This window comes from Cupressus sempervirens, chromosome 4 (assembly GCF_028749045.1).
Source record: "Cupressus sempervirens isolate cs-2001-9-10 chromosome 4, ASM2874904v1, whole genome shotgun sequence".
In the NCBI taxonomy this organism is placed as follows: Eukaryota; Viridiplantae; Streptophyta; class Pinopsida; order Cupressales; family Cupressaceae; genus Cupressus; species Cupressus sempervirens.
In genome coordinates this window covers 649,968,635-650,112,813 of record NC_143121.1, presented here as the reverse complement: position 1 = coordinate 650,112,813, position 144,179 = coordinate 649,968,635, and the positions used below count along the sequence as shown (strand labels likewise).

Below are 144,179 nucleotides of genomic sequence, written 5' to 3'. Positions count from 1 at the left end.
CCATCATTATCCTATTTGAGCTCCAATATTGATGTCACCCTGGCTAGTTTTCTAAGATCTCTTGCACTTGTTCTATTTATCCTAAAAAGCTCAAAGGTGAAGGATTTCATATCCTGAATTAATGTCTTTAAAAGGAAATCTAGTTGATTCCATGGGGCTTGGCTCTCTACATCTTAAATAGTATCCTTTCATGTTGTTATCCTAACGTTCCATTGGAAATATCTAGCTTATTTCTCTCTAACCAAATATTTATGTTGGTTTGGTAGTTGCTCTTTTTTTTTTTGTGGTAGGTGATCTATGGCTTTTGGGTTGGCAGCTTCCTTTTGTTCTTCCTGTTATTCCCTTCTTTGCCAATTTCTACATTTTGTTCCATAATTAAACTCTGATGAGGGCATGCCCTCTTCAATTCATTGTATTTTCTGATTAATGTAAAAGAGGGAATGCCCTCTTGAAGACCTGATATGGGCACTTATATGTATTCAGGAATTCAGTCCCGAGCATTACTGGGGGTTTTCCTGTACCTCGTTCTTTTCTCCCGGTGCCTACACTTGAACAAGGTTCTTTGTAAATACTTTGATATTAATAAAATGGGTAATTTCTCATATATATTTAATATTTAAAGTAGTATTTTAATATATCTTTTTTATGATATTTTATTGATGAAAATGTTGGTTTTAAATTGAGTCTTATAATAACATTAAATGGGTTGCCGTACCTTAGTAATGCATGTAATTAATCGAATAATATAAGTTGTTGAATAGGTCTATCATAACTTTAGTGGAGCTAGATAGAAAATGAAGATCTTCTTTAATTAAATAATTGAATTTATTGGAGACCTTAGCCCTTGTGATAGCTTTGAAATTGTAATTGCAATATAGATAATAGTTAGGTGGCTTGATTAAATTCTCAATAAAGTTGTTATGAGAAGCATCATTTTCCAAAATGAGTTGTAATAGTTGTTCCACTCATTTGAATTGGTTGTTCAAACCATATAGCTAACTTTTATTAATTGACCTTATAACAAGTGAAAGCATGATAGTTAAACCTAGTAGTGAAAATGCAACTCTGCAACCATGTATGGGTATGAGAAAAATAATCATACCATCTAGATAATAACGTTGACTAAACCTAATACCTAATCATATTTAATTTAGACATTCAATATCTAAAAATGTAAGCATTCATTTAGTTATTAACCTAGTTGCAAATTCAACCATGTATAAGTGTGTAGTTAAAAACAATTTTAAACCTTTAAAAAATATCTTGGTGTGCTTTTGCCTTGAAGTTTTGGGCATTACACAAAAGTAGTAATAAAACATAGAAATCCCATAGGTGGAGTTGTATCCATTACAAAGTAGAGCCACATTTTTTAGGGAAAAAGAGATGTTATTTTCTTATATTTTAAGGGTTTAAAATAACCACCGACAAAGTGAAGCCACAAACTTACATTTAGGAAAGGTAAAGGGAAGATTTTTAAAACTTTAACATAAAACCCATATCTCAAAATAATCACAAATTAGCATTTTATTAGGAAACCCTTTTACATGATGTAACTAATAGAGAAGAGAATTTAAGATCTGTAGCACTTAGGGTATGATAAGAACCATAGTATTTCACATTTTATTTAGAAAATCATCATTCTCATAAATTATGCTAGTAAATTCGAGTCCAAATTCAAATAATAGCCATAATTTAAATGCAAGAAATAAGATAGTCCATACCCATGTGCAATTACAGATCAAAACAAGAAGAATCATAGCTTCTAATAATGCAACCTTATAGAATAGAGGAAAGGCCTCAATCTATATTGTAGAATCATAGACATGATGACCCAAGAAGCATAGATAACACACAAAGAAAGAGGAAAAACCACAACACCTGGGTTTTTTTCAGAGAGAGATAGGTACATGTGAGAGAAATACATGAATTTTCTAGAAAGGATCTCTTGCCTTTTACCATGTCATCTGCCCAACATAAGTGCAAAAAGATTGAATGGGAGAAAATGGGAAGTTAGAGGTTTTATGAAATATAGATAAAAATTCCTTGGCAAAGTTTTTACAGGGTCACTTTTCCTCTATAATTTATTACACTGTTATAAAGTTTTAATTAAGTTATATATATTAAATAATTATTATCATATCATTTAATATATATGAGTTAATAACAACCTTATATTGTTTATTCATCAACATACTATACTTTTAAGATATATTTAGTATTTATTAGATAATAATATCTATTATTTAATATTTATTAAAAATATTCATATTGATGAATAAAATAGCAATAAGATTATATCTATCTACATGTAATTATTGTAAAATTAATATCTTAAGTGTCGAAAGTACAAAACACTATAGAGTATTAATTATTTTAAATGCAAATGAGACAAACAAATTGACAAGGGCTCCATTTTACATAGAGTGCTTTATTTTGCATCTTTGATTTTGTTTGGGGTTTGGAGGTAGTATATGTTTGACTAGGAGTTTTGTGGATGGGACTTTATGTTTCTCATGCATATACATGTATGTTGATGGCGGATTTTTAGTTTTCATGCATGCATGGAGTTTTTTCTTACATTCACAAAGTTCACTTTTACAGACTTTGGAAGCCTGGTTTGATTTTCTCATGCAGTTATGACCTAAAGGGATTTTGTTTTCTTTTAGATTTAGTGGATTTTTTAAAGGGGTCTTGTTTAGTTTCTGAGCAGTTGTGAGGTCTTATATTTCATTCTTTAGTAACATAGCAGTTGATAGACTTCTTGGCACAGTTAGGCTTAATTTAATTACACTTATTTATCTAATTTTGACGAGTTTCTTCTTGCATACAAGTTCATGGTTTTACATTATTCTAACTTGGATTAGAGGAAATTATGAGTAGTTTCACATTAGTTCGAGTGTGCTACAACTTGCATCTACAGGATTTTTGAGGTAGTCAATTGCATATTACTGGTGATTTGAGCCCTCTTCTCTAAGTTTTCATTGTGTGTCCAATAGTTGGATTTTGTATGCCTATTTATTCTAATTTTACCTACACCTCACAAATCATGATATATTGTTTGGGCATGCATATTGTAGCAAATTTCCTAATCATTCATATGCAAAGATTGATTCCTTCTCTATTGTTCTTTTATGTTTAAAATTCATTTGTGAGTTATTTGATTAGATATTGCATTCTCCAACCATTATTTAGTCAATTTCCTTATGAATGTTGCATGCAGATTCAATATCCCATAGTGTGGATTTATGACTGTGTTTCATTTTTTTAATCTGAATTCTAGAAAACACAAGCATTTTCCTCTTCAAATATTAGGATACCAAAGCCTTTGAAAAAATCATTTTTCCTGGGTTGTTCGATTGAGTTGTGAACTTTTTATATTTCTTTTATGAATAGATCCATGAAGTTGCGGTTACAAGTCTATGGATTTATTGGTGTATCATCCTTTTGTGCTTCATATTTATTTTTCTTTTGGTCATTCCAAACCCTAAGATCATGTATTTTAGATTAAGGTCCCTTCCTAGAGGTATCAAAGATTGGGATACCAAGGTTTTTGAGTGGACAGTCATTCTAGTCATGGTTTGGATTTTTTTGCTTTACATTGGATTGTCTTGTGCAGGCGTACAACTATGCAAACCTTGCATTTTTACCCTTTTAACCAAGACACCTTGTACATCTGTACACCTGCACACCTACATAGGTGTGCAACTCTACTAGCATCATCATCACTTGATGCCTATAAATAAAAATAGAGGGACTCCTTGTTTCTTATTTTCTTTCTTTTAGCCCCTAAATGTGCAAGTTAGTAGGTCATCAACTCTCTAGGTGCACACTTCTCCTATCTCTATAAGTCACAAGTCCTTATGCACTTGAACAATCACACATGTTATCAAGGGCACAAGAACACATTTTTCTACTTCATGCAAGTTTGCATTAGCCTTTTGTCTTAGTGTCACTTGTGTGTGATGTACATATGTGCACTTGTGTAACTATGCAGGTCTACAAGTGTGCAACCTTAGCAGTTCCCCCCTTGTCCATATTTTTCTAAGGGTCTCAAATTTGTTCATGATGTACACTTGAGCACCAATGCAAGTGTGCATACACATATGTGTGAACATGCGCAACCGACACATATCCTTTTTTTGTCTTATATTTCTTGCTAGTTTCTTTTTAAGGTCTCACTAATGGGTCTTTCAGGGTCTATTAGAGTCTTTTTCACATGAACTTTTTATGGAAATATTGATGACATCTTTTGATGTAGATTAAAATGACTTCCTCATCCTCAGTAGGAAAAAAATAAAATAAAAAAGATCTCCCCTAAACTGATAATCTTTCAATTCAAGAGTGTTCCAAAGAAATCAAGGTTTAAGGACTTCAAATTCAAAATAAGAGATACAAAATGTGATCATGAATATTAGAGTGAGTCCTAGTCATCTACAACAAGCTACTTGAGAGATGAAAGACTGTCTCTGCATTATAATAGGATGGGCTTGTGAATGTTGCTTCACACCCTACATCAGTACAGTCATCTAAGTTGATAATGACTTTTTCCCACCATTATGTTTTGGACAAAAGGGTAGTAAAATGCATTAATAGAGAAATCATCCTGGATGGTAGGCCAAACAATATAGAGAAAGTGTTCCACCTACCCATTTTAGATAAATACTACAAAAATCTGATACAAGAGCACTGATAGATGGTATATAGAGAAAAAAAACAAGTAGATAAGATAAGATAATTTTATTATTGTCCAAAAGACCACAACTTGGGTCTATGGGACTGGAAGCTTACACCAAGAAGATAGCTGACAAATGGAGCACCAAATGGTGTCCACAAAAGAACAAGTACAATAAATGAAGAAGAAAGAAGGAGACATCATGAAAAAGATTAGGTATTTGTCCTTAAAGGGAAAAAGTCCAACAACGATTGATATGGGTGGTGGCTACTAGAGGCCCTAAGGTGAGGCTGAGTGCTACAAGAGGAGTGTTGTTGGCGAAGAGGTCCCCTACGAGGTGTCACAGACTAGAATGGTTCGTGTTAAGGAAACTTCAAGATCGCTTCACACCTCAAGCCAAAGCTAAGGGCGAGAAGAAGGTCATAATAAGCTATGCCTGGGTCTAACTCCTGGGAAATGATAGCAATAAAGTATGGTCACAAAGTTGTAAGGACTCACAAAGATAGAGCGTAATGCAATGCTGATCTATGTACCTAAAAAAAATTGAGAGGGATCTACAATCTCTAAACAGACAATAAAATCTCCCTCTAATCTTGTAGTATATGGGGTATCTAAAAAAGAAATGGATCTCATATTCTGCCTTTGCTAAGGTACAAAGTCTATAGCTTGATCCTCTCTATCAATATGGTGATCGACCTAGAGCCAACATTGAAGCGAGCCCACCCTAAAGGAACCAAGGAATATATGCAAGGTGTGTGTATAGTATCTGTGTAAGTACTCAGGGTGTACAATAATCCCATCCTGAATATCTAAGAAGTGCTCGACATAGAAAGCCATCCTCAGATATAGTCCTCCTAGATGATCAACCCAAGTTTGTATAATTAACTGCATGTAGATGTCAAGTCTGACATGTCCATTTGACTCCTGCTAAGAGGCGAGGAGATGAGCAAGAGTGTCCAATGAAAACTGGTAGGGAGGGAGATGGTTGATGTTGATCCCAACTAAACTTAGCAAGATAGTAGACTGAGCATACCAATAATGAGCTCTAGTGGCTCAATCGAAGTCTACAATAGAAATTGAATAGTAGTAAACTAAATAAGGGTATCTGTGTTAGCCTTTAGCCAAGTCTACAAAGCCACAAAGACGGTGGAGAAACTAGATCAAGTCAAAAATGGCTGCAAACTTGAATAGGTGAGCTCCAAACTCAGCCAAAATAACACTATGGGGGGTAGATCTATGACATCTGATAATTTGATAGAGGAGCAGAATCTGGGTGTGCTCAATCATGGCCCAATTTGAGTCTAAAAGGGAAGAACCCCATACCATTGAACCATAGAGCATTCTGGGTCTTACTAAAGAAAGGAATCCAGGATGGATAGCTTAGACGATGTGTCCTAAAAGTGGTGTCTGAACCACTGTCTCTTGAGCATGGCAATAGAACCCAACCCTTTACTAATTTGAGGTTGAATGGCTAATCTCAAGCTAAAATGGGATTTGGAAAACTGATGCAGGAGCATCCAGTGGTGTAAGGGCAATCTTGTATCACCTAAAAATATGCTTAGTGTTAGTTTCTATTTAAAATTTTTTCATTTCTAGATACCCATTTGGATCAAATAAAGATTCCAACACTCATAGTTCCACTATTGGTTTTCTGGGTTAGAGTTTTTGAGCACCTTTGGATACGTGTCAATGTAGAAAATGGGTTATTTTGTAATTGAGCCATAATTATGATGAGTTATAGGATGTACGTTGGAGGAATAATTATATTTCTAATTCAAAACACTCCAGAAAAAGAATCAAGTCAAAAGGCTTTACGATTTGAAAGTTATTGCAATTTTAAGTTGCCTAGAGACCTCCTAAGAGTGCTTCCAAGTTAGATTTAAGGCATTAAACAACCTCGTACAGTCCAAAAAAATGGGGGATGGGCTATAGAGAACTTTGAGGGCTTTCAAAAAATGTAAATGATTCATCAATCAAAGTCCTAGATCAAACGTTATGCCTCCCAGAAGTTGGACTACCATTTCTGGATTCTTCTAATTTTACACCAGCTTCTAACATGATTTCTAGAACCTTTTGTTTTGGTGGTGGATTCCAAATGGCATATTATAGAATATATTCCTAACCCTAAACCTAATTGGGGTTCATTTAAGAACATTTCTGGCATTGTAAAGGAAGTTCTTGGTGGAGTTTGACATAAGGTATTGTGTGGAGGATTTTTCTCCAGGATCTGACCATTGTAAGCCCATAGGGCATGTATTTGGGTCTATTTACATGTAGTGAATGTAGTAGCATATTTTACTAATGATAATATTCCCCTTCTCCCATATTTCATTTATTTTGGTTTTGTTTTGTGTCTTCATCAAAAACTTAACCCCAAGGTATGTGTAAGATGATGCAATCTCAACTTCCTGACCTTGGAAGTGAAAATGAAGATGTGAGGTCTTGAGATCATTGAAGACCATAACACAAGTCTTCTCAAGGTTCACAACCAGCTATCTCATGTCAAAAAAAGATGCAAGTCTATCCAAAAGCCTCTGAAGACCCTCAAGAGAAGAAGCAAGAAGAACATCATCAGCAAAGAGAAGGATGGAGATCAATACCTAGTGTAGATGACAACCATCACCTAGAAGTGAGGAGTCACTCAAAAAAGCCTTGAGCTCATCAATGTAGATCCTTAACAAAGTGGGCAAGAGAGGGAAGCCATGCCTCACCCCAATGGTACTCTGGATAGGGTCAGAGAGGCCCTCTATGGTCTTGAGTCTACCAACCACTGTCTCATATAACCTCATGATAGCCATCAGTAAGATTTCAAAAATACCAATATCTCTAAGTCTTTGAAAAAGGGCCGCTCTGTAGATGGAATCAAAAGCCTTACAAAAATCCATAAAATAATAGTAGACTTTCTTCGAGTTGTGTTGAGCCCCCTCGATAATAGCCTATAGTGTTAAGAAATGATCCATGGTCTAGTAGTCTGCCTTAAAACTTGCTTAACCCTTAGCCCCACAATTCATCCTTTCAGGCTCACTAGATAAAATAGCATTCAATGTTGTAGCATAAAGTTTGGAAAATGTATGTCCAATCATGATGGTCCTATAGTTTATGGGATTAGAGGCTAGCATAGACTTATGGATCAAGTGAATAACATGTATCGACCATGAGTTCAAAAAACCAAAACAAATAACTCTATTAAAGAGTGTAGAGAGATAAGGGCCCAGGATTGTGGTACTAAGCTTGAAGACCTCGGCCTAAAAATCCTCCTCATCATCCACCTATTGCATCTCATAAGTATGATGGCCTTGTAAATGTTGGAGGTGGAGAACAAGTGGCAATGGGGGGGTGGGTTGGGAAGGGGAGCGAGCTGACCTAGGATGTCATACAACATGGAGACATGGGAGGTAAGGAGGAAAAGGTTGAAGGTGGACTGGGGTTGGCTATATCGGGGGAACATGATGTGCCAAAACATCTTGGGACATTGAATAAGTGTGTCGTGGAGGGATCTTCCCTATGAAGCAATAAATAACCACTTCTTATAACAAAGAAAGTGTTTACAAGAGAGTGATAAATTGGTGAAAGCGAGGGAATGAGTATCAAAAGCCAAGAACAATGAGTGGTGGAAAGTTTTATAGGTATCATCAAACCACTGGTTCATGGGGAAAGTATTCCATTGAATAGATCTAGGGGTGTTGGGAATGGAGTGATGGGAGATATCTAGAGCATAGCTAACTCCCAAATTGTGATGGCTAGTAAGTGAAACATGGTGGACACCTGACTATAATCTATGAAGCTAGCAAGACAAGGGAATCTTCTCAAATGAAAAATGAAGAGGTCTTGATCACTATCCTCAAAGAAGAAATGGGTATGGGGGCAGATTTGAGCAAGGTGACTAGAGATGGGTGGTAGAGGGTGGGAAGAAACACGAATCAAAAGGCTAAGGAGGGCATGATCAACCAAGGGAAGATAGAAGATAGTGAAGTTGTGGATAGAGGGGAGGAAAGAAGCAACAATGAGGATATAATCAACCATGCTGGCACCCCCACTATGAGGCCAACATGAAAAAAGGTCAGAACCTAGGAAGCAAGAGAGGCCATTTAGAATCACCAAGTCAGAGGACTCACAGAGCTGGAGAAGGTGGTGACCATAGCAAGAGAGAGGCTTGTTGTGATCCTCAAAAAATCATTGAAGTGCCATACTAGTAGGATCCCTCACTGTAGTACAAATCAAGTCAAACCCACAATCATACTGGGGAATTTGGAGATCTCTAGTCCATGCATTAAAATCTTCTAAGATAATGATGTCACCCATAGCCCCAAACTTGGAGATGCTCTCGTATAGGTATGTAAAAAGGTTCTCGTCCTCAACACTATGCATGGCATAAGGTGAGGAAGTTGGTAGAGAGTAACATACAACAATGAAGCTATCTCTCTGATGGTAGTTGGTGCCTCCAACCCGGATCCATATAAATCTGGCATAAGTGTCAGAAAGAACCAATGTGGTAGTACTAAATAGATCATCTCTAATAAAACAAGTGACCCCACTAGAACCATGTACACCACCTAAAGCACAGACCTCCTCTCTACAAACTAAAAGCCATTGATACCTTGTGTAACCTAGAAGGGGCCAAGTAGAACTCTCATGAGTCTTGTTAACAACCAACAAATCAGTAGATGCAACTACATCGTGAAGTAAGCCTGACAAAGACCCTAGGGAGCCATTTCCATTCCAATAGTTGACAAGTAGAGATCCAATGGAGAGCTTAGACCTGCCCAATTGTTGGTGCTTAGACCATAATTTAGCTTGGGTATGTCTTGCATCCCAACCATTGGGAGGTGAGTCATGAATAACTTCTTTTAGATTCCTTATTACTAACCATTTCCTGTTACTCCTTGCCTCTATCATGAGACTCCTAGAGTGCTTTGGTTCAACTACCTATGATTTTGTGAGGTCCTCGTCAAGAAATATCTTTGTGGGAAGAAGGAAGAGCTTCTTCTTTACCTTGAGAGCTTGTAATCGATCATTCAGTGAGAGAAACCTAAGAAAAAGGGTGTCATCATGTCCAAATCATGTTCTATCTAATCTAATATCTAAAATACCCAGTTACTCACTAATAAATGAGTAGCCTACTGGGAGAGAGTCAGTGGAGGATGGAGAAAGACCTCTAACTTGAAGTTTGAGTTCCTAGAAGCACCTAATTTGGTCTTTTGCCAACTTCTCTTGGATAATTTTTCGACCTCAAGTAGAGGTGTAGTGCTGGAGTTTTTACAAGTGGAGGCCCAAGATTTAATTTTCTTCTATGTTTCAGTCAAGAGAGATGTTTGTTTATTAACGAGCTTGGTTTTCTTGTCCTTGAGGTTTCCAATATCTCTGAAGTCTTCAATAATGGAGCTGATATCTTTTGTAATGCTTGTTGTTTGTGTGGGAAAAGTTTCAAAGATGTCTTGGATGTGGGAAGAATTAGCCACAACCTATTCGTTCAAGTCATTTAATGATTCAGATAGGGAGTGAATAGTGTCTTGGAGAGTTTGGTTCACTGATTTGAACTTCTTTAACTGTACTAAGAGACCTTCAAAAATTGCAGAGAGAGAAAGAGTTGTGACTTTCAAAGTTCCATTATCCTTCTCTAGTAATGTCAAGTGGTCAACTATCTAATGAAATGCTACTGGATTAGCTGGGGGGTCCATGATTCAAAACTATCTCTACAAAAGAACAATACTATGCAATTTTTGAATAAACAAAAGCAAAAGCAAATACGATACTAGACATTCTATCAAACAATTCACATGCAATCTAGTCCTACTATTTGGGTATCGTGGAGGCTTTGATTAAAGAGGTACTTTGTTAAACACTTGGTCATCAACTGGTACACATAGAGAAAGTGTCAACAACTGGCAAGTACTAGCACCTCCACAATTCAATGGCTCTGCTACAGCCCATGGCACTTGGTTTGGATATAATCGTGGCTTCTGCAACTATAAAGGCAAGGGGACACAGGCTGGTATATGCACCCAACATGGGCATGGTATGGGCTCACGGTAGGGGCTCATAGTAGAGGCTCATGCCAAAGGGCTTATGGCTCTACTATAGCTACAGTTCTTTCTTTCGTGTTCCAATTTCCTATAACAGCTACATTCTCTAGACTCCACCCTCCAACCTCCTCATCATAAAGTTGATGTACAGTATCTACTCATAGCAAGGGCTCATGGCAAAGGGCTCATGACAAAGGTTTACAAATAGTAGGTGATATGTTTGAGAAGATATACTTGATTACTTGGACTTCTCATAGCAAGATTGGTAGGGTGGACATGAAAAGATGATATACGAGAGCTAATATTGGATACTACATCACACTTATGAGAAGAGTAATGGGTCTCATTGCAGCCAGCCATCTTGAAACATGGATGATAGATTTTATAGAGAAGATCTAAACAAGGGAAAATAAAATAGATTGGGGAACTATCCTTAGTGACTCTTTTGATGAATGGTTAACTTTGGTGAATACAGATTTGAGGTTCTATATGACCTCCTTATGTTTTTTATTTACTCGCTACCAAGGCAGAGTATCTAGCGATGACAAGAAAGGGGAACCCCTAGGATAGAAATGCATGGTCATACATAGTGTACCCATAGTTGGTACTAAAGAAGTTGAGAGAAGGCAACCCAAAGTACAGGATTATAAATGACACATTCATCTTTGTGGTCACAAGATTTATGGAAAGTGATTATGCCAAGAGGATATCAGTGGAAGTAGTGGCTCAAATAACTCAACTTGGGGCTTACTTCATATAGTTCAATAGTTTCACTTATATTTGTGTAATCGGTTAGACCTCAAACTCAAAGAAGTTACCCAGATATCCCTCAGATAGATTAGTATTTTTCGAAATTGGCTAGAGACTAAGCATTGCATATAACATATGCAAGAAGAAATGTTGAAAGACAACTCTTTCAAGGTTGAATGGGAAAAGTAGCCATTGAAGGATTGTCCTATCACCCACCCATATGTTGACCCAATAGGGATGTTCAGGCATGTTATGGAAAAGTATTCATTCCAGATACCTCAATACAAGATCATTGGGTAAATTATTTAGATGACTATGAGGTTCATATCAAGGACTATTTCAAGATGGATCACATTCTAGTAGAGAAGGTGTTGGTGTTGCATATATCAAACAAAGTGTGAAATAAGGATACTCCTAACATCCTAGATCCCTCTTATAATAAAGATAAGATATTTGATTGGGATGAGAATGATGACATCCAGCATCATGCCCAACATGTTATTACACTGACAAAGAAATGGGTTTCAAATTCATTCCCCCTAGAGCCTCTACCAAGTGTACCATCTTTGAAGGCACTGTACAACAAAAGAAGGGCAAAAGATTTAAAGTTATTATTGTTTGCAATTTGGCTAGGACATATAAGGTTGATATAGAGTTGTCATTTATGGCAACATATACCTACTATGAAGAAGGAAAAGCATGATATTAATTTTTTGATACTTGCACTTAGAAAATTGTCTAAGTGATATTTAGGAAAATAGTGAATAGTTGAGGTATATTCCTTAGTTTGTTTATTGGAAGCGCTTGAGGATTCTAACAAACAACTGTGTTATGAGTTGCATTATGTTACTGTTATGTTTACTTTTTAGTCTGATCATATATGCAACTTTTAAAGATTGCTAATGATATTCATAGTTAAGAAAATATTTGTGGAATGTTGATTCACCCCCTACTCTCAATATTCCCTATTTCTAACAATTGGTATCAAGTCTCGGTTACTCAGAGGAGGCCTAGCAACTTGAGTAAGATCTCTATGGATATGGATCAGTTACAAAAGAATATGGATGAAGCTCTTGAGGAATTTGATGTAGTTACATAAGAATGAAACAAAATGAAGATCATCCTTAGAGATGCACAAGATTTCATTAAAAAGTTGAAAGAGCATATTGAGTCGACTAAATCCAAGAAGAAAGTGTCACCTAATGACATCAAGGATAGTGATGCAATGTTAAAGATTAAGAAGGAGAATGAAATTCTAAAGCATGAACTTGAGATCACCAATCTTAAGATGAGTATGATGGAAGATGAAATGAAACCTACCAACTTAAATTTGAGATTGGAGAATGCAGATCTGAAATCTCAAATTACCAAGGTGACATCTGAGCTTGAGACTACAAAGTTATAGTATACAAAACTTGAGAAGTAAAACACTATTATTAAAGGGTGACTTACACAAACAAATAAAAATCTTAAGAAGTTATATTCTAGTACTGAGAATCTTGATGAGAAGAGTGTGGCACAAAGACATGTTTATGACAAGACATCGATTGGATATGTTGAAGGAGAATCGTCTAAAGGATCTGAAGTCACTGAGGAACCAAATCTAGTGAACCAACAACTTGAACAACAAGAAGACCTGAACAAAGAAGAATTTAATCAACCTAAGCAACCTAAAGAAGTAAAGAAACAATTTAATGGAAGATGCTTTGATTATCTTGGACACATGAAGAAGGACTACATAGGTAAGTATACTAAACCCTCTTATAGTTATTATTATAGTTTCTTTGCTTATGGACATAAATCTAATGAATGTAGGAAACCTAAATATGATAAAATAATGGAATTTATGAAAGTACTAACCCTACAGAAAGTATACCATTGGGAGCAAAAAATATCATAAGAAATGGAGTTATGTGTTATAAGTGCAAAAATTTTGGACATATTGTTAGGGATTGCAGATTACAAACTAATCAATTTGGACCTAGATATGGAGACAATGTGATAGCATGTAAGATTTGCAAAATTTTGAGACATGTAGAAAGGTTTTGTAGAATGAAAAATATGATAACATCAAATATGAGATCACTGAAAATGAACTTTAGAAGGAATGTAAACAAATATGTAAGAAAGGATGAAAACAAAGATGTAAGAAGGGATGAAAACAATGATGAAAGGAAGAAAGAAAAAGTGCAAGAATAAGCAGAGAACTTCAATGAAACATTTGACACCTACACAAGCACACAAATATGGGTATATAAGACAAATGATACATCTAATAAAAGGTTGAAATCGGTTCTAGCAGCTGACAAACCCTTATCAACTTAGGCAATCAATTCATTAAAAGAAAACATGTTATAACATAGCATAAATTTATTAGACCCTAAAATGGTAACATAACATTGTGCTCACTTAGGAGAAGCATGGAAATGATGTTTAAAAGCTACAATTAAGAGCACAAATAGTATTGAGATCATATGTGAGCATGAAAAAGGAATTTAGCTTACTGGTTATAGAATCAACTTTTTGAGTTTAGCGTACTTGTTCAATTAATGAAAATCAAATTTGTGGTAGAAAAAAGGATTAAAATCAAATTAATTAATCACCAACAATATCTAAAAGGATGAAAGAGATGGTTATTGGTCCAGGGGCCAAGAAGAAACCAAAAGTGTTAATGAAATATGTTGGAAAAAGATCACCAGTAGAAGAAAAAAGAAGACACCACCAAAGGAAATAAGAGGATAGATCAGTCCACCATCATTTGAAACCCAAGACAAACCACAAACTCAGCCAAATATACATCCACAACCACAACAAGCAAAAATTATTGAAAGGAAAAGGAAGAGTTGGAAACCAAAAATTGGTAGAATAATTCAAATGATAATGAAATATGGAAATCTAACTCAATTGAACAATTATTATGATTTGCATGATCCCTTGTAGAAGAGACAATTAGAGAATGTAGTTATCATATATGTGATAGACTTCAAGCAACTATTTTTACATATTCATTGAAACATACCAGAGGAACTATACAACAGATTGGTCGAGAAGAAAGTTGCAATCAAAGAAGAGGGTAAAAAAATTAGAGAGCAAGCAATCAGAAAGCTTTGTGATATTCAAAGTGTGAAAATGAAGTAGAAGCAAACTTGAAGGAGATTGAACCACTTCTAAGGAATAAGAAGAGATCAATGTTGATAATGGGAGGAGAGTATGAGCTTGTGATCAAAGAGACTAAATTGGCAGTTGTACAAGTGATGACAAAACCTACTTCTACACCACCTCTAGGAACAAAAGAAGAAGAGCCATAAGATAATACGATAATAGATACAAAGTATACACCCAATGTACAAAATAATAGCATGATAATAGGGGGAGACATAATTACCATTAACACTAATGAAGATCCCTTTGCTACTTGTTGTGGTATCACAACACACGCCCCATTCCTCACTAGGAATGGGAACCCCCTACTTTTTTTTTCAAACTCCCAAACCTACAGTTCCAGAGTTGAGAGAAAATATTAGAAGTCAGAGTGTTAGAGTCAAAAAATTTCAAAAAAAAAAAACAACACAAAAAAAAAATTTGCGTCACGCACGCGCAGGAGGGTGAAGAGTGCGTTGTGCACCATGCACTTCACCCGACACGGGGGTTTATAAAACCCCAAAACCATTTGCCTTTACTCTTTTTTTTTACCCCCTATTCTTGCATTGTCGTAGTGACTACAACATAAGGTATGTTTTGATTGTGCCACGCACTTAGTTTAGTATGGCATCGTGGGTACCATTGTTTGCAATGCCATGGGCACCCTTTCATTCCATGCCACAGGTGCCATTATTTGCAGCAGCGCAGGTGCCCTTTCATTCTGTGTCACTAGTGTCGTTATTTGCAATGTTGCAGGTGCCCTTTCATTTCATGCCACGGGTGCCATTGTTCAACATGCCATGACGCCCTTTGACTTTGCACCGTAGGTGCCATTGTATGCAGTGCTACGCGCGTTCAACTCTAACTCTGTGCGGCCACACCTAAACTCAGCATGCGGGGGCTCTTGGCTTAGCCCCATGCTGCCACACCTAAACTCAGTGCACGGGTGCTCTTGGCTCATCCCTACACCACCGTGCCTAAACTCAGTGCATGGGCACTCTTGGCTTAGCCCCTTGGCACCGTGCACATATCTCACATGGGCACCGCACACTCGACCTTGGTGTTGCGCGCATGAAACCCTAACCATCGCGATGCACCTCTCACACCCGCAGACACTCACACTCACTTTTTTTTTTAATAAAAAAATAAAAAATAAAAATAAAAATAAAAAATGATAAAAAAATATTAAAAGGATAAATTAAAAAAATAATAAATTTAAAAAAAAGCCCAAATTGGGCATTTTTTCCTTTATGTTTATTGAGAGCTTTTACGTTTTACTTATAGTCTTTATTACTTTGAACTAATAAACGTATTTTCTCGTGATGTGCAAGTGATCAAATAGTGTCCACATCTGGAGCAGCACCCACACCTGTTGTATTCAAGTTTCAAGGCATACCCTCAAAGTTGAGATTCCATGATGACCACACAAAAATTTGAGATACTAATTTGGGGCACATGGATCTAGGAGATTTCCTCAAATTTTGTAACAAACCAACAAAGATATTTGCACTAGTATCCTCATTGATCTGTTCCAGGTTGGTGAACACAGCATCGCATCTCGTGTCAGTACAATCAGTGGAACTAACCATGGCCCTGGCACAACATTTTGTTCCTAAAGAAAGGGTCATCAAAAGCATCACAAGAGAAGTTGTGTTGGACCTTTGAACTGATAACATTGAGAAGGTCTTCCATCTCGTAAGATTAGATTAGTTCATTAGGCTCTTATATGAAGTAGCTAAGAGACAGTACAGGGAGCACCAGCAGGAGGCATTAGACATAATACAATCTTCTTATCTTATTGAGAAGCCTCCAAGGGGAAAGATAATAGGCAAAGTGGATATGACCTGAGAATACATGGAGGATATCAAATACTTTATCATTCTCTTGAGCAGAGTCATGGGCTTACCTACAGTAGGCCACCTCAGTACTTTCATGGTCAACTTCATTGAGACCATTAGATAGGAAAAGATACCACTGGACTAGGCCACCACACTAAGTGAAAACTTGTGTGAGCAATTAAGGATGGTGAAGGACAAGAAGAAATTTTATATGACTTCTTACATCGTATACCTACTTGATAGTAAGGGCAAAAAACTATCTTGGTTTGTACAGGAGAGGCAGTATGCAGGATCCCAATGCCTGGCCATATATAGTCTACCCTCAGCTGGTGAAGAAGAAACTCTCAGCACAGAGCAAGGAGTATAGAATCGTGAATGATGTGTTCATCTTTGCAATCATTCAATTCATTAAGGGAGACTATGGGAAGAGATTATCTGATGAAGCCAAAGCACAAGTTACAACTCTCGAAGCCTACTTCATCCAGTTCAAGACGTTCACATATCTATAGGTAGTTGGTGCCTCTATCAATCCTAAGAAGCTCTCGAGATATCCTAGTGACAAACTGGTGCTATTGGAAATTTCTCAAAAAATTGAGTCAGCCTATGAGAAGATAAAGAGGCAACGGAGACCTTGTTGGGCATGGCCATTGGTCATTGGACCATATCAAGTGAAGAGCAAGCAGGATATTCCATCCTTCGAGTGGGAGTGGAAGAACTATTCCCTTGACGAATATAACTCTCCCCAACAATATTTTGACAATGTTGGGAGAGTGGAGAGTCTAGCAGGAAAGGACTTTCACCATGAGGATGTTGTTGAAGATCATTGGATGAATGCCACAAATGACTACGATGTCCGCATTAGGGACTATTGTAGGATGACTTTGTATCTAACAGAGAAAGCTCTTCAATTGAACATCCCAAAGGAAATAAAGCAACAGGATTCTAAAGAGTCATTGGACCCCCTATTCAATGCTGACAAAATTGGTGAAAGACCCATTATGAATGTTGAGGTTGATAGGGAGGAGATTGATGATATTAATCATCGAGCGAGGCATGTCATCAAAATGATAAAGGATTGGATGAAGAAACCTTTTCCACTTGATCCAATTCCTGATACAATGATCTTCCATGCACATGCCCATCCAAAAAGAGGTAGAGGGAAAAAAGTAACAATTCCTACCTTCGCAGCGTAGTCTCTTATCATGCCAAAGATAGTGTACCAGCTTGATCGCCCAATTGGATATTATCACCCTCCTAAAAGGAAGGGAAAGAATAAAAGAAAGAGGACCTGCCCTTAGAGGATTCAAACAAAATAGGCCAAAGAAAAAGTGCCTCCCCGAAAGAAAGAATAAAGTGCACAAGGGTTTGATGATACTAGAGCTATTCAATTCCAGGATGAATCTCAGTTGCCTCCCCTTGTTTCTAGCCAACTGGAAGAGAGTGAGATTCCACAAGCCTCCATTCCTCCTGTGCAAGAAGAGCCAGCTTCTCCTTCTATCCCAAAGAAACATAAGAAAAGGATTAAGATTCGGATGAAGAAAAGGAAAAGGATCAATAGAAGATTAGTGCCTAATCCATCTATTCCTAAAAGCATTCTGGAAGGAGACGAAGAGGAGGAAGAAGAAGAATCAGAAGAGGAAGAGGAACAAGTGCCCCTATAGGGAATAATTTGGCTAGCTAGAGCCGCAAAATTACAACGGAAGAAGAGTGCAATGGGTACCCCTCCATCCACTCAAGTAGAACCCTTAGAGCTCTCTTCTTTGAAAGATGAAGTACAGCAATGGGTGGATAAGAAAAGTGAAGAGGGTGATGATGTTTTCTCAATGTTAGATTTTGATTTCATGCCCTTAGGTAAAAAATTGATTGGGGACAAGATCAGGGACACTCCTATAGGAGAACCTCAATAAGAAGACTAGATGCAAATATTGCCAGATACACAAGGTCCTAATCTTACTCCTCCATCTCCACCACGAGTTACAGTGGTAGAACAGGGCTCAGTGACTCCTCCACCTCAGAGTTTGGAAGAAGAACAGGTTCAGAAGGATCCATCATCAAAAGAGAAACTAGAATAAAGGGTGACTGATGAAGTATCGAAGGAGGGATAAATGGTGGAATATTCTCAACCACCTTCCCAAGACACTGAGGTGCAAGCTACAAGATCCATAGAGGTGGATACTATAGAAGGGGAGTCCTCACAATAGGTGACGACTCCAAGTAGGAGTAACAAAGGGAAGGAAGTTGCAGAAGATACTCCTTCATCATCAAGAACTAGGTACTCAGCAGGACAAATCCCTAGATGGATCTAGAAAGAAATAATGAGGAGTACCAAGCCTCAATTTTGTGCTTCAGAGGAAGACATTTGTGACATTGTAGAGATTTTAAATAAATTTGAGTCTCCATCACATGAGGCAATGCCATTAGCATTTATCACCAGGACAAGGAACCAAGAACTATTTGCTCAAGTGGCTCTCTCTCCTGAAGGCATGGATGTGGAGAGTCTCAATCTTGAGGATTATGAATTGAAGGATGTTATGTTAGGGAGGCCTAAACAGGATTCAGCCCGATTGATGATGACTTTGGGAATCAGAGAGGTCCTTAAGCATATGGAACAGGATGAGGCTAAACTCTAAGCACTTCAAAGGAAAGTTGAGATCCTAAAGGGATATCTAGCCGATGTAGTTGACCCTCTAGATCCTGAACACCCCGATCAAACCTTGAACATTGTACTTAGAGAAGGTGGAGGTGTACAACTTGATCCATTTTTGAAGGCTTGTCAGGAGTAGCGAGAAAGTTTTGAGGAGAAAGGTGTTACAATCATCACAAGGAATTTGAAGTTACTACATGCTATACAAGAGAACGTGAATAAGATCGTACAAATTTTGAAGCAGGTCTTCAATATCAGGGATGAGGTACAGGCCTGGAGTAAGGATTTGCAGACTCTACAAGCCATAAAGGGCCAAAGATACCAAATTTTGATTGATGTATATACCAGAGAAGAATTAGACATGATTGATGATTGGATAGAAAAGATAGTGAATAGTAATAAGGTAATGGGAATATTACACGAGGAAATTCATTGACTCAAGGACCAAGCCCAAGAGAAAATTCTGGAAGTAGAAAGACACTACAGTGATGCATTCTTGGATATTTTTGAAGATGAGGAACGAGAAAAGTTGTTACCTATAGAGATAGTAGTGGAGAATTTTAGGAAGATTTTTGTGGAGGTTGCTAATGATGGGGACATTTGACAAGCGTTCAGGACAAAAGAAGCCTTGTTAGAATTGGATACCAAACTTGTGGATTTTGCTTATACTCGAATTGAGGTAGACAATTACAGACAGAAGGTAAAAGATAAATATCAGGCTTTAGATCTTCTGGATGCGGCTAATATTATTGAGATGATAGAGAAATTCAAGGGAAAACATCCAAACATAGCTTTGGGATGAAGATAAACAAAACCTAGATGCCAAAATTTCAATTTTGACACTCAATAAAATTTTGAGATTTTGACCCTGTCGAGGTCCACAAGTTTGCAAGTCCGCAGGTATGCAGGTCCGTAGCTCCGCAATTCAAAGGTGCACCGACAATTAACTACTTGTTCCAAAAATAGCACTTTCTATGCATCAGGAATGCATTATGATGGGAGTTTAACTTCAACACACACCTAGTGAAGGATCAGCTTCTATTTTTGGCACCTCCAGATGCTCTTACTTTGACTAAAGGCTTCTTCCTATTTCTTCTCTCATATTTTCTTTGTTTTTAACAGATAAAAGGCTCATGCATTTAATTAATGAGTAAAATATGGATGGAGTCCCTCAAAGCACCAGATTAACTGTTAGATTGTATATATTTAGTTTGTTTTGATATTTTAAAAGCATTTTATTGCATAAAGATATCTCTCACTCTCAACACAAATTGAGGAGTTGATTTCTTATAAATACCTCATTGTAATATGTAACAAAGGTCATTGTTATTATGTAATAAAATTATGCTTTTGGTGCTCGCATTTGGAGTGTAGTGATTCTTGCCTAAATGTGTCATTGTTTTGTGAATTTTGTTCATAAGATTGTGATTGAGGCAAAGGTTTATTGAATTGTTTCTGGTTGTGCAATCTTTTAGTTCTAGTGTTTGCTACAGATTTATGAATTTCGTTGACATATCGCTCGAGAATAAATCACCAAATTGTGCCTACATAATTCTTTGTCTCGCATGAGTGCACTTTCTATGGCCTTGCGATTTGATGAAGAGTGAAACATCATTCGGTTATTGAAATTTCCCATCGACAATTGCATCAGTGGAATCTAGGAAGCACTGCTCCTGTCTTCATTAGTTACCTACCAATTTCTTTGAAAGTTTAACTTGCAGTGTGTTGTTTTTTATAGCTTATGTCTATTAGGTTTTCAATTTCATGTTATTTGCTTTCAGTTTCGTTATTTTCTATGCTAACCCCTAGTTAGAATAGGAACTCATTTTAATTGCATTGTTAGATTGCATTCATTGAAAAATAGAAAATACAAAAAATATTGTTCCCTTGTGTGTTATTTTTGAGAAAGTGAACAAATTTTACTTCATTCTGAGATCATAATAGAACTAGCAAAGGTCTCCTCGTGAACAATCACATTTATCTTCAACTAAGCGGATTTTGGTACATCGCAAGACAAATATTGAACCTTGGAGTTGATCCCAAAAGATTAGCTTTTCAAGAGAGGAATTGCACAATGGATTCCTATCGTTGACCTCGTGCATAACAACTACCCAACACTAATACTATTGAAGACCCCTCTGCAAGGCAACGAGATTATGAGGCTGGCAATTTGGTAATAGATAATATTGTTGATTATTCTAGCTAAGAGGAAGAAGAGGATAAAATGAAGGGACAAGACTCTATAGTTGTGTGTAGGCATGATTCACCAAGAGAGATGTCATTAATACCTACTTCTATGAGCATAGAATTTGAGTATTCGCCACATTGGCCAAACATAGTGGAAGAGGCTACAAAAGGAAATATTTCTTTGGAGAAGGTAGAAAGAGAAGAAGAGTAGAAAGAAGAAGAAAGGACAGACAAAGAGAAAGAAAAGAATGATCTGATGGACACCCACCCCTTACAACCACTAGAACAAGAAAGGCCAATATTTGAGGAGAGGCAGATAGAAGTAGTGCAGATTCCAACCAAAGCAACAAAAACACCATCAACAAGTACTTCAAGAGCACCTCTTAAAGCACTCATCACTAGATTGCGACAAGATGTTACAAAAAAAATTGATGAAACATGGATATTCAAAAGTATCTCCAATTGACGGCATTTTCAATTGGAAAGATAGCTAAAAAATCTAGCAAAATGAGTAATAATGCATTGAGGACACTTGATAAAATAACTAAGAAAATGCAAAATACCATTTATATTCAAATCAATGAGTTGGACATGAAAAAGAGGGCAAAAAAAACTATGGAAGAATTTGATAAGAAGTTCTCCATATTAGTTTAGATTACAATAGTAAAAGCCCAAACTATACATGATACAAATATATTCATCGCAGACTGCAACAATATCACCAGTGACCTATCATTTCTTCATACTTGTATCAAAGAGCTAAGGAGATGCCCAAAAGAAGGAAAGGATATATATGAAAAATGTACACTATCATTTGCATACACTCAAGGCATTCAGAAGGAGATAAAGGACAAGGAGACACAATTGAGAAGCATTGTGTATGATATAAAAGATCCAAATGCACAGATCATAGACTTGGAATCAAGGGTCAACAATGTTCATGATGAGCTAAGGCTATTGGAGTTGTCAAAGGAGAGAACAATAAAGATTTTTCATGTACAGAGGCAGCTCAAAGCATGAATGGATGCAAAAGAGTCTTATGGAAGACTAATATAATTTGATCTCTATCAGATCTCAAACATTTAATCTTCAAACCAAATTCATTTTCAACTCTACTCTTAAATATCTTGAATTTCTCAAAGGCTTCATATTTCTATCTAAAACATGCTACCCACATCATTCTAGTGAAATCATCAACAAGAATCATAAAATAACTTTCACCATAAAATGCTTTTGTCTTAGTAGGACCACTCAAATATGTGTGCACAAACTCCAACTTCACAAATGTAATGAATTTCTTGCTTGGAAATGAACTTTTCTTCTATTTTGTCATCACGTATTCCTAACAAACCATGCTGACGAGTTTCAAAAAATTTGGCAAATCTCTAACTACAAATGTAGTACCGACCTCCACAATGCTATCAAAGTTGATATGACAAAATATCTTATGCCTCAACCAATTGTCATATATCCTAGTAACTAAACATCTCATCTCTATAGGATTCAACTAAAATACATTGTCTCTTGTCCTTGTACCAATACCAATCAATGTGTCATTTTTTTCTTTCATAATGCAAGTCTTTTTTGTAAACTATAACTAATATCTCTTGTCCACTAGTTGTCTAGCACTCAAAAGATTATGTTTTAAACCATCAACAAAGTAACCATCATCAATATTAGTCTTTCCATCAAGTGTAATAGATTATTTTCCTTTCACATGACAGGTTGCGTTATTTCCAACTCTAACTATTCCTCCATCATAGTTATTGAATCTAACTAATGCTTTTTCTACTCACTTTTCTTTTTCAGGGCTTTCATCCTTAATAGAAACAAACCCTATTTCATCATCACTTTCACTCAAGATTTATTCCATTTTAGCATTTGATTCATCTTCATCAGCAATTAGACATTTCCTAGGTTTTCTTGACTTACAGATATTTCTAGTCTTTCTTACTCTCTTAGAACATTTAGAAGAATAATGATCATATTCATTACAAGTGCAACATTTAAAGATTTTTTTACCTTTAGGTTCTCTCTTCATAAGCAAGAAAATTCCTTCCTCAATCTTCTTTTCTTCTTCAACTATTGTTCTATTGATCTAGCATAATATCCTCTTGTATTTGCATGCCTTGTCAACATAGGCTAAACAATCAATGCATTGAAAGCAGTTCCAACATTAGGCGATTCTCCACTTTGTCTCATCCACATTTCTACTGACTGTAATTTCCCTAGAAGAGTTTCTCTTGTAAAAATTTTTGATTAGAGATGTTCTATCATTAGTGTTGTTTTTCTATATGCAGGTGTCAAAGTCTTCAATATCTTCCATATAACTTCATCTTCAGACTTTTCTCCTTTACGAGTCTTAATTCCTACAACAATTTTTGTTATTCTACCAAAATAACTTCTTACAAATTTATTTTCTATCATTTTAGCATCTTGATATAGGCATGTCCAATTTTGTAATATAGCCTTATGATCATGATTATCAGCTTCAAGTGTACTTTACATAGCTTTCCAAATTTCAGAAGTTAATCTTAAAGATTTTACCCGAGCAAATTCAGTTTTAGGAAGGGTTGGTAATAGTGCTCCTGTAGCAAGCATATTGAACATGAATACATCTTTTTGATTCTCATCACAACCTTCAAGATTGTCTTCTTCAATCACATCCTTCTTACTCTTAGTAATTAACCAATAACCCTGACCCATGCATAGCAAATGTGTCTTTATCTTTTCTTTCCAACTATCATAGTTAACTCCAAACTTCAAACTTTCTTTCCTAAATTGTACCATAGATCTTCTCAAGTTGTTAACCTTTTCCTTCAAGGACCTAATGCTTTGATACCAATTGTTAGAAAGTAGAGTCCACCAAGATAACTGAGAGAAGGGGTGAATCAATTATGCAATTAAAACAACTCTCAATATCATTATTAATTTTGAAACATGTAAACAGTAGATGCAAAAACCACATAAAGATAACCATACACAATACTATTAGGTCTATTCATTGGGGAAACCCTTGATCAGAGGGAAAACCCTGGTGGGGATGGTACCCACAAGATGATGTACTAATATAAAAATTACTTGTGAAAAGATGGACTATGTTAGGAGTCAATGAAATACATTCAATACATATCAGTTCTTATCGGGAGACTTTGAATCCCTATTGTGTGCCTAAAATGTGAGAACACTTCTATGAGTCATTATATCCAAGATTGCTGAAGAATGAGGTCTCAAATGGTGACTCGTGGCTCTCTATTCGTGGAGTGCAAGGGTTTGTAATGGAGGCCTTCAGTTTGACCTAGTTTGTACCCATGCAAGTACACCATAAAACAAGAGATTCAAATATCAAATATGCATGCAAATGAAGATGTGAGCTAATCTAAATTAAAACAATGCAAAGGAATGCAAGAAAAGAAATCTAATCTATGAAAGGAAACAAGAATGCAAGATTAATCTATGAAAGAAAATATGGATCTAAGCTAATATGAAACTGCAAGGATGGATCATGATGATGAAGCCATTGATGCATGAGAGAAGAAGACAAGAAAATAAAAGTTCTCCACAAAAAGCTTTAACGCTCAAACTCCTTCTCCAAAAATCTCTCTCCAAACTTGCAGCATAACAATAGCATAATCATGGATGTCAAAAATGAGGAGAGGGCTCTCCCTTATAAAGAAGAATGGATGATTAAGATTAAGAGGCAATAAGATTTAATCAAGGGTGGAGAAAGAATGATCTGTGTGAGATAGAATTCCAACAATGAGAAAAGACGAGGAAAATTAAATGGAATCCCACTTAGAAATATATGCATTTAAGTATAGAGGAAAAAAAAGATTATTTATTTTATTTCCTTTTTCAAATGGGATTTTATTTATTTAAAAGAGAGCAATTCCTTTTAATTAAATATGAAATATTAAATTAAATTAAAAGAAGGGTTTTTCTCTTAATTAACTAAATGTGAATTGATTATTTAATTAAAAGAGAGGTTTTCTTTTAATCAAATAAGACTTAGGATAAAATGATCAAACCTTAGGAAATGTTGAAATAATTGAATTAATTACAATTTGATCAAAGAAATTGATTTGAATTGATTTAATAAAATATTGCAAACCATTGATATAGGAAATTTGATAAATTACATAATGGGGGCCCATAGTATAGGTGACCATTTTAGGGTGCATACATTTGCCCCTCTTTGACTAATGTGTGATTGATTTGGGAACACATGTAGTCAAAGAAAGAAATTGAAGTGTGAGATCGATTTGGAATCACAAAACAACCTAGACGTGTGGTTGATTCGAGAACACATCAAGACAAAGAATACAAATAAATTTTGACTTTAAAAAGTCAAGGATAAAATTGATAAAACTGAATCAAGATTGAATTTGATAGGTATTGCCACCTCGTGATCAAAATCAAAATGAGATAGAGGAGAAATAGCAAATTAATAAATTTGATCAGTTGAACTAAAGATAAGGTTCTTGATGTAAGATGAAAAATATAAGGATCACAAAACCAAGGTAGATCAAAAGGAATGAAATATTATGCCCCAAAGGTGAATTAGAAGAAAAGAGGTGGGGTGAAAGCGAATAGAAGGTAGAAATTTGGAAGATATGGAAAGAAGAAAATAGAATGCCCCAAAATCAATTAACTGTTTAAGAAATAAAATTTCAATTGAGATCATGAAAGAAGATAAGGAAATGAAAATCAAAATTGACCACAGTTGATTAAAATTTCATAAGAAAGATGAAGGGAAAACCATCTCAAACTCATAATGCAGCCTAAAAATGCAAACTAACATGAAGTCCAATAATGCAAGCTAAATGAAAATGCAAAGGTATTGTACTTGCAATAGAGAAACTATAACATAGGATTTTGTATTCATCATTCATTAGAGAATGTAAAAGAACTTATTTTCATCATTGGGCCATTATTAATAGACATCAGAAAATCACACAATCATCACTAGTTACAAGCACAACTATGAAGATATGAATGTGATTTATATCATATTGGAATAAGAAAAGATTCTAACATAATCATCAAATACATTAAGGTCAAGATGACTTCGATGTTAGCTTACCCAATTTAATGTAGCAAAGCCACGCTTGCATGTAGATGCCAGGATGACCATAAGAATAGTTGTGCAAAAGTAGTCAAGGATGATGCCTCGAATCCCCTAAGTGTTTCAAGGGGACAACAAGAGACACTCTAGAGTTTCAAGACCACACCCACAAGTAGAAAACAAATAAAAACATGCCCCATGCCCCAAGTCCTCTAGCTATGCATCCTAAAGAGACTTATCAGACAAGGACACTCAATGAACAGCAATAATAGTCAACACACAAAGAAAAGATCATGACATAGGTCAAGCATTAAGTGTTTGTGTTTAAAATTTTAAGTGTGTTAGTTGATACTGAGTTCCAAGGATAAGGATTGAATGCTTGCAAGTAGGTAAGATCACATGACGAAACTAGGTAAGACCAAACCAATAAGTGTTGAAAAACACTCGATGTCAGGGGTTGTATTGAAAAATACAGTTGGGGTAGTATTGAAAAACACTATTTGCGAGGTGTCCTAAAGATTAACACAGCCAAGAGACCAAAGCGAATACAGTTATGCCCCTTAGACAAAGACCAATTCCAAACCATAGCAACAAGGACAAGGTATGATGGAGAAAGGCCTAGTGTCGAGGACGCACTAAGAAACAGGGGTGCAAAGGCCTCAAGTAGCACTCATTTTTAGGTTTTCACCACTTGGATTTTTTATTTTTATTATGGAATATATAATTTTTTTGGAGATACATCAAATTGCTTATTACTAAGATTATCATTTTTCAGGACATTTTCCAATTTTTAGAATTTTGATAATATATCATTTTTTTAGATTTTTGAAATATATCATTTTTTGTATTTTTTCAAGATCAATAAATATGAACAAAGATGCCCCTAGATAGAATGGCCATCAAACTCCCAAGGAAGATCACATCATGTAGTCCCAGTGTCTAGCAAGGTGGAGGACAAGAGGGATTAGCAAGCTGGCAGAAGAGATGGAAGACAAGAGAATGAAGGAGAATGCAAGAAAGAAATCCTCCAAGGAAAAACTCCTCAAGAGTACCCAAGCTAGGGAAAAAATTTCATGTAAAGCACATTTGGACAAGCAATGAAAGGCCAATGTAGGATAAGTCATGAAAGTGTAATGCAAATGTAGGAAAGGATGTAGTCCAAAGGAGTAGAAATGTCAAGGGACTTCATAGCATCATGTTTTACTATTTTGTATTAGATGAAGACCAAATGAGAAAAGGATAGCGAAAGGCTACAATGAATGGAGAAAAATAGAAATGAAGGCTAAACATGAAAGGAATAAAATAGCTCACAAGATAGCCAAATGTTCATGTATAGGTCAACATTATCAAGACCAAAGCAAGATAGAAAAATGGATGAAAGATGTAGAAGAACTATGCATGATGTTTGATTGCCAAGTTTTCATCATGGTACTTATCCCAAGCACCACAAGGGAGTGGTTTTCACAATAGGAAGAATTTATTTTTCTTTCATTTTGCTACCAAAGTGCTTATTTCCAACTTTTCACCAAAGCACACTTTCAATTTTTTCCTTTTTTTTTCTTTATTTTAATTTTTTTTTTTGGGAAGAAGGCAAGCTTTTTAGATAATGGTCCTTGAAAGGATAAACCATGATATGCCAAGGATTCAAAATGATATTCTCAAAGATGTTGATAGGGAAAGGAATATGGAAGAGAAAAATGGAGCATAAGGTTTTATGCAAAGAGAGTGAGGTTGGAAGATAGGAGGAATACGAAAATGAGGAAAAGAATAGAAGGTAGAAAGATAGTGAATGGAAGGATTGTGAAAAGGTAGATGGAAAGGAAGGCATGATTAATGTCAACACACACCTTGGATGGTGGCGAGAGGATGGAGGAAACGTAAATGAAGGAATATGGCGAATGGATAGAAGAAGTTGCGGTTTAGGCGCATGAAATGGAATAGTGCTTCTGGAAGAAGATGAAGTGAAAGTCTTTGGAAGCTTGAATGTCAACTTCACTTGTTTCTCAACATTGGACTCTTTCAAGAGAGAATTCAGAATCCATATAGCCATAGGCTTTTCATTTCTTTTTGATGATTTAGAGTGAATATCTTCAATAATGGATTTTGGAACCCATACTTGTTTTGTAGTTCTCTTCTTAGATATCTCTTTTGACTTTATGCCCCTATGTCAATTAGAGGAGACATGGTGATCTTTTTTAGATGGACTATTGTATTTCCTCTTTTTCTTGTAGTGAACATTCAAGTTACTTCCAAAAGAATTGGGACTTGTGGAAGGAGTATGTGACTAGTTTAGATGGATGGGTGGATCAAAAGGATTCAAGGATATGCATCTATGTTTATCTTGAGGGAAGATAGGAGATGGGGGGACATAAGGACCCAAGATGGATGACGAATTAGGAGAGTTAGGAGGGGAAAATGAAGAAACATAAGGACCCAAGATGAAAGGAAGACATAAGGCCCTTGGTATTGGTGAAGGAAGTCCAAGGATGGACATGGAAGATGAGAAAGGATAATCAATAAGTCCATCAACATCTATATGACAACCAAGGACATCAGCATCTTTAGAGTGAGCATTAGGATTTTCAATAGGATAATGATCATCTTGAATAGGAGAGACTTCTTTGATAGGATTTCTTGGAGCTTGAAAATACTTAGGAAGAGTAGAAAGTGGAGGCGAACATGAAGTGGTAGAACAAGAAGATGGAATACTTTGATCTTGACAAGTTTCTTTGGATAGAATAGGCATAGAACTTTGTTCACAATTTTCAGTAAGCTCGAAGGAAATAGTGGAAGTAGTGCCTTCATCATACTTAGGAAGTGGATAAGACATAGGATATGTAAGAGTGACATCTTGAAGGAGATGAAGGGGTGCTTGATCTTGATCTTTCTTGAAATTCATAGCTTTAGCTTTTTAAGAGTCCTCTTGACATGGAGTCATTTCTAAGGACAAGGGATAATATGAGGCTTGCATGATAGTATCTTGAAGGGGTAATAAAGGAATAGCTAAAGTGAGCATAGTAAGCATAGCATCACATGAAGGTTTAGCATCTTTAGTCTTAGCAGCATGAAAAAGGTTTGCAGCCAAGTGTGTATTAGCTTGAGTTTCTTTTAGAGGTAGCCCTTGAGGATACACATAATCAATTTGGTAAGCATTAGGCTATTTGTTTGATGGAGGAATGTTGGATAGCTTTGAACTTTTGGGAGTTGCATAAGCACTGGAAGAAGTGGAGGTGTTAATGAGACCATCACTAAACATAGGTTCTTCAACATGATCTTGCTCAAGAGAAGCATCTTCATTACATAGGTCTTTAAGAATTTCAACATCAATGATTATGTCATCAATAAGATCTTGTATTATACATTTAAATGCAATACAATCTTCAATTTTATGACCTTTGCATGTATGGTAGCTACAATAGTGATCTTCTCTCCACCAATAAGGTTTTACCTCAGGTTCATAAGGTGTAGAATATTTGTATGGTAAAGTGATGATCTTTTTTGCAACCAAGGTCTCAAGCACCATGTCATATGAAAATCCCAAAGGAGTAAAAGTTTTCTCAAAAGTATGCCTAGGACCATTTGTTTCATTCTCATCTCGGTCAAAGATAAGCCCATCATAAAATATTGGCATATTCTCAAAGGAGTTCTTTCTCTCTCAAGAGATCTTCGGATCTAAAAGATGAATACAATTGATGTCTTGGAGTAGAAGATGTAGACCTTAAAGAAGATGATTCATGTAATGATATAATCTTCTCCTCTAATAAATTTTCAAATTTGGATTGCATTCCCATTATGTGCTTAGTGAGATAAAGGTAAGTACGATCATTTGTCTCTCGAACTCTAGGAGTCTAAATTGCTCTTCCTTTGCAATTTGTTCATCTAGGAAGGCTTTCATTTCACACTCAATTTTCTTAAGTCTTTGGCAAGTTTGAACTAAAGGTAATTGTTTAAAGATGACTTAAGGTCGCTTTCCTTGATCTACTTGATATCTTGTTGTAACCGGTATGAAAGAAAAGGTACTAAGTGATAGGATAACCCTAAAACACGTTGGTACCAAACTAAGATAGTAAAAGCACTCACTTGTCCAAAAAAGATGTGATAAGATAGAATTTTGCAATAGGCATAAACCAACACTGTCACAAAAGTGCCACAACTTCAGGTAAATACCCTAGCACATATGGACTAGGAGGGTGATTTACCCAAATTATAAATAATTAAAATTGAATTTTTATAAAAGTGAATGGACAAGAGATTACTAAAACTCTCTAAGCATAATATCAAAGAATCCAAAGGTATATCTTTCTCAACAAGGATGGTCTCTAACTCACCGACTTCAAACAAGGTCACTTGTGAAATCAAAGATCTCTAATTCAAGAGGTTAAAGCACAATAACCCAAGGTGCAAACAAGCTTCTAACAATGGGGTAAGTAGCCTAATCTGAACCAAATCAGCCTAGGGAGATTGGAAATAATAGGATAGCAAAGTAGTTTGACCATTAAGTCTCAACTCAAGAACTCAAATTTTATTTGTTTTAAATATCCAACTGTGTGATAAATTTTGAATCATGAACTAGGCATGCAAGACAGCAATCAGGAATTTCAAGAAAACATCTTCAAACAATGAGCAAGGGACAAAGGAACCTTGCACATGAACAAGAATAATGTCATAGTATCAATCTAATCCCTAGAACCACCACTTTGTATGTTCTCAAAATATTTTCCAATCAAGCACATAGTCCTAGAAAAGAAAATTTGGCAGCACTATGGTTCTTAGTAATATTCAACTCTACAGCTTTTGCAATCTAGAGTGGGTGAAATCCAATCCCGGTGCACCAAAGTTTTGACATATTATGAGAATTTAATCAATCGAAGATATTGAGATGATCCGACAACCCAACAAAAAATTACATCCGTGAGGATTTCCCCCACGAGGACATTTATTTAGCAGTTGCTACTACTACGTAAAAAATGGTTATTACCACTTTAGGTTCTATCCACATGGTTGACCTAATAAATGGAATGCCCACTACAGTTAGCCCTCTCTAATCAAGGAAGACTTACAAAGTTGTACCACATGGGGACTTAGTTTGGATTCAAGAGTTTCAAGTTTCTGAAGTGTTCAAAAGGGAACAAAGCATACTCTTCTAGCCTCTTCACCTTACTCAAACATAGCAAACAAGATTCTTTAACATGCTAATTCAAAATCACCTCACCAATTTTTTGTAAAAGCCAACAACAAACACCATCAATCTCAAAAGAGAAAGTACTAATGGATGTTGAAGAAAAACTCTAGCGAAATAGTGAGATAATAACAAATATCCTTCCCTACCTACAAGGGGATCTCTCGTCGAGAAGAGTTTCGCATGTAAGGCAAGTGAATGAAACACATTCCCTTAAGAACTTCACAACTAGTGTTCATAAGGTCTAATTACTATGTGAAACACATATGTATGAAAGTAAATCTAAATCCAATTTTAGAGCGCCAAATGAAGTGTGAATCTATGAAAGAATGTAAAAGCACTCATGCCAAACACATGAGAGGGTTCATTTTATTTCTAAATCCAAATGTTATAGAGATCCAACAAAATACCTAGTAATCTTTGCAACACGTCTTTTCTTTGTTGTACTTTTTGTTTACGCTTGAATGCTCACTCGCAACAAACAAAGCAACAAGCAAAGCAAGCAAACACAAAATATGCAATATATATCCGACTTATGCAAAACTAGAGTTAAATCTAAAAATCTAATTTTTAAGAGTAATAATAACTATCAAATAACTCAAATGAAAGCTCACATCATGCATTGATCCATGTGAAAATTAAATGCAAACTATTCATTAAATGCCCTTTTTTAAATATTGATTTTTGACCTTGTCAACAAGATTGGACCTATATAATATGAATTCGGATCCAAAACCCTAAATGTAGAAAAGAGACCCCTATCAAAAATCAGTGAACTTTCCAAAAATGTTAGAATTTTGAAAAGATCTTTCCATTTGTGCCCTAGGGAGCCATTTTGTCAAAACAGACCAATTTTTATAAATCAAATTATTAGGCCTTAATATGATCTCTAAAATCAAAATACAAAAAACCAACCCTATTTCAAATTCAGAGACTTTCCCAAAAATGTAAACTTCTCCAAAAAAAATTGCTTATTTGAGCCCTAAAACAATTTTTCATGGAAAATCAAGAAAAAATAAATAAAAAATAGAAAATACATTAGAAAAAACTAAAAATTTCATTAAAGCTTCTCTGATATGTCGCCAACATACATTAAAAAAAATTCAAACCAAAATACCAAGCGGTTTGGGAGATATGATCAAATATTTAAGATTTAGGATTTTTTATCTCCAAACAAATCTGCACAAAGGGGGCTAGATCCAAAAAAGCCAAAATCAACAATGCAAAAGTGGGTTGCCCCACAATGGGTGTCAAAGAATGTATGCCTAAAATGTGAGCACACTTCTATGAGTCATTATATCCAAGATTGCTCAAGAATGAGGTCTTGAATGGTGCTCATAGCTCTATATTCATAGATTGCAAGGGTTTCTAATGGAGGCCCTCAGTTTGACTTAGTTTGTGCCCATGCAAGTACATCATAAAATGAGAGATTCAAAAATCAAAATATGCATAAAAATAAAGATGCAAGCTAATCTAAATTATAACAATGCGAAGCAATTCAAGAAAGGAAATATAATCTATGAAAGGAAATAACAATGCAAGATTAATCTATGAAAGCAAATATGGATCTAAGCTAATATGAAAATGCAATGATGGATCATGATGATGAAAATTATGGATGCATGAGAGAAGACAAGAAAATAGATGTTCTTCACAAAAAGCTTTAATGTTCGAACTCTTTTTCCAAAAATCGCTCTCGAAACCTGTTGCATAACAATAGCATAATTGTGGATGTCAAAAATGAGAGGGCTCTCCCTTATAAAGAAAAATGGACGATTAAGATTAAAAGGTAATAAGATTTAATCAAAGGTGGAGAAAGAATTATACGTGTGAGACAAAATTTTACCAATGAGAAAAAATGAGAAAAATTAAATGGAATCTCACTTAGAAATATGTGCATTTAAGTGTAGAGGAAAAAAGAATTTATTTTATTTTTATTTCTTTTATTTCTTTTTTCAAGTGGAATTTTATTTAATTAAAAGGAAGCAAGTTCTTTTAATTAAATAGGAAATATTTAATTAAATTAAAAGAGGGGTTTTTCTTTTAATTAAATTAATTAAAAGAACTTGCTCCATTTTAATTAAATAAAATTCCACTTGAAAAAGGAAATAAAATAAATAAAAATTAAATAAATTATTTTTTCCTCTACACTTAAATGCACATATTTCTAAATGGGATTCCATTTAATTGTCCTCTTTTCTCCTTAGTGGAATTTTTTCTCGGACTTAGGATAAAATGATCAAACCTTAAGAAATGTTGAAATAATTGAATTAATTGCAATTTGATCAAATAAATTGATTTGAATTGATTTAATAAAATATTGCAAACCATTGATTCAGGAAATTTGATAAATTGAATAATGGGGCCCATAGTCGAGGCGACCATTTTAGGGTGCATACACCTATTAGGAGATTTCAACCCTGTTGGGAGTTGTGCCAACCCTGTTAGGAGTTGATAGGAAGACAGATGGACCCATTGTCCAAATAGCTTCAATACTATCCTCACTGAATACTAGAATGGTACATCAACACTATCCAAGAACTACTTTGCTAGATATAGTTCCTTGTAAGCTCACTATGTCTTAACTACACCAACCACTTCTCTTATCCAAAAGATATTTGCAAGTAAGTTTGCACATTACAAAATCTCACTAATTGCACAATATCTTCACTAGATAATTTCAACCAAAGAAACCATCTTTCTATTATACCAATTCCTAAAACAAATTATTGAGTCATCCTTGAGGCTTTCCCAATTTACAATAATAATATAGGACCAACTTAAGATATTACATTTACACATTACATTACAATATTACATCATTACACATTTGCACACCAATTGCCGGCTCCCAGCCTTCATAAAGTCATCATCTGGGTGTGCGTGATTAACCTCGACATCTTTATCATATCTTCTATCTCTAACCAAATCCACTTAACCAGATTCTATCTCTATTAGGAGATACAATCAAACAACAGTAATCGCTTCCCAGAAACTATATGAATGTTGTCTTTACTAAAATCACCATAACTTTGTCCAATCTTCACATTTCCATGTGCGCTCTTAACTATAGCTTCTAGACACTCTCTAGAACTTAACTGCATAACCTCATATGCGTTCCCCGAACCTTGGGAAGCCAAACTTTGTTTTTGCTCATTCAGTCTTCACAGAATAGCCAATATGTTGACATGAATGCAACACACAACCTCTAAAACATGTCTTCAACAATGCGAGGATAGTCTCTCATAGGAAAACCATCAACATTAATGCTTAACAAGGGAACCCTTGCAGTCGTGAATGTTGAAAATAGGCATCTAAATGGCCCACTAAACCTCTGCTCTCCTTTGGCTCTGCTTTATCACATTGTCATCACAAGTCTCCTTGCACCAACTTTTGCACTCCAATCCATTCAAGCCCTCAAGATCATTGACTGTGGTGTTACATGTCTTGTTGAGCAATGATTTGCACCTTCAATCTAATTTTCTTCTTGCCACTAAAGCTTGTGTCCACTTTGCTTGCAAACTTTATCCCCAATGCCAAAACCCATGCATTCTTATTCACACTAGAACTGGTTGATTGTGACTATAATTGTGATTTCCAATGTCATTTCGTTGTTGAAACAATAACTGTCTTGCTTGAGAGTGTTTTGTGCAAAAAAGTAGTTAGGGTTTGCCTCGATGCCCCCACATGGTTGTGTATGGTGGCATATGATTTTTACCTGCCTTCTCACCTTAGGTTTTGTCGTCAACTGCGTAGACCCCAATTTATTTGTGTCACCCTGTTGCATTTATTGTTTTCTATGTTGGTCACAATCACTACTCTCTATCAATCAAAGTTGCCTAAAGCCCTTATCAAGCACGTTTGATGAAAGGAAATTTAAACAAGGCCAATTAGCACCTCCCCAAAATTCAAACTTGACTCCATGTGTAGTCCCTACCATCAATTACATCTTTACCTTGGCCTTTTGAGGGGTCTTTGTATTGGTTTTCTGTAGCCCTTGTATGTGATCATAGACTTGTGTTTGATAATTGTATTCTTTCCCTCATCGTTCATCAACCTATCTTCTCTATCACTCCAAATCAATCTCCCTTTAGCAAGTGGTTTTATTCTATTCCTTTCGGTGTGTGCTACAAGTTCATTTTTTTCCAACAAATTTAGTTTGATTTAGCACCACACTTTAGTTATGTGCATGTGTGTTGGCTTTTCCTACAATATTGTACAGTATTTTTTTCAACAACACTTAGTCGGAGTGGTACGATGGTCTCCTCAAGGGTGTATCGTCATACGGTGTAAGTCTTTTGGCATGGTCTTACCTTCTATTGTTGTACGATCTACTTTTATTGTTCATTGTTTTTTAAAATGTCATTTAATGTATTTTTTGCCATTATGACCCAACGTGATGTTAGTATTGTTGACATTTGCTTGCTTGGCACCATATAGTGCAAGAAGCCATAGATTCTTTTACCGTCGATGGGCACCAAACAAGCCCACTACCCAGTGTACATCGTACGATGACATCATTCAATATGCACCGCATAGTGATATCGTACAATTAACTATACAACTGTGTATTATTTTTTTCTCCTTTTTTTAATAATCCTAATCTAAGCCATCGAGCGATGTCCTCCAACTCGGGTCACCCCACCTATTGTCTTTGCCTCACCCTACCTATTGTCTTTTCATGTCATGGTAGGGATTCAACTTAAAATTGTTTATCGCCTCCATGATCTCTCTTGTGCATCCCTGGTCCATAATTTGATAGCTCCATTCTCACCCACTTCTTAGACCTAGTACGAACCTATCCATTTTACCTAGAACTTTCCCAACTTGATCTCATTCCACCCATTGTATTTCAAGACTACTTGACCTAGAGTGAACTAAACTTGTCTAAGATGCTTATGATGCCACGCCTTCACCTCGGTTGCACTACTTCAGTTACTCATTGTACCATCATCTAATGCTCGTCCAGTTTGTTTAAGTTGTGCAATCACTCTCCAAGGCTCTCCATATCCCCCAACCTATTTTCAATGGCCATCACAAGGCTCGAAACTATAAACATAGTTGGGACCGATTTCGTATCTAAAGAATGGTGTTTTCCCATTGTCACCTTGTAGTTTGTGTGGAATGCCCCAAGCCCAGATGATAACTTCTCCCAGACAACGTGCTCTACTATGCACTTCTTGTATAACACAAACACCAAGATCTTGTTTGTAGCTCCGCTTGTCCATTTGCTTGGTGGTAATATGGACTAGATAACGAATAAAAAATCTTGAGCTCTATCGTCAACAACCGGATGACATGGTTCACAAGTAACTTCCCCTATCATTGGTCAACTAAATGGGGATGTTGTACCTTGTAATGATTTTCTCGAGTATATGAGACTTGTCATACTCATTGTCAAGTTGTCTGACAAAGCTCGTGCCTCCACCCACTTTGTTAGGCATTTTGTCCCCACCACGATATACTAGCACCTCCGAGCCCTACATGCCTTCATAAGTCCAAATAAATCCAAGCCCCCTGTGCTCAACAAGTTCTTGGACATGCGAAGGATTGAGCGGCCTGAAATCTCTCCTCACTAGTTTCCCCACTTTTAGTGTCACAACTTACAACCCACTCCCTGGGATCGTTATACGAAGTCGGCCACCACAATCATGCAAGAAGTATCTTTTGTGTCATGGCATCTATTCTCATATGTCCTCTAGCTAGCCCTTCATGTGACTCCCTTGGAATGCTTTGTGATGCATCTTTCTTATGTTTACCTTGATCTAAACACATCCAAATACCAAAAAACAAATGTATAAAACCTAAATAGTGAAAATACGTTTATGTTTTCATCTTATACATTCATATTAAGAACAAGTACATATGACCATCTCATTAGTCTCCTGCACCTTCAGCAAAATCAATGGCCTGTAAACAAATCAAATCAAATAGGTCATATCCACTATTCAATAATATTTTTAATTCCTATTTACTTCTAATTTGACAACCATTATTGAGAAATGCATGTAACAAATCATTCACCCCATTATAAAGTGATAGCACCCAGATTTTGACAAAATAGTAAGCCTTAAACATGGGGGCTACAAGTGAATTTATACTTGCTGTGATAAAACCAAAATTAAACCTAGAAATTAGACAAACAAAGCATATTACAAAAGTCAAAATTGTCAAAACCGATGAAATATAACAGCATCAAGACAAAACAATTTTCCTACTAATGGCAATTCTTCACTCAAAAAATCAGGTTATGGCTAAAAGGGATGATCTCGTAACAGTTGCAAATAAATAAGATAAATCTGTAGTCTAAATGCAAGTTGCAATAATTTGGGAAAACCATCCAGCCCAAGAATTGACCATTTGACCCTTGACTCAATATTTAGTTTAATCCAATTAAGGATCATTGTATGCTCTGCAAATTCTAAAATAATGGGCACCAACAGCGGTAACATAACTTTGGTGTCTCTGGGTTATTTTTTTAATAACTAGTTTATACACAACTGCCACAACCTTTTGTGAATTGTATCTAGGATGTTGGCTGAAAACAAATGAAATCAACTAGAGAACTATAAATTGATGATGATTAGAAGAGATGAATATTAAAAACATATTTCATGGAATCTTTCTTCATTGAAAATATTCAAAGGATTTGACAGAGCTGAAATATAAAATGGCACCAAGAGTCATACCATGTGCAACATGTTAAAATACATACATTACATGTGCAAGCAAGGATGAGAACAAATTGAACTCAGCAAATGCTTAATGCATGAATATAACTTTGTAGTGTATCTCATCTTCTTGCTCATCAATACATTACATTTAAGCAAATACTCCATGTGAAGAGCTCTGTATAGCAAACAAAAGTTGACAGAGACTGCAATATGACGCAGCAGTGTGGAAACAATATGTATCCCCCTACTTTTCCTTGAACCATTAGAATCAGAGATATTCATCAGTCAATGCTAATTTTAAATTATTTGGGCTATTTGCACCCACTGTGATACTCCAAATCTGTTGACTCATAAGTCAAGCCAATGCACTTCATTATCATATCAAAGTTGTAGAATTTCTACACCCAAAAAAAGTTATACTGCCTGAAAATATCAGCTCAACCTGGTAGCTATGTTTTCAGACTGTTTCCAAAATGGTGGCATCTATGGCTTGTTTACAATTGACACATTTGAATGGGGATTTTGCCAAAATCTATTCATCGGCCTAGTTGTGAATTTTCCATATGTGAAGACCATAACCAAGGCGAACTAGAACCAACTCCAATAACATATATATTATACTTGTCATGCGGACTTTAGAGCCAGGTATCTCTGTCCAGTTTACAGATATTTCTATGATAGGAATGTTTATACATTTACATAGATATACTAATTCCACATCAAAGCACCACCTGCAAAAAGAAAATTCAAAATGAGACAGTTACAGAATGTGATCCTTAAAGGCATACTAATTCAACAGTAACATCAATTTTGAAACTAATTTCAAATAGTTAGGAGTATCCAAAGTGATACTATTCCTTTTGAATAAGATAGAAGTATGGAGCCCTACACTGTCTCTAAAGTCTAGAACTACACCATCTTCATAAGTTTTAATAAGATGTATTTGATATATAAACTACAAGATCAAAAGCTTGATCCAGATGAAAACAGAACTAGTTATTGATAGTAGTTAATCCACATGAAGAGCAAGAAAAATTACAAAATGACTGGAGTGATGTCTGACAAAAGTTAAAGATGCCCAGTAAAATCCTCCCTTCATTTTACCAAGAATCTAACTGATATGACAAGTCTAGGCAGGCCATTTGTGTCAAGGAGGCATTCTAAAACAAATTTTGCGTATTATAGATTTTTTGGTGATGCTTTTAGCCAACAGCATAACAAGCCTTTCAATGGACAAATTGTGTAGTGTCCCATTTTGGAGTAATCCTAAATCTTGCCCTAGAATCAAAAGTATAACTAAAATAAGAAATTAATATAGATAGAATTATAGCTTTACAAGTGAAACATCTTTACCAACATTATCCTGCTTTAGATTCTACAATCACATTAGACAATATTTAACTTATAATTCATTAGATTATTCATTTTTATTAGGGCTAGGATTCACAACAAATATAAATACACATACATATATGTCCATAATCATCTTAACCCACTCAACTAAAACATGCAACTTGTTGATCTTAGACATTAAGTGTTAAGAAAATAACCTGTCTATGGGTACAGAATCGTGCCTCACTCTTCTTGTTTAATATTCTCTAAAGAATGGCATTCTATATTATTTATAGTCTCTATAAAGGTGCCACCGATCAGGTTGAGATTTGTTTAGTTTGACATTTAACTAATTTTAGTTAAGTCTTGCTACCATTTCAAGTCACTGACTTAGAGACACTTAATTAATGGATGCATGTCAAGGGTTATGTCCCTTAAGGGACATACCCTCTAATGAGGATCTTTAGACGGGTCATGTATGCAGTTTGTAGGACACACAGCACATCTACAGTCTGGACTACAAGCATATATAACCTCACAGGTTCTTTGCAACGATTTCACACTCCAGTTTGAGATTATCCCAGAATTACAGTCATATCATTATTCTGCATATTCAGACCTGTACATCAGTATTTGGATCAGGGTTATCTTTGAGTTTCACCTAACTTTGATCTTAATCTCAGAATTTTGTTATCAGAATCTGCAGAAAAGTACATGGTATCAGAGCCTAGTTATCAGATCTAGGGCTCTGCAGATTTTCTATTATCAGTCCTGATTATATCCAGTAAGTTATCTTTCATTTCCAATGGCATATACAATCAGACCTGAGGATAGATTCGATGGAAAGGAACATTTTGAAGCATGGAAATTTAGAATCTTGATGATTCTTGAAAAAAATAATGTTAGACAGTTTGTTGATGGAGCATCCAAACAGCCACCTGTTGAACCTCACAAATCCATATGGACCAATGGAAACAGGAAAGCCATTCAAATCATCTTGGATGGAGTTAAGAATGACATAGTACCTATGCTTACAAAACACCAGACTGCCTACGATATGACGAATGCATTATGAAATGCATTTGAAGTAAATAATGCAACGAGGGTCCTTGCACTAAAGAGACAACTAAATCACATCCAAATAAAGAAAGGAGAATCAATAAACTCTTATTTTCTAAGAGTCGCTGGTATTAGAGATGAATTGTCCAACATAGGAACCATCATAAATGATACCGAATTAACGCTCATGGCCTTAGATGGACTGCTAGAATCATGGAAAACATTTGCACAAGGAATAAGTGCTAGAGATCAGCTTCCGGATTTTAATAGACTTAAGAATGATTGTCTTTAAGAAAAATTAAGAAAACTAAAGAAAGGAGGAAAACCTAAAGTGGAAGATGAAGAACTTCACGTTCTTAATGCCAACTCTTATAAAGGCAAGAAAAAGCATTTCAAGAAAAATAAAGGAAATCAAAAGAATGGCAAGCCCAAGAAAGACCTATCAAAAATAAAATGTGAAAAATGTGAAAAATTTGGACACTATAGATCTAATTGTCCAGAAAACTCCAAGCAACAAGCAAATTGCATAAATGTTGTTAGAGAAGAAGAAACTTATGATCCAGTGAATCATGTATTGTATTCCTCCTTATCAAATGAAATCTCAAAAAAGGCATGGGTGATAGATAGTGGATCCTCTAGGCATATAATAGGATACAAGGAAACTCTAGATTTCTTGACCGAGAAAGTTAATGGTGAAGTTACTATTGTTGATAACTCAACACATTTAGTTAAAGGAATTGGTAGCTGCACTTTGAAGCTAAAGACAAGAAATGCTCTTCTTCTTAAGGATGTACTATATGTACCAGGGATAAAAAGGAACCTAATATCAATCACAGCGTTAGAAGATGATGGACACAATGTTGCATTCGTGGATGGCAAAGTATTAACTTGGGCTAAGAACTCTTCCATCAAGAAAGCTAAAGTAATTGGTCAAAGAAAGGGATATTTGTATGAACTGAACATAGAACCCATTCAAGCCCTTGTTCACAAAGCAGAGGATTCAAATGAAATATGGCACAGAAGATTAGGGCATCTAAACTTTAAAACCCTATCTACTATGGAAAAGATGGTTACCGGCTTACCAAAATTAAACCAAGATCATCCTAAGTGTGCCCTAGGTAAAAGTACTAGAAGTCCTTTTCATGATAGTACTAGAAAAACAAATAATGTACTAGAATTAATTCATTCAGATTTATGTGGACCCATGTCCGTTCCCTCCCTTGGAGGATTCTAGTATTATGTCTTGTTCATAGATGACTTCTCTAGGAAAACATGGATTTACTTTTTTAAATGCAAAGAATTAGAAGAAATCTTGCAAAGATTTAAGGAATTCAAAGCATTAACTGAAAAATTTTCAGGACATAAAATTAAAACTTTTAGAACAAATAATGGAGGAGAATATACCTCAGATTTTTTTTTAAAATTTTGTAAAGAATCAGGGATCAAGAGGGAGTATAGTGTTCCTTATAACCCTAAACAAAACAGGGGACCTGAAAGGAAAAACAAGAGAATTATAGAAGCTACTAGGACTATGACTTTTACTGCTGTATACATCCAAAACAAAAGCCCTCACTCCTATCTTAAAGATAAAACCCCTGAAGAAGTATTTACTAAAATAAAACCTAATGTAAGTCATCTCAGGATCTTTGGATGTCCTGTATACATTCATGTGCCAAAGGAAAAGAGAAACAAATTAGAACCATCTGGAAGAAAAGGTATCTTTGTACCAACCAATCCTTCTGATGCTATTAAACATCCAGCCTGTAAAGAAGCTATGACAGAAGAATATCAATCAATTATGAAAAATGATGTTTGGGAAATAGTTCTTAGGCCAAAAGGAAAATCCATTGTGTCTTCAAAATGGATATTCAAAATAAAGCATGTTGCTAATGGAAGTATTGAGAAATATAAAGCCAAATTTGTAGCCAGAGGCTTTTCTCAAAAAGAAGGAATTGATTATGAAGAAACTTTTGCTCCTCTCGCTAGATATACCACCGTTAGAGTTGTCTTAGCAATTGCCGCATCTAAGGGATGGAAGGTACATCAGATGGATGTAGAGATAGCATTTCTCAATGGAAAGATTTCACAAGAAGTCTATATAGAGCAACCAAAAAGATTTGAAACTCATGATCCAAATGCCTTTGTTTGCAGACTCAAGAAAGCTCTTTATGGGCTTAAACAGGCTCCCAGGGCCTGCTATGAAAGGATTGATAAATACCTCACTGGCTTAGGATTCTCTAAGAATGAAGCTGCTCCGAACTTGTATTATAAAAGAGATAAAGATGGTATGGTAATCTTGATATTGTATGTTGATGATTTATTAATCACAAGTGATGATCATCTTATAGATCAATGCAAGAAAGATCTTATCAAAGAATTTGAGATGAAAGAATTGGGTCTTCTCCATTACTTCCTAGGATTGGAAGTGCAATAGAATGCTGACAGTATCATACTGAATCAAAGGAAGTACACTTCAGATATCTTGAAGAAATTCGGAATGTGGAACTGCAAATTCATGTCTTCTCCAATGCAAACCAATTTGCATAAACTTAAAGAAGCAGCTGCAAAATCGCCTCAAATAGATTCTACTCTCTATAGGCAGATAATTGGGTCTCTGATGTACCTAGTAAATACAAGACCGAATATTTGCTATGCAGTTCATGCCTTAAGTCAGTTTATGTGTGAACCTAAGGAGATTCACCTTGTTGTTGTTAAACACATTATGAGATACCTTCAAGGTACTCTTAACTATGGACTCAAATATGAGAGAGTTGCTTTAGAATTGCATGGATTCACCGATTCAGATTGGGGTGGAAGTGTTAAAGATAGGAAAAGCACTTCAGGCTGTTTCAGTTTAGGATCAGCTATGATTTCATGGATATGCAGAAAGCAGTCTTCAGTAGCTCAGAACTCTACAAAAGCTGAATACATTGCAGCAGCAATGGCCTCTCGAGAAGCAGTATGGCTAAGGAAGTTACTTGTGGGATTATTTGGACAAGCCATGAATCCTACGATCATTCATTGTGATAATCAAAGTTTCATCAAGCTCTCAATGAAACCAGTTTTCCATGATAGATCCAAGCATATTGAAATTCTTTACCATTATGTAAGAGATATGGTAGACAGGAATTCTGTTAAATTGGCATACATTTGTACTGCAGATCAAACAGCAGATATACTCACCAAACCTCTATCTAGAGTAAAGATAGAACATTTCAGGAAGAGACTCGGTAATGTTGAGTTGTAATTCATTTTTTATTATTTGATTATTAATAAAATGACTAATTTTATTTTGTTAGGCTATTGACTATTATGGGCTCCACCATGTGTAATCATTATTTAGAGGTGACGATCTCTGGAATAATGATTACTTATGTAAAAGGCATTATGGGAGGTGACAATCTCTTAGATAATGTCCTAACAGTAGATTTTACTATAAGATCCAGATGAATTTTAGATTGTCTTGTAGCACTGACATGTTCATGGGTCACATATTGGATAAAGAAAAAATTCTAGAAATTCTTCAAGTTTATCCTGTATTCTGGTAGATCTTAAATTGTGATATTGCTATCAGGATTTAATTGTGTGATTTTTGAGTCAAACTCATTGTCCCATGTTTCATGAGTACTGATTCAACATGAATCCATCTCTCATGAGAATAAATGGAACACTTAGCACTCATTGGATCTACGTGATGCTCGCAAGGGTGAAGCACTGGGACTTCCTGGGAGGTCACCCATCCCAGTACTACTCCAACTTGAGCGCGCTTAACTACGAAGTTTTCTCAATGGTTAAATCCAAAGCTTGCAACCCCATTTGCAAAACCTTCACCAAGTGTTGTGCCTTATGAACCATTCATTAGAAAGCCCCTTAAGCTCATCAATTAATAAGTAGGAGATAATTTCCACAGCTAGTCAAATTGTGATATTGCTATCAGGGTTTAACTGTGTGCTTTTTGAATCAAACTCATTGACCCATGTTTCATAAGTAGTGATTCAACATGAATCCATCTCTCATGAGAATAAATGGAACACTTAGCACTCATATGATCTAGGTGATGCTCATAGGGGTGAAGCACCGAGACTTCCCGGAAGGTCACCCATCGCAATACTACTCTAGCCTAAGCGCACTTAACTACGGAATTTTCTCCATGGTTAAACCCAAAGCTTGCAACCCAAAGATCTTAAATTATCTAGTTGTGATTTAGAAATACCAGTTTCTATGAGTCACAATGTGTGTCTTATCACTAGTAGCAGTGATTTGTCATATCACAGGTTTAGTAATATGACTTTGTATCATGTGTTTTATGATACTATGTATTAAGAAGAGATAGACAGATATAGAGTATTAATTCTTGTCTAACATCTGTATTGATGTTGCTCGATATAATATCTCTCTGTAGGATTATCAGGTTAAGAGGGAGTGTTAAGAAAGTAACCTGAATAACCTACAGGTCTATGGGTACAGAATCGTGCCTCACTCTTCTTGTTTAATATTCTCTAAAGAATGGCATTCTCTATTATTTATAGTCTCTATAAAGGTGCCGGCAATCAGGTTGAGATTTGTTTAGTTTGACATTTAACTAATTTTAGCTAAGTCTTGCTACCATTTCAAGTCACCGACTTAGAGACACTTAATTAATGGATGCATGTCAAGGTTATGTCCCTTAAGGAACATACCCTCTAATGAAGATATTTAGACAGGTCATGTATGCAGTTTGTAGGACACACAGCACATCTACAGTCTGGACTACAAGCATATATAACCTCACAGGTTCCTTGCAACGATTTCACACTCCAGTTTGAGATTATCCCAGAATTACAGTCATATCATTATTCTGCATATTCAGACCTGTACATCAGTATTTGGATCAGGGTTATCTTTAATTTTCACCTAACTTTGATCTTAATCTCAGAATTTTGTTATCAGAATCCGCAGAAAAGTACATTAAGCACCAAGGGTTCCATTTCCCCAAATCAACCATAGTAGGGTTTGGAGAGGAAAGTCATAAATGATGCTTGGTTTCTGTCTAGCCCAATTAAGCTGAAATGAGCACAGCATCTAGCCAAGACAACTCCCTCCTAGGCCCACAAGTGGCAGGAATATACACCTTGATGATGTCATCCCATGGGGTGGCCTACTTGATTCAAAGGAATCCAGGTCATTGAGGAAGACTGTTGATGGCACACTTGATAAGTTGCTAAAAAGTTTTTGAGGATGGTATTGACTATGAGGAGTCATTTGCTCCCATTGCCAAAATGAGTACCATAGTCTTGTCCTCGCCCTTTCAGCTCAATTTGTTTGGCGCATCTATCAGATAGGTTGAATGATGACTGCACACAGTTCCTCAATGATGATATGCAAATAGTTAGTGGGATCACTTATTTACTATTTATTTATGCTTTGACAATGGATTCTGAATGCATATTAAATATTACCGATGAATTGTGATTCCTAAAAAGTTGAAATCAAATATTATATGTTAAAGTTCTATTTGTATATATGCATGCTTTATCCATGCTTTCTTATGAACATTTCAAATTTCCCTATATATTTTATATTTTCCTATATTTATATAGCCAACCCCTTTTTCGTCCCATAGCAATCCCCAAAATTGGCAGGAAAACAGCGTCCAGGAACACGTCCCCACCACGGAAACTTGGGGTGACTTTGGTACAAATAGAAGTTTGTTGAGGGTCATTTTATCATCAATTCATTGAAAAATTTACCTGCGATTGAGAACAGAGTTATAAGCTGAGATTGGATAGTTGAGAGCAGAGAACAGAGATAATTGGAGCAGACTTAATGCAGATGTTTCTGAAAATTTGAGAGCGATCCTTCAAGACCATATTGCACACCTAAGATCAAAGTTCCAAGGCCAATTTTTTAAGAAATTGTGAGCAGTGTTGAAGGTGATCTCGAGCAGATTCAAAAAATTATTATTACTTTGCATTTGAAAGTCGGTGCCTTATTTTTTGTGAGATCGGTGCCACTCAGTCAAAGAGATTGGTATCTCTTGCAGGGTTGGTGCACAGCAGAGGGGATTGTTGTCTGCTGTAAGTTGGTGTCTATGAAACTTGTAAAAAGATATGTATACATGAGCAATATTTTGCTATGGTTTTCTCTCACAATAGTTTCCGTGTAAAATCATGTGTTCTTCATTGCTAGATCTTACTTGAGATCATTGCTCTGTAATTCTTGAAGTTAAAATATGTGAAAATTGTTGTGTAATGATTCAAATGATTGTTACAAAAATGTATGTCATATAAATTAAATTATACTACTTAACATGTATGCATGGACATGAAATCAAAATAAATAGATAGTAAAAAAATAACTTTAATTTTTAGTGCATAGCACAGGAAAGTTCTAGTCTCTCATCATGACAAATAATCAGCTATTTTGCATATAAAGAATAATGATTTTAAATCACAAAGTGACAATGCAATTAATGTCACGATTGCAATCAATTATAGTGGAACCAATAAAGGGAAACTCTTTCCTTACAGCTGAAATTGTTCAAAAATGGAAATGAGAAGTTGTCTTAACAATGCATAATTAAATAGCGTTTTATAGATGCACATAATAATGTGAAACTAAAAAAAGTTGTCTACATAAAGATAATGTCTAAAAATAGACTATTTTAAGACAGTTATAAAAGAAAGCCTAAATGACTATCAACTAAGATTCTAGAACAACTAGCTAAACATAAAAAGAACCTAGGAGACAAAATATTTGAATATCCTCCCTTAATGGCCATTCTATAAACTACACCAAGTTGCCCCCTGAACTTGACAGACTTTTCTGGATGTTTGTAGTATTGTCCTCGTGCATATAAATTGCAACGTCATGGATTCATCTTCGACAAGCTTGCAGGTGCAATGACAATGAAGATCTACAAGCTTTGTTAGTTCATTGAAGACTAGATTCTTGGCTAACTTCAGAACTCCCTGGTTATCACAGAACAAGGGAGTAGGTCCTGCTCGAGGCATATGCAAGCTAGCAAGCATCTAAGTCAAACTACCTCACAAGCTCCCTTAACTATTCCTTTACATTCAACTTCAACAGAGGAGGGTGATGCTACCTTCTACTTCTTACTGGTCTATGTGACTGCACCTGGTCCCAAACTGAAAATATACCGAAAGGTACACTTCTGATCATCAACAAAACCTCCCCGATTTGAGTCTGTATAACCAATGATCTAAGGATCTTGACTTCTGTCTGTCCAAAGAACCATGATAACAGGTCTACCATTATGGTTACCTTCTTTCTGCTCATTATCAAGATTTCCAGCACTCTGGGACAACAATCGAATGAAATTTGTCATGATAACAGGTCTACCGTTTATAAGATCGTCGCCTTACAATGGTTACCTTCTATTTATATATGTCAATGAAAAATCGTCACCTTTCATTACATACCATAACAGCATCATGTAGTAACTTACATGATATCCACCATAAACCACCATAGCTGCTACTAGAGGATGGAACAAGGATTTTCACCTCAGACTTCTCTCTTATAGAGGAGAGCACATTACAAGGAATTTCACTTAGAACTTCTCCTCATAGAGAAGATATCATCCACAAAGGATTGCATCTCAACATTTCTCCTAAACAATGATCCTGGGAAGTCAGGTCCTGTAGTTACTTTGTCAGAAACTCTCTCTGAATCTTATATCAATCTTTAGATTTTCTAGTGATAAGTCAATACTTGCTCATGATGCACTCAAGAGTAGGCCCAACAAAATCATGCAGTCACACAAATGTATTTCTAGACTCCCTCTGAGTATTAATCTTCTAAGTTCCTGCGTTGGCTTCGAAGACATGTCCTACTCCCTCTTAATGTAGAAGGATACTCATAATCTCAATCATTAAAGATATTCACTTCAAGATCCTCACTTTATCCCGATCATCAAATGACTAATGAATTCTTGTCTACACAATATTTGGTAGCTTGTGTAAAGTACCAACCTTCTTTTATTGCAAGAATTTCCTCAACCATAAAGGAAAAGATCAAGGCAATTTAACTACAAATAAGAGAGAGATTATAATAAGTAGAAAAAAATGTAATACTCAAGGATAATGAATACTTATTTGTACATCCATAATATGAAATGATTTAAAGAAGGTCCATTATATTAGAAATTTCCTTCTTTGATTATTTGAGAATGAAACATCTCCCCTCTGAATATTGTTCAAGTGGGAATGGAACATTGACTAATATTCCCCTCACAATGTAAAATTTCCACTCATTCTTATATTGTTGAATTATTTGTATCAAATATGACAACACCTTTCTAAGTTCCAACTTGCTCTTTTCATCCATTGACGGTCCAAACATCCATTTAGCTTAGCAGTAGAAGCCAACATGTCCTTCCATTTTCTCAGACTCGTCAAAAATACATCAATATCTTGATTGAGTATGATTGTGCCACCTATATGAATCTATAACTCATGCGTCGAGCAGACCTGAGGTAAATTTAAGAATCATGTTCCTCTTGACTGCTACAGTTTACTGATCACTGGAGAATCCATCATGGTTTACTCCCTCTGAATCAATATGATCGAGATTACCGAAGGTTGACTAAATCATATCATCTATCCACTCCCTTTCTTTCAAGGTTGCCTCTAATCAAATGTCAAGCTCCCTCTAAATCTCAATCTCCTGAACTCCTCATCCAAAGTTGTCTTTGAAGAAATGTCAAAGTCCCTCTAAATTTGATATAAATCTCCATTTTCCTACAATAACATTCTTGGACGAAAAGATCGAGGCAAATGCTCATATGGAAATACAAGAGAGATATTACAATGATAAAATACTCAAGGATAATAATTTCTCGTTTGTATATCAACAATCCTTTTATTTGATCTTTCATTCCATTAGACATTAATCTAAGAATGATCCCCATTATTTCAATATAATAAATATCTAATTTAAGTATATACATTAAACATATATACATATATTCCATTTTCTATAGAATCATAAATATACTTTAATTGATATTTTCAACATTATTATTTTTGTAAGGGATCAATATAATATTATCCTAGCTATAACTTAGGATGAATGTATTGTCCATATACCCTTATAACTTTCATGATTGATGTCATTATTCATAACAAATTGTTTTAGAAAACCTATTTTACTTTATATACACAGATTTTTCAGTTATACTATCTCGTATAATATAACTACAAAATAAGTATTAACAATGATGTAATTATCATTATATAAAATAACAATAATAATATAAAAGAAATACACTACCTCGACATTACCTTTCATACTCATGTGGGACCCGATGCTCTCTTAAGAATCGTCACAACCGAGAAAGGTGTCTCATATGACTCGACATTGGAAGTCATTGTACTCTATAGTTTGGCTTCTTTGTCACATTCTTGAAGTTTCAAAATATCAGCTATAATTTAGAATGGTCGATGCCCTACACATTTCCATAAATGTCAAAGGAGAAATTGTCACCGATTCTAGTCCATCGCAAAGAAAGAGTTCCAGCCCTTCAAAGAAAAAGGTGTATTTGCAATGGATAGATTCTCATTGAAGAGAATGTTGACCTACATGGTACTCAGCCTGCAACCATGAGATATAAGGGAGATTCCACGTCTATATCTCCTATGTCAGCCTTGGGCCACGTTGTTGACCACGTCCCCTCAAAATTGTGTGTTGACCACTTCACTTTGGTCGACATCAGGTCTGATGATCCCAATTTCCTCGTCATTATTGTCATGCTCCTCCCTCAAGACCGATGCTATTTATGCTTTGATATTATTCTATGACTTTATAAGAATATTACTTCTAAACTATTGTGGAGACAAATATTTATCTTCGAGCTGTAATATTTCTCCGCTAAAATTTTAACTTTTCAATAACAATATGGTGTTTTTTATTGCGTCAGATATCTACACTTCCCTTCGATAGGTGGCTTATCAATAACGTTGAAGTATTTGACTCCTATTTCAAACGTATGGCTATAATTTGTCCTTTTATTCATTGTCTACGTTGGTCTGTTTTATTCTCTTCATTACCTCGATTTCTATTTTTATTTTATGGGTATCTACTTCCTTCGATCACCTTATAAAAGGTCACATGTTTTAGTCCAAATGACGTGGACCTTCAATTTTCTTTTCTTTTCTTTTCTGCTACCTGGCATTAATTTTGACCTAGCTCTAGTATTGATGTCAAGCCTCCAATCTATGAGAATCAATTTTGCAAGAACTCACGAGCCTTAAACATTACCCACTCAAGTAGCATGTCAAAAGCAATCGAGGATGTGATTGGGATTTGAATTTCTATATGATTTGTACTAGTGACTGGTTTGTTCATTGTCTCCATTCAATAGTTAAGAAACTCCTTATATATTAAGCAGGGATTTCTTACATTTACAGTTGGCTCTGATACCATGTTAATTTCTAGGATCGCTGCAAATGTAATAACAATTGTCATTATATTGATTGTGTTCCAAATGCAAATGAAAGCTTATAAATACGAGAGACATGTCTCATGAAAAGACATGTCTCTACGGTTAAACATCACTAGTTAACATATTAATATAATAGTAATATAAATAACCATATATGTAACTCATCTTAAGCATATATGTAATATTAATATGTTAACCATATATGTAATATATTATTATATTATTATATAATAATGTATAATATATAATATATATTATATAGATAAGATATTTATAAAGATGATTTACCATCAACAAGGTATCTCATGTAAAAATCAATCCAACAGAAGCTACAACCTTAACATTTAGGATACAATTTTTTGTGAATCCAAGTTTGAATTTCTGGCCTTAGCAAAGGAAGCTTGATGTTTGAGTCTGTTAGGACATCTTGCTGCCGTGTGACCATAGTTATCGCATCTATAATATTGTATTTTAGAATGATCTTTATGTTTCTTGAATGGTTGTTTATCATTTTTGCCCTTTTTTCTTTACAAATTAGTGGTGAGAATCTGAATGTTTTCATTTGTGGATTCCATGCCAATTCCTCTAGATATTAGATTGCACTCTTCTTGAATGCAATCAGCTTTTAGTCGATCAAATTTGGGGAGCTTGGAATGAGCACTTATTCCTTGTCTAAAGTTTTCCCATGAAATAGAGAGTCCATTTAACGTTACCGTAGTTAACTCTTTACTATCATAGAGGTGACCAATTGTTGAGATTTGGTTTCTTAGTTCTGTTATCCTCATAAAGTATGAGGTGATGGTCTCTCCTTTATTCATTTTAATATTTGAGAGTTGATTTTTAAGAGTAAAAATCCTGTTAGCATTGTTGATTTCAAACATCAAAGCCTTACTTTGTGATGATTAGTAGATGATCTTTTACTACTAATAATGCCATTGTTGTCAGCCGACTAGATGGTCCCGGCAGTGTTTCTGTAGCCGACGGAATGACAATCGTCGATGTTTTGTATTTTGAGGCCGACGGGTAAATAGTTTGTAGCGGACATAATGTTTGTGGCCGACAGACACCTTCAGGAAGGTTCAGCGGATAGTATTTATATCTCGTCTGGGATCGTTGTAAAGGATCATCTTCTATTACTCATCTTATGAAGCATAATGTATGTCTGGCATATGCAAATATAATTCTGTTGTTCGTGTTCTATGGTCGGTATGCATTCATTTATTTTACCCGTACGGTAAACATTTGGCGTCGTTGCCTTATGAACCTGGAAGGTGGGAGGAATGAAGATTAATGCCAAATCAGCTTAACAAGGATCGAAATAAGGTCAAGGGAAAAGATGGAATCCGTACTACGCAAGAGAATTTAATTCTGGCACAGCAAGCTGAACGCCGACAAAGATTTCAGAAGATTGCCGACGAAAACCAAAGCGCCGAAGAATTGTTGGAGGAGACTCGACAGCAGGTGGAATTGGTGGAAGAAGCATGGGAGGACTTTTTGAATTTTTGTTCGCCGAGGGAAGAGAATCTAGACGAAAGAGCATTGACTCGCACGGCTCGGAGTGCCGACGGAGCAAGAGCGTGGAGTGAACTCTTCGTTGGAGATATACTTCTGCAAGGGACGACTTCAGAAAACCCTTCTTCACCAAGGTTCGCAGTTGTTGAGTCCACCGGTGTGAGAGATCAGACCACCAGTGTGGGACAGACCACCGATGTGGCAGTGCAGACCACCGGTGTGGGAGTGCAGTCCACCAGTGTCGCAGAACCGAGCAACGCTTGTTTACAGACACCAATCGTGATGGCGTTACCAAAAGAGAAATTGCCAAAGTTTGATGGCGATGGTACGGCCGATCCCATCCAACACTGTAAAACATGTGAAACAATCTGGAGGGCAAATGGCATAACTGATGAAGACGATTGGATGAGACAATTTCCGGCAACCCTACGGGGCGTGGCAATTGATTGGCTTACTAATACAGATCCGCAGAAGCTGGACAGTTGGAATAACATTAAAAAAGAGTTTCTAGCCGAATTTCAACTGTTGCGGGACGATAATGAAATTGTAGCAGAGATCTTCAATACCAAGCAAGGAAAGAACGAAACTGTTCGCATTTACGCCAAGAAATTAAAAGATCTGATAAACAAAATGGAGAATAAGCCAGCGGATGGACTTCAGAAAAGGTGGTTCGTGGAAGGTCTACGACCTAACTTGCAGAAGAAAATGAAAATTGTGGCGCCGTCATCATACACAGAAGCCTATAACAAAGCATTGAATCTTGAAAGTAAGCACAAGACAAAGAAAAAGAAGAAGACTAGTTCCTCTGATTCTGATGACGACGAGCCTTTCGGCGAAGATAGTAGTGACGATGAAGGCAGTAGCAAGTAGGTTCGCGCCCTACAGAAGGATATGATCCGCATGATGAAGGAATTTAAAAACATGCAAAAGGAGCCAAAAAACAGTGGGTTGTGGTGCATGGAGTGCAAGACCGACAGTCATACTAAAGGATCTTGTCCAAAAAATCAATTCTGCGACATTTGTCAAATCATGGGCCATTCAACAAAGGAGTGCCCCTTTAACATGAAAACCAGAGGATCTCCGCAGGTGCTTCTTACGCAGGAGGCTTCCCCGTCGGGTAGTAGAGGCAACACGAATACTGTTAGTGCTACATCCGGAGGATACAGGAATAATCGACGTAGACAAAACAATAGCAACAACAATAACAATAACAATACGAGCAAAAGTCGGATCCAGTATGATGCAAATGGACGGCCGATTATTCAGTGTCGCGCATGTAACTTGTGGGGGCATTTTGCGTGAGTGTCCAACGGCGAATACACCGCAACTATTGTGCCGATGGTGTGGACCCGGCGATCACGACGACTCAAAGTGTCCAAAATCCGAAGTGAACTTGATCACTGTCGGGGCAGATGAGGAAGAAGTTCTGGCAATTACGCGAAAACAAGCAAAAGAATACCCGGACCCTGCCAAAGAAAAGAGGAAATTTGCGGAAGCACGGGCAGAGGTTGGAAAAGTATCCCAAGCAGCAACACCTCCGGACATCGTCGGCACTTCACTGAGGAATTCCGCAGAACAAAACATAGTACGGCAAATTTTGCAAATGGAGGTGTGAGTAAAGGTAAATGATTTGCTTCTCACCATGCCTCAAATTTGATCTGCTCTTTCAAATATTGCAGGAGAATCAAGTCAAGGGAAGGAAAAGTCACCAGGAGAACCAAGTCGAGGGAAGGAAAAGGAGATTGTTGTAGGAGAAGATTAGATGTTGCTGGCGCTGACATCCGGACGGCACCCTGCAGTCGTCGAGATGGGGATCCTTGGACATGTTCTCATAGACACAATCGTTGACGAATGGTCCGGCATAAAGGAAGAAACTTGGAGGAAACTTGGACAGCCGACATTGTGACCTTCGAGATTTCAACTGCTGATAGCCGATCAACATGGCATTAAACCGCTAGGTATTCTCATGGCACAACCGGTAACCATTGGCACTTAGCCGTTCCTGATGGATTTCATGGTGATTCCGTTCAAGAGGAAAGGGTATGACGCCATCCTGGGCCGCGGGTGGCTTATCGAAGCAAGAGCCCGACACGACTGGAAGAACACCTTATCACTAGAAAGTAAAGGCCACCGCTTTGTCATTGATCTGCATACCCAAATGGTAGGGGAAGAGGCCCTATCATCTGATTCTGAGGGAGAGGAGGATGAAGGCAGACAACGGATGGAACCGGATCAGGAGGGTGTCCTCCGATTGGATGGGGGATCAACGGATGACTTGGATTCTGTCAACGGTCTCTACCACTGGCAAATGGAGGACTATGAATTATTTCACAACTACAATGTTCTGTCGATTGAGAACCAATATCAGAAGGAGTTTACTGAAGTAAAGGAGGGGGAGGCACCATTAGATGCTACACCCGCCCATGCATTCAATGAAGGGGAGACAATCAAGTATAATGAAGCTATGCTGCAAACAATGAATTTGGGGGACGAGGCAGAGCCAAAGAACATACTAGTTGGAGATAACTGGGATCTAGTACTCAAGGCCGCAGCATTCAAGATATTTCTGGAATACAAGGATGTGTTTGCATGGACATACAAGGACCTCAAGGGAGTACCGCCGGAATTGCGTGTGCATCGCATCCCGCTAGTGGAGGGAGTCGTACCTATACGAAAGCGACCCTACAGGATGAACAAGAACTATGCGGCACGGGTTACGAAGGAAATCAACCGGATGCTGGAAGCTGGCATTATCTTCAAGGTGCAAACCAGTGAATGGGTGTCGCCAATAGTCATCTCATTGAAGAAGGATACTACTCAGATCCGGATATGCGTCGATTTTAGATGCTTGAATGCAGTGATGATCAAGGATCCTTTTCCGATTCCATTCACAAACAGCATTCTGGAGGAGGTCGCGGGACATGAAATTTACTCCTTTATGGACGGGTTCTCCGGATACAATCAGATTTCTATAGCAGAGGAGGATAAGTTGAAGACAACGTTTGTCGTTGAAGATGGGGTCTACGCGTACAACCGGATGCCATTTGGGTTGTGTAACGCGTCGGCCACATTCCAGCGGATTATGCTGCATATCTTCGACAGAATGTCCGTGGTAAACTTCAAAGCCTTCCTAGATGATTGGTCAATATTTAGCACGGAGGACGAACACTTGGCAGCACTCGGTGAATGCATGGAGAGATGTCGTAGAGCCCGGCTAGTGTTGAATCCCAAGAAGTGCAGATTCATGGTTCCGCACGGAAGACTGCTCGGACACATTGTTTGTAAGGAAGGGTTAAAGATGGATCCCGACAAGGTGAGAGTCATTCTTGAAATGCAGCCATCTACTAATGTGACGGAGGTAAAAGCTTTTCTCGGGCATATAGGTTATTACAGGAGATTTATTAAAAAAATTGCCAAGGTGTCCCAACCGTTAGATAAGTTAACCTGCAAGGAAGAATCATTTAGATGGGATAAAGGGCAAGACGAGGCATTTGAAGGGCTAAAGGTATGACTGGCTACGGCACCCATCCTAGCATACCCGGACTGGAATAAAGAGCTTCATGTTCATGCGGATGCCTCCAACTATGCGATCGGCGCAACCCTGGCACAGACTGGTAACCACGAACTGGATCACCTGATATACTTTGCCAGTCGGTTGTTATCAAAGGCCGAGCAGAACTACAACACAACTGAAAGAGAAGCATTGGGAATGGTCTATGCTGTGCAAAAATTTCGTCATTATTTGCTCGTTACACCATTTGTGTTCTATGTTGATCACCAAGCCCTGTTGTACATGATTAATAAACCTGTCATCCAAGGATCAACAGATGGCTACTCCTGTTGCAGGAATTTACTTTCAAAATCATTGTCCGACCAAGAAAGAAACATGTCAGTGTTGACCACCTGTCGCGGATCAAAACAAGGGAACCAACAGAGGGTGTGAATGACGACTTTCCTGACGCGCAGCTGTTTCAGATTGGGGTACTACCGGAATGGTACAGGAGTATCGACAAGTACCTTTCAACAGGATAGTTTTCCACTGGAATGTCAGCAAATGATAGGCGCAAGTTGATAATAAGGAGTTGCATGTTTCAATTGATCAATGGATTGCTCTACAAAATGGGGCCGAATCATATTCTTCGGCAGTGTGTGTTGGAAGAGGAGATATTGCAGGTGTTAAAAGAAGAACATGAGGGTCCCGCGAGAGGACACATGGGGCCCGACACCACTGCACGGAAGATATTGCTCGCAGGTCTCTAGTGGCCGACGGTGTACAATGACGCGCGAGAATGGGTCGTCGGATGTGACACTTGCCAATAGGCCGGGAAGCTGCTAAAGAGAGATTTCATGCCACTTCACCCCTCACATGCGCAAGAACTTTTTGAGCGATGGGGATTAGATTTCATTGGACCACTGAGGGTGAGCAAGACTCGACGATGCCGGTACATCATTGTTGCAACGGAGTACCTGACCAAGTGGGTGGAGGCACGTGCGTTACCAGATAACTCGGCCGTCAGCATTGCGAAATTTATTTATGAACAGATCATTACCAGGTATGGAATCCCATTACAATTAACAAGTGATAGGGGAGGTCATTTTGTTAATCATGTCATCCGCTTGCTCACCACCCAGTTCAAGATTTATCATTCATTGTCAAGTCTGTATTATCCAAGAGCAAACGGACAGGCCAAGGCTACCAATAAAATCTTAGTATCCATCATCTACAAATCCTGTGTAGTTGAAGGTGCTGATTGGGAGGAAAACTTACCCGCTGCCCTATGGGCTTACCGCACGGCGTACTAAGTGATGACAGGGCACACACTATTCCAGTTAATGTTTGGACAGGAAGCGGTGGTCCCAGCGGAATTCATGATCCCAAGTTTGCGAGTAGCTCTAGAAAACAAACTGGATGACGTGGAAAGTTTATAGCAAAGGCTAAATAATTTGAATGAACTGGAGGAGAAGCGATTGCTAGCGCAATGGGCGACAGAAGTCACACAGAACAGACGCAAGGTCTGGCATGATAAGCATCTCAAACACAGCAGGTTCCAGCCAGGACAGTTAGTATTAAAATAAGACGGCCGCAATGAGATAAAACCAGAGAAGTTCAAGGTTCGATGGGTTGGACCATACCAGATCCGAGAGGTTGGAGATAATGGAGCACTCAAATTGTTAACCTTGAATGGGAAGAGGTCCCTCAGGTAGTCAACGGATCCAAATTAAAGCTCTACCATGTTAGAAAGATGCCGTCGTCATTGTCGTCGTCGAATGCCCAGAGGATGACCCTGTCGTCATCGTCATTCGAAAGTGGCGGGACTTCAACGCCAAATTGAGATGCTTCATATATATTGAACCAAAAAAAAAAAAAGGGCCCGCGAGCAATCTGTCCACAGGTGTTAAAAAAAAGCAAAGGCCCCGCGGACAATCTGTCCACAGGTAAATGAAAAGCCGCACTGATTAGCATCCCTTTTTAAGTAATTTTGATCATCATCCATACCACCAAAGAACTGAGATATTTCTATTGAAGTCGTCTGTGTTGCCAGAAAGGCAATGTCCTCCAGTGGAAAAGGTAGTCCATTTTCATCATCAGCAGTTGCGGGTGAAACAGAACCCGTTGAGGTTCCTGCTATTGCAGCTACGGCAACATTTCCGGCAATTTTCATCCATTCATCTGCAAGCTCTTTCCAGCTACTGACAAGTTTCTTTGCCATAAAGCAAATAGTTTTCGACTTATGCTTCCGCAACCTATTAACCTTCCTACCAATGTCAGTTGCCTTTAAAATTTCAATAGACAATTGCATCAACTCCAGTCTTCTCAGTGACTCGATTAGCAGACTATTGAACTCATCGGGATTTGCAAGAATGTCTTTGATCCTGAAGACCGCTCTGAGAATTTCGGATTCCTCCTCAATTCCCTCTATCAAAGCTTTAGCCTCGTCATAGCTATAATTGTTGATCCTATTCCTATCTGTGTCATCAGCGTCATCGCTACTACTGGTGACCTTAGTATTGTTGGAACCCTTATTAGCATTGTGGTGGGAGAGCAAGGCATTCAATTCGGACCTCACAACAGCAAGAAAATTGATGAGTTCACATTCTCCTCCAGACGGGATTCTTCGCCAGATACTGCAAATACACTTTGCACATATTTCTCTTCCGCGGACGGGCTACAGGGGATTGGATAGGCAGTTTTCCGCAGCACTTCATTGGGTTGCTGCGGGAGTAAGCGGAACTATATAAGAAATAAGAAATAAGAGGCCACCTTGATATGGAATCGGCAGGCAAACGAAAGCCGTGGAAGAGTCAGCTGGTGGCAAATATGGACAAAAATTCAAGGGTTTTGGCATCGGGGGTTCGAGTTGTAGGTCCCTCGAGTTCTAGTAGCAAGAAGCAGAAGACCAAGGAGGAACTCACTTATCTCACCGTCCAGTTTGAGAGTCTTAGTGTGCGCGAATGCCGGAGGTGGTGGCAGGAGACCCCGAAGGCAGACCAGATTAAACAGATTCTGATGCAGGCACAGGTACATTGGGCCATCCAGCTTCCCATCTTTTCCATCCGGTTGTTCGAATCAGTATTGCACACCATGATAAAGACATATAGCGCTCGGAGCAGAACAAGTACATTCCTGTACAAGAAGCAACAGATGACGGTGTCCTTTAAACCTAGAGATTTCACTAGGGTTTTCGGCATCCCTGGCCCCGAAGGGAGGAAAGTGGAAATCAAGAACCATAAAATCTCACGGGAACGAAAGGAGCATTGGATAGATCTAGTGTGCCGGGACCTTACACCCGTGGAGCGAGAGGCAGCGGTTCAAGGGTCAAAGTGCAGAGGGCTTCACAAGGACTTTATTCGGGAGGGTCACTGACGGTGTATCATGGACGTCATCAAGAGCAGGTTGACAGGTGCCACTCGAGCTTCAGATATAGCATTGTCGCAAATTGTGTTTATGAATGGTATCATGCAAGGAGTGGTATATGATTGGGCCTCAGTCCTGGCTGACAGGATGGAGGAGTTTATGACCCTTCAGCAGCGAACATTTTTTATGCCGCACCATGCCATCGGGCTGTTTCTGGAGGCTGCAGCTAGCCAGATTCCACTGGATGATTTTGAGGCTCCTCCAAGGGGCAAGTTGGCAGACGGGGAGCCTCCCATATTCTATTGGCGACACTTGGATACAGGAGGATCAGCAGCAGGCTACAAGAAAGTACTCCGCGGACTGGATGCCTTCGGAGAGATAGATAGCGAACTAGAGGGCACTTCGGTGAGTGACGGGGTTGAGTCTGTGGAAGAAGAGGAGAGCACTTCGGCGGAAGTTGGCAGTGAGGCAGCAGGTAGTGGGCCCACATTCTTTACCCCTCCTTAGCTATCAACTTCGGCGCATTTGACTACCTTTCCGACAGTCATTCCGTCGTTTGGCCAGCGCCATGCCCCGGTCCTCATGACTCCTCCAGCGGAAGCCGATGTCCCACAAACAATGACGGAGATGGTCTCACAGACAGCGACAGATGTTGTCCTGTGGACAGTCGCCGAGATATTGCCGACGATTGTAGCAGAGATTTTTGTCGTCCCGTGGACAGTCGCCGAGATATTGCCTACAATTGTAGCGGAGGTGATTCCAGTTGTACCAACAGATGTCACCGTCGCAATCTCACAGAAAGCATAGTTGCCACCGCCGGAGCCTGAGCCGCAGGTTCGATTAGATGTCATTGATTGTGATGCAGTTGTCACTGTTTCGTCATCTTTTTTAGCAGAGGCCGAGTAAGCCCAGCCAGTACCGGAGGAGAACATGGAGCTCGCGCAGTCAGACCAACCGGAGGTGATGGATAGGGCTAGTGTGTTTCTGAGGCAGCAGTTCCGACTCACTCCTACCAAGCAGGGTCCGTCCATTCAGTCTCCTAGGCGTCTAGAAACATCACCGGTAGTACCAGAGGCTCAACTTCAAGAGGAGGGAATGCCACATGTCGTGGTTGCGCCAACAGCAAAGGAGGCGGCACTGGATGTGGGCATGGCTCTCGCTGATGAGGAGTGATACAGAATGGTCATTGGAGGACTTCGCCAAGGAGGATTACGGGTCGGATGAGGACAAGTGCTGGGATTAGCTCAGGAATATGAAGTCTGTGTTGAAGAAGGGACACGATGAAGCAATTCAAGCCCTGACTCGACGAAGGGAGTGGCATTTGATCAGAGCATATATCCATGGGATCTGTCCTTGACGATTTCAGACTTGTTTTGTAGACAGAGGTTGGTCGGCGGTGGAGACAGCTAAGATGTTGGCAGATTGGGCTACTAAGCCGGAGTTGGGACCCAATGACACCCCTCTGATGAAGCTAGCACATGAGATTGTGGGATTGTACAAGGATGTTTACTATGGTCGTCAGCGTGCGGAGGCGGACAAGGTTGCAACAGAGAGATCATTGGCAGCTGAGAGTGGGGCTAGAGAGAAGCTAGCTGCCGACTTGGCCGACCAACAGGCAGAATGGGCCGCAGAGCAGGCGGCACTACTGGCAAATATGGCAGCAGTGGTGCAGGAGAGGCATGTGTCTAGGCAAGGTACAGAAGCGGTTGTCCGAGATAAGGATGCAACTAAGCACGAGATGCAATTAGCTAGGAGGCAGGCTATGGATGCGGCGCTTCTTCTAAAGGAGGCCATCGAGGTTAATTCTCAGATTCAGACAGATCTCCGCATCAGAACAGAGCAGGTGTATGAGTTGCGTCGCCAGCAACACTCTTCTAGGACGCCCCCTTCTCTCTGGTATTTCTTTTGTTGTCTACAAGTTGTCTCCTAATTTTGTTAGTCGTCAGGAGACGACTGTTCTTTTTAGGGGGGATGGTGTCAGCCGATTGGATGGTCCATCCGACAGTGTTTCTGTAGCCGACGGAATGACTGTCGTCGGTGTTTTGTATTTTGTAGCCGACAGGTAAATAGTTTGTAGCGGACATAATGTTTGTGGCCGACGGACTCCTTCAGGAAGGTTCGGCGGATAGTATTAATATCCCGTCTGGGATCGTTGTAAAGGATCATCTTCTATCATTGATCTTATGAAGCATAATGTATGTCTGGCATATGCGAATATAATTCTGCTATTCTGTTCCATTGTCTGTATGCATTGATTTCTTTACCAGTACGGTAAACAATTGCTATGGTGTTGTTTGTTTCCCATTTACTCTTTTCATCATTCTCATTAGGATTAGGATTATCCACAATTGATTTTAGCTCATGCTTTCTTAGTATTAGCATCATTCGCAGTTTTGAAGCTTCAAGATTTGAAGCACCTTCAAGTCTGATTCCATTAACCATTTTGATAAGTATAATGTTTTCAAAAATAAGTATGCATATCTTTGTCAAAAATCTGATCTGATCGTTTCTTAAGCTTGCTCTGATACCATGTTAAGATTGATAATCAGACTGATAGTAGATCTTTATTTATTTTATGTATGATGTTGACACACTTATCAACATTAATATAATGCTTATCAACTTTGAACCAGTCTGATTGCAGAATTTAGTAATATTAAAAACTGTGATTGAATAATTATTATTTAATATTGTTAACTACACACAAAAGGAACCAAAGACTGTTATCTGTGTATGTTCCTTCAATATTATACTGTTAGTCTTGATAATAGTCAATCACAATTTTCAGCGCACTAACCCACGATGATAATAGTAGAAGATCACCTGTGATGATAACCATGGAGATGATGACTATATATCAATGGAGTTGGCAGAAGATCACACATATAATGTGAGCAGGAGATCACATACTTTGAAGAATGTTTCCTTTGTGTGTTCGCTGTGTGTAATTACTGCAGGTTTCCACTGTTATTATATATATTACAATAGATTCGTAGTGGAATCACATCCACGATGAGTTGGGACTCCAATGTGGAGTCACAACTCATTGTGGTCATGACTTCGACGACAACCTGCTTCACAAGTAATACTGACAGGTTGATTAATCCAACACTATTCCACATTATTACTTAGTCATCGCTACATTAGATAAGAATTCAATTTATATATACAGACAATGATAGTTACAATGATAATTTTATATAATATTATTAAATATTGCATAATAATAATAATGGAATATATGTATATTATATTGTATGAGAAAAGAATATATCTCATATATATACTAAATACATACATACATATACATATACATATATCTTCAATGGATTTTATCCAACTGACACTATAATCACATCAACAGTCTGATTAATCATGATTATCTAGAGCCTCAGGATAGAATGATTCAGGCATGTAGGTGTTTATTATCTCAGAAAAATCTTAATTAAAGTACAATCACTCCTTTCAATAAAAAAAGGACAAATGTTGTATAATTTCCCCACTTTGGAAACATCAGATAGCACAAGGGTACCAACAGATATTGGCAGAAAATAATCAAGGAAAAAAGTACACACACCTGTTAAGACGCATATTGATGAAAAGTCTACGTGCAGCAGCTCTTGTGAACATTTTGAAGCCACACTGCAGAACAAGAAAATATATATATTAACTAGGCAGCTTCTACAAACTAAAAACACATTTTCCAATTATATAGGAGATATGCATGAACATCCCAGCATTGCTCTTTAATTTCCACTATTTTGCCTTTTTTTTCTCACAGAAAAACATAGAGGGTCAAGATGTTTGACTTCATTATATAGCACAGACCTGAGTGTCTTTGACTCCTGCACCAGCAACTAAGAGGACACACAAATGGAATCCTTTCATTAGAATGTTGCGATACCACTTGCGCTGAAATAAAAGCCCAGAAGAAATACAATAAATGAGTCCATATTTATTGTTGGAAACATGAAAAAATAAAATCTTTTAAGGAAGGTCAACAGAACAGTGTGTACAGTTGCTATAGCCTGCCTCTCCAGATGAGCCCGAGAACCAAATGCAGCAACTGATATATTGCAAATCTTTGCAAGAGAACTGCTGCTTATTTTGTTTTCCTTGATAATCTCCTTTTCACAATATTCTTTAACCTGGTAATAGTAACAAACATTTCACTATATTACTCTACCCAAAAGCATCTTCTGCATAGCCATTGAAGGGTCAATGCAACCAAATCCATTCTTCTGCCATCCATCAATAAGCATCGTCCCAGAAAATGCATGCAAACTGACCTTAAATTCAAGTTTTTCCAGATCAGTTATTTTTGTGGCCCCATCAGCATCCAGCATTAGAAGAATCTCACCACGTGCATGGAGCATTCCCTGCTCTTGTTGAAAGCTTTCACATTTCAAAAACTCTCAATCAATAATTCAAAGGTAAACATTTCAGAATAACAAAATTTATCAAATACATTTGCACTTTCTAAATCCCAAGTACCGTAGTAGCTGAAAAGAAATATTTCACAGGATTGGCAAGAACAGATTGTTAAAAATGAAAATATGGAAAAAAACCAAATTAAGTAAATACAATAATTAGAATGTTCACTAAACGTGAATGATGTATCCTAAGATTCCGACATTTCAATCATGCTTAGCTTGATAAAAAGAAAAGCAAAAAGCCAAAAAAACAACCTTCCTGATAGCTGCTCCTTTGCCATAATTTGCTCCCAGCCGAATGACCCTTACATTATCTACGGAGAATTTCTTCACATAGTCAAAGGCAACCTTTACTGTGCCGTCAGTACTCCCATCATCAACAATCACCACCTACTCTCACAAGAACATGAGCACATTAGAAATCTAGTTAGCTGCTCACTGCGACAAGTACCCAAGAACAAAAGTGTTTTGATCAAATGCTATAAATTCAATAACCAATGGAACATAGATTTTAAGGTTGTATTACAACAGTACATCAAGTTTTCAATGTGTCAAGCTATTGTAACATCGCTAACCACATCAAAGTTCTAACAAAGAATACATAAAAAAAAGATCATCAAACATAAATTCATTTCTAACAAGAAACATTAATCAGCTGTAAAAGCTCAAATTCCATGGTTGTCATCCACACAAGACCTCCGAAATGGTAATTTGTTATATAATCAAGGGAGATGCAATGCTCCACAAAAAGGAATTACAGGGGTGATGTCTCTAAAGGAAACAATATTTATTCTAAAAACTTCCCTTAATAGTCATCCCCTGAATTTTACAAACTTGTCCACACTCAGACAATTGGTTAAAATATCTGGATTTTGATCCACAATCAGAACATACTGCAATATCACAGTTCCATCTTCAACAAGTTGTCTGATGAAATGACAATGAAGCTCTACGTGTTTGATTCGCCTATGGAAGACTCAATTCTTGGCAAGCCTTAGCACCCCTTGATTGTCACAAAACAAGGGTGAAGGCCTTGCTTGAGACATTTGCATGTCAGAAGCATCCTTTGTAGCCATATTGACTCATGTTAACAGTTATCTGATATTATGCTTCAATCGAGGGAAATGCCACTACTTTCTACTTCTTATTAGTCCGTGTGACCTATCCAGAAGTAGACTTCCTGTCATCAACAGAACCTGCCCAATTGAGGTTAGTAAAACCAAACAGTCAAGGATCCTTGCTTCTACTGTACAAAATGCCAATGTCTCTTTCACATATCTCAGTACACACTTCACTGCAACTTAGGGTTCTGCCTTAGGGACTATCATGAAATGAGAAATGTAGCTCACAGCATAACTAAGATCAGTATTAGTGGTTGTACGATATATGAGGCTGCCCACTAGTTGCCTAAAAGTCGACTAATTTTGCCACTGGAGAATCTCATTTGGCTGATAGTTTCAGCCCTTTCTCCATACATGCAAACAAAGGCTTGTAATCTGCCATCCTGAACTTATACTACAACCAAGAAATGAAAATGTTGCCACCATCTACCAAACCTCTATGCCGAGACAATAATGTAGAAGTCTCAAATCAGCCATAGCAAATGCTTGACACAAATTCAGCTTGATTTGGTTAAGCAATTGTGCTTCATTACTAGTAATGATGATATCATCCACTACATGACAAGAAAAATGATGTCATTATTAGTGTTTTTGACATACGAATTTAAATCTGAAACTATTGTGAAAGTCTAAGTGCAACCACATATGTATCAATCTTAAAGAGCATTGACCATTCTGCACACTTGGTGTTCTTTGCATGCAACCTTGAAACTTGGAAGCTATGAAATATAGACTCCGTTCTCCAAATCACAATTGAGGAGGAACCTCTTCCGTCCATTTTATGCAATTTCTAGCCACTATATGTTGCAATGGCTAGAGCCAAATGGGCCGTGCTCATTTTTGTTGTAGGACCAAAGGTTTTCTCATAGTCAGCCACTCCTTTCCACGAGAAGTGCTTATCCACCGACCAAGTTTTGTATTTATCGAGAGCTCCATCAGCTTTGCACTTCATTTTCTAGACCCATTTGCAGCCAATGGGTTTCTTTTTGTGTGTAACTCTAAGAAAGGGTGTTAGTAGGTTTAAGTTGGGTAATTCCACCTTCTTCCTCATCCCATTGCGTCAAGCGGTAGCAGAAATTGAGTTCTTTCTTGTGAATTACATCGTGGAGAACCTTAATTGGATTGGTTGTAGGGTGACAGATCTGCAGTCTGGCCTATAACTTGCAGAAGGTTACGATCTTGCAGGATCTTTTTTCATTTGGTTCGAGGTAGAGGAAGTGTAGACAATTCTATATGGACATGTTGAGACTAATTGCAGTGAGACTTGAAGCTATTGAGACGGCCCAGAGAAGAGGTGTATATCTTGAGGATGTTAGTGATGATGAAGCAGCACCTAATCCTAATCCTAAACCTGAGGTGGAACAAGATGAGAAAAGACTTCTTAGAGTCATGTCTAGGGAAAATGTTACACTTGTTGAAGTTGCTTGCTATGATGGAAGAGTTGAGACTAATGCAGTATCGGATTGGATCTCAGAGATGGATAAATACTTTGAGTATGAAAGCACTCCTAATAACAAGAAGGTTAAGATAGCAATCACCAAGTTGAAGGATCGTGCTTCACTTTGGTGGGATCATTTGCAATCTGACAGACAAAAGAGAGGAAAATAAAAGATCAAGACATGGGCAAAGATGATTGGCAAATTGAAGAAGAAATTCCTTCTTGCAGATTACCAAGTTACCCTGTTGAGAAGAATGGAAAATCTAAGACAAAAGGGCATGAGTGTGAAGAATATACTGAGGAATTCTACAAATTGGATATCAGATCTGGGCATGTGGATAATGAAGTTGAAAAGGTAGCTAGATACCTGAATGGTTTGAGGATTTCTCTTCAAGATGAGATCAGTTATGTTAAGATGGATAGTGTAGAAGAAGCATATCAGTACGCCTTGAAAGCTGAAGAAAGATTGGCGAAGAAAGATGATCAAAGACAAAGAGGTAGAGGTGGTAGATTTCAAAGAGGCAGAGGCAAAACCTGTGGAGAAGGTAACAAATCCGACAATACAATACAAGATAAAGGAAAGACAGAATGGAAAGAAGAACATGCTAGAAAGACAGGTAATTACAATAGAGGTAGCTATACTGGTTACTCTAGGAATTATAACAATGGTAAAAGAGAAGAAAGATATTGGTTTAAGGGTACTTGTTTCAAGTGTGGAGAAGGACATAAAGCTTTTGAATGCAATAATTTTGGCAAGAAGATTGGAGGTAGCAGTAGAAATACTTTGGCTTGTGAAGAAGTTGTTGAAACACCTAATGAACTTAACTATGGTGAGATCCTGATGATAAGAAGGATTTTGAGGAATGAGGAAGTTAATGAAGAACTTGTTTTGAGAAGAAGTTTGTTCAAGACCAGATGTAAGAACGCTGGAAAATGTCGCAAAGTAATCATTGATAGTGGAAGTTTTGATAATTTGGCATCTGAGGAGTTGGTTAACAAATTGCAGTTGTAGAGGTTGAGACATCCTAAACCTTATCATGTTGCTTGGATCTAGAAGGAGCATAATTTACTTGTAAGTGAGCAATGCCTTGTTAAGTTCAAATTTGGAAATTACAATGATGAAGTCTTGTGCGATATTATGCCTTTGGATTGTCGTCATATTCTATTGGGTAGACCTTGGCAGTATGATAAACAAGCTTTGCATGATGGTAGATTGAATTAGTATACTCTCTGGGTTGATGGGAAAAAGCAAATTTTGTTACCTTCGGTAGAAAAGCTTGATGGGAACTACTGTACCACAACTAGAGTATGTTTAGTTGAAGGAAAACAGTTTGTTAAAGATATAAAGGAACAAAATGTTTGTTTTGCTTTGATTCTAAGAAAGACTGACAAACAAGATGAACTACAACATGCACTTGAGATTGAATCTTTGTTGGCGAAGTTTCCAGACATTATTTCTAATAATGTACTTGATGGTTTACCTCCTATAAGAAGCATATGTGATTGTATGGATTTAATTCATGGAACTAGTTTGCCTAATTAAACACCACATAGGCTTTCACCTGCTTTAAAATGCTAAGTTGAATAGACAAGTGCAAGAACTGCTTGAGAAGGGTCTAATTAGAGAAAGTTTGAGTCCTTGTGTAGTACTTGTTGTGTTAGCACCTAAGAAGAATAGAGAATGCAGAATGTGTAGTGATTCTAGAGCTATTAATAAAATCACAATGAGGTATAGGTTTCCCTTGCCTAAGATGGATGACATTATGGATTGTTTGAGTGGAGCAAAGTATTTTACCAAGATTGATTTGAAAATTTGCTATCATCAAATCAAAATTATAGCAGATGAATGGAAAACTGTTTGTATGAATGGTTGGTTATGCCTTTTGGTTTAACTAACACACCTAGTACTTCCATGAGGTTGATGAATAAAGTTTTGAATAAATTCTTGGGTAAGTTTGTGATTGTATATCTTGATGACATTTTGATATTCAGTAAAACTAAGGAAGAACATCTTGAACATATCAAACAAGTATTGCAGAAATTGAAGGAAGAGAAGTTTCTAATTAACTTGAAGAAATGTCCATTCATGAAGGAAGAGATTGTGTATCTTGGTTTTGTAATTTCAGTTGATGGTTTGAAGATGGATCCTAAAAAGGTATAAGTTATTCTTGATTGGCCTACACCTGAGAATGTTGGAAAAGTAAGATCATTTCATGGATTGAGAAGGTTTTATAGGAAGTTTATCAGAAATTTCAGTTCTATTTGTAATGCTTTGAGTGAGATTATGAGAGGGGATAAAAAGGACTTCAAGTGGACACATGGCACATATAAGAGTTTTGAGACATTGAAACAGAGAGTTGCAGAATTACCTACACTTGCTTTGTTTGATTTCAGTAAAGTTTTTCAAGTTGAATGTGATGCTACTGGAAGTGCTATTGGAGTTGTTTTGAGTCAAAAAGGAAGACATGTAGCTTTCTTTAGTGAGAAGTTGAATGATGCAAAGAAAAAATATTCAATCTATGATCAGGAATTTTATGCCATTGTTCAAGCTTTGAAGAAATGGAGACATTATTTGATGCCTAAAGATTGTGTTGTACATTGGCCATAAAGCTTTGCAACATTTGGGAAGTCAAAATAAGTTGAATCAAAGACACGTGAAGTGGATTGAGTATTTGCAGAACTTTTCTTTTTCATTAAAGCATAAGAGCGAACAGTCAAAAAAAGTTGTTGATGCTTTGAGCCGAAGAAGGAATTTACTAACAGAAATGAGAGTTAAGTTACTTGGTTTTGATGATTTGAAGTACTTGTATGAAACTAATCCTGATTTTGCAGAACCTTGGAAAGTTTGTAAAGATCTGATGGTAAGAGATAAGTGGACTGATTATTTCATTCAGGAAGACATGTTCTTTAAAGGAATTCAGTTGTGCATACCTAGAGGATCAATGAGAGATAAGATCATGAAGGAGAAGCATAGTGGCGGACTTGCTAGACACTTTCGGATTGATAAGACAGTAAAGTTGATTTCAGATAGGTATTATTGGCCCCAAATTTACAAGGATATGCAGAGGTTTGTTAGAGGTTGCAAAATTTGTCAAACAACAAAAGGAACTAGTCAGAATTTGGGATTGCATTCACCATTGCCTGTACCTAATAAGCCTTGGGAAGATATCAGCATGCACTTTGTTCTTGGTTTCCCTAGAACTCAACAAGGTAATGATTCTATTTTGGTAGTGGTTGATAGATTTTCGAAGATGGCTCATTTCAAACTTTGTAGGAAGACATCTGATGCAGTACATATGGCTGAATTATTCTTCAAGGAGATAGTAAGATTGCATGGGTTCCCTAAGACTATTGTTTCTGACAGAGATACTAAGTTTACTGATCATTTTTGGAGAACACTTGGGAGGAAATTGGATATAGAGTTGAAGTTCAGTTCTACATTTCATCTACAGACAAATGGACAAACTAGGGTAGTAAATAAAGTTTGGGTAACTTGTTGAGATGTTTGATTGGGAATAAGCCTGGTAATTGGAATTCGATTCTAGCACAAGCAGAGTTCGCATATAACAATTCAAGAATAGGAGCACCAAGAAGACACCTTTTAAGATTGTCAATGGATTGAATTCTAAAGGACTACTGAATTGAGGGATTTGACGACTAAGAGAAAGACAAGTGTTGAAGCTAAAGAATTTGCATATTTCATGAAGACTTTGCATGATGAAGTGAGAAATAATTTGAAGAATAGTAATCTTGCTTATAAACAGAGAGAAGACAAATCTTTTGAGGTTGGAGATAAAGTGATGGTTCATTTGACGAGGAACAAATTTCTAGTTCGTACTTACAATAAGCAAAAGAGAAAGAAATTTGGTCCTTGTAAGATTCTGAGAAAGTTTGACAATGGAAATGCTTTTGAAGTTGAATTACCTGGAGACATGGATATTTCATCTACCTTCAACATTGCAAACATCTTTCAGTACTTTGAAGCAAATGAGGAATTAAAAGATAACTTGGATTATCCTCAGAAGAACGCAGACATCATTGAAAAGATTTTGAATAGCAAAATAAGCAAAAGTACCAGAGGAAAAGACTACATGGAATACCTAGTTTAGTGGAAAGACAAACCAGTTGAAGACAGCTCATGGATTACACAAGCTGAATTGGATCTTTATGATTCGGGTCAAAATATCAAGAATGCCTAATGTGGACATCAATTATGTGTCTAATGCAAGAGCATCTTGGGTATTTGAGCAATCTTGCATCAACCAAAAATATTTCTTATTTTTTGTACAAGTTTGTTGTTTACAAATTAGTCGTTGTTGCTTTTGGTTTCATGTTAAGCACGGTTGAAATCATGTCAAGGAACTATTCTAGATCCTTGTCCTAAGTGCGCATATTCTGATATTTCATATTCTTTTGTGTTTTGTGTTTTCTTTGCAGTCTCTATTTCCTACAGTTAACATCCAGCGAGACGTGTTGTTACTCTTGGCACAATTACTTATGCTAACGTGGCGTCTTGCGCAGTTGGATTCTGACTCCTAACTTGTGCTTGGACCTATTCCTAAGTGTGCATGATCCTATGTTGTCCTTTGCTTGGCTTTTGGTTTACTCTTCCAAGACTAGACCTATAATGTAATTAAATGCCTGACTAGCCAACTCATAGTGTAGTTGGCTCTATATGAAGCTTGGTTAGATGTCAAAAATCATCATCTTAGAGAGAGACAAGATAGAAGATGCAAACTTGGACTCTGATTTTGTAATTTTACTTGTTTATGGCTGCAACCCATAAGGCCTTGTTAGAATATTTGATCCACCAGTATAATTGAGAGGTGGGGGGTTGAATCAGTTGTCCAACTATTGTCACAATTATCAACCTTATTAAATCTTAACCATATGAGCAATATAATCAAAAACCACAACAAGATACTCATGCACAATAACCCCAGATATGTTAACTAGGGAAACCCTTGATCGGAGGGAAACCCCCAGTGGGGATGGTACCCACAACATGATGTACTAATATAAATATTCCTTGTTAGAGGATGGACCCTGTTAGGAGTCTATGAAAACATCCAATACATATCAGTCCTTGTTAGGAGATTCCAACCCTGTTAGGAGTTGTAGAAGGAAAATGGACACTGTCCAAACAGCTTCAGGGGCAAGACCAATGAACCCACTATCCAAATGATCTTTGTATTATTCCTTGTATAATAATAGAATTGAGTTGCACTTCTCCTTCCTCTTTCTTTGTCCTATCAACCGGACTTCTACTCCTTCTGATCTTGATACCAGATCACAAAACTTCGTATCCAATAAACCCTTGGATTGCTTACTCACATTTACCAAAACACTCTGCTCTTGTTCGCACTTCCTTGAACACTTCGCATACTCGTATCATTTACAATCAAGGAAAACATTTTCCTTTATACCAAGTCCTCAAAACAATTCCTTGAGTCGGCCTTGAGGCTTTCCCAATTAATTATAATAGGAAAACAATAAGATAATTAATTATTTCCCAACTACTTAGCATTGTCGGCTCACAATCTACACAACTTCTCACACGTGCGACTTCAGGACTGCCGCACTTACTGATGTCATCATCAGGTTGTCCTCCGTCGCTGTATAGCTTCACGTATCCTAATTATATCTCTGTTAAGAGATAAAATACAATCATCAGAGACTGCTTTTCAAGTACTCTATTTCTGCACTGCTCTTTGTAAATCACGTATATCTTTCGTATCTCTTCAACTTATGTTATGGGCACTTAACCTCGTCATCAGGACACAGTGTGGAACACGTCCTTAACTCGCGTTGCCTGAACATCAAAACTATGTCCGTACGACCATGATCATTGTCTACAACTTTGCTAGTCTTCACAGAATTACTATTATGTTGACATCAATGACATACATAGTCATGAAGGCAACATGTCAATACTGCCACATGCTCTCCAATGCTTAGAATAGTCCCCCAAAGGAATTACCATCAGCATTCATGCTAACAAGCCTCATCGTCGGGCATGTTTCTCCATAAAGTACATGTGAAGTAAAATAATTACACTGTTGATCTGCTACATATGGCTTTTATGTTCTTTGTTGATCTATATGAATAGAGCTTTCATGTGTAACTCTAAGAAAGGGTGTTAGTAGGTTTAAGTTGGGTTATTCCACCTTATCCATCATCCCCTTGCGACACTACATAAGTAATCTACAAAAAGGAGAAAATACCCGACAAGAGTGACTTGAGCAAATATTCATTGTTCCAAAAAAACTGCATGAACCAGTTGCAAGACATTGGATGCTCTCTAGGGGTCTCCATCTAAGAAAGGAGTTTTATGTTGGTTCTCTACCAGGCAAGTGCCACAAATGCCATGTGTTTGTGCCGTAAACTCATGTAAGTCATTCACCAAATTGTCCTAAGCCAATTGATTAAGTAAGAGAGAGAGATGATTTATTGAGGTGTCCATACCACTAATGCCACATAGAACTAATGCATAAACTCATCACAACCATTGCAAGCTCAAGTCTCTCTAGTATCAACAATGCAAAAGAATACATGAGCTTTAAGGCCAACTATAAATGTAGTCTAGGACTCTTTGTCAACAATGTGACAATTGTTCGTATTGAAGACAAAATCCAACTTCAAACAATTTCACATAATCTGACTCAATGAGAGCAAATTGAGCTCCATGCTCAAAACATGGTATATATTTAGAAATATGATATTTCTCCAAGCAGATGTAATCTAAACATTGCGCTTGTTGACAACTGTATCCTCTTCACCTCTATCGAAGATTACTGAATCGAAGCAAGTAGTGTGCTCTGTGAACCAATCTCCTCTGTATAAAGTGCCAACCAGCTCTAGAATCGATGCACTATGCAAATATTTTGACATGATTAGTTGGTCTTTTGGTCATGAAAACATGAAAGGAATACTCCTACTCAATATGCTCTACAACATGGGCCTTCTGCTGAGATCCCCCTAGTTGAATTTTTCATTAGTCAATTGTTTCCTAGATTAGTTCTTCATATGACCAAGCTTTCCATAATAAAATATGTTATGAACTTCTTTGAACTCTCCCTAGGTTTGCCTTGTCCTTTTTGCTAAAAGGACTTGTCTTTGCCTTTGCCTTTGCTTATGTATTTGGCTTTGGCCGGAAATGCTTGTTCTAAAGTATTTTTCTGGCTACTGCTCCCAAATTGTTATTTCTAGTTGTCCTGCTGCAAGAACTTAGTGCACAGATCATCAAACTGCAGATTAGCACTAGTGGATGTAATGTTGAGAGTTTCAATGACAATATTGTTGTAAGCTTTTCAACATGATGACCATCATATCCTCTTCTTCCATTAAGCAACAAATGGCTATTAGTTACATGTGAATCGCTTTAATCTTCATATGATGTTCTTGCAAAGACATTCTATTGTCCATCATTATTGAAAGCAGCATATAGTTTAGAAAGAACACTCTACCCTTGTCTAATATTTCATGGAGATCCTTCAAATGAATTCAAATCTCTACAGTCGGCTTGCCAATCGACACTTTTGGAAGCGTGTCATCGATGACTAATAACCTGATGAGCATAATGACTTCCCAATTACACTCATCAAACTTGTCCTAATCTTTGCCTACCGTTGTGGGACAAGCATTTTACGAAAAACAATATTATCAAAGCATAGATACTCAAAATCATGAGCATGCATTGTTTCCATGCATTGTAATTCTTGTTGTTTAAGTCAAAAATCATGAGCATGCATTGTTTCAACGTGTTGTAATTCTTATTGTTGAAGCGTTGACTACCTTTCAACATAATATTGGTAGACGACATCATCCCTCTTGTTTTCCAATGCACAAAAGATTAGGTAAAAAGTACAATCAACACTAAGCTATGACAAAAATCTAAGGCGGTTGTCAAAAAACACACCAATTTGCACCAACACAGATACCAAGCACTTGACTGCAGAAGAAATAACTCCATTTTTTTCAGAAAAAGATATAGCCCTCATTTTTCAAATTTTTTTTAAAAAAGTATTACAAGAAAAATCTCTAGAAAACTCAAGGTGTAAGTTTGAGAAAAACCCTGGCCAAACAAAGTTTGTAGAAACCCTTTTGTGTCAAAAACCTAGCTACAAGCAGCCAACGACAAAAACCATGCACATAGGTAGGTAAATGGCAATCAAATTGCCAAATTGAGAAAAAAATTGAAATAGCCCAAAGCAGAAAATAATGGTGAAAATTTGCAAAGAGGTCGCAAGTTTTTGAGCAAGCAAAATCTACCATTTCCTACTTAAAAAACTAAAAAAATCTACAGAGGTTGAAAAAAGCCACCGCATAGGTAAAAATGATGTCGATGCGAGCCAGAGAAGAGTTGAGAAACAATACAAATTTAGTGTCAAAATATGGCACGAAAAGGATAGAGACGTGGAAAGGGAAAAGAAAAATGTGGAGAGAAGTCGCTATCTTCAGGAAACACATGCTTCAAAAAAAAATGATGTCATGAAGTCAAAAACCTTTTGCCAATTTTCTTAAAATGTGATCTTCAAGATCCCTTTATTTCAAAGCCTTTGAACTTTCAGAAAAATATATGTAATTTACGATATAGAAAAAAATCTTTTTAAAAAATCTAAAAAAGTTTTTAAAACTTTGGCAAAACCACAATATTTTTTGGAAAAATAAATCACCAAAAAAATGCTTTTGCTTTGATACCATGAAATCGTTATTTGTTATATAAATAATGGGGATGGGATGTTCCATATAAAAGAATTACAAGGAGAATGTTTCTAAATAAACAATAGTTAAATGAGAGCGGAAATAGAAGGTATCTAATCCAACTAAAGATACATTAAGTGACCATTAAATAATATTTATGACAATATTATTCCAATAACCTTAGCTCCTAGTAACTAAGTAAACCCCACTATTTACAGGGTTACCCCTTGCATGTGGTAAAGGTCAATGCTCTACATGAATTGACTTAAAGTTACTTCATAACATAGATCATTTGTGCCTAACAGACAAACGCGCTTGCACAAGATTAACTATTTCATCTTCCATAACAAATTCTTTGTGGCATTAATAATACACACATACATACATTGATTCAATAGAAAGGAGACAATTATTCATCTACTTCAACAGAACAAGTGCATAAAGAGCTCATTTCAATAAAACTTTATGGCAGCCCAACATTTGTCTTTTGATTTATTGATAAATGTTATATTTGTCTCTAGTTTCTCATTTATACTTTGCTTCCACATATCATACGTCTAAATTTCAACAATACAATGTAAATTCAAATAAGGATCTCCCAAATACAAATCAGTGCTTTCACAAACATTTTTCAAAACCTTGTATGTTCTGTTAAGAGTGATCAAGTTTCATAAAAGAGGACTCAAAAACTTAGTAGCTATGGTAACCATAGTTGAAAAATGTGAGACTTTTTGAAATCGCCAGTACTTGCAAATCATTTGTTGAGGGGAGTCACTACCACAAAGACACACAAGCTTCTTTGTTACTTGCGCACTTTTGCAATTATAGCCCTAAAAATAGAAAATTTGCACAAGTCAAACCCGGAAAAATAGTCACATAATGCAAATATAAGAATATGCATTCATTTAGAGTTTTTATTTTTCTATTGTTTTCCAATGCAATGAAAAAAGATGCAAGGATGAGGACGGAAATTGTTAGCAAATTAGGAGAATGAGGTTGTGACTATCGAAAGTGAAATAAAAATTAGAGATGTACGGCAAACTCAACAATTTTTTGGATTCTCCAAATTACATTTACCATGAAAACTACATGTTTTTAAGTTCAATATTAAAAAGTTTTTAAGTATGTGAAAACTAAATGTTTTTCAATTTTAAAATTTAACAGTTAAGTTCAAAACTTAAATTCGTCAACTTTGATAGAAGAGACCTGTGTATTCATTTATGGACTCATTGGATGGACTTCTTTATTGAACTTTGCAAGAAAAATCTTTTAAAGAAATTTATGCAATATTTAACTTGTTGAATTTTTCACCAAGTTGATCCCAAGTCACAAATTTAGGGTCTATAGAGTTTTTGCCAAGTCAAAGTCTTGCCAACTATGGCTTCCACATTGTTGTCAATTTGTCACTATTCCAACATTTAATTAAGGGTTGAGGCAATATACCATTCACACCCTACTCTTATTGTTCATTTAAGATGATGGCAATGGTCATGTTTACCTTGTGTTGCTAGTGGTCACACAATAGTGTCATTGGGTGGTTTTATCGTAATGTTGTTATGTTTGACCATAGTTCCAAAATTCTCCAGGTCTCTTTGAGTCCTAGCGAATCTAGAGTTGAGTGATCCTAGTTGAGTCCCAAGGGCTCGAGACTCTTGTCAAGTTTTTGCCAAGCCATACTGAGTCTTGTCGAGTCCTGATTCAAGTCATCCTCACCAAGTTTGTGCCCAGTCCAACTCTCATTTATATGGTTTCGACAACATTGTTCTTGCGATTGTATGTTTGTCATGTGTACATCACAACTATGGTACAAAAGATTTGTTGGTCTATGTCTTGTTTGTTGGTGTCCTTAACTTAAATTTGGGGCAATATGTAATAAACACTATATTCTCTTCTTTAGCAAGTACTTTCTTACTCTAGTAATTTATCGCAAGAGAAGTTTAAATAGAAAATTTTATGATAAACTTCTTTGGAATGCAATAGGAAAAATTAGAACCTTCAATGTATATAGATGGTCACAATGTCAACACACATTTATGATCCAACAGGGTTTTCAGGTTGGTTACAAGAAAACCAACTCGAACACGTGCGCATCCACTCAAATACGCATTAAATGTCAAAGGAAATTTTCTTTGGATTTCTCAATCAATTGCAACATATCCATTCATCTACTTGTAGGTCTCAAAAGGAGGGATTTCTCCAACCAATTGAAACTCGCCATGTCAATCACTTTAATCAATTGATGAGGATGTAATGATGTTGAACAGGCCAAATAACTGAGAAGGGGGTGAATCAGTTATTCCTACACACTTTATAAAACTTTTACTTTTGTCAATAAACTCATAAACAATAGCAATAACAATTTCTTATCTATAGTTAGGCATAGTTAACATTCATAATAAATATAAACATGAAAGCACAAAACAACCAACACAAAGAAGATCAGAATTTAAATGGAAACCCAAACAGGGGAAAACCATAGAGAAACTAATTCTCATGAAATGAACACCGGTTTAGGTGATTTTTATAGAGGGTCACTATCGATTTTGATCACTGCAAGTTGACTCACCATCAATCGAGATAACTATCCTTAGAAAAGAATATGGCTAACTGCCAATACAAATAGGTTCACTACCCAAAATATATGAATGGAGATTGAATCCACCAAGTTGACTCACCATCAATCGGGATAACTATCCTTAGAAAAGAGTGTGGCTAACTACCAATACAAATAGGCTCACTACCCAAAATATATGAATGGAGATTGAATCCACCACTGAGATCACTATTACCAATGATCTACAACACAAAAATGATATAGCAGTTTCTACGGATGGCATCCACATCCACGATTAATAATACACAAATCTCATGCAATAGATTCGCAATCACTTCACAAACAAGCATCACATATACCTCACAAACAATTGAAGACCTTGCTGTTCTTATACTACTTAATGCCCTCAAAACTATTGGCCAAACCAGCTTTGAAAAGGGTCACTCTGAGACATTCCTGCAGTGGTAAATGAATGAAACGTAGACCACATCGCTCCATGTAGCATGCCTCGTGCATTACAACATGCTACACCATCTCTCGCACATTCGGTTCATTCAACAGATACATTCAACACGTTGCACGCTAGCAACTGGGACTGAAACATAAATAACACGCACCAAATTAGACCAGACCAAAAGCAATCAATGCACCACATGTTGCGTGCAAGAAAGATCCAACACCAAAACAAATAAGGATAGATATTTGAAGCAGATCTTTCAATGAGCACTTCTACCAATGCACACTGACTATTGGTACACATCAACCAATACACTAGAATAAATGAAACACAAATGAATATCCTCTATGCACTGCATATGTTGACATCAACAACAACCACTAATGACAAAAGTATGAATAGCACAAACCTCACATTCTAACAATCTCCCCCTTTGTCATTGATAACAACTATATAAATAACAAAGCAAACAGCTCCAAAAGATATCAGCATCAAAAGTTATCCAACTTTCTCCCTCTTCGAAAACAATGACAGAGAGCCAACTACTCCCCTTGAGAGGAAGTCACCAAGCATTGATCTGGAAAAGAATTATCATGAAATTCGCAACACCAATGCACACATCAGTGCATTTAGTGAACACTAGGAAGGGGCCAAATGCAAGTTAATATTTCTCAGCAAGTAATATTAACTTTATCTTTCTAAATATAATATTTGCTTCCAAAGGTTTTGAAGTATTTAATTGTGGGTGCTCTTTCATGCCCTAAATCCTATCATCTCTTGCTATACTTCTTTCGGTATAAAACTTTGTTCAGTGTGTACTACATCTCTAATCAACTTTTGGTAGATTCGCTTCTTTCATTATAGTTTGTGCTTCCTAATTTTTTTGATCATTCTTTCCACTATATGTCATTATGTCATGGTGTTCTAGCTGCTGAAACTTGTTTCTTAATACCATGTTTCTCATAGAGATGTCCAAATACATCAAATGTAAATTCTCCTCCTCTATTGAATCCCAAACATTTAATCTTTCTACCACTTCCACTTTCAAATCTAGCCTTGAATATCTTGAATTTCTCAAATGCTTCTGATTTTTCTCTTAGAAATGCAACCCATGTCAACCTTGAATAATTGTCAATGAAAAGTATAAAGTATCTCCCACCTTGTAACCTTCGTGTTCTGGTAGGACCACAAAGGTCAATGCTCACTAACTCCAGTAAATTAATAGATGGGTAGTCTTTTTCCTCGAATGAATCTCTTCCATGTTTTCCATCTTGAGATCCTTTACAAATCACATTGTATAGTCTACACAATCTAGGTAAATCTCTAATGCATATGATGAACTCATTCTTATCAAATAGTCAAAATAAATGTGGCACATCCTTCAAACTCATTCTTATCAAATTGTCAAAATTACTGTGGCACATCCTTTAGTGCCAAAACCAACTGTCATCAACCTAAGACATTAAGCATCCTTTTGTAGCTCCTTCCAAGTGCTCATGTCTCTTCTAGTCCTTTTGCCAACTACACTTATTGCTCTAGATCTCTTTCTAATCTCACAACCTTCATTCTTGAATATAGCATCACAGTCATTTTCACACATTTGTCCAAAAATTAAGAAAATTGTGACACAGACCCTTCACAAAATAGACATTGTCTATGTTATTCTTTCCATCAAAAGAAATTGATCATTTACAAACAATATTTGTTGCCAAAATGTTCAACAATCCCCTTGAGATTTGTGTCAAGGGCTTAACCACCTCATATGTACTATGATTTTAAGTGGTTGTATCAAGCACTAACATATCGATCTTTTGGTGCAACGACAACCTCATACTAACAAATGGTATCAGAGCTTGGTCACAAGTTCAAATCCTTAGACCCTCGAGTAACATTGTAGGGGAGATTGTTGACAAAATATTCAGCACTCCCCTCAAGATTCGAGACAAGGGCTTAACTGCCTCTTATGTACTATAATTTAAGTGGTTGTACCAGCCACTAATAGATCAATCTTTTGGTGCAACGACAACTCCACTCTAACAATATGTTGTCTTATCATCACCAAATCTAACAAGACCACCATCATATTTGTCAAGTGTTACAAACTTACTTTTATCCCCAATCATATGATCAGATCAACCACTATCAATTAGCCATTCATTTTTGTTCCTTGTAATATAATAAGCAGTTTCAAGATTCTCATCAACTTCAACACAAATGTTGGAATATCAATTTCTGATTTTTCATTTTGTTTGGCATAGAATAAACAATATTCTCCTCCTAATTCATCATCCGCAATACAAGCCTCTACATTTACATAGTAAGCTTTCTTATTGAACTTCTTAAAATTCTGTCGAGGACCTTTCTCTAGACATCTAGTAGCCAAATGACCTATCTTACCACATCTAAAACATTTCAAAGATAACTTTGCACTTGTCAGTACCTTTCTTTTGTCTCCTTGCAAAGTTTGCTTGTAGCTCTTCTTCTTCATCACCATCAAGTTCTTCTGATTTAGTTGCCTTGAAAGTTATCTTAGATTTGCCCTTTTCTCTTCCAACTTTCCTTAGTTCAAATGCAGTCAAGGTGCCAAACAACTAAAAAACTTCTTTGGATCATATACCTCCTCTATAACCAAGATCTTGTCACTATAACTATCTATTAATGTCATTAAGATCTTCTCCACAAAATTCTCATCAATAATAGTACCTCCTTGGTTCTTGACTTAATTCACTACATTCTCAACTCTTTGAAAATAGCTTTTAATGTCTCTTCGCCATCTTCCATTCTCAGATTATCATAGTAACACTTAGTTGTTAGCTTCTTATAAAACTTAACCCTGACATTTCCTTCATAGATCTCCTTCAACTTTTCCCAAACTTCATAAGCAATCTTCAAAGAGATAACTTTGGGTAGTTTTGTTTTAGATAAAGCACTAATGATAGCATACCTTGCTTTTTCATTCTCCTCAGAATCTGAGATTTCATCTCGAGTTTGAAGGTCGTTCTAAGGAAACACATATTTTGTTGTTACATCCCAAAAAAACATTTTTTTTTTTTAAATAATATTATAGCCATTTTAAGGGTTAGTTAGAAATACTTGGATATCATGATTTTGTGAAAAGAAAGTTATGATTAACAGTTTTGATTTATGCATAAATGACTTGTTAGTTAAGAAATGTTATTTCATGTATGACTTGCTAGTTAATAAATGTCATTTTATGTATAAATGACTTGTTAATTGAGGACTGTTATTTTAACTAAAAATGAATGCTTATATTTTAAGATAAAGGTTAGTGGTGGTTAGCCATTATAACAGTTATCAGTTATTTTATTTCTTGATATCTTAATGTATGTGGAGGAACATGTTATTATTGTGGAATATGCATTTTGGTTGCAGGAGCAGATGGAGGGAGAGAAGCATTGCTAAACAGGATTCAAGGAATGGGTCACCAATTTAGTCCATCGTTAGATCACCAGGTACGAACTCTAAACTACCTTGATGAAGGATTTATCAACTAGGCAACGAATTATACCTTGGACAAGTCATGAGCTATTTGGTCAACTTAAATAAAGGCTCTTATATGATCTTGTCTCACTCCACCCTGCCATTCTTCTTCTCAAAAACTGGTATATTCACACCCCTTCGCCTATAACCTAGAGCATAATAGCAGATCACTTTGCAGTACTGAGCCAAATAGGCCAAAACCATAGAGTGCACAGTGGGATTGCCATAGCGATTGTGTTTGTAATCATTCTCAAGTCATGAATATTTCACATACCGCTCTCATTTCTTTTTTATGTTGTTTTTCTTGCTATCGTGACACTTATGAAAGTCACGGTATCATGTTACATGCTCGATATCATTTCTGAGAAGCATTGGTTTTGCTCTCTTTTTTTAATATAGTTTACAAAATATCATGTTCATATGCTCGAATGTATCTCTGAGAAGCAACCGATCCACTCTATTTTATATATTTCACTTAGTATCATGTTCACATACTCAATTTTACATCTGAGATGCACATAGTCCTACACTTTCCTTATAAATGACAAGTTCACATCCAAGCATATCGGGTATTTGTCCGTGGGGATTGGAATTATTATATATAATCTCATTAGGAAGAAGTTTCTAGTAAATGATAATGCATAATAAGTCTTTCACTGTAAATGACTGGCTATAACAGCCTGAAGTATTCATTCTGAGTCCATGTATTAGATACATACCAACAGTCTCCTAGGATGTACCCAAGGCTGGTAGAGCCAAGAACAATTGGGTGAAGAAAAGAAATACTGCAAGAAATAAAGCTATTAATCAATGGCTTTTATTATATGAATTTAATAAGAAAGAAAATGCTAAAGACCTAGTAAGCTCATGGTTGTCCAAGATATAATCGGTTGTCAAGTCGAGCAGTGGTGATCAAGCTGATTAATGCCCATCTAAATCCTTGGCAGATTAGAAGCATGCTTGCCACAAAATAATCACTAGAGGTCAAGAGTGCTAGCTGACAAAGGGAAGGTTGACGAAGGAATCCCTCATCCTTGTCTGCTACTTAGCCGACACTCTAATAGGGGTATACTCAAGATGGCAAGACTATGGTGACCTAAGCCTAAGCCGGCGTAGGGAGGGCCTTTCTCATAAGAGATTGTGTGGGGATATGTTAAGGTCCACGGTTGGGAGGTTAAGCCCATGTCAACGCTTCTCCTCTTCACCAAATACCGAGGCTTGCACAACTTGTCGACAATTATTTCAGTTCATGTATGAGTCATAAATCTTTTATTTGCATGTACCTTTATGTTCTTTACTTTCAAATGAATACATATATATGTAGTTAGCTCAATTGAAATCATAGAATTCAGTTGATTTCATATGAAATGGATGTAGTTGTTATTTAATGTAGTTTCCATGTATTGTTTCCAAACTACTTATGTCATTTTGTTATGATATTTGGTTATAGTTTTAGAATATGTTCTTTATTTTCAGTTTATTAAAAATGGTATGTTTCACTTGTCTCAACATGCTTCCAAATCTTGTAACCTATCGAAACAAAATTACCTTTAATCTAATCTTTCCATGAATTGTAGTTAGACACATCAAACATAGAAATGTTCAATTGGTGCACCATCGGATCTTCCTCAAGCGACTAAGCTCTATACAAAGGAACCAAGCTCTAATACCAATTGTTGAACAAGCTGGAAAACTGAGAGGGGGATGAATCCATTATTCCTATAGAATTTATAAAACGTTTACTTTGTCAATAAACTCATAAACAACAATAGCAATAATTGATCTATCAATAAGCACGACTAACATTCACAATAAATGTAAACATGAAAGTGTGAAAAAACTGACACAAAGAACACCAAAATTTAAATGGAAACTCAAACTAGGACAAAACACTAAGAAACTAATTATCATAAAATGAACACCGATTAAGGTGACACCAATTAAGGTAATGTTTACAAAGGCTCACTACAAGTTGGCTCAATGTCAATCATGCTAACTACCCTTAGAAAAGAATATGTCTAACTACCAATGCAAATAGGCTCACTCCTAGTACAAATAGGCTAACTACCAAAATATGTCAATAGGGATTGAACACATCACTAAGATCACTGTCATCAATACTTTGCAATATATAACATTTTTCTATTTATTGCATCCACACCCGCGATCAATAACACAAAGATCTCCTACACTAGATTTGCAATCATTTTGCAACTAAAGATCTAGCTCTTCTTATATTGATTGATGCTCTCAAACAAATCTGCCAATACAGATTTGAAATGGATCACACCAAGACATTCTCATGATCATAAAGGAATGAAACATGGACCACCTAGCTCCATATAACATGTCTCATTCATTACAACATGCTACACCATCTTTGAGACATTTCGTTCAAACAAATACACTCAACACGTTATATGCTAGTAGTTAGGGCCAAAACATAAATAACACACACCAAGTAGGACCTAACCAAAAACAATCGATCCACCACATGTTGCATGCAAAAAAGATCCAACACCGAAAAAGATAAGAATATGGACATTTAAAGCACATCCTTCAGTGATCACTTCTATTTATACATAGACTATTGATACACCAAATTAATTAAAACATATATGAATATCCTTTATGCATCAAATATGTTGCTTCAATGACAACAGCATGAAGAGCATCAACCTCACATTCTAATAAATGATACATGAGGCCTTGCAAAATAAAGAGATGCGACATGAATGGGGCAAATAAATATTCACATTAAATAAAGATGTGAAGGTAAGATGGAGAATACTAGATAATAACCAATTGGAAGATTTGGGGTAGTTGCATTCTTGTCCATTAGGGCAAGTCATTCACCATGCATATAAGGATACCTTCATCTTAGGAAGACATATTTAATAGTTATGTTGGGTTATGCGACAAACATTCAGTCAAAAGAGTCCCATGAAAGCATTCATGACCAACTTTGCAGCATTTTATACAAATGCTAAGCAACAAGATGAACAATCCTCTAGTCGTGGCAGATGAATTAAGACCAAAATAGTGTGTAGAAAAGCTCTAGAAACATTAGCCATTGATGATTCGAAGATGACGATGGCATCCAATCTGCCCTTACAAATACAACCGCAAAAAACAAGACTTGTTAGCTTCAAGAACAATTTTTAGCATTTGCAGAACTGACTACCTTCACTAATGCAACATGGCTAGAAAGACTAAGCATGAGACAAAAGAATACAGTTAGACGTTGGAGGTTGCATGAAAAATGGTTATAGAGCTAAGGTAACTTGCCAATTGCCTCTTCTAAGAAGTTGTTAGTTCCACAGCTACAAAGTGTTAGTTACACAGCTGCAAGTGGAACTGTTCAAACTTTAAGTTTCATCCTTTCACTGCATAGGGATGTATTGACAACCTCAGACATGACCTGAAATCTGCACCTTTTTTTTTGTTGACAATGAAAGAGCAAGAACATTCAAAGCCAACAATAAATAATATCATGTACTAATGCAATTCAATTGAACATTGACCATATATGTGTCATATGTTATCTATAATTTCACAAATCAATATATCATAAATAACATTACCAAGAACATAATGTAATTAATGACTGGGTCCAGAAAACTCTTGCCTTTATTCTTCAATACTTTGACTCAGGGATGCAATACAAACACTTCAAGGTGAACAACATCCATGTCCACCCCTCCATATGGATTTTATGGACTGGGGTGAGTGAGTGGACAATTAGATCATCCTACAGTGCATAGGGGTAACCTCTTGAAGAACAAGTACATAAGGTGATCATATCAATATCAATCTACAATAACAGTGCCTTGGTTCTTCTACAAAGTGGGGCTTAGTATGATACCTACTCATCTATGTGATACGTACTCATCCTCCATTAGAAATTCTCCCTCTTCCAGTCCATTGGAAAACCAAGCAACCAATGGCTTCCATTGTCCGCATGTTGTTAGCCTTAAGGCCCAATGCTCCTGGTGAAATCCATCCTGCTATCATATGCCACCTGACTATGGTCAATCTTGAGCATGGATAAGCTTATCTCTAAACTGGGTCATAGGAATTCCATCAGTGATAACCTCAAATGGGGAAGAGTAGTCCACGTAGTGAGGATTCAACCTCTACCTATGACCACCTAAAGAACAAGTACATTAGGTGTTCCTATCAATGGCAATCTAAGATAACAATGCCTTAATTCTTCTACAAAGTGGGGCTTAGCATGATACCTACTCATCTGTATGATACATACTCATCCTCCATTAGAAATTCTCCCTCATCCAGTCCATCAGATAACCAAGCAACCAATGACTTCCTTTTCCCACATGTTGTTAGCCTTAAGACCCAATGCTCCTCCTGAAATACATCCTGCTATCATATGCCCTTTGACTATGGTCAATCTTGAACATGGATAAGCTGATCTCTAAACTGGTCATAGAATATTCATCAGTGATCATCTCAGATGGAGAAGAGTAGTCTACACAGCGAGGATTCAACCTCTACCTATGACCTAATAGGGTCCTTACCCCACCCATAACCGTAAACATCATCTATTGTACCATGTTTGGCATTAATAATTAAAAGCTTCTAATTTTGAATTAAGTGGGTACAAACCTGACCATCTTTATGGTTAAACATCCCACTTGATGTTTGACTAGTATATGGGTTTTGTAATCCATCCTATCTCAATTTGTTTGTTTAATATTAAACCGAGAGGACTTAATCATCCAATTCTAGTTGTGCCAATAAGGTAATCAGCCTACTACTCAACCGGTGAGAATTCTACCATATTTTCTTGTATTATAAAGTGATTGCAGCTGTTCACTAGTATAGTACAGCCAAGTGTGGATTTCAAAATGGGTGCAAAGAAAAAACCAAAAGTGTTGAGGGTAATATTCTACTGTTAACTATTAATTTGTTAATGCAATCAGATTTCCACAATCCATAATAGTTGTGGTACTTGGTTTCTGGATTAAATTGTGTAAAGATTTTTGTCATCAACGTTTTGAATCACACTACGTGATCCATCAACTTACATTGTTTTACATCTCTTGCTCTCTCATCCTGATGATGGATCACGTAGTGTGATTCGAAACATTGATGACAAAAATCTTTACACAATCTAATCCAGAAACCAAGTACCACAATTAATTTGTTGTTAAATTATTTTTGTCTCAACCAGAAAAAGAATAGGCACTCAAATCCTTATGTGAGACAAATTGCAAACCTGTTATCTCATGTGTTTCAATTAAGTATGCTTCTAGCTAGGAGTTAAAGTAAGAGTCTACACAGATTTTAAATTTTAATCTACAGCCCTTCATACCCCAGCTTGTAGTTAAACAAGAATATGCAGCGACAGTATATTTAAGCATGTCACCAGCTCTATAATAACACCGATAGCAATCACACAAACCCAAATCTACTTAGATTGATTATGTCTATTTTGCTCATATCACAATTTGGACCCATGAGAAATCAGATAAGTTTTACAAATAGAAAGACTGATTAACAAAGGCTGAAGGTATTTTAAAAGGACATTCTCTACATTTTCAAGAGTTGCAACAGGTAATGGAAGCTGTTTTACTAATTAAACGAATTCCACAACTTTTGAAATAGATTGCAGCAGGTAATGGAAGTGTATTTCGCTAACTAAATATATTTCCAGTTATATGTATTATGGATAGATGAAGTTTTTTTTCCTTCAAGAAAAGGACCAATACAGCAGCTGTAGACTAACCTGACAAATTGGAACCACAATTCCTGCTACAAAACTCTTATAATTCTTTTCCTCTTAACTCTCTTCCCTTTCTTCTACCAGCTAGCAAAACAAACATTTATCCCAAAACAAAGGAGTCGTGGGTTTTTTTAACTTGCCTAGAAACATTTTTTGGTCATAGTTTCAGATCTCCATGTCTTGGGAATGGTCAACCTCCCTTGACATGTGCCTGGCCATTCCTCTTAGATGGGGCTGTGGCCCCCCATAGCATGAGCAGGCAGATTTATTATTTTTCCATTTTTGCCCAAAACATCCTATGCCTTGCCTGCGTTCTCCTGTGCAAAATGCCCTTTTGTTTAATAAAATTTTCCACTCCATCGTTATACTCTTCCCCATGAGCATCGAATGATATTTACATACTTTTTATTAAGCGATAGCTTGGGGTTATTTTGTTAGTTTCCATTATTTTCAACTTTTAATTACTTAGTCCAGATTAATCTAAGCAAAATAAACACATTAAATTAAAGATAACATAATGAAGATAACAAACACATGAGATTATATTAGTATTGAAATTCGCAACTGGCACACACATCACCTACACGTGCGCACACACGTCCATAAAGAAAACTTGAGAATTCCACCCCTAGTCCAAATTACATCGGGACTAGGGTCATCTAAAATAATTGTCAAGGTTTTTAGGGGATATGACAAGAAACGCGGACTTAACCTCCAAGAGTATGGAAAAAACTAAATTTTGTCCATATTAGCCTGTCTTCAATAGCTACATAGCTAATATGCATGTTAACCAGCAATACGATAGGTTGTAGATCAAGAGGATGCTACAGAATTTGACAAGGAGACTAGAGAACCATGCATATGGGCACACATATGTCGGCTTGGGGTCGCAATGTATATCTTCAGTAGTCTCAGTAAAAGGATATTAAGGAGATGGAATGAAATCTTGTTCAATAGTCCAGGTAGGACTGAGCACAGCCCATTTAAGCTTATATCAAATTACATGATATAGTGCAAGGCTACCAGTAACTCCATAAAATATTGTGAAAGGTGTTACACATCTTAAAAGTTAAATCTATCATTAGCATATCACAACATTTTTAACACTTCAATTTTATCATACTGTTGATGAGAAAATCAATTAATACATTAAATTTCCCTATTTCTACCTTTCATTAAAGATTTAAAAACTATTAGCATTTTTTTATATTACCCCTAATCAGGAATGACTATAATTCTTATACTTACATTGTTGGAGATGGCATGGCAACCCCCAACCTTGCTGAAAATTAAAATGTTGATCAATTCAATTTTTACAAATTGCAACCACAATTAATTCCTTAAAACTTCTACGAGGAAGTTTCTTATTCGTTGCGACATTTATTGACTACAAAGTACAGTCATTCTTCTCCTGCAATGTTGATTTTGATTCCTAGCAATTTGCTCACCCTAACCAACAACAACATTAGAACATCCAGATACTTTTCTACCAAATTAATTCAAAGCTATTCCACCATAGTGCAAATTCAATTAATGACCATTAACATTAGAAAAAAGAAAAGATCCTTGCCATTGCTCTTGATGTTTCCAAAAGAAATAGCAAGAGTTCTACGAAAATATAAATAAACTACATACCCTTATTTCTCAAAAGATGCTTGGTATAAACAATGTCTGATTGTTCTCAGATAAATCAATGAATATTTCACGTTGCAGTCTTTATTAAATACACAGTTGTCAAATGTGTATCTGTTTATCAAAAATTCACCCAGATACCTCTTTAAACATCTTCTATCCAGAAGAAATGCATTGCTAATACAAAGCAATATATTCAAATAGAAAGAAATGGAGAAGTTGAGAAACAAATCAAGGCTTTCTCGTCACAATTTTATAAACAGTATCAAACATTTATTGCCCAAAGTAGTTGCATATCCAATTTGAGTTGTGAAAAAAAACAAATTTAATACAAATATCATGATGTTAGAATATGGATGGTGTGACAATACTACCTTACAAACCAAAAAACAGATGAAAATTTATTTTTATTAAAGAGCATTCCTATTTTAGCTTTTGAAATGAGAAACAGCACCATTAGCGCAGCTTTCCCACATTTACAAATCAACCATACAAATGATAATTTGATAATTAAAATCATCTCAAACCTTAAAGCCAAGGAAACCAAGCAAAATTAGAATTTTATTGGGCATAGGAGAATTACATACTTCATATGAGAATGACTTGTCTACAAAAGCACGTTGTTGAAGATAACTGCATATACAATGATAAAGCAACCAATTACAATAAAGTAAAAATTCCACTAATTTGCACAAAGCACAAATCACAACATAGAACAGTTCTTTGTAAGGTAGCTTTAACAACATAATGACATACGCAGTGGTAGGGATCAAATTCATGATAAAAGCTATCCAAATAATCTCCTTAAAAAAGAACACAAAAACTACATGGGAAAGAGATCCATTATAAAAAACAAAAGATCTCTGCCATTTTCTCCAACTGTAGTAATTAATATCACTGGGTAACAAGAAACATCTAATTGTTCAGAAGGCCTATTCATCTAGCACAAAAACAATATTACAAAAATATCTGAAAAAGAGTATTGACCGTCAATGAATAAGACTAGATCCTCTACAAGTGTTAATGATTAAAAGTAGAAGAGTTATAATGCTTGCTTATGAAGGTGGCACAAGTTGTGGTCATCAATTGTTGATAAGGAACCTTCCAAACTAACCAAATTCTTACGGGACCAAAATAAAGAACTTTGTAATCTGTGACTCTGACAACCAATGATTTAGTAAATTCTTATCAACCACAAAATCTTATTGACAACACCAAATCTCTCCATGGATTGCTCCTCCCTCCCTCCATCAAAGTGCCCATGTTGCCAATTCATATCTTGTATTATCCCTTTCCGGATATTTTACCAAAAACCATGATATATATTTGCAGATTTAAATCCGAACAGTAAACCAATATTTGATACAAATTTCAGAACCTTAATCCGACTTGTAACTCGCAGATTTGCATACAAGGAAACTCAAAAAACTTTGTTTTATTTCACCAATATTTATAAAGTACATATATAAACCAGAAATTAACACAAATAACCACAAATGTGTTACTGTATTATACAACAACAATACAATAACGTGCAACAATTCGAATAATCCAATCTTATAAACAGAAATGACAGTCAAATTGGCAATGTAGATGAAACCTGTAAGAAGATTAGGTTTGCGTCCAACTTTCAAATGCTTCTTCAAGGGTTTGCGTCCTAAAAGAAATAACCAACAACTGTTTCCAGCTCCCAGATTAATATTTATTTTGAATATTATAATCTTCATATCTTCCTTGACGGAGCTTGTTGTACCTTTATCACTTTTCCCAATGTGATGCACAGTCTTTTAAGCAATGTGGGATAAAGCACCTTTTTTGTCCTTTAGTCACTTAAGTGAACATAGTCCCTTTTTAAAATAAAGTGACAAGTTAATTGAACTTTAATAGTCACTTAGCCAGTAAACCATATAATTGTTAGGCATTAAAATAATTGACCAAACGAACTCGGATAAGCACGTGCAATAGCTAGTTGGAAAGCTCTCGGCGAGACACTTCCAAACCAACACTGGGATATCAAGAATACTAAGCTCTATTTACTTACTAAAAATAGTAAGCATTCGGACAACCTGCCCAAAACTGCTTTGATGGGTCTGAAACTGGAAATGTCTAGGTCAAATCTCAAACGGAACTTCATAAAGAACCTTCTCGCCCCTGAAACCTAGGCGAAGTGAGCCGGCAACACTGAATTATAATGTCCCTGAAAAAGGGGACATTACAAAGCCTCCCTTCTCAAAGATTGCTTGCCCTCAAGCAATCCGCTCATACCTACAGAAATCAAATGCCAAGATCCCATACTCGCCTCAAGAATGAGGTTCTACTCCTCAGTCGATATACCCCGGCATGCATCTTCCCAAACTTAGAATGGTGAAACAGTACAATAGGAATCAATGTGCCAAATAACTGAATGCCAGGATCCCAAGTCTCACTATAAAGAGACACCAACTGCCATGTGCTACTACCCTGTGTGCCAACACCCTCAGTCAGGATGAAAGCCTCACTCCATGAGTAACCCTGTGAGTCGCTACTATCAAGTGAAGATGTGAGCTTAACAATATACCAATATCCACCCCAAGATGATAGCAACCAAACTCTCCAACAAGCTCCTCGATAAAAAGGAATACATAGGGATGCTCCACCTGGATCCCAAGTGAGAACTCGGGCGCTATCTGAGATACCCCTGACCAGCTCCTGCCAAGCCTATAACACTCCTGTAATATCTATATCGATGACAATGATAGATCCGGCCAGTCTGACTCCACCATCATATCACCCTAGTGAAGACGGAGTAATCCTAGTCTCTGGAACTCTAATGTGTCAGAAGGCCGAAATACACAGATCATAATCATGTGACTATGTAACAAAACAGCATAATCCACCAAATGTAAGATACTATTAACACCTGGATCCCCGATTACCCAATCAACATGATCCTGGGTAAAGGAAAGAGTGGTTGGTGAATCACCATCATCATAAGTGCTAAAACTGTCTTCAATATCTTGCCGAATAAAAAATGTAGACACCTCATGTGGAACGTAAGGTAATGTGTGATCTCCCCACTCACCTGCAAATAGCTTGTTGACCCTGGAAGGCCAAATAGAATCAACGAATATATTACCAACATACACAGGCAAATCACTGATAGTGGAAATATACCAACAAGAAAAATCACCAATCAACAAGTAGGTCGTGGTCATCTTGTAAGAGCTAGGTGATATATCTCTGGGTACGCTGAAAAATTCCTCGGATCATGCTAAGGATAAATCTGAACTTACTACTCCACCATAAGTACCCTTGCTTACGTCAAGGTCTTCGTGAAAAGAAGGTTCACCATTAATTGTAATCTCTAAATTATCCTCACTTGTTGTATCACTAACCATGTGCTTCTGTGAAAATGTACAGCTGCTGTCATAAAAATCAAAATTTTCCGACTCATCAACTTGCTGATCCATAGAAATTTTCTCACCATAAAAAGGCTCAAACAAGGAACACATGATTGAATCACATTGTTTGCCTTAAATTCTACCCACTTTATGAATTCCTTCAATGATTTGCGTGATTTCTTGTGCCCTTGAACCCCGGTTATCTTCTTCAAAAGTGGCTGCCTCACTCATTTGATTTTCAATTTTGTGGATGGAATAATGTGTTAAGTTCAATTGAAGGCATAGCTCATCTACCTCACTCTCCTTGTCCCTTCCAAATTTTATTGCTAGATCTCTATCCATTAATAGTTGCAAGTACTCATATTTTATCATTTTTAAAGTTTCAAAAATAGTATGTAAGAGAGGACTTGTGACACCGCATACACTACCATGTCTCTCTTCTATCACAATCTGCAGCATGAGCTCCTCAACCAATCTGGAAGAATCATCCATCCTTGTCAACACTTGGACAATCTTGTCCTCTTTGACCAAAAGCATATCCAATAAGTCAAGGAGTGATAATGATTTTTGACCATCTCCTTCAAACACAAGTGGGCTACACTCCATAGAATTTTCTAATTTTGCATCACTAAGTGGAGCAACATTTTCAGATACGTCCTCGAACTCAATGTGTGCTATATCGTCTATCCTGCCAACATTGCGGTCCATTTGCTCCTCAAAATTTGACATAATTTCCAGCCTAGTATCACCATAAAATTTATCCAAGTTAATTTCCATTTCACCAAATAAGTTGGTGTTTTCCAAGTCTAAACAAGATGGGAAGTTGCCAACGTTGGCGGTGTGGTCAACTCTTTTACCTGGGCCATCAATATGCTCAACCCCATAAGTTACTTCTATCTTCCAATTACCCATTAGTATACTTGTGCCATCAATAATATTTTGCATACTATCACGCAAAGGTTGCTCTTCCTTTTTAGTACTATTATCAAGTTGATTGATATCTTTCCTGTGCAAACTTCTGTAACTATCCTCTACAAGGAGATCTCGAGCCAATTCCTAGTATTTGTTTCTTACCATATCCGTCTTGTTTTGCAGCTCTAGCTGAAAGTCCACATAATTAATGAAAAGAACTTCTTTTCGAAGCTCTGAAAGAAATTTGTTATAATCATCGTACAACCTCCTTACTTCAATTTTACAATCATAAGGGTCTTTGACTTACCCTGTGCTCTTCACTTTTTTCATCATTACGGGAATATCTTTCCAATCTATAAAGTCAGACATTAAATTTTCCAATTTTTTACTATGTTCTTCAATTTCATTATTGACAATACCCATTTCAGAATGAGACAGTAAAACATTTCCAAGGCATTGATTTGTTGGGCAAGTGAGATTATTGAGATCCTTGATATTGAGACTCTCTGTTATACAGCTACATTCTTGACAATTTACTCTATAATTTTCTTTAGGAAGGTTGTCCTTATCATTTGAAGTAATTTGCACATCAGGTATTGTAAATCTCAGTTTGTGAAACTGCTGAACTTCATCTTTCATTCCACTCCCCTGTTCAGAGCCCAAACTGCCAGAACTTTGTTCAACAAGCCATTTGCAACCTGTTTTCTCTTTGAGTTTGCCTTTTAGGTTTTCCAAGGTATCTGCATATTCTGCTAGTGTGTTCTTTGCAGAACGTTTTGTGGCTAAACCAGGCATCTGACCAACTGAAATCAATGTGTTCTTTTCTGAGATACACGATGTCATTTTCTCCTCATAATGTGCTTGCTTAACCCGTGTGATTGTCTTATAATTGCTTGTGAATGCTACTTTGAAATCCCTTACAAGATGATTGCACTCACTTCCCAAATCCTTCAATTTATTGTTTACTTGAACTCAGTTGAGGAAAAAAAAATGATTAATCCGTGATGTCTGGTGTGAATATATATGGAACTCTAGCTTGATTTTGAAAATCTGCAACCGTTAGAAAGAAAATTGTGTCTTCTAGTATATCAATTTGGTTTTATCGACAAGCTTAGGAAGCTCCACATCAAATCGACCTTGCTGTTCTGATATTATTGTTCTCAGACTTTGGTGTTCAATAATATTTATTACAACACATATATTCCCTGAGTTTGTTATTCATAACGATAGTCGAACGATTAATTTTCTTGCACAGCAAACGTAGGCATCCCTCCTTCCCATTTTGTTCAGATGAAGGAACCCTTCCTAGATGCCCTACATACTTTGCATATGCCACAGCCAGAGTTGTGGGTTTCGGCAATTCTGCATTTTGTTCTATAGATTTGGAGGTTATTACTAAATATAATGATTGAATGTCTGCATCAAGAACCTGTTTAACCCCAAGTTCTTGCCAAAGATGCTAACTGCCTTTGCCGCTGGACCAGATGAACTTGATTTGCCCTCAGTCACGCACATTTCTTGATTTACACTTGATATTGCATTCTCCAAAGCCTTGTAAACTTCCAGCTCCAAAGCTTCTTCAATTGCTCAGTATGCGTTGCGACTACATGATCCTGCAATGAACCTTTTTCCTGGGTGTGTTCGGATCTCTGTTGTTGTTGGATGGTGGGATCCGCGCTCCTAAAGACTCTTGCGGCTCTCAAAAATGGTGCTCGACTATTCCTCGTGGACCCTAGTAATCCACGGCCCATGAGAAAGACAACAGTCACTGGCCCACGTGAAACCCCTTTACTGCGACCTCCCTCTGATGAGAATGATGGAAGGCCGTGAGAGGGGAAAATGCATACACCTGTTTTTTGTGAGTAGGAACCACTTCACGTCAAAGCCCAGTCGAGCTTGCCCTCCCGAACCTTCACGTGACCTAGGACCTATGGGTTATGGGCCCACGTAAACGGCTCTAACAGCAACTGGAATATTGACCAGGTAGCATTAGGAGTGTTCCCACTTGATAGCGGATTCTACCTCATGTCCTCCAAAAACCCGATCAAAGAATCTGAACGTGTGTTTCTCCAAGATCACAGTAACCTAATTGTATGGCGATTGTATGGTGTCGGCACTAGATTATCACATAAAACGTGAGCAATGCATGGCACTTTTCCTCCCATCCAGGTTCACTCCCTGCCGTGGTGGATGTGAGGCCCAAGCCTCCTCAAGTTGTCGTGGCACACCCTCACTCCCTGGACCCTGTGGACTGCACACTCCCCGACTGTATGTGTAGTATTGCACCTGGCCTGAGACAATACTCTCTGTCCTTCTAGACTGAACTGTTATTACACTGCATAACAATTTCTAAGCAAGTCGGCTCTATTGAGAATTGAGAACAGTGCCCACCTTTAGGTATTTCAAATCTCCACACAAATCTCCTTGGTTACTACACCCAGATATCAACCTATTACAGACAAGCAGCTCTACCAACTGGACATTTCATAAGCCATGAGATTCAGACTATGAAATCGCTAACTTGTCAAATACTCTCACCTCCATATATTTCGAATTTTGAAAACATCTTTGCCTTTGCTGACTCTTGTAGCCCCAAACCTATATAATGCTGAATAGAAGGGAGATTGGGGTAACGTCCGACTCCCTCAGAAATCCTCAAACTCGAGGGGTTTCGTCCTCACAGTCATACCAGTCACATTTAAGCAACCAGAACTCACAATATTTCTTTTCATAAATTCTTCTGTGTAATAGACCTGTAACTTCAAAGGATTCTTCTTTCTGAATAAACTTCCACAAGATGGCAGGATCTCAAGCTCTGATACCACTATATTATCCCTTTCCGGATATTTTACCAAAAACCGTGATATATATTTGCAGATTTAAATCCGAACAGTAAACCAATATTTGATACAAATTTCAGAACCTTAATCTGACTTGTAACCCGCAGATTTGCATACAGGGAAACTCAAAAAACTTTGTTTTATTTCACCAATATTCAGAAAGTACATATATAAACCAAAAATTAACACAAATAACCACAAATGCGTTACTGTATTATACAACAGCAATACAATAACGTGCAACAATTCGAATAATCCAATCTTATAAACAGAAATGACCAGTTAGATTAGCAATGTAGATGAAACCTGTAAGAAGGCTAGGTTTGCTTCCAACCTTCAAATGCTTCTTCAAGGGTTTGCGTCCTAGAAGAAATAACCAACAACTGTTTCCAGCTCCCAGATTAATATTTATTTTGAATATTATAATCTTCATGTCTTCCCTGGTGGAGCCTATTGTACCTTTATCACTTTTCCCAATGTGATGCACGCTCTTTTAAGCAATGTGGGATAAAGCAACCTTTTTGTCCTTTAGTCACTTAAGTGAACATAGTACCTTTTTAAAATAAACTGACAAGTTAATTGAACTTTAATAGTCACTTAGCGAGTAAACTATATAATCGTCAGGCATTAAAATAACTGACCAAACGAACTCGGATAAGCAAGTGCAATAGCTCATTGGAAAGTTCTCAATGAGACGCTTCCAAACCAACACTGGGATATCAAGAATACTGAGCTTTGTTTACTTACTAAAAATAGTAAGCATCCGGACAACTTGCCCAAAACTGCTCTAATGGGTCTGAAACTGGAAATGTCTAGGTCAAATCTCGAACGAATCCCCGTAAAGAACCTTCTCGCCCCCGAAACCTAGGCGGAGTGAGCCGACAACACTGAATTATAATGTCCCAGAAAAAGGGGACATTACATATGTGGTCATCTGAATTTCATATGGAAGCACCTATTATTGGATCTATAATCTCGACAAAGATTCCTTCAAATTTGAGAACCTATGGACTTTACAGATTTTTCATACCCTTATGTCCTAAAGCAACACTTCATCTAACTCCCTTCATTTATAGTCGAAGCATGGTTGTTATTCTATACAATCCACTTACCACTCTAAGACAAATCAATACTAGATAGCCATAAGAACTTTAAGACTATTGATATGTTCAATCTAGGTTAATTGTTAGATCACCTATAGTAACTTGTAAGTTACAAACAAATAGGACCAAATGCATAGTAGGTCTGTAACTTGTCAACCCATTAGAAATGGCAAGGAGAGCATAGCACATTGCATCATGAGCACCCCAAAGGGTGGGAAAGCCCACTAAAAAGCCTAATAATGACAATATATAATGTCATCTCCTTCATGTGTTAGTCAGCAATGGATATATTAAACGAACATTGTAAGCATCTTCCAACTACTATTTCTTTACCTACAAGAGTGTAATAAGATCTCCACTACTATCTAAATGTCAATAAAGAAACAAATATAACATCACTATGCATGCATGCATACACACACAATTGCAACACAAGATTAGTCTCGAAATATCATCAAACAAGTAGAAAACTCTAGCACGAGTGAGCATTCCTTCCTATGCTCCTAATTCAAAGTTATTACAATGCTCTATTAGCACTTAAGCTCCCACACGCCTACTGTAACAACCGGTTTTCCCAGGCCTTAACTAACAACTAACATATAAAGACAATACAGTTATTACTTCATGTTCTACACCCTTGCTGAAGGTCAAAAATCAGAAATATTCTGGAAATTGTATACGGATTGCTTACGTGAGGGAACCAGCTGTTAAACATCAAGCCAAGGCTCACATTTCCATTCAGTCAGACCAAGTTAAGTGGTCATTTCCTTTTCGAATGATACATCTTCATTCTTTTATTCCTGCATTCAAAATTATAGCAGAAGGAAGTACGTCCATGAGAAATATGTACTGTATTATCAATGAGACTAATCTTTCGTATTGAGTCAAGACCAATTGTTCATGATAAGTCTAAACATCTTTATTTTACTATTGTAAGTCAGAATCGAGTTGTACTTTTGCAAGTCTTAAGATTATTTTCACAAGTCATAAAAGTTGTGATATACTGAAACATGTAATATTCATACACTAGCTTAGGATCAGAAGAATGAGTTGGTTTACTCCAAGAGTTAAAAACCTGGGACTCACCCGACTGTATGGCCATTGAAGAGGTGAAGAGGTGAGAGATAGAAATCTGCAATAACATGAAACAAAATCAATTGTGACATAACAATTATTTAATATTTTAAAAGGAACATTTAATAGCTCATGCATGTCCAATTCATTCTCTGTTGTCAAGTTGAATGGTGTGATTATATACCAAAATGCTCAGTGGCTAACAAGGTGTTCCATGTCTATTTTGGGTAGGAAGGGCCTTTCTAATTAGAGAAAGTGTGAAGGTAAGGTCCGTGGTTGGGTGGTTAAGCCCTCGACAATGTTTCCCCTCTCCACAAGATGTCAAGACGTACATTAGATAAAGATAAGTTGAACATTCAAACATTTATTGGTAACAAATATTTTTACTTTTATGATATTTATGCGAGTAGAAGATAAGATGGATTAATTTATATCGTTGAATTCCGTTATTTCCTTGGATGAAAGCAACCTTTCTCGTCAATGTAATTGGTAACCAATTAGATCAGTTGATCTTCCAACTGAATATGGACTATATCTATATGCAAGAGTTAGGATTGTTATTTCAGTCTTTCATTTATAAGAATAATGATTACGAGCATATCATCTAATCTTATGTTATTGCCACAGTTAAGCAATCAGAAGAAAAGGAATGATACAGTGGTATCTAAGGCCCCAAATGATACGGTGGTATCTGATGCCCTAAATGATATAGTGGCATCTGATTCCCTAAATGATACAGCAGTAATTGATGCCCTAGATGATACAGTGGTAATTGATGGTAATTGGCATTTGTTCCTAAATGGTATTTGTGGACTAACCTGGGTTTTGCAGAAGCATCCCTAGACAGATTTTGGTTTCGAATTCCATGGTATGTAGATTTTAATTTCAATAGTAATTTCATCAATAGTGTTTTCAATTGTTAGCTATGAAATTTCCATTTAATTGATTGTAACCGTTAATCTCATTCACATGAACGTAACTAATATAACTATCTTCTATGAAAATGAAGTAATAATTGTATTGTCTTTATATGTTAGTTGTTAGATAAGACCCAAGAAAATGGGTTGTTACACCTACACACTACCTTGGCATAGTTATAAACCTACAATGCCTACTATAGTAATATGATGGACCACAACCACCACAAAGTATAGGATATAATATCTAAATCAATATACTCCTATAAAACAATGGATTGACATACTATTTAGTTGAGAGAATTCTTCTCCAAGGATTTCAATCTCTAATCCCAAGAGACATATGCCCAAACCTAATCCCTCCACGTGAGAAGAACAAAGAACAAAATAAAAAATGAGATTTGTGACCTATGACATTTTCGCTACTTTTGCCAAGCACCAATGCGTATTTGTTGAGGCATTCAAACATTCACCGAGACATACTCATTTTCATTTCAATCTATTGCAAATTCATCTAGACAATCCACTTCTACCACTTGTATAAATTGATGATTTTGTTAAAACTATTTTTCAAGTCATTTTGAGGTCAACAACTTTGCTTTGGAGATTCTAGAGATGTTCCATTCTATGCTACTCTCCATAATTATAATCTAGAAAGCCTCTCATTCTATAGAATTCATGTTATTAAAGAGTTTTGTTTTACTAAGAAGAGCCATTTTGACTCCCTAGTCTAACTCATTTGATACATTTTTTTGAACATTGAGATAAATATATTGCAAGCTAGTAATTATTTATTCTCTAGAGACCTAGTCATTGTCACCCAAAAATGATATTTTTTATATATCCTAATGACTAGTAACTCTTAACACCAAACTGATCTATAATAATATCGATTATATTCTTGTAGAAATCAAGAACCAACAATTTATTGGACTCTAATACTTAAAAGACAGAAAAATGGTAGTCAAGATGGATGCTTATGCAAAGAAAATGAACGCAAATTTGTTTCTAGGAAACTCCACAACTTGGAGGAGAAAACAAGTTGTGGTGGTGGCAATTGATCTTCTACCGTTATATGGTTAGGATTTAGACAAGAACGTGAAATGCTAGGAGTGGGTGAGATCTACCCCTAGTTCCACGTGGTTGCATTCACAACAATCAAGCCTATAGCCTCTACTTTTTATTGGAATCCTACTTTTAATCTTTATAATGTTAAACATATGCCCATAAATAATAATAACAGTGATAAACAAGAGTAGAACAAAATAGATAAAAGTGACACAACAACTTTATCCTGGGAAAACCCTTCAACTTGAAGGGAAAAACCTAACCACACTAGAAAAATATCTCTTTTATTGATAATAAAAATGATTGAAAGCAATGCTTTCCACTGAATACAAAATATATAGCTAGTATAGATATCTTAAATAAATCTATCTAAAGAAATTTCGATAGATATCCACTACAAAATAATTATAATTTAATTTACATCTAAAATTATTTATATTTCCTTTATCTCCATTTATCTAGTTTTTTATTATAATTTAAACAAATATTTTATATAGTATTTATTAATTTATTTATTTTTAAGTATACTCCATTTATAGTAAGATTTAAATTTTGACATGTAGATGGTTGTCAAATTTAACCTAGAAGAATAAAAGTTAACATTAACACACTCACACCATCCCACTCCACCCATTCTGACATTGTAGAATGCCTATTGGCATTAAAGAATTGAGAGACTCGTCTCAAAATTGAAGATCTCTTCAATTTCTAAAAAATATGTATTTCTATATTTCTAAAAAATCTTCTCTAATTGTAAACACAATATATAGGTATTATCTCATTTTCAACATATAGCAATATCAAAGATAAAAATCTCTATCATAGCTACAATTTTCAACACTCCCTCTTAGCAAGAGAGAGATCTTTAGTATGGCAGGCACACATAGTTGCAACCAAAGATGTCAATGATAAATTAAAAACATGTAATCTCAGCATGACATAATTCACCATAGTTACTTCATAAGCACATGAGATCGAAGTCATGACTTCCATCGTGCCTTCTCCCAGAGGGTAGAACAAGGGCTTTCATCTCAGACTTCTCCCAGAGAAGAATGCATTTCCACCATGCCTGCTCACAGGGGGCGGTCCACCATACCTACTTGCATAGGGTGAAACGAGGGCTTTCACCTCAAACTTCTCCCAAAGAAGAATGCATTTCCACCATGCCTATTCACAGAGGGCGGATCCACCATATCTACTCACAAAGGGTGAAACAAGGGCTTTCACCTCAGACTTTCTGCCTACGAAGAATGCATGTCCACCATAACTCATCACAAAGGGTGGAACAAGGAATTTCACCTCGAACTTCTCTTACAGAGAACTCATTAACAACATATATAAGAATGGCACTGATTTTCTCTCAGCAGAGACTTCCTCTTAACAATGAAGACTTTGATCATTATAATAAGCTAGCTGATCCCAATTCTTAAACATAAGCTTGCAAAGAATTAGACATCTCCCTCTGTCACACAAGCTCCTTTTGAATCCGAGTAATCTCCCTCTGAATATCATTTTTTATATATGATCCATCTCTTTTAATGAAGATATGCATCATCAATTCAGTCTAAGACTACAAGCAGTGCCCTCATGCATTGATTTGCACATAATCTCTCATCTCATGGCTTCCATCCTCTTTGTATTGAGATCTGCAAGAGGAAATTGCTGCCTTTCAAATTTTCTGCAACTCGTATAAGCTTTCCAGTATTAGTAACACATAATCCTCGAGTATGAGCAGCAAAGACAAGATCTTTTTAAATCCTCCACAAAATTAGACAATTATGTGTGTGTCATTTCATGAAAGTTCTCATCATTAAAGTACAAGTTGACAGCAACTCTTCAGCCTCAAAAACCCTTACATAATCTGAAAAACTTTAACCCAAGTCTAGCACCTCCTACCAAGTCTAAACTCGTCCAATCTGAAACTCTCTATTTCCCTCTACACCTGTGGCACAGACAGATAGGCGGCACAAACAATTCAATTGCCCCAAATCTCTTCAGATTTATACAGGCTCTAAAAAATTACAATAATGGATGTCATTCTTCTACCAAAATGATGGCACGACTTAGTGTGATTTGAACCCATGACCCAGAGTTTCTTAAAATACTCAAAAATCATTTTAAATTTCAGAAGAGAATGTTAAAGAATCTATGTCCATACACAACCAGCAGAAATAATAAAGATTGGTGAGAAAAATCACACATCTTCTTCGCACTTGTTGAGCACAATGCGACCATAGATGCCAACACATAAAATGATAAAGCGTTGTCTTTCAACAGAGTACTCCCACGCTGAAGATGCTCCTTACCCGCGTCCTTCACCTTCGTATAAGATTTTTGTTCACACAACGATGCTGTTGCACAAATTTCCATGTGTAATCTGAGAATGAGCTGATGTTGTCCAAATGATATTTCTGTTTCTCAAGCATTTTTCTGAGTGCTCAAAATTATTTAATAAGACTTACTATTTGCTGCAATGTAAGCAAAAGAACAGCGATAGGAATGCCAGCGTTGTGAGCTTCCAACCAGACCCGGTGACAAACTTTGAAGGAATATACTGTGAAGTGCCCAAATACAAACCGTCTCAATAAGTCTTGAGCAGATGGGCTCTACCTTAATATCCAGAAGGACAAGATGCGCCCAGCAAGAGAAGTAGCAACAAAAATGACCATGTATGAGCCCTGGGCCCAATAATATCATCCAGTGTATTATGATAACTTTAGGTGCTCCTGCCAATTTGTGATGGTATTATTTGCAAGGGACACACAGATAATACTAGTAGGTGCCCAATCCATCCTCTTCAGTCACTCAGAAGACGTCTGCAAAACCCAAAATCAAAAGCTTCTCCGCAAAGACTCCCGATTTCAATGCATAAGCTATATCGCTACATTTCAAAGACTTGAATAAAAATAAAAATAAATTGCCATCACATGAGAGGCAGCTTGATGCCTGAAGAATCGTCCATTGATTCATGAACGGTTATAGTACAAGATTAACTTCTGCAGATTATTCAAAAATGAAGTGACACCATACTAAAACTGACATCATCAATAGCCAAAAGGAATCGTCAACACATGCAGGAAATACACCTGCATGCTGGCAAATGTCCCTTAGTTTAAGCATCCTTGGGTTTGCCAAAGAGATGAGACAGCTCAATTATGCAGCTCCTATCAGAAGAAAACATTGACACAGATCTATTACGCCATGTTGACTTCTATCGCGAGGCCTGCATACAGATAGATTTGGCACAGCTATACTTCACCAAACAAGAATCATGCTGAGATTTTGCAGCAGAAGAAATCAACGTCAAATAACTTGGTAATCATACCAAGCAATCTGTCTTTCTGGCAAACCTAAACTGATACACATTCAAAATCTTGGAATAGTCATTAAGAATCAAGCTTGAGCCTAAATGAATATTCACGGGAAGGTTTCAATACAAACTGCACCAAATAGTCCAACCGATAAACTTTGGCCCTTCAATTTATTAAATCAGCTACAATTGAACACAGAAAACTGCTCATATACAAGTAGAGACAGCTCAGCTACAAGTGGAGTTTTCCTTGTGGAAATCTACCTCAATTCTACCTCCCAAAATGTAGTTTTCCTCGTGGAAATCTTTTTAACGATGTTGGAGACACCTGTGAGGAAAACAAAGAGACAAAGGCATTTGTTCGTTTCAAATTTCCACATGAGCATCTTCTACAAAATCATCACTTTTTGGCAAACAGAGATGAAAAACTGCCCTTCATGGGATTCCAACATTTTTTCTCTAACATTATTATTGGATGATGTTAAACGCTATTAATTCTATGAATAACTCTAATGATTTTTATGTCTATAACCCATTTATATCATATACATTTTCAATATTTCCAAATCATGCAAGGGATCATTAATGTGAAAAACAACTATCCACTTGACATCACAAGGATGCTGATCCACATGTGGTTCATTCCATTTGTCCAATTGCAAATAAAATATTACTGCGCTTTTGCACCAAATTTCTTTTTGATCTTTCCTTTTGTAATAAAAACAGCAAAAGTTTGAATCAAAAACAAACAAACAAAAAGTGTAACATGCCTTCGAAATAGGTTTGGTGTAACAGTTCTTATCTGTGGGACTATAGGCAATCAAGTTAATGAATTGTCAAGTTTACTCATAACTCACCAGAACACTAAAAAAAATTAGCACCACTAGGAAATCTAGGTTACCTAAATATCCCTAGCTAAGAAAACCTTCAAATGTTCAAACCTATCATTCACACTTTTGATATTTGCTCCCATGCTCAATTCCTTGGATCATGTTAAATCAATTTTCATTCAATACCTACTTCTTTCAAGTATTAAAATAATTAACTCATTGTTCCTATTCTACTTGCATATTTGCAGATAACTCATAGAGTGTTAAAATATATAATATCATTCCTTATCGGAAAGAGCCCACAATGAGAGTCATTGATCAATGGCATGATTATTATCAAGAAAGGGATTAAGACAACTAGATAGTACCATTTTGTTGTCAAATGGCAAGAACTACATATTGATCACCTTCCTGGTGATGGCTTCAAATGGACAAAAGGTGTTCTGAAAGTCAATTGATGCCTCCACAAAGTAAAAAATATTGAGACTGTGCATTACAATAGAAAAATAGTTATAGACGTGGTGTGGTTGTCAAGAATGTTGTCCAAGTTCTGTTGTCTGTTGCTTTGTATTCTACTTAAGAACATAGGCAGCCTTAAATGGGAGAAATCTGTGATTTTTAATATGAGAAACATTACTAAATATAGTTAAAACCACTCTCAGTACTTGATGAGAAAGCATACCAAAAACAAAAATCAAGAATCAGATAATTCACTAACAACTTCATCACATGCATAGAAATGCAACCACACTAATATCTCTTAAGCAAATGTTTGGGAGCACTAGGTGGTTTGAGCCTCCATACTAGAAAATGGGCAAAGGAGGGAAAAGGGTCATGAAGGCTGTTTGTAATTTATGATTTCACCAACAAAATGGATTAGATCCTCAAGGTAAATTTAAACTTCCCATTAACAAACTTATAAAGTGATCAACTTCATTATTTTATAAAAAATTTAAAGTAAGAAATTTGGTTCTCATTTTCCATCAACTTTTTACTTATTGTTGTTCAAAGTATTATTAACTATAATTTTTAAAGTATATTAAAAAAGGTTGGCAAAACCCTTGATCAAGGTTATAGATTTGGCAGGTGGAGTGATATACCCAACATTTTACCTATACGAGGCCACCCATTATTATTATGAGAAAAAAATAAACTTACAAATCATTGGTACTTAATTGACCAGAGATAGAACAAGCAACTCAACCAACACATACAAGCAATGACCTAGTACTTGATTCCCATGTTTGCCTTCTCCAATTCCTTAAGAGGCGAATAAGGATTTTATGCATGGCCTAAACAATGACAATAAAGAAAATGACACCAAATGAAACCATTAGAGACAATTCTTTACAAGTTGCAAATTTACAAGTGTATGAAGGGGAGGTTCTTTCCTTCACCTCTAGGCAATCAAAATATAATGAAACAAAATCCAGGTTTGAAAAGGTCCTTCAAAAGCTCAATCATTGGTGAAAAGACTTATTTGATAAATACACTTCTAGTTTAATTACAAGGTCAAATCTTCAAAACATGGCCATCTGTATTTTATGCCATCATATGATGTTTCTGAGTGTGAGTATAATGTAAAAATACTTGAGATCGCTCACACACAAAAAGCATATAACGTTAACCCAATGCACCTTGATAGCACTGTTCTTGAGCATAAAAGTGAAGGAAAAGGAAAATAATGATGAAACTGACTTGGATTGTACTGATCTATGCTAAGATAGGATGTGAAACCTCTGCTTACTGAGGAGGTGATCACTGATTTTAAGAGGAAGTAGAGGAAGGTTCAAAGGAAGAATCACGAGGGTTGGATAGCTACATGATTGAACATGGAGTTCTTGAGGAGGATTCTTTAATATCCAATTAGATAGCACAGCTAATTAGAAACTTTGAATGTACCAGAAATTTGCAAGATATTTTGATGAGTTTGTGACTTTGAATCCTGGGAAATGCACTCCAATTTTATCTAAAACAAATAGAGAAATTGCCTGAGTTCTCTAAGTTCAGTATTTTGCTTTATTTTATTTTTTTTAATTTGTGTATTTTTTATCTGTCGAATGTTTGTCAACTTGAAGTCAAATTTTTAAGCTGAAAAATTTTTGCTAACTCTAAATTTTAAAACCATGGCTGGCACACCAACAAACGTAATAATGCTTACTTAGCTTCAACTATCTGCCAATTATAATCACTCCTTATATTTCTTGAAAAATAGTACAGAAATCTTTGAAAAGATAATATATAAAATTTTGAAAAACTGTACTACTTACTACTACAAGGAAAACATCATATTTCAGTATTAACCAACCTTAAGGTCTCATCAATAGTTCCAGGCAACCTCAATTCTTCATTATATGCAGGAATTATTAGAGATATATACTTCTCTGGAGGATCAAAAATCGATGGGCATGGCACCTGAAAAGAGAAGCTGCCAATTTGATCAGAGCATTCAACCAAAAGATTATTCTACAGCATTAGTTATTTATATTGCCAGATATTATTTATTAAATACCATGATTCCTTTCATATTCCAATGGCATAAGTTGTCCAGATAGAAAAGATGCATATTCTGGATTCGGTCAAGAAATGCTTTTTTGAGTAGAAAAGAAATTTAAAAATTCATCTTATTTCAACGTGTTAATTGGAGTCTTGGACCATTCAACTTTAGTACAAAATAAATTTATCTCTCCAAAAGTTATTATTAAACTTCAAAAAGCTATCATAATAAAATTCCCAATAGAACAGTAAATTAAATTTATATTGAACAAACTACAAAGTATTAAAATAATATCTCTAAATATCTTATTTATTTGTCTTTTAATGGTCAATATTATGTATCTTGTAAATATTAGAATGTTTCTAATATTCTTTATTCTTTCCTTATTAGAATGTTTCTAATAACATTATTATTTGTAAACTCTATAATGAGTATCTTGGTCATTGTTTAATTCATCCAATATTTTACCACATTGGTTCTGTAACATGGTATCAGAGCTAAAAGAAAAAATTCCCCATTGATTTTCATGGCTCTGGATTGTCATTCTCAACTTCAGCTTGGTCATGATCTCGCTTCTTCTACAGTCATCATTCTTTCGCAGTCGGGGACCATTGTTTCTTTTGGTTTCTAGGCGTCATTTTTTTACAACCCACATTGCTTCCATCTTGACGCTATTTGTAGTTCATGCTGGATCTGTACCTACACGCAACAGGATTTGCTTTCATTTTTTGACCTGTGCCCTGGTTTGTTTGGCTTCCACAACCCATTCTTGGTCTTTTTAGCAGCAATTTGTCTTCAACAGAACATTTTTACCTTGTTTCTTACGTTTTTTTTTTCTCTACACAGCCCATTATTTTTTGACGGGGCCAGGGTTTTGTTCATCTAAGCAAAATTTATTCGACCATTTTTACCTTGTTTCTTACATTTTTTTCTCTACACAACCCACTATTTTTTGACACAGCTAGGGTTTTGTTATCTAAGCAAAATTTATTCATCTACATGGTCAGCTCTCACCTGTTTTTGAGCTCCATTTCTACCATACAAAGATTTCTTGAACCCTCAGTGTTTTTGCCAGTAGTTATATTTTTGGAAAATACATCTTTAAATCTATTTATTAACTATGTTTTTTGGGATTTTCAAGACCTCAATTGGGTTGTCTTCAAATTTTTCTTGGTGTCTAATATTTTGGGCCTCAAGTTTTGTGCTAGCCAAGATTTTATTTTGTTTACGATTCTTAGTGGGTTTTTTGGAACCTCAATTGGGATTTCTCGATAAAATGCTCTTCTTGATCATGATGGATGATCAAGTATCCCTACAAGATCATTACCATAGAATCAAAGATATTTGAGATTAGTTGGAACCCTTTGAATGCAAAATGGAAGAGGACATGATGGTGATCACCTTGAAGAGTCTTCCATCCTCCAGTAAGCACTTTGTCGAAATTCCCAACACTGCTCCCAATCATTTTGATGTTTCATTTTCCGATCTCTACATAATTCTTCTACAAGAAGATTATTGGAAACGACTCGGCAATGGTTCCAACTCGTCTTGAAACATACAAGCATTTTCAGCTTACTCCATTCCTAAGGATACAAGCAACTATTAGTTCTCTCAGTCTTCTCAACTGAATCCATTAATTCAGTCATCAAAAGGCTTGTGAAAGAAAAATATTCAGTGCAACTATTGCCATAAGTTTGGTCATATGAAGTTGGAATGTTGTAAATGCTTAGTTGCTCAAGCCAAGCAATCAAATTCACAACCTTAAGTGCATGCTACAGAGCACACTAAGCAGGGTGAGTTTGCCTTTTACATATTCATGGCTAAAAGACCTACAGGTTGTGTCAAATCCTTTGTCTAATACATTGATTCAGGCACATCCCACCACTTCACTCATCATCGAGATTGGTTTGCAGACTTTCAGCCATTCTCAGATTCAATCATTTTTGGTAGAGAAGGAGAAGAATACACCATTGTCGGAAAAGGCAATATACAAATACAATTTAGCAGAAGGAAACACGTTTTCCTTGATGTGTACTATGTTCCATGAATGGAACTTAATATTCTCTCAGTAAGTCAAATTCTAACACATTCTTCTAGACTAGACGTGACTTCAATCACATCAGTGCGGTATAGTTGATCGGGAAACTCAATCTACAATTGTTGCAGATGTTGAGGATCATGGTCTTTTTAGACTTGTTAATTTTAGGATTTTTCAGGAGCTTGCTATGGCAGCTCATCGCTCCTCTATTAGTACACACCGACATCAGCACTATGGATACTTAAATGTGCACTATCTTTCTCATCTTGTCGGGAAGATATTGTCATTGTACTACTGAAGATTCAGACCCAAAACCTTGGAGTTTGTGGAGCATGTCAAGCTAGGAAGCAACATTGTACTCCTTTATCAGATGGCGACTCCATGAGAGCTTCTAAGGTATTACAAGTCCATTTTGATGCTTCTGGACCTATGGCTACTCCCTCCATTAATAAGTGCAAGTATCTTTTACATTTTGTTCATGATTTCAATCATAAAATGTGGGTTTATTTCCTTCGTCAAAAATCAAAGGTGTTTGTTGTGTTTCAAAAGTTCACAATCATTTGTAGAAAAAGAATATAGTCAACATATATTACTCTTACATCTGACAATGGGGGAGAATTTTGCTCCTCTGCCTTCTCCCATTTCTATGAACAATATGGCATAAAGCGCCAATTTACAACACCCTACACCCTTGAGCGAAACAGTGATTTTGAGCATTGAAACCGCACGATCACCAAAATTGCATGGTCTATGCTTGAACACAAGAGTGTTCCTACAATGGTTGTCAAGACACAAACTCTGAAAGAGGTTTGGTCAGGCCACAAGCCCAGAATCAGCCATATTAAAGTTTTTGGCCCAATTGCCTTTGTCTAGATCCCTAATAATAAACGCACTAAGTTAGATGCCAAGATCCTAAAACTCATGCTTCCTGGCTATCATGATAATCACAAAGACTACTAACTAGTTGGCATCAAGACTTACAGTGTCAGCTTTAGTTGTGATGTGATCTTTGAGGAAGAACGTAGGCCATGCAAACTCTCTCCTCCTACTTTGGTTTCAAAGAATCAATCTATCAATACTCAAGACTTGGATATTCATCTTCCATTAGGTCCACTTGATGGGAGGGCTTTAGTTGAGAAGGCTTTGGCTGTTCTTGTTCCTACCTCTCCACCAATTCCTTTTCCTACCACATCAAAGACATACAACCACACCACCTAATTTTCCTCGGGATTCATCTAAACTTTTGTTTGATGATGATGATCCTATTGCACCTCTTGCTTTTGATGTTGGCACTTCTACTCTCTAAGCTAAATGGTGAGCTAAAACAATTGTCAATCTTCATGATGATGAGCCAATTGAGGGTCAAACTACTCGGGAGAAGAGCCAACCTTCAGACTTTTTATATTTTTCTCTTATGGCCAACATTCAATAGTGTGTATGAGCCTCAAACGTACACTGAGGCAAAAGGGATACCTCAGTGGGAAGAAGTTATGAAAACTAAGCATCATAGCCTGCTGAAAAATAACATTTGGGTTCTGTCAGATCTTCCTTCGAGAAAGAAACCCATTGATGCAAATGGACCTACAAAGTCATTTACAAGGCTGATGGTACTTTAGATAAGTACAAGGTTTGTCTTGTTGTCAAAGGTTGCTCTCAACACAAAGGGATTGATTATGATATCTTTGCCCCTAGAGCAAAGATGAGAACCATCAAATTATTCCTAGCCATGGCAGCTTTGTGTGACTAGAAGGTCCATCAAATGGATGTCAAAAGTGCCTTCCTCAATAGAGATTTACAAGAAGTGGCATACATGACTCAACCACTTGGATTCAAGGTTGTTGTAAAGAACACCGAGTACTCAAACTGGTGAATGAACTATATGGCCTCAAATAGGCTCCTTAAGCATGGTACATAAAAAATTAAAATTGATAAGTAACTCACAAATCAAGGTTTCTAAAGGATGCCTTCTTACTTGAATCTATATATCAAGACTACTGGCAGTGACATCATCCTTCAGGTTATTTATGTTGATGATTTAAACATCAGTGGCAGTTCGGCATCTTTCATACATGAAATATTATTTGATTTATGCTTGTCTTTTGACATGACTAACCTTGGGCTTCTACAATAAACCCAAAATGCACTACAAGACTACATAGTTGTATCTACACCTATGGAGTTTGGTCTTATAGTTGTCAACCCAATATGGATCTCCTATTGAGAATGAATTCGTGGTCAGGCAACTAGTCAGCAATCTTATCTATCTCACCGCCACTAAACCTAATCTCAAAATTGTAGTAAGTTACATATCTCAATTCATTATAACTCCTACATCAGATCATTGGTTGCAACGATGTGCATCTTGTGCTATGTCAAGGGCACACCAGACACTGGTACCCTCTATGGGCACACCAAAGGTACTCGCCTCATTAGCTACACAAACTTGGATTGGGAAAGCTTTGTTGATGACAGAAAGTCCACCTCTGGTATGTCTCCAGTTTGGGCACTCATGCTATCACTTGGAATAGTAAGCGACAGGGAGTATCTTTTTGTTCAATGGAAGTTGAATATCAGAGAACATTCAAAGCAAGTTGTGAGGCAATTTGGCTTTGTAGGATGCTTTTCGACATCCATGTCTCAAACTGGATTGTCACTCCTCTTTTGCAACAATCAAGGTATGCTCAAACTTGCCAAACAATCCAATCTTCCATGAGCGAACCAAACATATTGACATTCATTGTCACTTCATTTGACAGTTGGTTGAAGAAGGATCCATGGACTATCCATATTCTACTAAGCCACTCTTAGAAAAATTTGTTCGGTTTAGGAGGCTCATTGTTGTAGTTAATAGATTGACCATTAACGGAGGGTACTAGAATAATACCTCAAAATGTCTTATTTATTTGTCTTTTAATACTCAATATTATATATCTTGCTATCAGAATGTTTCCAATATTCTTTTCATTCTTTCGTTATTAGAATGTCTCTAATAATGCTATCTTTGTAAACTATATAATTAGCGTCTTGATCATTCTTTAATTCATCCAATATTTTACCAAATTACTTTTGTAACACAAAGAATGTAAAATTAATAGATCCTATCACTGTGAGATTCAATAACATGCTTTAATTCACTAGTGTGTTATCGCAAACACCATACTGAAAAACATACACTACTATTTTTTCAACTATCACATTAACTTTTTTACTAATATAATAGCTCCTTGTGCTTTAAATACACTAATGTCGATTGTGCCCATCATCAACATTCTTGTAATATTGTCTAATGATATTTCTCCTTGCTAAGAATTTTCAAACTCCAAATTTGATTTCCATGACAATATATACTTGAGACACATCTCCATAATCAAACACAACCGAGATCATCACTTGAGTCATCCTACACCATAGAAGTGTTACTAGGCATAATGACTAATTTTAGATCAAATGTCAATGCAATGCATCATCCATTGTGTTTCACTGCACAACACCTTCTCCCTTCTCATCTCAATAAATGACTAAATAAAGATCAAAAAATCCAAAATAAACTTTTCATATGAGTCACCCTGCTTACATCAGCAAAGTTATTTTCTACAAATTTTGGTGTAGTTTCCTTCTCAATGAAAATCATTTAAGGCAAGTTAAGATATGATATAACCAACTCCAATTGGCATTTTTTGATATTTTAGTCCCTAAGCAACCTCACTTTTCAACATCTTGAATCTTCAATTTTTTCAAGCACAATAGTTTTTCAACAGGATGCTAAGAGTGCTTTAGATTGCAAGCCTGCCAAGCAATGTTCAAATAAGAGATTTATTTAAAACTTATGCCAACATTTCGTTTCGCTCCCATATACTTCATGGAAACAAACTTTAGAATATCAGTTAAAATCCAAGAGAATCCTCAACCAAAGCACTAGATTGTTCATATATTCAATATGCATTTATATTCAAAAAAGTGTTTTTGCTCTGTAGTGCATCAGTGTAAGACCATATTTGAACAACTTATCTAGATTGCTAAAACTATCCCTTCTATTTGAGATCATGCCACCATGGTAAGTGTAATGTCTCTTGTTAACACTAGACTCAATCTCCCCTAAAAAATTATCTTCGGGTTTAGATAATGCTTGGGAATGGATATATCACCTTGGTATACCAGTGTGGGTTCTGCAACCAAGTTAGTGTCATAAGATAAATAAACATATAAGCCAACATCATACAAATCATGGTTCCATAACTAGCTAGGAATCGACAAGTCCTGGGTTGAGTAACCCTTGGTGAGTCCTAAGGATGAGGACCTGTGCTCGGACTTGACTAAGTCCTTGGCATGACTCATCAAGTCTCGTGGACTCACTAACCTGACTCAGACCCAGCAAATCCCGATGATGGGAGTTGGTCAGCAGCAAGCCACTAAAATGCAAAGAAAAAACATAAATTTAAGTCACCTAAAGTTGTTTTTTCTACTATCTGGTCACTACAACCCTAAAGGTGAGTGCATTTCATTCTATTGGCAAAAAGGGAGAAGAGGTGAGTTATGAGGCAAAACAAGAGTGCATAGAAGGGCAACCAGCAAGAAAGAAGAGCAAAAAATCATCAATAAATCACATTGGGGCAGCTAAATACTTGCATTGGGGGCATCAAAAGCTCCATAACAACAATTGCAAAGAGGTTGCATCTCATTTCAAGTTTGATCTAAGAGGTAAGATTCGATTTTTTTTTAATTTTTTGTTTATAAACTAAATATTTCAAAAAAATTTAAACATTTCAATTGTTTTCCTTTCAAATTCAAACTTCAAAGAAACAACAATCAGAAAACTCAACATTTTGGGGACAAATCCTACTCTTTCTATATTGGTTCATGACTTTATAAATGACAATGCACTAATGTTAAAAAAAATGTGATATTGTCTCATTGCAACAGCCTTGGGCTTTTACAAACATAACTTTTCACAATGTTTGCTCCTACTATTAGACCTCAGGCAAAGATCACTAAACAAGGTCAAAAGGACAAAGCTTGTAAACACCCCAAAGATTATCCTACAAGGGAAAAAAAAGACAAGTTAAATGTACATATTGTAAAACAACTATTCATGGTTGCATCAATAGATTGAAATTCCATATTGCTAGACTACGCGACCATGATTTTGATTTGTGTGATAAAGAAACTTTTGAGGCTGTTTGCGAATGCCAAGTGCAGGTAGAAACTTTAGAAGCTAGAAAAGGAAATGAAGAACAGGCAAAGGGAGGACTCGGCAAGTATTGCTTTTCAATAGGCTGCAAGTTGTGTTGGAGAGGCTTCTTCCATGCCTTCATACTACCCTAAAACTTCTTTTTTTGCTAGTGGTATTGTTAGCATTGATCTTAGAATTCAAAATATAGGTTGGATTCATATTTTGCGCCGCACACTTCTCTTGGTTCACAACCTTTACTTAAGAGCATTCCTTGAAACTAGGAGGTACTTGATGTAGGTAGAAAAGCAATTGGCAAGTTTTTTTTCTATTGCAACATTCCACTTTTTGCAGCTAATTCTTTTTTATTTGATTGTTTTAAATTTAAAATTTATAGTTTGCTTTGTCTAATTATTTTTTATTAAACATAAAAATTTAATCTATTTGTGGCCGATCTTCTTATTGTCAAGGTGTGGTAGATGTCATAATCATTTGCGGGGTAGGGTTCAAAGACCCTAATGATTCTAACTTAAGTGGCCCAATTTTGTTAGAAATGGTGGATGATGTAAAAGCCGAATTACAAGACTAGTGTGTGTTTTGATGCAGAATAGGGTTGCACCATCATGACTGATGGTTGGACCAATAAGAGAAATTGCACTAGTGCATGAGCACCTAGGACACAAGCATACAAGGAGGTCAAATGGTTCTATTATGAATAAATAATGGAATTTTGAATTCATAAGGTCATTTTATTAATTTTTGAGTCCAACTGAATCCAAATGTAATAAGGCTATACCAGCCAAATTGTAAAAGTTGTCATAGTTGTCCTAGTAGGGTCCTGGATTGGTTAAAATGTCAAATTTGTATAAAATAGCTATTGAAGGATAAAATGGTTGTAAAAAGTCATTATTGTCCATCCTAATACGTTTGGAATGTTCTTGCAAGGTTTTGGGTCATATGTAGCAAAAATGTGAAAGTTGGTTAAAGGTTGCAACATTACAACTTTGCAAAAAGTGCAAAAAGGGTTACAAGAATGTAATGAGTTGGTTCAAAAGGTGGTTGGGAAGTTGTAAAAGGTTTATAAAACCATTTATGGTCGAAGTTAATGGAGAGAATGCATTGAGAAGCATTGGAAGCATTTTGGTAACAAGTTCTCATTGCTTCAATCTATTATTTTGTTTGTCTTAAAGGTTTTTCTCTTGTTTCCAAGCCTTGTACGACCATGTACAGACAGGAAACAATTAATATTAATATGGTAGTGTAGAACAATTAATAAGCTTTCCAGTGCTTTTAGTTTGAGTTGATCTTAAGCAGATTTGAGAAAGTTGTGAATGTTTTACAGACTGCATGTACAGACTCATACAGAAGAGTTACAACCTCTAAATGGATGTATTTGAAAGATATGTGAATCAGTTTCAATTTTCGACTGATATGAGGGTTTTTCAATAAGTATAACTAAAGTTATGGAGTTTTTTGTAAAAACTGCTCACCAATTGGGGCTTGTTGAATGTTTAATCAATATCCGTTGATTGCACCATTGAAAATTATTGTAACTCTGGTATTTCATAGTATATTGGTTACTCTTTCAGATGGATTTGGTTTCACATCAAAAAGATTTGTATGTTGGAAGATATTTCATGCCCTGGGCGGACTGTATATGCATCCTTTCTTGTTTGATGACACTAAAAATGGGTATCTGTGCTGAAAGTATAACTTTGGATTGTACTGTTGGATCTTGCTAACTTTTGGATATTAGTTGACACCAGAGAGATTCTCAAAATTCATTGTATTGTGGAAGATATGACTGACTGAGTGCATACCTATAAAACTGTCATAATGTAGACAGCATATTGAGGATCTGAACATAGGTAATGAAACTTTGGTTCTAAGTTTGGTTGTGAGTTTGAAATCAGAAACGTTTGATAAAGAGGGTTTGATAATCAACTTGGATGAGATCAAATTCAACGTTGGTAAAATTTTGTATTGAACGGTCCTTGGAACCTAGAAGGGTGTTAAGAGACAAGTTATGTGTGTGTGTGTGTGTGTTCTTGAACATGAAGAATGTTAGTAATTCAAAGGGACTAAGCTGTGATTTGGTGACATTTTCTGATATTAATGAAGGATGTAAGGACTGAAAGGTTATATGGATATTGATTTGGTAAGCTGATAAGGTTATCTAGTAATTGTACATGCCTCATATGCATTAAAAAAATGGTTGATTTTGTGGAAATGGGTGATTGGATCTGCAGGATCCTATGAGATTGGTGTTGTTGTCTGATGCTCTGCATCAAGGATGCTCCTAAATTTTCTTGTTCCTTGCAGAGGTGATTGATCATTTTACTTCCTTGGATGCATTGAATAATTTAAATTTAATCAGTGATCAATATTTGTAATTTATGATTTTATTGATTGACAGCTAATCTTGCTTTATTTTCAAATTCCACCATGTTCCTCAAGTCCCTTAATGCTTCCACAAATAGCAAAAGTGTCACATACCTATGTGAGGCTACAGAGGAATTCATTGGTGAGGTAGGTGAAGAAAAGCATAGTTCAAGTGGTGACTGACAATGCAGCAGATTATGTTGCTGCAGGTGAACTTTTGATGGAAAGGCACCCGAGCATATTTTTGTCTCCATGTGTTGCTCATGGCATTGACCTCATGTTTTGAATACATTTGACAATATTTATATATCTAAGCTTGCTATATACTTTAGCTACAATTTGTGTTTGTACTTGCGTGATTCATGTATACTTGTGCATACGATGAAATTAGCTTCAGTTTGATGATGTTATTGTGTCTTCAAGGTTTACTTAATAAAGGATGCATGAAACAAGTTTTACATAATTAAAATTGTCTAAATTTCTTCAGTTTTCCACTTTGCCAACTCTTGTCGAGCTTTTGCCAAGTCCAAAGTCCCAAACCAGGTAACCCTTGCCAAGTTCAAGCTGAGTCTAAGTCTCGTTTCTATGGTACATATAGAATTCGCTCTTGTGATGTTACAAAGATACATATGCAATTTGTTTAGAGTTATTTCCAGCACACTCGTTGCCAATACTATGCAAGGCGCCTCAAGCCTTCCACCCAGCCCAGGAGCACAAAATGACAACCTTCATGCCCCCTCCCAGCCCCAATTGGGGTGTCTTTACCATCATGGCTTCCTAACTATTTGCATCCTTCATATGTACCTACCATATCTCCCCTCCAAAGTGAGATGAGCCAATGGATGAGAATCCTTACAATAATCTTCGCATGTGCCACATTATACACAAGTAGATATATGACAAAGATAACAGCATATAATGTGCACTTTGGCAGCAAGGTGGAATATCAGACTCAAGTCCAATAACTATCACACAACTCATTGCAATATACATCATAACACCAAATTGGATAGAGATATAAAAGATGCAGTTTAAATATATGTGATTCTGAAACCGTATCCTCATCAGATTTTATGTTTTCTTATGTTTCTTATCCCTCACAAAATCCTTCACAATCTCCATAAATATCCTTACCTCTCACTAATAAAAGATACCTTTTCAGAATGTTGCATTATTCCCAAGAGAGAAACACCTTTTCATTTAGGATCACAGCCCTTACTTTTTACCTTCATAATCTTCACATTCTTTATTAATCACTCACAATATGTAATCACTGCATATATTGTAATCATTGCCTATGATATGATTGAAATTGCTGCAAGAAAGAGAGAAAGAAAGAAAATTTTAACATCCACAAGACTAAACATAGCCCATGGGATAGCCTGTCGCTTTCAGTGGAACAAGTCTTTTCCTATATAAAATGATAATGAGGGCCCCAACCTTTTCAATGTTCTCCCTGCTGAATAAGTTATGCCAAGAACAAGCAGTTAGGAAATCCGTGAATATGACCCTGCTGTCTCTAAACGCAGCACATTTGACAACAAAATGATGCTCCGTTTCCACATTTCCAGAATTGCAAAAGGTACAGACCCTCTCATCCCAAGCCTCCTAGGCCTTTTCCAACACACGGTCTCACTATGAAACTGATGCAAATTAGTTCTCAACTAAGCAATAACAAGTTTAGCTTTCCAAGCAATATTGGCCCCAATGTAAGGCTTTTCAAGTTTGTCACCGCTGGCATTGAACTCACTGATATAATATTTTTTCTTTCTGCCTATATCTTTACCCTAATTCCTCTTATATAATTTATCCAGAATGAAAGCCTTAATGTCTTTGTTATTAGTAGGACATGTGTTGAAATTAATGTTCCATCTACTCAACTAATTAATGTTTTGTCACATCCACATCTTCTTCCTTTTGCACAAAACATCCTTAAAGACAATCTTAGGCCATCTACCATTTTCTATTTGTTGAATTATTATTAGTGTTAAAACCTTGGCACACCGGATGCGTACATCACGGGTGTGGGTACATCACGCGCTTGCGCTCTACCACCACCGCCAAAGCAACACTGCACCTCAGCCACACTGTTCGGCGCACCCGGACAAGACGCAAGGATGCCAATGCATCACGGGTGCATGGGTACTCCGGTGCGCGCAAGGTGTGTCTGGCGCACAACTTTTTTTTAAGTTTTCCTATTTATTTTTTATTGTTCTTTTTTGGATAGAACCCTAATTGGGTGTGGGTCCTATGAGGTCTCTTTCAAGCCTTAATAAGGTCAATAGATCTCATTTTCATTTCACATTTGCATTTCATTATTTTGGAGCAGCAAGGAGCAAAGTGAGAAAAAGAGATTTAAGAAGTTTGGGAGAGCTTAATCAGTGATTTCGTAAGGGATTGCAAGATCAAGAGGAGCAAGAGGAGCCAAAAGATTTGATTTTGCAAGTGATTCATCAAGCTCAAGGTAGGTTTTTTACTATTTTTTTGTTTTGGATTCTAGAAATTATTTTTACTTTCAACTTTGCATTTAATTTTTCAATGTTTCATTCTTGATTCTTGAATCTTGTTGATACTACATAGTTCTATGTTATTGTTTTTTTGTTTTTTTTATTGTTCTATGATTTTTATTTTTGTTATTGAAATAGGCTGAAACATATTTGATTTACTATTTCTTAAATCTCTAAAGTTTTAAGTAGGCTGAAACTAGTTTATTTTAACTTGTTTTAAATAAATTTAAATTACTAAATATTTTTTACGCTGAAATGTATCATAATCATTTTCATTTTGTAAAATGTAATTTCTACTTTCTAAATGGCATCCAATCAAACTGTAGAAGACATGGAAATTAATGAGGGAAGTGCATCTGAATATGAGCCCAGAGGAAGCGATCATGGGGCAGATATAGATGCCCAATTTGAATCATAGGCTCCTTATGTTGAACCAGGGGTGCCTTCTATTGATTGCCCTTCAGAGATTTTGGCAAAGTTTGCTAGGAGTCATTATGATCCAAAGTCCCCTCAAACAATTTGTTGTTAGAATTACACTCCCTACAGCTATAGGTGGTGGCACACGGAAATGATAGTGTAATGATGTGGCGCAAAATGGTTTGGCAGCATGACTAGAGTTAATGCACACCTTCTTTGGACTTGGTATGGTGTGAGCTCATGCCAATTCTTGGCAGATCCTAAGAATGTGAAATACAAAATTAAAGTAAACAAGCTATGGGGCATTCCTGATGATACTGCCAGTCCCAGTGCCTAAATCTTTGGCTGCTAGGCAATAGGTATAGAATATATAGCAGTTATAGGGGCAGCGAGATACATCTACACATATCTTGCATCATAGAGCAGGGACTATTCACCTACATCATCCATTCCTTCATCTCCACACAATTCAGCAAAGAATAGCAACAAGGGGAAACAAAAAGCAAGTGCAAGTCCTAGTGGTAGTAACCCCATTGCTCAGTTATTTAACATGCACACAAGGGAGCAGTTAGATGATGTCATTGGTGATTTCTTCTTTTCCAATGGCATTCCAACACGTGGCTTGATCTCCCTATTTTGTGAGGATGATGTCCATGGTGGAAAAAGAGGGAGGACCATCGTTTGTGCGACCAGGTGACCACAAGTTGAGGACCACACTATGATACGGGTGGGGACTTGACGAAGCAGATGAAGGCATGTTGGATTGAGTCAGGTTGCAGCAGTATCAAGGATGGGTGGACAGACATTAGTCATTGTCCGCTAATCAACATTATGGTCACATGTGCCGAAGGCCCATACTTTTTGAGGGCAGTTGATTGCTCAAGGCATCGTAAAGATGTTGATTTTCAGTTTCGTGTGCTTAAGGATGCCATTGAGGAGGTTCAACCACAAAATATGGTCCAAGTTGTGACAGATGCAGCACATGTGTGCAAAGTTGTAGGGAGGCTTGTTGAGCCAACCTATAGACATATTTGGCGAACTCCATGTTTTGTGTGCGCCATAAACAATGCACTCAAATACATTGGGAAAACTGACTAGATTAGACGGGTGCTTAATGATGGGAGAGAGGTGTGGATGTTTATCAGCAATCACCATACATCACATGCACCTTTCCAAGGCTTCGCAAAGCAGTTCCTGATACTAACTGAGACCAAATAAACCTCCTATTACATTCTCTTGGAGAGAATGATTGAGTTGCAAGAGCCATTGCAACTCATGGTTATGACACAAGAATGTAATCGATGGCTTGAGTCTAGAAAAGAGCAAGGGAAGAGGGTGAAGGAGACAGTGACGAGCAATCAATTTTGGAGTGATGCAACATACATAGTCTCTATCACTACTCCAGTGTTCCAAGTGATTAGTTATGGCAATGTAAATACACCTAACCTTGGAGAGGTTTGCAAGTGTATTGATTTTATGCTTGGGCGGATGAGGGTTGTTATGAGTGAGAGGGACCTCGCTCTAGCATTCTATACAGAGCACATTCAACCTATCATTCACCACAGGTGGTAGAAGTTGAACACTCCTTTGCACATGGTTGCCTATGTATTGAACCCAAAGTGGTACATGCCTAGGCTTCGTAAAATCACACCACTTCAGGATGATGACATGAAGGCTAGTTTTTTTCGTGGCATTGCCAGGATGTATGATAGTGACACTCCTAGTGAGATTCGCACCGAGTGGTTGGAATTTTCCAGTCTTATAGGTAACCTCTTGATGTTCTAAGTTCTTTACAAGTTCTTTATAATTACAAGTTATAAGTTCCTTATTACTTATAAGTAATAACTTATAACTTATTTTAATATTATGTTGTAAACTTGTAAATTGTAGGATACTCGAATATTGCAAAGGTGGATTGCAAAACTATGGCACGGAAGAATCCCATTTTGTGGTGTTAAAGCCATGGATCATAGAAGTCAAAGATCACCTCACTAGCCATCTGATTTCTTTCTCAAGTTTGTAGTTCCACCCCTTTATAATCTTAACTTTAAGAGTTTCACTTTACTAATCTATTATTTATTGATTTATTATTTTTCATTTCTCGCAATTCAATGAACGTTTGTTTGTAACTTTCAAATTTGTTATCTTAGGTTTCTAGCTCCTGAACTGCGGAGAGGAATTGGTCTACCTATAGCTTCTCCACTCTGTTAAGAGGAACAAACTTACCTCTACAAGATCGGAGAAGTTTTTTGTTGCACATGGTTTCTTGTGGCTCAAAGAAACACATGCAAGTACAAAGAGAGCCCAGCAGCACGATGGGATGTAGAGCCAGAGGATCCAATTCAGATTGATAAGGATGATGATGCAACAGAAGCCGATGTAGGGTTAGTTGTTGTTCCTTTGGAGGATCAGGATCTTACCCATGAGGAGTCTAATAGTTCTAGTGCTGAGGACTTTGGTTTAGGGGACGATTAGAGAGCTCCCAACCTTACATTCTCATTATTGACATTTTGTAGATTGTACTCCCTTTGATATGGCCATGATACATTAATTCAATTCATTGTTTCATGCTACTTTGCTCATTGTAATCATGAGCATCTTGATCTTTATGATATATCATATCTATAATTTGAACAATGAGTTTTGAATCTTTTATCTTTGTCATTTGATAATCAATGGTTGACTTACATGGTACTATGTATGATTTATATTTTTCATTTATCATTGTCATTATGTTTAAAACTTTAATGTTATTTAATATTTATGTTACAACTTACCATGAGTATGTTACTAAGTTCAAAGGTCATTGGTTATGAAGTTTCAAGTTTCAAGTTTGAACTTATGGTTCGTGAATTGCATTTCAATTTTCTATATTCAACTATATTTGGTATGTTATATTGAACTATCATTTCATAATTAGCATTTCAAGTCATATATGTATACTATGAAACCTCTCCCCTCCCCCGCCCATAATAGGCCACACATGGTAATAGAGATTATGTACAAAAAAGATAATGTTTGAGTAAAATAATTAAAGTGGGCACTCTTATAAATATGTACCCTCATTCAAAATACATAGAAGAATGAAAACACTAAATGGGTGCCAAGTAAGCATAAATTGTACACCTTAGCACAGTATTTACAAAGGGCACTACCAATATTAGAAATAATCACAAGCCAAAGAGACCCACAAAGCAGATAATTGCTTTAGAAGAAAAAGACTCTCTTTTCACTTTTCTCACCTTTCTCAACTAGTTGATTTCTAGAATGATTACTGTTTCAATGCCATCATGATTTTGGCAAAAAATGTCCGTTGACTGCAGCCTGGCAGTAAATTAAGACAGTTGCAGCCCCCATGTCCCCTTTCCAAATCTTGGCAAGCACACTTCCTTGTCAGTTGGATTTATAAGATGCAGTCTAGCAATAAGTGTACTTACAGTCCTGCTGACTGAGATTCCAATGTAAATGGGCATGGCCCCCGCAATTATGCTAGTGTCAAACTCTTGACTCTGTGTGTATTGTGGAGTTAAGTGCTATCTTAAGTGTTCAAAAAGGTTTTACGTACCAAGGGCAAAAAATGAACAAACAATTGGCATGTACAAGAAAACCCAAATTTCCATGATGATGTTTAACTTTGCCCAGAGAGCAGTTCTGTTGAATTTCTATGACAAACTTTACTCATACTTTTTACTTTTACCCTAGCTTGAAATGAAATGTGCAACCGACTGGCGTTACCAAAAAGACGAAAATTTCCATGCTCAATGCTCCGATTATCGATATAAGCAGGGCCAAACAATGTTACAATACAAATACATTGTCCCGTTGGTATTCAGAAATTAATCCAGTTTTGTCGTTAATCGCCCCTCTACATTTCACCCATACACGTTGTTCAATCATTCCTACAACCTCGGCGATTTCTTAGAAGAGCTCCAAAAACCGTGGGTAGACATCTTCTTAAGTAAAAAAGCAACTAACACACATATCATCCAATTCGAGGTGTAGTGTACCCAAAAGAAAAAAAATCAGGTGCAAACTTTAGGTGAATTTGAAAGAAAAAATATCCCTCAATCCTAGCATTCAAGCAGAAGGTTGGCCCAATGGAAACCAATATACCAATCGCAGGTCATGCCATAAGATCATGTTCTCAATCGGATAAATGAAAATTGACAGGTATAATTTCACTAACCTTTCTCAAGGAATTGGGATCCTCGAGAAACGCTGCTGACCCGTCAGCCCTGGAAAAAAATTACCAGCAATGACCTAAATTTCACGTTCAATTTCAACTCCAACAAAGCTACCTATCGGGCAGAACAAAAGAACGGTTGTTTTACCTGGAGCTAGATTCCATCGCCCTTAAGCCCTCAACAGCATAAATTAGGATCCATATCACCACAAACAGCACCTGAAGACATGAATTGTAGAAATGTGAATAAAATGAATGAGCGAAGTTACAGTGCATTAGAGATTTAAAAATACTTTCATTAAAAATAAACGAACTCGAACCAGAAAAGATGAAACAAACATCCAAGGCGAAATACTGAAAATGGAACCCAAATCCATGTTCGCTCTCCTCGTTAGTTTTCCGAAGACGGTGTTTTGATAGACAGACTCTGTAATGACTTACAGATCTTAACTATGGTTAAAGAAACTCCTCGAGCAGGTCTATATTGTAACGTATTCTTGAAGGTATATTCAATTTAAAGGAGCATGTCCCATTAAAACCTAGTTCAAATCTTTCAAAGAGAAATGTAATGGATATTTTTCATTATATTTAAACTTTTGACATTTTTCATTTTTCTAATTTAAATTAGTCATATATCTTTCACCATTTCATTTTTTTTTAATTAGTCATAAAGTCATAAATGTAAATGTTTCATGTATGTATTTTTAAATTAGTCATAAATCTTTCAACATTTTTTTTTAAATATATATTAAGATAGTTTACAAGATCAGATACATCATTATAATTGTTCAATCTAAGATCTTATTCCAAAAAGAATTAGTAAGAAGTATACTATTCACTTGATGTTCTATGCTATCATCACCTAGATCTCTCGTATGTACAATTACAAAATTGAGGCATAACCTTTAGACAGTTGTTTCATGTTACATTATATTACAACATATTGTCTATCATATACATCAACAAAAAATAAAGTTTAAATCATCAATTTAGTTGTCCCAACTTGTTCACTTTCAACACCACTACTCAAAGAATCAACAACAGGAGTGTTGTGTTGCCCTCCATTTTTTCCTTCATGACAAGTCAAATGTATTAGCAATCATGATAAGATGGTAGTTTGGTTGGGTGATATGTAAAGATAGTATTGTCAAATACCTTTGTTATGTCGGCACATAAGTGGGAAATACATTTACACATTGGTGCGTTTAATATACTTTTTGATAACTGTATAATTGGAATGGCAATTATGTGATATATTAAATTATGACATTATAGTGTCAAATGATCAATGTGATATAAATGAAATGCCACTGTAGTTATTTTATGTGGGCATTATATCACTTTGTGGACTCTATTGAGATAGTGGACTTCAAAGGGTATTAAAATGCATTTGGGGCATATTGTAAAAGGAAACAGTGGAAAATAAGTAGCTTGCTTTATTTTGTTTGAACCCTAATTGTAAAGTTGTCACTAGGGTAGTTTTGGTAGCAGATACAAGAAGATCTTTTACACAAAACTTCTTATGGGTTTAGTTATGTTAACTCGCACCTTTAGTGGTTTGAACAGTGATTTTATTGTCAAGAATTGTAATGTTCCGCACGGTTTCAATAATGTTCCTAAAAGTTTCAAAGATGCTCCCAAATAGTTTTGGTAATGTTTCTGAAAGTTTCGAAGATGCTCCTAAAAGGTTTCTACTCTAATACTATTGTAATGTTCCGAACGGTTTCGAAAATGTTCCTGAAAGTTTCAAAGATGCTCTTGAATAGTTTCGGTAATGTTCTCGAAAGTTTTGGAGATGCTCTCGAAAGGTTTCTGCTCTGATACCACTGTAATGTTCCCGAAGAATTTCGGATCAAACAATGCCAAATAAGAATAGAGATCCAAACACGAACAACCTTCAATTAATAATTGCCAAAAGATGGTGCTCCAACTTGCCAAATCCGAGCGAAGTATTACATGCAATGGAATAGGGTGAGGGTTGAATCCTAAAGAAACCGAATAAGCCAAGTAGGGAAGATCTTTCACTTTCGAAATAGCGAACAATAGAGAATCCCAATGAGAATTCGCAGTACAAAATAAATAACAGAATGCATACCTACAACTACCTACAAGTCGTGCTTAAATAGTCATCGAGGAAAACCTTTTGGAGGGTGTACAAAGATAGTCGATGGCAACACTTACCAATGGAAACTAAAATAAAATAGGTCTAAGATATATTAAATCAATTGGAACCACAAATACAAATATTAAATTGGGCCACATATTAATTAATTAAAGTAATTAATTAAAGGTCCTTATATTATTTAAATTTTGGGACTAGTCAATTAATTAATTTAATTTAAAAATTACATTAAAATTTGAGGACATGACAAATCCTCACTACCCAAAGATTGCTTGCCCTCAAGCAATCTATCATCTAACGAAACACCAATAGCTCAAGGGCCCCAAATCAAATGTGCAGGAAAGACCAGTGAAATGACATCAATCCTCCATAGCACCACATTGCTATCAAACTTTCACCAGGATCCCAAAGCAAACACGTAAGTGAAATGAGTGAATTGTCATCAAACCTCCCATGCACCCCACTGTCATTAAACATTTGTTGTGCCACTCTGATATAAACATTGTCGTAGCCTTCACTAGGATCTCAATGACACAAATTAATGAAATCTTACATGTCATTATGTTCAAAAATCTCTTTGGGTATGGTCATGCACACAGACACTAATGTTGGCACAAACTTACCCACTGACACAATCACAACAATCACTATTATATTCCTGATGGATGAAACCTTGACGAAGAGAGCTTCAATGGTGAGAATGACGATGAAAGGGGGTTCAACTGTGAGAACCTCAATGACATGAGCTTTGGTGAAGGGTGTTGCGATGATGAGAGCCTCAACAAAGAGTACCTCAGTAAAGGGAACCTTGGAAAAAAAAAACCTCAATGGAGAGTACCTCGAAGACAAACAAAATTTTAGTTGCAGATAAAACCTCAATGGCAGGCAGAACCTTGATTGAAGCCTTGATGATGGATAGAGCCTCAACAACAAGCAATGTCTCAATGGCAACAAACATAGTTATTGTGACTGATGCAACCACAATGATAGACACACCATGATGATGGAGACAGCTATGACATCATCGACGGACACAACTACGATGATGGATACATAATTGATCACGGATACGAACTTGACATTATTGACAGATGCAATAGCAATGACGAACATGATGATGGACATGGACTCAGCATTAGTGACAGACACGACGGTGATGGATACAAACTCGACAATGGACATGGACTCAGCGTCAGTGATAGATATGAACTTGACAACGAACATGAATTTGACATCGATGATGGAGATGAACTCGATGATGGACATGAACTTGATGATGGACAAACTCGACTTTGGCGACAAACATGATAGTGACAGACACAATGACAATGATAGACATGGACTCGACGATGAACACAAACTTGGCTTTGGTGGTAAACACAATGGTGTCGAACACAATGGTGTTGGACATGACGATGTTGGACATAAACTCAACGTCAGTAACAGACATGATGGTGATACACACAATGGTGAAAAACACAATGATGACAAACATAATAGTGACGAACATGAACATGACAACGAGCATGGACTCAGTGTCAATGACAAACACGAACTCAACACTGGTGACAGATATGACAGTGATGGACACAAACTTGGTGTTGGTGATGGACATGATAGTGATAAACACAACAATGATGAACACAATGGTGATGGACATGAACTCAATGATGGACACGAACTCGGCATCAGTGATGGACATGATAGTGACAAACACAAGGACAGTGGCAAACACAAACTTGACATCAGTGATGGACATGATAGTGACGAACACGACAGTAATAGACATGAACTTGATGACGGACACAAACTCGGCATCGATGACAGACATGATGGTGATGGACACGATGGTGACAACATGATGATGGTGACAGACACGAAGTCAATGATGGACACAGACTCGGCATCGATGATAAACAGGATGGTGACAGATAAAATGATGGTGATAGACATGAACTCGATGACGAACATGGACTCAATGTTGGTGATAAACATGACAATGATGGACATGACAGTGACAGACACAATGATGGTGATGGACATACAACCTTAACAACAGACAAGACCACAATAATGGACATAGCTTCGATGACAGCCATAGAGCCTCAGCAATAGACACAATTTCTATGATGGACACAACTTCGACAACTTATGGAACTTCCTCAATGGATAGTGCCTTGGTGATAGGCACAACTTCAGTGATGGGCACAACTTGAGTTGTCTATGTCTTCACAAGATCTATGCAAGCAACCTCTTCATTTTTTGGTGTTCTCCCAATGTTGGTGTAGTAGAAAGATTTAGCAAATCCTCTTGGAGTGGCCCTATAATCATGCCTTCATTCTCTTCATGTAAAGCATCACCCTTATTGTTGTCAGTCATTTTCTCCCACTTGTGCAAATGAGATATTAGTTTTTCTTCACAATGCTTGAAAACATTACTAACTAATCTATATGTTGCTATAGAGGGAATACATTCTAGATTTTGAATAGCCCATAGCATAGATGTGATGGGTTGGGATATTTCATCCATCTCTTCAATGCACAAAATCATAAGACTCTCCATAGCAACTGAAATCTTAGTATCATGATCTTCCTCGATGGTGACCAAGAAGTGATGAAACATATGATGGGCCAAATTTTGCAATTCTAGATCTAAGATAAGGTTACTTACTTTGACATTTGCACAATTCTCCGATATTGTAGATCTCCTACCAAAAGGGTTACTATTGAAATCATTGAGACTGGAAAAGTTGCCAGCTACCAATTGCAATATCTATATCATGGTGTTATCATTATATAGTGCTTTAGGAGCCAAAATTTTCAAGACTTCATTTAGAAATATTGCAACTACCAATCTTTTATCCTTATCATGGTGTCTCAAATGCCTGGGTTGACTTAAGGCCTCCTTAATCGGTAAGAGGATTCTCTATATAAATCTCAAAGGTGATTAGTTCACTTGACACAAACAAACTTCCAATATATCTAATGGAAGATCAACACCCTCTCTAAGCTCTTTGCCAGTCCTCTGTAGTGCCTTTAACCACCACTCTCCATTGTTGTTTGGGGCCATAGTGTGATCCAAATACCAAAATCTCTCAATCATCCTAGTAGGCTGGCAAGATCACCAACTCTGATACCACTATAATGTTCCGCATGGTTTCGGTAATATTCCTGAAAGTTTTGGAAATGCTCTCAAACGGTTTTGATAGGAGATGCTTTTGAAAGGTTTCTTCTCTGATACCACTATAATGTTCTAAACAGTTTCAAAAATGTTCCCAAAAGTTTTAGAGATGCTCTTGAACAGTTTTGATAATGTTCCCCAAAGTTTTGGAGATGCTCCCAAAAGGTTTCTTCTCTATTACCACTGTAATGTTTCGCATGGTTTTGGTAATGTTCCTGAAATTTTTAGAGATGCTCATGAATAGTTTCAGTAATGTTCCCAAAAGTTTTGGAGATGCTCTCGAAAGGTTTCTACTCTGATACCACTATAATTTCTATTCTAAAGTTTCTTTATGAAGTCTTGTAGTTTGCTCTAGGTAGTCTTGTCATGTGCTTCAAGTAGTTTGGTTGTGTGCTTCAAGTAGTATCCCTCAATATTTTGGGTGGCCAATGCTTCAGGTAGTTCTCCCTTATTGCTTTAGGTTAGTGCTTTGGGTCAATGCTTCAGGTCAGTGCTATGGGTCAGTGCTTCGGGTCAATGCTTTGGGCTAGTGCCTTGAGTCAATGCTTTAGGTTAGTGCTTCGGGTGGCTAGTGCTTCATATCAGTGCTTCAGGTTAGTGCTTTGGTCAATGCTTCGGGTTAGTGCTTTAGGTTAGTTCTTTGGGTGGCTAGTGCAATATCCTGATCATTGCAACTACTCTTAAATTTGTCACGTCTGAAGTTTTTGTGGCAGTACAGACAAGCAAAGTTGGTGTACAAATGCTAGGCATCATAGTATAGGCAAAGGGGAGGTCATATGGTGTAGTGTGGGGCAACAAGTGGTGTCATACGGTGATGGTACAGGGTGGTACGAGGTGCAACTATGGTTGTATGGTGACCTAGGAGGTTGTATGGTGACCTTGTACGGTCCTCTTCATTATACTGTGACTTAGGAGGTTGTAAGGGAGGTCGTATAGTAATTGCTCAGTGTTGTGAGAAATGAAGGAGGTACAGAAAATAATGATTTCAAATTTGCACTTTAAACTATTAATTCCAAATTCATCAAACAATGCCAAACAAGAATAGAGATTCGAACATAAACAACCTTCAATTAATAATTGCCAAAAGATGGTGCTCCGACTTGCCAAATTCGAGTGAAGTATTACATGCAACAAAATAGGGTGAGGGTTGAATCCCACTGAAACTGAATAAGCCAAGTAGAGAAGATCTTTTACTTTCGAAATGGCGAACAACAAAGAATCCCAACGGGAATTTGCAGTACAAAATAAATAATCAGAATGCATATCTATGACTACTTACAAGTCGTGCTTAAATACCCGTCAGGGAAAACCTTTCCCAAGGGTGTACAAAGATAGCCAAGAACAACACTTAGCAACAGAAACTGAAATAAAATAGGTCCGAGATATATTAAATCAATCAAAGCCACAAATACAAATATTAACTTGGGCCACATATTAATTAATTAAAATAACTAATTAAAGGTCCTTATATTATTTAAATTTTGGGACTAGTTAATTAATTAATTAAAATAAAATTTTACATTAAAATTTGGGGACGTGACAAGAATGATGGGATCTTTTTTGCAATTATGGTGGTCAACAAGTTCAGATTTCACGAGTTTATTGTTCAATCAAATACCATCATTCATTTATAGTTTATTTCAAGAATGTCAAAAAGAAAACCCTTGATGGTAATTAGTTCTTAACTTAAAAATTTGTTAGCATTAACAAAAAAAATCATTCTCTCTTAAAAGACTTAATAGATTGAATTATGTTATATGCAAAGGAATCATTATTGGTAAAATGGTTACCCTAAATTCTTAATATGAAAACTCTGATAAAAGAACATACCTAATCTAGGTTCGCAGAATCAACAGATATTATTCTTAGAAGGAATTTGTTTGGTATATGTAAGTGATTGTTTGTTATCACTTAACAAGCTTGAGCATGCTTTATGTAAAATATCAATGGTGACTATGTTTATAGGATCATGGATAATACAGTGTTTTGTTTGACACAACCCTACTATGGGTATTTTGAAAAGGATTTGTAAAATATCTTATAGTTTTTTTTTGTAGAATCTAAGGGTTCAATTTTTTTGTTTAAATCGAGAGAAAACCCTAACTAGATAGTTACCCTAACTCGAGGTTAATATTGGAAGATAGATATAAATGCTTGTAATAGGAAATTTTTGAGATATTAGATAGTGAATGACAGTGAATTGCAAAATGGTTATATAAGATAATTTTGAGGAAACAATCATTTTTAGTTTATTCTTTTAGAATAAGTATTCTTTGTGTAGGGATGTAAGCTTGCACAATGTATTGAGAATGTGTGTCTATATGTGTATGTAAAGGATTGTATCAGGTCAAATTCATAGAATATCATGTTGTTACAAATTGTTGATGATCTTATGACAACAAAAATTCTAATCCACTTCTAAGGTCACTAACATTTGATATTATATTAGTTACTTCTTAAGACGGGGGTTGGTGCTCCTTGTAGTTGGTGTTACTAAATATATTGTAATGAGTTGGTGCTTTGTGAATCAATAAATAGACAAATTTGGAGTTTGTCTTCCCTATGACAAAAACAAAGACATGTTTTATGTGATGAATCTTTTTGGTTAACGTGTCTTCATATTTTGATGAATATTAGTTTTGTGTAACATTCTATAATATCTATATGTTTGGATACCTTGCCATTATTTTGTACTTTCATTTAAAAGTGGTTATATCCATATACTAAAGTCGATAAGGTCATATTTCTCAAACATATGTTTAAAGTGTTGATGTCTTTTTTTGGTGCTAAATATAAAAGTATAGTTAAAATGGCATTCACCACTTACTTGAATGATCATACAAATTATTTGTGAAAAACTTGTCTTTGCATTGTTAAATTAAGTGTTTCATTTTTGTTCATACATTTTCATCTCACTTTTTAATAAGGAGTTCAAAAGTTTTCAAGTTTGTCACTTGTTTGAGATCACTTTGATTCATCCCCCCACCCCAAGAGTGATTCCACTTCCAACATGTTGATGTTACCCTTCCAATTCAATGCATCAAGTTTCTTTGAATCCAAACCACAAGTATTACCTTGGTCCACATCAACCTTAATGTCTTTCATGAGATGGTCTAGTTTATCAAGTTCCTTTTGGTACTAACATCTTCATGTATATGATAAGGTACTATGTTGATCGAACACAATCCTTGAAGATCTATAGTGAACCTTCATGGACTAGGATCATGAACCTACTCTAAGGAATCTCCAGCATCATAGAAACCTAAGACATAATAGAAAAGTGTATGAGTTTAGGATTAAGCTTGATAAGTTATCTCCCTTTGTTTTGAAAAAAATCTCCATTTTGTTCCATGCAAAGAAACCACAAAATCTCACATGACAATACAAACCAAGATCTATTCAACTTTAGATTAAAGTAATCCACATGTAACTTGCAAGAATTTCACTCTATGAATTTATGTAATGATGATAGTTCCATAAAATGGAAGAACCAAGAAAAATAGACCAAACTTTATTAACAAAATTACATTCAAAAAATAAGTGTTGAACATATACATTAATAGAGAATATGTCATACTTAACTAGCTCAAGACTCATGAAGGACAAGACATAATTGACAACCAACTTCTTTAGAAGTCGTAACAACATAAAATAAGATGTGTTTAGTTCTAAGGGTAAATTCCAAAAAAAGTCAAATAAAAAGTGTCACTCTAAATAAGGAAAGTTTGAAACCCAACATTGGTTTATCCGAGTGAATATAGATGAATCATCCTTAACATATTTTATATCTTCTTAGCAGAGACGTCCATAAGCATAGAGTCATCAACCCACTTTAATTGCTTCAAAAAATAATTAGTATTAAAAACCTTACCTAGACAATAACATCCAATAACTTTGATGATTAAAGTATATGTCTTCTTTTGAGAGGGATAAATCTCATTTGTAGTACTAATTTCTTCCTAGGACCCAAGTTTGTTATCAATTGGAAGATCCCTTGTTAGAGATATACATTTACTATTCCATTTTTTTGTAGAATAACTTTGATCAAAGCAAGAGGCTTATCATTCAAGTATATCCCCCACAAGATTGATATATCAGTAACAACATAGGATGGAGGGCCACAAACCATGCCTTCGATAATGAAGAAAAAAAATTAGAACTAAATATCTTCATATTGAAGTCCCCCATAATAATAAAACAAAGAGGTATATCCTTCTACTGCTTACCCATTTTAATGACAAACCTTTAAATATTAGTTTGAATTAAGACATTCCATAGCTTATTGCCTCACAGAGATTTTAAAGTCCATTTAGAAGCCAAGACAATGCCACGAGATCTGACATGTCTATGACTCAAACCTCAACCTCTTCGACCTGCAACATTGATCCTAGTTTACACAATGTCTCTTTTTATTCCCTAGACCATTAGACCAAAGGAATGTGTAATCTTGTTAGCCTTATTAATTTGATAACTAGAGAACAACTAGGAAAATGAGAAGTAAATGTGTTGAAAAATCAAGACTTTTGGGACAATTTAAATTCTTCCCACCAAAGACAGAAGATGAGTTTTCCATTTTAGGTGCTTGTTTTAAATATTTTCATAAATCCAAAGTTGCATATCTTTTAAAGAGGGTTCAACGAAAAATGGAGTTCTAAGGTATCTTAAAATAGTGTTAAGCTCAGCTCAATGCCATCCATTAGCTTCTACCCAACTTGGGGAAACATTGTACCAACCCAAAATAGTAGTTTTACAAGGATGCAATTTTGCTCCAAAGGATAAGAAAATAAAAATAAAAATCCATCCAAAGCACTCTCAAAGTTATCATCTAAGATTTCAAGAAAGAGGTTTGCAACATCTACAAACTAGGAATTAATTAATTCCTCATTATTAGGAAGAGAGATACCTCTAGCTAGTGGTTGAAGATTAAAGGCTCTCGAAATATTAAAAAACATTAACAATGATGATAATGTTAATCTCATGTCAAGATATATTATAAATTAGTGTCAAAACACTTAGTCATAATGAAAGATAGTAGTAACCAAGTTACTAGTAAGTAGTGTCAATCAAGTTAATAGTTCCCACTGAGATGCAGTATCAACTGAGTTGATAGTATTCACTAAGCTCCAATGAGAACCGAGTTGAGAAGAGTATTCTTGTTCCAATATAATGATCAAGTTGGGAGAGAAGTGTGAACTAAGTCAACAATGTCTACTAAGTAATTAGTCTGAACTGAGCATTCGGTATCAGCCAAGTGCCAGAGTTAGCCAAGGTGACAATATTGCCCGAGTATCTTTGGCATTACCCGATTAAGCCATTGGACCTGAGTTACAACACTAAGCTGATTTGATAATTGTTTTGGAATTGTTTATGTTGTAGCTGACCTATGAAGGAATTATTTGGATGGATATAAGTATGAAGTATTTTGTTTATCCAAATATGACATGTAAGAATTGTAATTGAAGAACATTAGCGAATATGGAAGAGCATATTGTTTAAAGGCTACAAGCATTCCAAGGAAAGGAAGAGACTCATCTATCATAGTTAGGTGGTCAGTTTACTTCAAAGGATATTCATCCGCAATTAGAGTTGCACATTTGAGATCAATCCACTAATTCATCCTAACAAGTGCATCAATCTGAAATCCTTTAACTAGGTGGACCTAAAAATACTTTGAAGAAACTCTTAACAAAGTACATACTTGATTGTATTGTATAAATCCTTTCACAAAGTGGACCTAACAGTCCTTATTACTCTTAACCAAGTAAGTTCACCAGAAGTGATCATTTGTAAGCCTTCACAGGCCAACTTTATTACAATAGTAGTGAAGCATTGTGGGTGTCATCCCCACCCTAATTTTACCTTCTACTTGGAGGGTTTCTAGGTTACAAAATATTGTGTTATTGTGTTTTTACTTTACTACTTTATGTTTCTTGCATGCAAGTAGATTAGACAACTTAACAAAGTGGGTTAAGTAGAAGAGTGGTTCATGATTCACCCGCTCCCCTAATCACCTAGCTTGCATTACATTTCCAGAAATTGGTATCAAAGCCCTGATTCTCTTATTAGAAGTTTAGTAGCTTGAGAGAAAATATCAGAGACAATGGAAGTATACAAACTAGAGAAATCCATCGAAAATGAAAAGTTGGATCTGCATGTGGCCATGGAATAAATCAAGAAATTGAAGGATCAACTCTCTCAATCCCTGAAAAAAGAGAGAAAAGAATTGGCAGAAAAGATGAATGCCACTCTATACATAGAAGAATGGATTGAAGATATTTGCAAAGAGAGAAGTTTAGATGTAGCTATAGAAGATATACTTGGGAGAAACCTTATTCTACAAGAAGAAGTCAAAAAATTGAAAAGAGAATACGAGATCCATTCAATCAAAATATGTGAAGTCATGGAACAAAAAAATCAAGCTAAAAATGACAAAAATATGGTAGAAGAAGATAGAAGATTACTCAACACTAGGATAGAAGAAAAGGACAATGGAATCCACTAGCTTTCACTACATCAAGAAGTAAATTGCAAATCAATTGAATAATGCAAATCAAGAAGTCATCAATCTAAGTACAAAAATGAAAGGCTCATGAATGATCTTAGAGCACGAAGAGAAACCAATGAAAGAATGATGAGATCACAAACAAGCATGGATTAGTTGGATGAACTATCTCAGCATAGACATAAAGTGATAGTGGGATTGAGCTACACTAGACAAGGAGAATCATCATAACAAGGAGATCAAAATAATAAAAGATCTACATGCAATCATTATGGAAATGCAGGACATACATCGAACAAATGTTGGAGCAATGGAAAGCCAAATTTTAATGGCAAATGTTACAGTTGTAACAAACCTAGACACAAAGCAACTGAATGCACAAAAAAATCCAAGTTTGAAGGAAAATGTTTTATATGCAACAAACAAGGTCATAAATCTTCATAGTGCAGGACCAAGAATTGGAATCCTACTAAAAAACTTGCTAAAGAAATCTTTGGTTTGGACTACAACACTTGTTACATATGTTATCTATGTGAAGAGTTTCAACACATAGGAGCTAATTGCATGAGGAATCACCTCAAAAAGAGAAATCCTACCAAAAGATGTTATGTATGCAAGGAACTTGGTCATCTAGTAAAAAATTACATGAATAGAGGTAAAGTTGAAGATGAAAAGAAATCAAAGGCTGACAAGATTAGGACTCAAATGAAGCAACAATGGGTGAGGAAACTCTAGAGAATTCAAGTGAAAATAGCGAGGTTATTGTCACCCAAGAAAGTGGATTGGGTAATTCAATTATCTTTGCTTGAATAGGCAAGGAGACCACTAGAGTTGTGATCAAATTTATATTCCACATCAATTCTAGTCATCCAAACACAAAAGTTCGTATCAACATATCAAATGCACTTGAACAAAAGAAAGTCATAAATATGACCAAATTGTTAGTTCTAATTGTGTCACTCCTTAGGCCTAACTGAACTATTAGACCTAATCAAGTTACCTCTTAGACCTAGCTGAGTGTAAATAGACTTGACTAAGTCACCGACTCAACCGAGGATCATTTACCTACCCATGTATGAAGCATTAATGGAGCCCTAAAATTGAAGATTGATAAAATGAAGAAACCAAAGTTTCATTTTTCATCACAAATTCAGATTTTTCAAATAACATAGCATTCCTCAAGCCCCGAAAGCAATTTAGAGGGAATTTGTTGATGGAAAATCTTAGGTGAAGTCATTGTCTTCAAATCCTTCATCAACCAAGCAATATGGTAGCATCTTCAAGTGCAAAGGTAAAAAAGGGTTCATAAATGTTGGTAAAGAGTTCAAACTATATTCTTTCAAAATTCAACCTATATCCACCAATTGCCAAGGAGAAGGATCCACAAGGAGTACATTCATCAATTCCTCCTAAGGTACTTCTTATTCATGATGTTGGATCATTTTATCACTGTTCTATCCAAGAATTAGGGAATTTAGAGCTAGATCAGGCCTATGTGGAATTATGTGAAAATGATGTGTTGAAGCACATAACACAAGCATCTGGAGGTCAAGGATTTGACTCACATCATCCACATGCCAAGAAATTTTTGAATCAAATGGATCAGGCTTATACTAAGTCAAGTTCACAATATGTCATTCTAGTTGGAACAAACCTATTCTATCACAAAGAAGATGATTCATAGGATAACAGGGTATCCTATGTTGGAGAAGTCAAAGGCTACCACAACCATAGGATGGGCATAATTGATAAAGCTACCTCTAGCTAAATGGGATGACAGAGGTATGAAATTAAACAATGTGTTTGACATGGAGATCAAGTTTGGCATCCATGTCATTGCACACAAAATCTACAGTTCAAGTTGTTTGAACAGTGTGCCATGTGAAGTTGTAGACCATGCATACAAGGTCGTAAAGAAGAATCTATCCTTTGACCTTTGTGAGCTTCAACGCACCTAGTTGAGAAAAAACATGGAGAGTATTCAAGTTTCCAAGAATAATTCATGTAAGTTTGGTTCATTTTTAGTATGTTTCAAAAGGAAATGTTGTTTGGAAAAAGGACACCCTAGTATTATATCATATTAATGAATTCATAAATTAGATGGGTGAGAACTTTGAAAGCATCATGGATGCATACTTTGATAACTTCAAGGAAAGGATGTAGAGTAGGCTTAGGATCCCTAAGAAGTCAATAGATGATTATGAGCAAGATATATGATTCTTGGTTAAGTGTGATAGATTTCATATACAACTAGTTAGACCTAGGATTGCATGGGTAAAACCTCTGACATACGAGGTAAATATTGATGATACAAGAGACATTATTGAGGCTCTCATCAATGAGCCTATAGACCCCAAGGCTACATATTTTAGAACATACGAGGAAGCCAAGACAAGAATCTCACTTGAGATTTAGATTCCTCAAATTCTAAAGAGAGGAAAGAAGATATTAGAAAACATAGGAAAGAAACTTGCCAAATTAGATTCACCTCTCAAACTCATTGAAGGAAAGGGTGATGATGTAGAAGATGAAGACGAAGAAGAAGATGCAAGTGAAGATGAAGTAGAAGAAGAGGCAAAGGAACCTCCTAAGAAGAAGGTGAAGACCCCATCAAAACCTCTAGCAAAGAGAACAAGAAGGTCTACTCCTATGTTTACTGCCACCAAGCCATGGAGACAAAGAAAGAAACTGAAGCTTGATGATGAATATGATGAAGATGATGAAGATAATACTCCTATTATAACACTCAAGAAGCCACCACCTACCTTTGAACAATGACTGAAGAAATTAAGAGAAGGTACTGGAATGTCAGATTTCAGATATCTAAAATATGAAACAAGAAGGAAGGATGAATAGAAGAAAATTTAAAGATTCAATGGTTGAGAATATGGAAAAATAGAAATATGAATCTTCTGAACTTAAAGGGAAAGCTCCTAGAGCCCTACTAAAGGTTGTCTCTCACCATTGTTGAATGTGGTAAAAAAAAGAAAGACATTAGAAAGCAGACTTTGAGAAAAATAATGCCAAATCTCTCTGACAAATAAATCAAGGAGGCAGTGACTAATCATGCAAGCAAACATACTCCTAGATTTAAAGCTTTCCAAATTTTTTTTGATAAGATAGAAGATGTTGTGCAGTCCACAAAAAATACGTAAAAAATAATTTTTGATATCAAGGAAGAAGGAGATCCTCCAGAGGTTCAAACAATTAAGGATTATGATGTTGAGAAGATTGTTGTAGAGTTCATGACATCACTTCCTACCACTCCACCTAAGGCAACACCTAAGCAACAATATGTCGAGTTGAACACTATTCAAACAAGTAGTGAAATAAAGACTATCACACCTTCACCGACATCTCTTCCACAGGTAATCGAGCAATAGGCTCCCATAGTCTCAACCGATCTACAAAGATAGAAGAACTCAATTGACAAAAGTAAATAAATCATTCATTCATCAACAATCAAGAGCAAAGGCAAAGAGAAGACCATTGATGACATAGATCTAAATGAGGAGATTGTGATCCCAAAGTGGGATCAATCCAATCTATTTGCTGAACAAATGGATATTTTGAGAGAATTATGGAAGAAAAGAGCCAAGTAGCAGATGTTAAGGGCTAAAGGAGATAGAATAAAAGTTTTGAAAGACATCAAAGAAATATTTGTGGATGCTCTATCTATAGAGGTAAATGAAAAATCCCCTATCATTGATAAATTAATTGATGTTGTTCATAAGTTTAATGAGGACACAGATACAAACTTCTTATGAAAGTCGAAAAGAAGTTTGAAAACAAAGTGGTAGAAAATGTAGCATCAAAAATAGCAATTGATTAAGTAGAACTATCTACTTTAATTTCTACATTAGAAATTGTTATAAACAATGTTGTATCTTTATTTGTAAAGTTGAGTGATTCCAATAACTTTACCAAGGAAATAAAAGAGAAACTAGCCAAAATTGACATGGACTTGAAGGATAGTGCAATTAAGTTGGCACTCAATCCAAGCTACAATTCCACTTATTTTGTAAAAACTAGATATTTGACAAATCTTCAGGCAAAACTACTAAGGGAAGGCCATAATAAGAGCAACATTGATTGATATACAAAGCATGATACTTCCCCACATGGACACCATGCGGAAGAGAATGGATCATGCAAGGACATTGGTCAAAGACACAAATCTATCAGTTGCAAATCACATGCTTGAGTTATCAGCGGAGCTTCAAATTGATCTACACATCTTGAAGGTGCTACAAGATAATTAGAATAAGACTTTGTCTGTAATTTTGAAGGTACACCATGATTTCTTTCTCATTTTGGTATAACCTTGTAATTTTTTGGCATTTGTAACAAGATCAAAGGGGAAAGTATACAAGGAGAAAAGTATGGTATACAAGGGGGAAAGTATATAAAGGAACTATATATACATACTTATACACATGAAAGTGGCAATATTTATAGTATGAAAGATATGTAAAAGGCAGAAAAAAACAATTTTGAAAAATTAAAAATAGAATTTTCAATTCAAACTGAGTTGCAGAGTCATCAATGCAAATCAAGTTATAGAACAAAGCATATTCAAAGGGGGAGTTTTGACTAAAGAAATTTTGATTTCAGATCTTATACATGATAATTGTTTTTGTCACTAAAGCCAAAGGGGGAGATTATTAATCTCATGTCAAGATATATTGTCAATTAGTGTCAAAACACTTAGTCATAAAGAAAGACAATAGTAATCGAGTTACCAGTAAGCAATGTCAACCAAATTGACAATTCCCACCAAGCTGCAGTGTCAACTGAGTTGACAATATTCGTCGAGCTCTAGTGAGAATCGAGTTGAGCAAAGTATTCTTGTTCCAATATAATGATCAAACTAGTAGAGTAGTCTGAACTGAGTCAATAGTGTCTACCAAGTGATCAATATGAACCAATCATCCAGTATCAACTAAGTGCTAGAGTTAGCCAAGGTGATAGTGTTACTCGAGTATCCTCAACATTGCTCAAGTAAGCCATTGGAGTCAAGTTATAAAATTGAGCTGACTTGGTAATTGTTTATGTCATAGTTGATCAATAAAGGAATTATATGGATGGATATAAGTATGAAGCATTTTATTTATCCAAATATGATATGTAAGAATTGTAATTGAAGAACATTAGCAAATATGGAAGATCAGATTGTTTGAAGGTTACAAGCATTCCAAGGAAACATAGAGACTCGTCTAACATAGTCTGGTGATCATTTTACTTCAAAGGATCTTCATCAACAATTAGAGTTCCACATCAGAGATCAATCTACTAATTCATCCTAATATGTGCATTTGTGCCAAATCCTTTAACCGAGTGGACCTAACCGTCCTTTGTAGAAACTCCTAACAAAGTACACGCTTAATTGTATTGTATAAATCCTTTCACAAGGTGGACCTAATAGTCCTTATTACTCTTAACCAAGTAAGATCACCAGAAGTGATCATTTGTAAGCCTTGACAAGCCAACTTTATTACAATGGTAGTGAAGCATTATGGGTGTCATCCCCGTCCTAGGTTTACCTTCTACTTGGAGGGTTTTTGCGATACAAAATATTGTGTTATGATGTTGTTACTTTACTACTTTATGTTTCTTGCATACAAGTAGATTAGACAACTTAACAAAGTGGGTTAAGTAGAAGAAGTTTAAGTGGTTCCTGATTCACCCCCAGCCCCCCTCCCAGTCACCTAGTTTGCATTACATTTCCAATAGATAAACAAGATTGGAATAATGGGACAACCTTGTTTGATAGGTCTTCTAAGAGGAATAGGTTTAGAGACTTCACCATCCTCTACTAGAGGAATTCTTAAAGAGAATATTGATTCACTTGCAAAAATAGGATGTAAAACCAAATGCCTACAATATTATGATGGTAAAAGTCACTCAACCTTGTCATACGCTTCTTCAAAGTCTAAAAGGAACATCACAACATTCTTCCTATCAGCTTTAGCCCTATGCATCACCTCCCAACTAGTAATTAGATTCTCTAAGATGTATTTTCCTTTGATAAACCTAGTTTCTGTTACTAAAATAAAGTTATTCAACATAGTCTATATCATTCTTGCCAAGGATTTACCAATAATCTTGTATGATAAGTTTAATAGAGTAATAGGCCTGTAGTTTTAACTTTTTTCTTATCCTCACTTTTAGAAAATGATATAATAAAAACCAAGTTGATGTTTTCACCAAGAGAACCTTGTTCAACCACATCCTCCTAAAGGGTTAACAGATCAATTCAAATCCACTACAAGTGTTATTTGTAGAACTTGGCAAGAATCCCATCAAGTCTTAGGACTTACCATTGGCCAGAGTGTTAATGAAACCTTCAATTTTATTAAGTGTGATTTTTTTTTGTCAAGATCATTAACCTCTTCGGGAGAAGTTTCTTCAAAATTAACCTTTTTTTAAGAGCCTCTTGATTCTTATTACCATGTTTAAATGAGAATAATTTACAATAAAAGTGGTAGAAGGCCTCTTTGATTGATCATTAGTTAAACTAGACCCAACTTTAATTTCCTCTATAAGTTATCTTTTATGCTTGGGTATGATTGGGTTGAAGAAGTATTTGGAACCCTTAGCACCCTCATTGAGCTAATTCATCTTAGCTCTAACTATTTCACCCTAGATCTTATAATTTTGCAAACCTCTAAAATGAATTTTGACCCATGATAAGTCCCCTTCCAATGGGTGATCATGCCCTTTTAACTAGAGGTCATTTTAATGTATACAAGGATGGAGAAATCCCCAATGGAGATGTCCAACCAAGTAGCAAGAATAAACAAAAGGAGAAACAACACAAGTAATGAGAGAAACAATAGATTCAATTGATTATATGCAAATCCATGGGCAATAACCTACTAACATGTCAAGCAACATGCCTGCCTAATTGTAGACTTCAATTTGGGACTTGGTCCAATATGCAATCAAATATGCACAAGGGCTTAACCTCTAGATCTTCCTATTATGTCATACTAGTAATATGCATCAATAATATTATATATATAGCCATCATGACAAGTAGGTCAACTCATAAGAATCACACTTTCTAATAATTACAAAATGTGTTACAACAAATAAGATAGACCCTCAAAGATAAGATCACCAATTGAGAAAATAAGCACATAGATGTATGATCCAAAATATAGGTCGATACATGATCCAAGAATCATCACAAAGATCCATGAAGCATTGCACACAAATAAATCATCACACAACAAAAATCCACTCATTGGTCGAGGTGCCTATGAAGAACATGTTATTTGTGTATAAATGAATTGGAACTTGAGGATAAATAAATTACTTTTCAAAGCAAGGGAAAAATGGTGATTTTTTCCAACCATAGGAAAATGTCAAAAAATTGAGGCAATTAATTCATTAATTTGGGGGAACTATATATAATGTATAGGCATTTTTTATCCCTTTTGATGAAAAATATATCTAATGTAGGAGGAAAGTTTTTCCTTTTGATGGAAAATACATATAATGCACAAGGAATTTTTTTCCTCTAAAAGAAAAATACACATATATGGATTGCCGAATGTGTTTCCTATATATGGAAAAAAATTGTACTCACAAACAACCACTTTTTAATACTTTTTATTTGTCATGTTGGTGACTGCCAAATGAAAATCAATTAGAGATGTCACATTGCATGACTGAGTTTATTAGCGCGATGTGGACCTAACATCATTCTACTATTGAATAATTATTATCAACGGTTAAAATTTTATTTTGGACTGAATGTCTTGAATGAACCTCAATCTTCCTCAAGTCTTCAGAATGGTGACACATCTCCCTTCATCTAGTTCCACTTGTAGTGGATATTAAATAAATATCTAATCATTTTCAGAGACATTCTGTCTTTTATCCACTTCGCACACACCACCTTCAATTTGATATTGATGATATGAAAATCCTACATTTATGAGAAAGAATTGTAAAGAATTAATCATTTAAAACAATTAGAGCTGGAAGGACATAGAAATTAGTAAGGTTAGGGAAGGAATTGTTAGGAATTCAAGGTTATTTATAGACAATCGAGCTTCTTTCTTCCTCATTGCTCAATGCTCAATTTTTCTTTGGTATTCTGGTAGATAAATTATGGTAACTAGCTCCAATTTGGGCCATTAGCTTATATCCAATTAGTTTGTTTTGGGTCATTAGTCTGTAGGTAATTTAATTTTCATGTTTGCATAAATGTAGATGGGTACTCCAACTTGACTTAGATGCACATCTAAGAAGGCCTAGAAGGCCTTTTTGGGCTCCTTCTCAAGTGAAACACTCGAGTTAATTTGTAAGGAGGGTCAATCATTCATAATTAATGCTATGAAAATGTCTTTGGGTTGAGTGTTTATGCATAATGTAGATAGGTACTAAGTGAACATGGACATTACATCCCAGTATCTTGTGACATCCCCATTTTGATATATAATAATAAATAAGTATTATATATTATTAAAAAGATATAAATAATGTAGATAAATTGAAAAAATATAAATTATATATATACCATAAATTTTATCATATAACTATACATGTATATAATAAATATATATACTTCTATATATATTAGATATTAAAATACTATATTATTGAATATAAATAATTAATATACATACACATAAATCAACCATTGACAAATATATCTTAATTACTTATTAATAGTATTATAAATTACAAGGAATATGATTTATATAATTTATAATCATATTTAATATAATAATATATAATATAGTTATCTTATTAATATATTTAATTTTAATAATGAA

The 144,179-nt window shown here is 36.2% G+C and overlaps 2 protein-coding genes across 2 annotated transcripts; both read right to left on the bottom strand.

Moving 5' to 3' along the window:
- Positions 1–38,098: 38,098 nt before the first annotated feature.
- Positions 38,099–123,993, bottom strand: LOC149562919 (Nucleotide-diphospho-sugar transferases superfamily protein). Its single transcript, XM_089826366.1, has 11 exons — positions 123,907–123,993; positions 123,735–123,805; positions 123,590–123,638; positions 106,704–106,810; positions 89,549–89,594; positions 64,065–64,199; positions 63,666–63,755; positions 63,393–63,524; positions 63,205–63,288; positions 62,954–63,018; positions 38,099–38,904 (listed from the first exon to the last, which is right to left on the bottom strand). The coding sequence occupies exons 1-11, from the start codon at positions 123,961–123,963 to the stop codon at positions 38,718–38,720; spliced, it is 1,023 nt and encodes a 340-aa protein (XP_089682492.1). The 5' UTR covers positions 123,964–123,993; the 3' UTR covers positions 38,099–38,717.
- On the bottom strand, positions 57,664–58,727 carry LOC149562920 (putative mediator of RNA polymerase II transcription subunit 26b). The gene is made up of 2 exons (XM_089824195.1): positions 58,629–58,727; positions 57,664–58,540 (listed from the first exon to the last, which is right to left on the bottom strand). Exons 1-2 carry the CDS (start codon positions 58,725–58,727, stop codon positions 57,917–57,919), a joined length of 723 nt encoding a protein of 240 aa, XP_089680321.1. The 3' UTR covers positions 57,664–57,916.
- Positions 123,994–144,179: the final 20,186 nt, after the last annotated feature.

Coding starts and splice junctions, on each gene's coding strand:
- LOC149562919 (XM_089826366.1), bottom strand. CDS start 123,963: ATGGATTTGGGTTCCATTTTCAGTATTTCGCCTTGGATGTTTGTTTCA. Junction 123,806..123,906: donor TGTTTGTTTCATCTTTTCTG/GTTCGAGTTCGT, acceptor TCATGTCTTCAG/GTGCTGTTTGTGGTGATATG. Junction 63,289..63,392: donor AGAGGCAGGCTATAGCAACT/GTACACACTGTT, acceptor CTTTTATTTCAG/CGCAAGTGGTATCGCAACAT.
- LOC149562920 (XM_089824195.1), bottom strand. CDS start 58,727: ATGAAGTGCTGCGGAAAACTGCCTATCCAATCCCCTGTAGCCCGTCCG. Junction 58,541..58,628: donor AGTATCTGGCGAAGAATCCC/GTCTGGAGGAGA, acceptor AATGCTAATAAG/GGTTCCAACAATACTAAGGT.